This window comes from Triticum urartu, chromosome 3A (assembly GCF_056163025.1).
Source record: "Triticum urartu cultivar PI428250 chromosome 3A, HENAU_Tu73, whole genome shotgun sequence".
Lineage (NCBI taxonomy): Eukaryota > Viridiplantae > Streptophyta > Magnoliopsida > Poales > Poaceae > Triticum > Triticum urartu.
In genome coordinates this window covers 45,408,870-45,553,048 of record NC_141875.1, presented here as the reverse complement: position 1 = coordinate 45,553,048, position 144,179 = coordinate 45,408,870, and the positions used below count along the sequence as shown (strand labels likewise).

The following is a 144,179-nucleotide window of genomic DNA, read 5'->3' as shown; positions in this document are numbered from 1 at the left end:
GCTACGGAATAAACGGAGACTAGCTAAAGGTGAGCTAACGATATGTGTTGGAAGTGTTTCCAATGTTGATATGATCAAATATCGTACGCTCCCTCTACCATCGAGATTGGTGTTTGCGTTGAGCATAGACATGATTGGATTATGTCTATCGCAATACGGTTATTCATCTAAGGAGAATAATGGTTACTCTGTTTATTTGAATAATACCTTCAATGGTCTTGCACCTAAAATGAATGGTTTATTGAATCTCGATCATAGTGATACACATGTTCATGCCAAAAGATAATAATGATAGTACCACCTACTTGTGGCACTGCCACTTAAGTCATATCGGTATAAAACGCATGAAGAAGCTCCATGTAGATGGATCTTTGGACTCACTCATTTTTGAAAAGTTTGAGACATGCGAACCATGTCTGTTGGTGTATATGCATGAAGAAACTCCATGCAAATGGACCGTTCGGACTCACTTGATTTTGAATCACTTGAGACATGCAAATCATACCACATGGGCAAGATGACTGAAAGCCTCGGTTTCAGTAAAATGGAACTAGAAAGCAACTTGTTGGAAGTAATACATTTTGATGTGTGCAGTCCAATGAGTGCTGAGGCATGTAGTGGATATCATTATGTTCTTACTTCACAGATGATTTGAGTAGATGTTGAGTATATTTACTTGATGAATCACGAGTCTGAATTATTGAAAGGTTCAAGTAATTTCAGGGTGAAGTTGAAAGATCGTCGTGACAAGAGGATAAAATATCTATGATATGATCATAGAGATGAATATCTGAATTACGAGTTCGGCACAGAATTAAGACATTGTGGAAATTGTTTCACAACTAATACAGCCTGGAACACCATAGTGTGATGGTGTGTCCGAACATCATAACTGCACCCTATTGGATATGATGCATACCATGATGCCTCTTATCGAATTACCACGATAGTTCATGGGTTAGGCATTAGAGACAACCACATTCACTTTAAATAGGGCACCACGTAATTCCGATGAGATGACACCGTATGAACTATGGTTTAGAGAAACCTAAGCTGTCATTTCTTAAAAGTTTGGGGCTGCGACGCTTATGTGGAATAGTTTTAGGCTGATAAGCTTGAACCCAAAGCGGATAAATGCATCTTCATAGGACAACCCAAAAACAGTTGGGTATACCTCCTGTCTCAGATCCGAAAGCAATAAAGGATTGTTTCTAGAATCGGGTCCTTTCTCGAGGAAAAGTTTCTCTCGAAAGAATTGAGTGGGAGGATGGTGGAGACTTGATGAGGTTATTGAACCGTCACTTCAACTAGTGTATAGCAGGGCACAAAGAGTTGTTCCTGTGGCACCTACACCAATTGAAGTGGAAGCTTATGATATTGATCATGAGACTTCGGATCAAGTCACTCCCAAACCTCGTGGGATGACAAGGATGCGTACTACTTCAGAGTGGTACATAATCCTGTCTTGGAAGTCATGTTGCTAGACAACAATGAACCTACGAGCTATGAAGCGATGGTGGGCCTGGATTCCGATAAATGGCTTGAGGCCATATAATCCGAGAGAGGATCCATGTATGAAAACAAAGTGTAGACTTTGGAAGAACTACTTGATGGTCGTAAGGCTGTTGAGTGTAGATGGATTTTAAAAGGAAGACGGACAATGATGGTAAATATCACCATTAAGAAAGCTCGACTTGTCGTTAAGATGTTTTCTGACAAGTTCAAGGAGTTGACTACGGTGAGATTTTCTCACTCGTAGCGATGCTAAGAGTCTGTTGGAATTATATTAGTAGTCACTGCATTATTTATGAAATCTTGCAGATAGGATGTCAAAACATTGTTTCCTCGACGATTTTCTTGAGGAAAGGTTGTATGTGATACAACCGAAAGGTTTTGTCAATCCTGAAAAGATGCTAATAAGGATGCAAAGCTCCAGCAATCCTTCTAAGGACTGGAGTAAGCATCTCGGAGTTGGAATATACGCTTTGATGAGATGATCAAAGATTTTGGGTGTATACAAAGTTTATGAGAAACTTGTATTTCCAAAGAAGTGAGTGGGAGCACTATGGAATTTCTGATAAGTATATGTTGACATATTGTTGATCAGAAATGACGTAGAATTTCTGGAAAGCATATAGGGTTATTTGTAAAGTGTTTTTCAATGGAAAGCCTGGATTAAGCTACTTGAGCATTGAGCATCAAGATCTATAAGGATAGATCAAAACGCTTAATGGTACTTTCAAATGAGCACATTCCTTGACATGATCTTGAAGGTGTTCAAGATGAATCAGTCAAAGAAGGAGTTCTTGCCTGAGTTGTAAGGTATGAAGTTAAGACTTAAAGCTCGACCACGGCAGAATAGAGAGATAGGACGAAGGTCGTCCCCTATGCTTAAGACGTAGGCTCTACAGTATGCTATGCTGTGTACCGCACCTGAAGTGTGCCTTGCCATGAGTCAGTCAAGGGGTACAAGAGTGATCCAAGAATGGATCACGGGACAGCGGTCAAAGTTATCCTTAGTAACTAGTGGACTAAGGAATTTTCTCGATTATGGAGGTGGTAAAAGAGTTCGTCGTAAAGAGTTACGTCGATGCAAGCTTAACACCTATCCGGATAGCTCTAAGTAGAGATACCGGATACATATAATGGAGCAACAATTTAGAATAGCTCCAAGTAGAACAGTTATTTGGATTAGCTCCAAATAGAACGTGGTAGCTACATCTAGGAGATGACATAGAGATTTGTAAAGCACACACGGATCTGAAAGGTTCAGACCCATTGACTATAACCTCTCTCACAAGCATAACATGATCAAACCCAGAACTCATCGAGTGTTAATCACATGGTAAATGTGAACTAGATTATTGACTCTAGTAAATTCTTTGGGTGTTAGTCACATGGGGATGTGACCTTGAGTGTTAATCACATATCGATGTGAACTAGATTATTGACTCTAGTGCAAGTGGGAGACTGTTGGAAATATGCCCTAGAGGCCATAATAAATTGGTTATTATTATATTTCCTTGTTCATGATAATCGTTTATTATCCATGCTAGAATTGTATTGATAGGAAACTCAGATACATGTGTGGATACATAGACAACACCATGTCCCTAGTAGGCCTCTAGTTGACTAGCTCGTTGATCAATAGATGGTTACGGTTTCCTGACCATGGACATTGGATGTCGTTGATAACGGGATCACATCATTAGGAGAATGATGTGATGGACAAGACCCAATCCTAAGCCTAGCACAAGATCATGTAGTTCGTATGCTAAAGCTTTTCTAATGTCAAGTATCATTTCCTTAGACCATGAGATTGTGCAACTCCCGGATACCGTAGGAGTGCTTTGGGTGTGCCAAACGTCACAACGTAACTGGGTGGCTATAAAGGTACATTACAGGTATCTCCGAAAGTGTCTGTTGGGTTGGCACGAATCGAGACTGGGATTTGTCACTCCGTGTAAGCGGAGAGGTATCTCTGGGCCCACTCGGTAGGACATCATCATATGCGCAATGTGACCAAGGAGTTGATCACGGGATGATGTGTTACGGAACGAGTAAAGAGACTTACCGGTAACGAGATTGAACAAGGTATCGGGATACCGACGATCGAATCTCGGGCAAGTACAATACCGCTCGACAAAGGGAATTGTATACGGGATTGATTAAGTCCTTGACCTCGTGGTTCATCCGATGAGATCATCGTGGAACATGTGGGAACCAACATGGGTATCCAGATCCCGTTGTTGGTTATTGACCGGAGAACATCTCGGTCATGTCTGCATGTCTCCCGAACCCGTAGGGTCTACACACTTAAGGTTCGATGACGCTAGGGTTATAAAGGAAGCTTGTATGTGGTTAACGAATGTTGTTCGGAGTCCCGGATGAGATCCCGGACGTCACGAGGAGTTCTGGAATGGTCCGGAGGTAAAGATTTATATATGGGAAGTCCTGTTTTGGTCACCGGAAGAGTTTCGGGGTTTATCGGTAATGTACCGGGACCACCGGGAGGGTCCCGGGGGTCCACCAAGTGGGGCCACTAACCCCGGAGGCTTGCGTGGGCTAAGAGTGGTGAGGGACCAGCCCCTTAGTGGGCTGGTGCGCCTCCCACAAGGGCCCATGGCGCCTAAGAGGTGGAAAGGGGGCAAACCCTAAGGGATATGGGCCTTAAGGCCCATATTGGTGCGCCTCCCTCTCCCATCCCCTCTTGGCCGCCCCCTTTGCCCCCCATCTAGGGCTGCCGCCCCCCCTAGGGGTGGGAACCCTAGAGGGGGCGCAGCCCCTCCCCTTCCCTATATATATGAGGCATAGGGCTGCCCATAATACACGTGATTCGATCTCTCGTTGGTGCAGCCCTGCATCTCTCTCTCCCTCCTCTTCTGTGGTGCTAGGCGAAGCCCTGCAGGATAGCCACGCTCCTCCATCACCACCACGCCGTTGTGTTGCTGCTGGATGGAGTCTTCCTCAACCTCTCCCTCTCTCCTTGCTAGATCAAGGCGTGGGAGACGTCACCGGGCTGTACGTGTGTTGAACGCGGAGGTGCCGTGCGTTCGGCACTTGATCATCGGTGATTTGAATCACGACGAGTACGACTCCATCAACCCCGTTCACTTGAACGCTTCCGCTTAGCGATCTACAAGGGTATGTAGATGCACTCTCCTTCCCCTCGTTGCTGGTCTCTCCATAGATAGATCTTGGTGACACGTAGGAAAATTTTGAATTTCTGCTACGTTCCCCAACATTGCGTATGACAGCGGATTCCTGTCACAGCGAACACATGCATTGTAACCATGTGTCGTTCGCCCTGACATAGTGCCCAAAGCCGGACAATCATGGATGCACCAAATTATAACAGCACGCAGAAAGAAATCAGCTGGTGGGCTGCTATATAGGTCTCGAGTGAGAACACCCTTCCATAGCTATTGAAGTTCCTCCACAAGAGGCTCCATGAACAAATCAAAATCCTTTCCAGGACTTTTTGGACCTGGGATGAGCAAGCCCATCATGTAGTTTGATTCTTTGGTGCAAACATTTGGAGGCATGTTGTAAGGGATAACAAGCACTGGCCACATGCTATATGTGGCGCTCTGGTGGCCAAATGTGTTAAATCCTTCTGAAGCTAAGCCAAGTCTAATGTTTCTTGGGTCAGCAGCAAACTCTTTGTGTTTATCATTGAAGCTTTTCCACTCACTGCCATGAGATGGATGGCTCATTACATTCTGATCTCTGTACTCCTGGTTCCTAGAATGCCACAGTACATCCTCTCTTGTTTCAGCATCATGAAACAACCTCTGCAATCTTGGTGTAATTGGAAAATGTCTCAGAACATTACGAGGAATCCTCTTCACAGCATCGTCATCTTTCCATCTTGATGATTTGCATTTCGGGCATTCACTTAAGTTGGCATAATCCTTCCGGAACAGAACACAATTATTCTTACAAACATGGATCATATCATATCCAATTCCAACTGCACGAAGGAAATTCTTCATATTACTGTAGGTGTGTGGCAGCTCAGACGCATCTGGGAAAGATTCGCGGAAAGCAGCCAACATCACATCGAATGATTTGTTGGTCATCCGCTCAGATGTCTTCACCTGAAGAAAGGTGACCATAGCTGAGAATACTGACAGCTTATTTCCTGGGGTGACAGCAACGTTGCATTGTTCCAACATGCGGGCCCACCGTTTTTCTTCTGCAGGTGAAAGTTCATGGAATGCACGAGCATTTCGTAGCATTGTTTCAATGTTGGTCAAACTCATTGGCTCCGCCACCACCACCTCCTCCTCCTCTTCCACCTGAGCATCAGGCAGATCAAGATGGTGATCTGCTGCTTCCACGTAGTCAATAACATTGACGTTCATAGCTTCACCATGATGAACCCACCTAGTATATGTGACCGACATCCCATACAAGTGTAGATGATTTTGCACAGTTGACTGGGGTCTTGTAACTGAATTCATACAACTGCTACACGGGCAGAGCACATCTGATTTCGGACCACCGTACTCAGCTCTAATAAAGTTCATGAAGTTTTCAACCCCCTCGACATATCCAGTGGAGAATCTTCGAGCAGAAGTGATCCAAGTTCTGTTCATCTGTTAGACATACAAATTAGTTCTTCTACTAGATATTATAGGAAAAACATATATGCTTTTTTATGAAGTCCAGAAAAAAATACCTAGGTCGATGTCTAAAGCTATGGCAAGATATTTGGACGAGCAGATCTAAGTAACAAAATATATGTAAAGCTAATTCAGCAAACAGATTTGAGTGCCAAATTATGGCAGGCTGTTTCAGCAGTCAATGAGGCCGAGCACACATCCATCGAACTATCGAAGGTCATCGCAGCAATAAAGATCGAGTATAAAACGGTGTAGAGTTATTTCAGCTAACAGATTGGCTACTAGACCATGGCAATATACGTCACAATAAATATATGGCAGAATATTTTAGCAACTAATTGGCCTTGGCATGCCATCTCAGCTAAGCAGATTGAGTGCAGAACAGGGCAAGGAAGCTTCTTAAGCAGAGCATATTGACAGTAAACTACTTCGGTAAACAGTGAGATTAACAGTGTCTATCAGCTAACATTCAGCGCTACACCGACATGAATGGGGCCTCAGTCTAGAATGCGCGTACCGTGGGAGAAGCTGACCATCGTGCGTCTCCACACGAACGTCGCCAGCGGTGGCGGCGCTGACCGCCGTGCGCCTCCACAAGAACGTAGCCAGAGGTGGCGGCGCGGCTAGAGGACGACAGTCTACGAGAGCGTACTGTGGGAGCGAGAGGATCGCCGAACCGCGGCGCCGACGTATCAGCGCGGCGGGGAGGGCGGCTTTGGCAGAGCGAATGGAGTGGAGGGGGACATGGGGGAGGGGGTTTGGGGAATATTATTGGCTAGTTGGCCGAAGGGCGGTTGAATCGGATTTGGGGGGAATTTTTTGGTGTGTGTGTGGGGGCGGGGGGTTTCGCGCGGTGGGTGGGGGGAGTTTGGAGCATGGTCGGTTTCTCCAAGTGCAGTCCTACGTGTCAGTGAAGAGGCAAGTCGAAGCGCGTTCTGTTTGCGTGAGCCGTGTGCAGGACCGAACGTGTGTGGGGTGCAATGCGACTGCGACAGGAGTGTTGTGAGTGTACATCATTTTTTCCTTTTAAACTAGGTGCTTCGCCCCCTCAAAAAAAATATGTTGCTTCGCGTGATCCATCGATACTACTACTAGTAATCCGGTAATCCCGACTAAAACGGCGCGACTGGGTCTTTTCCCGCGCGATATGCTGGGAGGTTGGCTTAGTTAGGTTTTTTTAGGACGAGTAATGCTACACCTACGTAATCCCAGTTACGTAATTAACGTAATATGAAACGTGTGAGCTGTTGATTGTAGATTGGGGGGAGGGAGGGGCCCACCACCATGAAAATCAGGGGAGGAGAGAGAGAGAGAGGCAATTTACGTTAACCCTTTTGTTGGTTCCCGTAGATGTAGAAAGATGTGTCCGATCCTGCAATATAGGTCGTCCGATCTATATCTAACGGATAGGAAGGAAACTATGACAATTTACCCGCACTCCTCTCCACATTTGCAGATAAGGCTTTCCCTCGTTCATCCTTTTCTCCCACAAGATCTTGATCTTCCGTGCAACGCACGGGCATCTTGCTAGTACTCCTACAATATGTATATTATTGTGAAAGTTCATATACACCGACCGAGATTAATGCAAACACCGCAGATTTTCATTACATTTCGAACTTTTATAGGACAAAAAAAATAAAAGAAACCCGACCCTAAACCTATTCTACGGCGGCGACCGACGTCCTCCATCTGTGATCTCCATGTACGGGGCGGGGTTCAAGACCCGTGAAGTGAAGGTGCGGTCTCCGGCGAGGAAAAGTAGAACACGGGAGACGGACCGGCCAGTTGGCACACCATGCCCTGCCGCCTCCCATGCCCTACTCATCCTCGGAGGAGTCCCCGACCTCGGCGGTGCCGGACGTTGGACGGCGGCAAGTAGGACGCGTGGCTAATGGTGCTCCCGTCGTCGGCCGCCAGCGTGGCCACCGCTTGTGCGGTGACTTGAGCGAGGGCGGCGACCTCAAGCTCCATCCCCGAAGACAAGCTCTCCCGCAGAGCGTTCGCGCTTGCGGTCATGGCGGATGTGGTTCCAGGTAGGAGGACGATGCGCTATGGTTTGGAGGTTAGCTGGGCGTTGCCGCTTTAAGTAGCGCATTCCGGTGAGGCCAAGCGTCCGGGTGCGTCATTAAGTCGCCGGAGTTGGTTCTGCAGGCACCGAGCCTCTTAATGACGACATACGAACGGACGGCATGAATGCGGGCAGCTGGCGCCGGCTGGGAACGCACCGCGCGATGGCGCGAGGGACGAGGGTTTTGGTGTGCCAGGGTAGTCAGCTGCGGTCGTGGCAACGTTGGAGATGCCCTTTGCTCACATGCGATCCCCGCATGTCATTGGAAAAGCAAGACGACCCGGCACGGTCTCAGGTCCAGAGGATGCAGTTGGCCGCGCTACACCACTCCGCGGACGCGTCACGGCGCCCCGTGCATCCTCGGCGAGCCGGGTGTTGGGGTGTGTTTGGATTGTGGCCAAAGTGCACCTTGCCAAAATTTTGGTCATGACCAAAAGATTGGTCTTTGTTTGGATGGTTGCCATTTTTTGGCATGCCAATGAACTCTAGCCAACTCTAGTTCATTTTTCTTGCCAATGTCGGCCAAATCATGGGCAACCAATACCTCAACCAAAATTTTGGTCATGACCCAAAGATTGGTCTTTGTTTGGATGGTTGCCATTTCTTTGGCATGCCAATGAACTCTAGCCAACTCAAGTTCATTTTTATTGCCGATGTCGGCCAAATGGGCAACCAATACCTCAACCAAAATTTTGGCTACCCAATGCTTTGATGGGGCAACCTTGGGCACAAACCAAACATACCGTTGGTCGTGCCACAGCACTAACGCCACCCTCGGCAAACTGAAACCGATCGTGTCTAGCGACGATATGAGTGTGTCGCTCACCGCGGTCGCCGTGTCCAGAGGCGGTGCTGGAGCTGCGCCCCGTTGTTGGCCCCAACGACCCACATGAACGGTTGTCGGTGGCGAGGAGGTCGTGGGCCAGCTCCTCCATTGGACTAGTCTGCGCTATGTCGTCCCGACGGGTGTGCCCCACATGTCTGTTTCCCTGTTTTCCCGGCCACATTCGAGCGTCAGTGCTCCGCATTGCGCATTAGGCCTTTCACTATGTAGGCCAAGCGAGACAACTTATTGTTTATTTGAGCCGTTCAAGTATAATCATGTGGTGTTTGCTTATTTCTCATTCCTCTCCAACCCTCTTCTCCATCGATCATGTCGCCCTCCAGTCAAGTCCATCCTCCCGCATGCCTCATTTGAACATTCCGCCGAGTATCATTCGCATGTACCCACCCTAGTCCTCTTTCAATAGATCTCCGGACCCTGAGATGAAATCGAGAGGGAACGAGTGGGGGCACATGATACCTAAGGCGGATTCAAAATTTTGAACCGGTGATCATAGCATCCGCAAATCATATATAAAGGGTATTCAATGTTCGTTTCGTTTTTGAACGTACAATATACTCCCTCCTATACTTTCTAGTTTACATATAAGTTTTATGTGTAGTCAAAGTATATCTACTTTGATCAAAAAGGTATCAACATTCAACAACGCCCAATCAATATTGTTAGATTCATACGTACTCCTAGATTTGTACTCGAGATGGTTTCCAATTTGACTATTGACAAGATTAATAGTACATGAGATGTATAATGTGAAAATTATATCATTGGAAACTCCTTTCACATACGAATTTGACCGTATGCTTTGTGTAAGTTGCATGTCATATATTATTACTCTAACATTTGGTCAAAGTTAGCCTCAAAAAACGCATTAGACCCTGTATGCTTTGTGTAAGTTGCATGTCATATATTATTACTCTAACATTTGTGTAAGTTGCATGTCATATATTATTACTCTAACATTTGGTCAAAGTAGTATAGTGGAAGTGGATCCTCTGACGTAGGTATCCCTGCCTTACCCTCCCTTTCGGTCACTTACTGGCGGACCCCATGCTTGCTAGGCCCCGCATGTCAGTTACTCAATGGGTTCGGCCACGTCAGGGGATCCTCATCCATAGTATACTCCCTCTGTTTTTATTTACTCCGCATAAAACAGAGGGAGTGGTGGTATAATAAATGACGCGGGCGGGGGGGAGGGACGTCGGTTTGCTCTCAACTGCGGTCCCACAAGCGAGCGAAAACGCAAGACGAAGCGCGTTCCATTCGGTGAGCGACGTGGAGGGTCTAGCGTGCCGGGCTGCAATGCGAACGCGACAAGAGCGATGTACAGTCAGAACCGATTGACCGGTCGTCACCGGAACCACTATTCACACCAGAACCTTCGCTACTCGGCCTACGCCAGCCACTGCCCTAAAACCACACCAAATCTCCAGCCCATTCCCCCACCTTTCGATCCCTTAGCCCGCATCAAGCGTCCCCTAGTTCGCCGGAAAGCCATGATGCGCCGCAAGGTCACTTACTACAAGATGCTGACGCCGGAGCGCCGCGCAAAAATCGCGGTGGCGGTCGGCGCCACAAACCTCCGTTCCCAAGCTCGCTTTGCGGTGGGCCAATCCTCGAGTTCTCTGGAGCCAAGCTACGAGGAGGAGGAAGCCGATCCAATGTTCATGGCGGAGGTCGCGGCGCAGAAGGCCCCTGATGGGTATGAGACGATGGACGTCGACTTCGTGCCGGCGTCCGAGTCCCCCATGGTGCAGGCGGACCAGCGGTTCAACATGGCGATACTAAAGGAGGGCCGGAAGGCAGAGGCTCAACTCGACGCGGAGCGCGCGCATGCCGCTGCCATCAAGGCTCTCCTGCAGGTGGAACCGGATGTCGTGGATGTGAACCAGGCGGCGGAGGCTCAACTTGAGGCGGAGCGCGCGGATGCCGCTGCCATCGAGGCCCTCCTGCAGGCGGAACCGGACGTCCTGGACTTGAACCGGGCGGCAGAGACTCGACTCGACACAGAGCGCGTGGATACCGCTCTCATCGACGCCCTCCTGCAGGCGGAACCGGACGTCCTGGACTTGAACCGGGCGGCGGAGGCTCGACTCGACGCGGAGCGCGCGGATGCCGCTGCCATCGAGGCCCTCCTGCAGGCGAAACCGGACGTCCTCAACTTCAACCGGGTTGTGCTCTCGTCCGTGTAGAGCACCCGCATGCTCCGCTTGAACAAGTAGCAGGAGGCCGAGGACAACCACGGTGCGGAGACACACGTCGGCAGCGACGGTTGGTTCGCGCCGGCAGCCAAAGACGACGAGGTCATCTCTTTCTGCGAGCAGTGATAGTTTTTCTTTATGTTGTTGTTTTTATGGATCTTTTGCTGTGTAAAAACATATTTGTTATGCAAGTCGCCTGACTTGGGTCAGTCTACCATTTCAGGCGGTTGTATGAATATCCTACGTCTCCTAACCCTTCTTTCCTTCTTCCTCACCTCTTCTTCTTCCCCAACAGACCACCGCACGGGTCGTACGGATACTCCTCAACATGCGGTTGGATAAACATACTCTATGAATGAAAATTATGTGTCAGCGATAGGATGGCTGAGTTTGGTGTGTTCACATGCGACAACACGTGTCAGTGAGGGTGCGTTCCCTTGGTTGGGTTTGTGGCGTGCAGGAGCGACCGTGTGAGGGTGCGGTGCGACCGGGGCGTGCAGGAGCGACCGTGTGAGGGTGCGGTGCGACCGCGACAGCCGTGCGCAAGTGTACCTCCTTCTCATTTTGAAAACTTTAGGCAAGCTTGGAAAAAATGTGTGGCGAAGTTTTGCAATGCAAGGCCTAGACCCAAACAGGAGAACTACGTACGTACTAGGAGTACTAGTGTTAAAAAAGAAAGGCTGGGTTTTCCTTCGCGGGATTTAATCGATACAAATCCTCGTTTCACGTGTCAATTAATGCGTATTTTTTTCTCCAAAGACCAAAGAGCTAACCATCTCACTCCTCATCGCTTGATTAATGCAGTGCCATGCAAACCAACCTTCTCACTTCCGCATGCATGCAGGGGATATTAATGTACTTGGTTGCTAACCTCATCAATTTTGCCTTGATTAGTGTTAGTGGCCCTTTGCAAATTGTAATTTTGATATACTGGCCTTGTGTACAAAAAAATGGAGGTAGTAACTATATTTGACTTTCTTCCCCATTGCGGTGACGTCGACAATATTTTTTTTGGTGGTTTCGCGAAGTGCGTTCGACGGAGAACACCATTGAGGGAGACCACGGTAAGTCGTTCGCAAGTGCCGCCTGCAAGCCGAGACAACCGCCTTATTTGCATCCAGGAAGTCCTTTACTAGTACTACTATAACTAATGCAGTGAGATGGCTTCTTGAAGAAGATGATGGAGAAGCGGAGTCAGCGAAGAGTGAAATGATGGTTGCTTCGTCCGTGATTTTGTGATTTGACGCCTCACTGCTTTGTGATTTGTGATAGAAGGGACAGGGGAGTAGACTCTGTGCTCTATAATGTACTACATGCGTCCAAGCATGGGAGAAAGAGGAGAGACATTGCATTTTTCTATTCCTTCAATCAATCAATCAGGGAGCTTCGGTTCCATCTTTTTGGCTTTGGCAACACCGTCCACAATGGTTCCCACGATGCCAAAAGCTATTTTCACATTTGGCTACACATTGTGGATGCCCTTAACCGTACCACTTGGTTTTGCTCATGTGTGCTATCTATAAAAATCTCAATTATATTGATCTAAAAAATTATAGAATCGAGATTAGTAAAAAGGAGGTGATTTTGCCGCACGGATGGCGGGGGAGGTTTCTTATTTGAGCAATGCTACATCCACGTAATGGTTTAAGTAAAGTTACGAACTGATGTGATGTGGGACTATTTGATTGGATTAAAGGAGAAGATTAGGCCCACCCCACCTGAAAAACAGGGGGGCATACATAGATTAGATGGAAAGTATACGTAGCAGCTACGTAGCCCTTTGTAAGTCTAGGATTAGGCTTCTTATTTTCGGAGGACGTTGTCCTGGAGGTTTGCTAACATGCGGTCCCACGTGTCAGTGCTTTACCAAGCCGATCCGCGTCCCACATGAGGTAGAACAACGGCAGAAGCAACACGTGGTTAAGTTGAAGAAGATGAGCGAGAAGCAGATTCAGCAACGAGTGAAATGATGGTTGCTTCGTCCCTCCAACTTAACTGTGGGAAAGGTGCATCTTTGTGATTTGACGCCTCATTGCTCATTACTATGCCGGCGCCATGACTGGGGTGCTTCACCTCGGCTGCTCTGCACTGTATTCCGGTATGGCACGTGGACCCGTTAGCTTGATGTCCCACATGTCGGTGAAAGGGACTAGAAGATTTATGAAAGCGAGCGCTCCACTCTTACGACGGAGGAGTAGACGACACGACAGCCCAGTGAAATGTCACTTGTACTGTATAGTACTATAGTTTTGTTGTTTCTCACGATCCATCGATACGAATCCGATTAAACAGGAAAGGGCGGGATTTTTCCCACGCGGTAGATGATACTGGCCATACATTTCAAAGGCAATTTTAATGTATGCAAACTGAATAATTATAAGTAACAGTATGATATCTAGTAAAACTAAAACACATATGATTTATTGTGTTAGAGTGTAGTAGTAGTGCTGTATTGCATAGTTGTTAGATGTAACATGCGAGAACGTGTAGAGATGTAGTTTTGGAGGGCCTACAGAGAGAAAAGCATAATACGGTCACCGACCTTCAGAATAAGCTGATTACGGTCACTATATACGTTTTGTGGTGATTATACGGTCACTTGCTCACAGCTTAGCATCGGATTGCACTTTGTTGACCGGCCAAATAGTCCGCGTGGCGCCATGTTGACTAGTTAAATTGACCATGTTCGTTGTGGGTCCCACCTGTCAGTTCGCATAGGCAAAAGGTCAGATAAACACAAATTTACGCAGGCGCGACAAGGCTCCAACCTGTGCGCGGGAATCACCTGGTTGTGTATGTGTCTGTCAGGGCCTGATGTGTGCGCATGCGCGTGTAGGTTGAGCACTTGAGCATGAGAGTGTGTGTTGGTCGTGTGGTGTACTGGTGTGTGCATGCATGCCTGCGTGTGTGCGTGTGAGTGTTGCGTGCGTGCGTGCGTGGCTGAGTGTGTACATGTGAGTGTTGCGTGCGTGCGTGGGTGCATGTGTTTGTGTGAGTGTTGCATGGATGCAGTTCGTGTGCATGCGTGCGTGTGTGTATAATCACCACACCAGCTCCTGTGTGTTAAAACAGACGGCTCAGCATACCAATACAAGGCCACCTTGTCCGCTGTGCCCGCGGTCATGACTTCGAACCACCGTCCAAATATTTTTTGTCGTTTGTTTTCATTCTTACTAGCAAGATGCCCGTGCGTTGCATGTAACATCAAGATGCATTTGTATGACTTGTTTATCTTGTGAGAGAAAAGGATGAACGAGGGAAGGCCTTATTTGCAAATGTGGAGAGGTGTGTGGGTACCTTTTTGCAAAATTGTCATAGTCTCTTTCCTATCCGTCAGATATAAATTGGACGACCTATATTGCAGGATGGCAGGCACACCATCATCACCAACTCTGTTTTTCATAAGAGTGTATTTTATGTATTTTATAAGAGTGTAGATGTAGAGTAGATACAAGTCGACAGGTGGGCACGATGGTAGTGAGATAATGTGATGCAACACTAGAGGTGCCACGTGGAGCGTTTAACTGGTCAACTAGTCATGTCATGAGCAAATACAGAGTTGTACGGTGAGCCCGTGACTGCATAATAACCACTAAACGTAAATGGTGACCGTAATGAGTGGATTCTGAAGTCCAATGTATGTATCGTGCTTTCTCTTCAAATACAATGATCGCCATTGCATATATCGCGAGAGAAAGATGAAACATGCGTGAATTTTCTAGGGGCTTACTTTTAGAGGACCTGGAGATAGTTTTGTGTGCATACGTGAAAGGGGCGTACAGGGGGGGTATGCGATGGAGAGAGAGATGCTCTTCGTTTCTCTTTATTATGACTAACTTTGTATATAGTATAAAAATATACAAATTCACAGTGCGGAATAAATATCATTGTGGGCACCATGCAATGCAAATTAGCGTTCGCACTCCTCCATATAACTTTGTAATGTTGTATATATGTAGAAACTCTAAAATAATTTTTTGGCCACACTTTATTCAAAAGGAATGTTGTATGCGAAATAAACGTGAAGAGAGGGCTTTTTAGATCAATGGGGTACGTGATGTAACATGTGTGAATGTGTAGTTGATGCATTTGGCGGGGCCTAGAGAGGTATGTGTGTGTATTACGTATTCGAGAGAGGCATGGATAGAGGGGCCGACAGGGGGGGCGGGGCGTGGGAGAGATAGCACGAGAAATGAGAGTGGTCTAGAGAGAGAGACGAATATGACGTCACGATAAGAGATTCCATTCCCTTGAGTGTGTATATGCAAGGGGGGGAGGGAATAGAGGCACCAGGAGAAATTTTCTGTGTGTGTGGTGTTTGTGTTGGTATGTTTGGGTGTGAGAAGATAATGAGACGTGGGGGCAGAGGGTGTGTCACCGCGTGAGGTCCGGTGGGTCGAGGTGAGGCCCTTCGTTCTGTTCCGTCCTGCGCCACATTGGTCGGCCCGTGATGCATTTAGGAAGACCCATGGATGACTAGTCATACAAGACAAAGATAGCAGAATTGTGAAGGACTCTGTGTCCACTGACAAAGCCGGCTAGGATTTGTAACCCTAGGTTCTCGAACTAAGGTAACCCCTTTATCTCTAATATTACTATTCATCCAACCTAACTTTAAGGGGCATCCTACAGAATGCTCTGCTAGAATCATACTCGTCGATTAGGAAGAGAGGTGTGAGACAATGCGTGAGAGATAGGTGTAAAGATAATGTGCGTACATGAGACACGTAGGCAGGTCCATGTATATAGAAAGGGTCGATGAGGATTGTGCGTGTGTATGTTTGCGAGAGGAAGAGTGCTTGTGATAAAGGTTAGTGAAAACAGTTGTAAATGGTTACGAGAGGGAGGGAGGGTTATATCTAGAGCATGTGTGTGAGAAAGACACCTCGGGAGAGAGTGTGTGAGCATGTGTGAGAGACCACCGATGGAGAGTGAAACTACACATAAAAGACTGCTCTACACATTGATTAAAGATATAAATTGTATCCAAATATTAGGATGGGATCATAATATTTGCAATTCGCGTAAGGAGCGGTCATTGATCCATCATACATCTAGATTCTATCGAATTTGAGCATGTCTATGTTATTATTCGACACAACTGATCCACATAGTTAGTATTTTGAACTCCAGACAATGCATCGCTTTAGCAATCGAATATAAACGTGAGTATAATTCATGTTGTGTGTGTAAAGCACATTATACATACGAAAGTTACACAATGGACATTATAAATAACTACTACCTATGAACTAGGATACATTTGAATTCAACTTAAGGTGGTTTAAAAAAATCGAATTCAACATGAAGTCCATTCAATTATTTGAATTTGATATCATGGCATTTGTAAACCATACCTAAATTATGGGGGCACCAATCTTTGCTCTGATTTTGTACATAATAGCATATGTAGTCGTGTACAAAATAGATTCAAATTTAGCTCATCCATTCCAAAATAATCGTAGTTATAGGATTTTCAAGTGTCAAAATTTCAAAAAGAAGCGGATAATTTAATGAGGTTTTCAAACATGCAAGGTCAAATATAACGTTGTATATTTAGGTCAATCCTCATAGTTCAAGAGTACTCTAAACGTGAATGCTTGTGTCTCAAAATTTCGAACGAAGCGCCAAAAAGCCTCTACTCGCCCGAAACCGCGTGAGAACAATGTTTGGTAGTACAAGGAAATTACTTTTCTAATAACTCCGACCCGTGAAACCTACTGGCCCAACGTCCAAAGGTCTAAACCGGGGTAGGTTTGTACCTTCATCTAGACGCCACGCAACCGCATCCGAAAAACATTCATATACAATGGCCGCCTAAGCACACATGCGCGCGGCCGAAATCGCTCTCGCCCACTATTTGGGACACCTGGGATTACCATCCTACCCCCGACCCGCAGTAGGTCCGAAATTTAAGAGGGGGGCAAAGTTTGTAGTTTCCCCAAATTTCAAACAAGCGCATCCCATTTCTGTTCAAAAAAGCCAAAAACAAGCGCGTCCCAGACCGAAACATGGTTCCCCCCACCCGTCCGATTCCCCATTCGTACTCAGTGGGCGCCAAAACTACCTCTCCACCAGCCGCGAAACCCCGGCGTCCTCCGTCCGCCACCCCATCCCACCCATCAACCGCCGCCCTCCTCCATCACGCCGGAGCCGATACCCCGACGTCGTCGTCCACCGCAACCTCAACCGCAACGCCCTCCATGGCTAGTAGTTGAAGCCGAGGCCGAGCCGTCCGTACCTGAGCCAGCTCAACCACGCCGTCCTGCGCCTCACCGCTGCCGCTCCAACTTCGCCACCCTCCACCGCACCGGAGTTGTTCCTGCTACGCCGTCCTTCGCCGCCTCGGATCTGCTTCCCCTCCGCCGACATACGGCCACGGCAACACAGTCAACAATTTGGCCATGGGTTCGTCCAAGCCTGCACCCTCTAGAACATCGGTTTCCCCGGTAAAAAGAAGAAAATCGGCGCGACTTGTGGAGGTGACCACACCGGCAACCAAAAAAGGTACTCCTCTTCCCTTATTCGTGCAAATCTTACGTCTCTGCTTGCACGGTATTCATCCCACAGAAGACACTAGTTGACCGCTTCTTCTTGATACTAGATGTTCCTAGTAACTCGCGATGCACAAGATTTCTCCTCATATACTATTTCACCTTAGCTAGAGGTCCGTCGCCCCCCTGAATTTCAATTTCTGGCCACTTGATTCCCAATTAACGGAAGCATTCCCTGGCGTAACAGGCTCTAGTACGCCTATTACGCTGGGGAAGCAGCGCCTTGGTGTTTATCTTAGGGGCGTGTGCGGCCTAGAGCTACTGGCGCCCGATCTGGAGGTCGGCCGGGATTAAAGGGATGGCCTGGGGGCACTGCCAAGCACGGCGGTGGTGTGAGGTCGATGGGAGGGCGGGGCGGCGGAGGCAGGGGTCTGGGCCGGTGGTCGCTGGCGGTTCGAGAAAGATCGTCAACAGTGACTGGCGGGAGGTAGACGAAGGCCATCTGCCCATTCCTTATAGATCGGACGGTTCATTAAAAAAATCGACTGACCTATTTATTTTCAGTCGACTGTTATCTTAGATATGACCACATGTGGTGGTGTGCTGGAGGAGTACCTGCATTTCCTGTGCTCATATATTACAAAATCATACAGAGTAGAATCTAATTTTGTTTGCCATGCAATGTTGTAGAGCTATCATATGTCTCATGTCATTTATTTTTCAGCCACCTACTATCTGCTACTTTTACAGTGCACTAGTTCTACACACACTTCACCCTTACTCTCACTGTTGTGTTTTTATGCAGGGGTATTTCAGACTCCGCTGTCATGAGAGAAGCCAAAAAGAAAAGAGAGAAGTCGCTCCAGTTTGGTGTGCGGCTAGGCAAGACACGTTTGAACGCTTTAAAGGGTGTAGTGTCAGCAGATGGAGACAGGGAACGTAGCTCTGGAGTTGATGACCTCGCTCGCAATGAACCACCATCCCAGGTGCTTGCTTTAACTTCGCGGTGTCATATGTGGTTGCATGTTCCATATGGTGTCTAGCTTGTATTCGAAAGGCCGAAGTCGGTAAGATAAGGAAAGATATTTTTTTACATGAACCACCATCCCGTGAGCACTAGAAGACAAATATCTAGTCAGGGTACTGGCCGAGCCAGTGACAAGCCCAGCAAAGATAGGCATCACCTGGGAGCCAACTAAAAAGCTGCGATGGTGGCGAAGCAGCCCGCCTCCCACCAGGCTCTCAGGTCCTAGATGATCATGCTCACCACTCCAGCCGGATGTCTAGCTTGTATTGCTTCCAATTTGGTTAAATTGCATCTGCTTAGCTTACACATTATACCTTTGAATATGACATGCCTTTCTGTTTTTGGTACATACTAGTACATCTGTGTATTAACCATATTCTTACATCAAACTAATGTTCTTGTGTATCCCTCATCAATCACTTATGACGAGGCAGGCAAGCAAGGGGACTACTCCTCATTTAAAGAATGCAGCGTCAGCCTCCCGACATGATTCTCAAGAAACAGAAATGCTAGATGAAGATAGTGAACGTAGCTCTGTAGTTGATTACAACATTTCCCCTACACTAGCATCGCAGGTGCTTGCTCTAACTTAGCAGCATGATATGTGGTTGCATGTTGCATATGGTGTCTAGATTGTAATTCTTCCAATCTGGTTAAACTGCATGTGCTAGTCTGCTTAGCTTATACATTATACCTGTTAATGTGACATGCCTTCATGTATTTAGTACATAGTACATCTGTCTATTAAGCATGTCCTTACATAAAACTATTGTTTTTTGTATCCCGCATCAATCAACATGATGAGACACCTTTAGTATATGCAGTGCGATATTAGTTGCATCTTTCATATGATTTATAGCATGCGCTGCTTCTAATTTTTTGAAATTCCATTTATGATGGGACGCTTTTAACTTGGCAGAGTCATATTGGTTGCATCTTTCATGTGGTGTCTAGCTTGCATTGCTTCTTATTTGCTGGAATGGTTTCTGCTTAGTTTACACAAACAGTTGTGAACATGTCATGCCGTCCTGTTTTCGTACATATTCCATCCTGGGATCATGTGTTTTCCTTACATCAAAGTAGTGATTGTCAGTATCATGCATGAATGAGTTCTGAAGAGAGAATTTTATTGCTTTTTCCTGTCGGTTTTACTTGACAATTCAAAATCAATAAAGCGGAAAGAAGTTAGCAAGGCAGCGGATAAAGGTGCTCCTTCCGAACGGAGGGCCTCTACAGTTTCTACTCCTCCACACCCCCAAGATGATTTCCAAGACAACACATGCATAGACACTCAACAAAGCTGTGTTTATGATGAGCACGTCTCCCCTAGTGCAGCATCACCGGTGCTCCCTCTAACTTGGCACTGTTATATGTGGTTGCATGTTATGTGTGATGTCTAGCTTGTATTGCTTCTAATTTTGTTGAATTCCAGCTGCTTACTTTACACATTATACTTGAATAAGACACGTGTTCATGTTTCTAGAACATACAATATCTGTCTATCACACCATGTTCTTACATCAAATTACTACTGTTGTGTAACCTGCAACAATCACTTATCATAATACACGTTTGACTTCGGAGTGTGATATAGGTTACATCTCACATTCTTTTCTAGCTTGTATTACTAATTTGTTGAAATGGCACTTATGACGAGACAGTTTTAACTTGGTAGAGTGATATTCGTTGCATCTTTCATATGTTGTCTAGTTTTCATTGCTTCTAATTTGTTGAAATGCCTTCTCCTTAGTTTAGACATCATAAGCTGTGAATATGCAATGGCACTAATGACGAGAGACCTCTAACATGGTAGTGTGATGTTGTTTGCATCTTGCATATGATTTATTTCTTGTACTGCTTCACATTTGTTTAAACACCATTTATGATGAGACACTGTTAACTTGGCAGAGCGATATTTGCAACATCTTTCATATGGTGTCTACCTTCCATTGCATTGCTTCTAATTTGGTGAAATGTCTTCTTCTTAGTTTACACATCATAGTTCTGGTTATCTCTTCCGTCCTGTTTTTCATACATATTACATCCTCCTATCATGTGGTTGTCTAACATCAAAGTTCAGTTCGTCTGCATCACGCATCAATTTGTTCTGAAGAACTAAATTGTTATTCGTTTTTCTTGTCGGCTTGACTTAACATGGCACAGAGAAAGAGGAAGAAACACAGAATGGCAGGGAATGAGAAGCGGATGAATCCTGCAGATTCTGCTGGTACTGATGGTGCAATAGAATGTCAAAGTCCAGTAGAAAATTCTACAAACACGGCATCCCATGCTACACGAGTTGCAAAAAAAGACAAACAGAAACAAATAGCTGCCACCAAACAAGCAGAGACAGCCCTAGTTCTTGCAACACCTACCACAGTACTACCAGCTACACGACGTACTCGTGCGTCAACTGAGCTAGCAGCACATTCCCAAGCTCCCTTGCCACCTGACACTACTTCACAAGCACCCTTGACACAAGACGAGTTGGCAATATCAGATGAACCTTGTGAGCTTCAACAGCAAGAAGGTAGTTGCTGGAGTCAAGTTACAGTTGCATGCTTCTTTATATGTAGTCTCACAGTTTGATGTACACTAACACTTTCTATGTTTGCTATTGGACTAGCACCTAGGCGCAAGAGGAAACAAACATCAGGGATAATACTCGATAGGTTAACTAAATCTAGAAGAGGAAGAATGGAGATCCGTTTTGAGGCAGGTTTAAAAAGGCCACATGATGCTACAGAGTCAGCCAAGTTAGTATCAGAGGCAGCGGTTGCTGTTAGGTGTCATGTAGTATCCTCCCAACATGGATTCAGTACAGGAATGACAAAGACGAAACCCAGTTCAACATCTTCCTCGACCATTTATCTGTAAGTATGGTTATGTATGGAAACTAGTAATATCGTCTTGCTCTGTCCAATACTTTCTAGGTTCACTACACCACAACACTACATCCCCAACACACAAGTCGGTAGGGAAAACAACATCCGCCAACAGACAATCGGTCGGGAAAGACTATTGCCGACCGACCAAGTCTGTTGGGGAAAGTCCAGACGAGAAAGCCTTTTGGGAAAGCCTTTTCCCGACCGACTGTTTGACAACTATCGAAAGCATTGCTGACCGACTTTCTGTTGGCCCTGCCATGAGCCTTTCCCGACCAACTGTCTGACGATGAACTTTCCCGACCGACTGTTCGATGGTACTTTCTTTGCCGACAGACTTTCTGTTGGCCCTGCCATAAACCTTTCCCGACCGACAGTCTGACGGCAGTACATTTGCCGACCGACTTTCTCTCGGCCCTGCCATAAAACTTTCCCGACCAACAGTAGGACATTGTTATCTTTTGCCAACCAACAGTTCGGTAGCATTTTGTTTAGCCGAGCAAGATATATTTAATATCCAGCCATTATTTGGCTTGTGCCTTGCCAAAGAATATCAATCAAGTTGCATATCTCATTGCAACGGAAACTTGCATGAACTCTGAAAATATTAAACCACAACCAAAGAAGAATATTCTTATAGGTAAAAGTAACTAACTGAAAGGAGGAAACATTTATGTTTCAATCACGAAGACACCTGATTGGTTTACAAAATGATAGATGCATGTCTGACGATTCATTGTTTGCTCCTTTACACAAAATACCCAGTTGACAAGACACCATATAGGTTTACAAAATGATAACTAAAAGACACATTGTATTTGCTCCATTACACAAAATGTCTAGCTGATGCAAACTGCCATCTTCATGGTTCCTTCCTGGTTCTCTTGCATGTCATTCCTACAAAGGATAAAAGGGTCACCGGTGAATTCTTGCATTCATGGAGATAATGGCAAAAATAATAATTGTATAAAGCATCAATGGCAAAAACAAACTGGGATTTTAGTATTATAAAAACAGGGCATGTTCTAATTAGAATTTGTGATGTGTTAGACATAATAAAGCATCAATGCCACACCGACCCACCATATAGCATGCATCAATCTCCTCAAGCCGCAGACTAGGAAGTATATTAAATGGAAAAGGAGCATATGCATCATCTGGCCATAGGGCAACAATTTAACATGTCCAGACCCAATTATTGGGAGCAACACATCCACCAACGGACACACGAAAGTCATTTTTGAAGAAAAAACTGCACTAGTTTTCTTTCTTTTTCTTCTCTGGGGTGGAAAAGACCGCACTTTGCTGCCCTAGACGGCAATGCATTAGGCAAAATGATTACTATCTAATACACAGCTAGGAGTTTCAATGACGAGTGCAACATGCCCTGGGAAAAGCATTCTCAAAAACCCATGTACACCAGGAGGTTACACATACTTTCCCAATGTTAGAAACGAATCTCAAGGATAAGAATCTATTCGCAATCATTTCTAAATGCAGTACTAAGCACATGAGGACTTGCAAAATACCAAACAAAAAGCATCTGAACTTACACTGCACCTGACTATTATATTCATAAAAGCATCTGTACTTCAGTGCCACAAATTAGATTAAACTGACGACCATCCTCTGATCTCACTGCACTAAGTTGTGGCAATTGCGGGACAGACGCGGGCGAATTAACAATGACCTTTTTAGAACTAACCTGCTTATGACATATGCGTGGTAGGATCACCATTAAGCACCTGACTTGCTACTGCTCAGGATTCAGAAACTGAGAAGATTTCTCCTATACAGTACACAAATACTGTTAGGATCGAGGAGGTATGCACTTAAATTAATTTTCAAATAGATATCAGCGCTTTAAATGGAATATCATGAAGCTTTCCTTCCCCACTAAAAAACTGAGCGAAATTTATCTCAAGAATGTTTACTTATGATAACCAAGAGAAACTATTTGTACATACAAGTGTTTTTGAAGCAACAATATAGTACTGGGAACCCAGGATATAGGTTCCATTCGTTTCATCCATCACTATACATTTAAATTTCCATGGATTGATAGTAGTGACCATAATTCACATGCAAAACACTATGTAAAAACTGCAAATACACTGGGAATCCTACTTGATTGAATCTTGATGCATAGCAAATGGAGTACTAACAAATTAAAGCCCTTACCTACACCGCTGGTCCTTTGCTTCATTTTTCTATAACTTGCAAGCATTTCATATGTGAGTGCAGTCCTTTTTTTGTTCAGTGAATCACATGCTGCTAGAAATAATAAAAGCCCTTAGCTAGCTTCATGCCATGTCTTAAAATGCATCGCTACACCATTATGAGTTCCTCTACAATGTACAGATAAACAGTACGAGATGTATTCAGAAATAAGTAACAAATTTCTTCATGGATACAATGGCCTTATAAAGATGAACTGTCTATAGTTGTGAAACCATTCTCATTGCAAAATTGCAAATGAAAGATGTTGTAAGTTTATACAAGCCTAAGAGTAGAACCCCTTAACTGAACTATTCTGGAAGTTACAGAACTACTAAAGCAAATTTATAGTGAAAATAAAACTCTAAAATCTTTAGAAACATGACCGTCGAAATACAAACGGCTAGATATATATTTATTTTATCATGATTCCAGAAAAACTGTATTAAGTACTACAGAACTATTGTTGCAAAATTATGGAGAAAAAAAGTTGTAAGTTAATACAAGCCAAGCCTAAGGGTAAAACCACTGAAGAACTAAAATAATCTAGAAGCTTCACAGAACTAATTTTGCAAAAATACAGAAATACAACAGTAAATATATATAACCATGAGTGATGCTATGTCTTCTTACCGAAAATCCTTGATTGGTGCTATGTCTTCCTACCAAAAATCCTTCTGCCAGAATTGGAGCATTGAGACTAACACTTTATCAAACACTTGCAGTGTGTTGCCCTATAGCAAGAAATAAGCGGTAGGGACAGGAACAGGGAAGTATTGGATGTGGGGAGAGAAAAAGTAAACGATGCCTTGTTGTTGGCCGGAAGGAGTAGCAAAGCTCCAGCCTCTAGGTCAATATCGTCCTCGTAGAAGTCGTTGACGAAGAGGTCTATTTCCGCCATCTTACAGAGCCTGTGTATGGTGTGTATTAACTCTCACCTGGTTCAGAGGATGAAGATTTAATATACTCCTCTGTTTGCAAGAATTCTACAATGCTTAACTAAAAATCTGAAACATTAGTATGATTATTTGGACTTTTTTGTGGAATCTGAAGCTAGTTCTGAGGGTTGTCCCTCGTATCAAAGCACATATATGTGGATAAATTTATATATATATATATAGAAAGTAATGAATTTTCATAGGAATAATACCCTTCTATTGACCTTCAAGCATCCTATGAAATCACAAATTACAACTTACAAGCTCTAAAGTTCACAAATCAATCACATTCAGTTCATAAAATAGTAGCTAATTAAGGATTGCTGCAACAGTACTGAAAGGAATACCTGTAGTACAGATTTTTTTGCAATCATAGCATCAAGCTTGTTCTTCTCAAGTTCTCATCCTCTCATATCCAGAAATCAGATGAGCAGTAGCCAGCCCTTAGACTGCATTGCCGGCTACCCCATTAGCAAATAGAGCCCATGTTTTTTACATTCTGCTTGAGCTTGAGCTCCCAGCCGAAGCGCTGCTTGCTGGACAGAAGTACTATCCCAAGTCATGGCAGATCTGAACGGAAAAGGGAAAAGCAAAAAAATCAACTAAAAGAAGCACCGACTGGGGAGGGGTGGAGAGGGCGAGGAGAGTGAGAAGAACACCCACCGTCGAGCGAGGGGAAGCACCAGCAATCAACGGCCAGATCCTTCTTCAAACGAACAGGGTGGCGCAGATCTGAGGAAGCCCATGGCGTGGCGGCAGTGGTGGCGGCTCCTGGGTGACGAGCGAGGGTGCGAGTGCTCTCTCTCGCAGGTGAACCACCTCTCTCTCTCTCTCTCAACCCCGGATCTGAGAGGGACGGCGTCGTCCACCACCGCGCCTTGGCCTCTCCCTAAACACCAGCGCACAAGCTAGGGTTAGAAGTGTTTGGGGGCTAAGCAGTGGGGGTGCAGGAGGATGAAGGAGACAGGGCAGCAACCTTGCTACCGCGGTGACGGCATGCTGGAGACGGCGGGCGGCCGGCAGCGTGCAGGCTGCCAGATAGCTAGCGGTCGGCGGCGGAGGGAGTGCGTGAGAGGATTTATGTTTGGGGAATTTGGATGAAGGAAGGCTGAACGAAAAAAATAGGAGGGAGGCTTGGCGCTAAGTTTTCGGCCCCCGCGCGCAAAGACGGGCCGACCCAATTGGCAACCAACAAGTCGGTCGGCATTAATCCCCGACCAACAGTCTGATGAAGACACAAGTTTTCCCGGCCAATAGTCCAACATGAAATATCCAAGTATTGCCGACCGACAGTTGGACATGATAGATAAGTATTGCCGACCAACAGTTAGTTAGAAGTTTTCCCAACCAACAGTCTGTTAGCGAAATTGACTTTTCCCAACACACACCGGTAGGGAAATCTGGTGTGTGGTGTAGTGGTTGCTGATAATGAGACTCTCATAATTTTCAACAGATGAGGTTCAAGTTGGATAGCCAAGATGATGCAACCAGACAAGCTTGCACCCATGTTTTCAAGTCTGCTCTACGACAATATCGGTATAACTTGAGGAAAACTCACTTTGAAGGCAAGGCTAACAGTGAACTTGCCCAAACATCTCCAGTGGAAAATATATCTGATGAAGACTGGAGAGGCCTCGTTAAACACTGGTCCAATCCGAAGTATCAGGTACATTATATATATATATATGTCATCAGATCACATGTTGAAGTCCTATTTACGCATGCGCCACACAAATCTATCTTCTTGTAGGTGAACTGTTCAAAGAACAAGGCCAACCGTACGAAAGTGAAATTCCAACAGACGACAGGATCTCGTAGCTATATTGCGCACTGCGAGGCTCTTGTAATTAGCTGCTGTTTCAGTCTTTTCGCTGTACCATATTATCATATCTATATCGACTTGTTCCAAATGCAGAGAAAAGCCCGCAAGAACCAAATGCTGTGGAAATCTTCAAGGACTGTCACACCAGCAAGAAGAAGGGAATGACTACACCAGTCAAAGCCGCTGTTGTAAGTTCTTAATCTTCATGCCTTTTAACTACTACTTACTCTGACTTGTGCCTTGAACTGCATGGTTTGCAGCCAATGTCTATTATTCTTTTCAATTTTATACACAATTGTCTTAGCGTATCATTGGACCTTACAATGTTTAAAAGAGAGGAGTGATGTTCCTTTGATCTTGACCTGTAATCTAGTTCCGTGCTGGACTTGCCCACACAACGTTACAATTGCCTGTTTGTCTGTTCTCAGTTGTTTTGTGATATGAATGATGTCATACTATGCTTACCGTATTATAAACTTCGTCTCTTTATCCTTAGCCCTCAATACAATGTGAAGAAATAGACAATACATTAGCGACGGTACATGGTCATATGTTTGGAACCTGGTTTTATTATGTACTTTGCAATAAAATACAACTAATATTTTGCATGGGTTCACCAGAATAAATTCTGTATATAGACCAAAGCTATTTTGTTTGGTTTTGCTGCCTCCTTAATATCTTCTGTTCTGGTACTACTAATGTAAAACCTCAACTTTTCAGCGAGCTATGGAAAAAAATGGTGGAACCGCTACCTTCTGAAGGTGGCGAGGCAACTATAACCGCAATGTCAGCTCTTGCTGCAGTGGGTCAGTACATGTCCATTAACAGTGCCAAAAGCACATTCCTGCGTAATACTGGGTTGGTTGTTAAGGCAATATCGTCCAAACTGCCTCATGATCAAGATATGCAAGCTCAAAGCAATGTTGTATCTGCGCTCCAGACACAAGTCAATTCCCTAACAGAGACCCTTTGTGAAACAAGGAGAAACATTGCTCAATGTCGTCAAGATATGCATGGTTTTGAAACCATACTATCAGACATTTGCTATGTTGTTCAGGAGCCTAGGGGAAATGAAGGCGAGGGTTATAGTGCTCCATCAGACAATACAACATGAAAACATAACAGTCAGGTCAAATGAACTGAGATTCTAAACTTCTGGTGGTGCATTTATCTGCTAGACTGTTAAGTTTTATGCCAACCTTCCTTTTATTATATAGTTGTAATTTGTTTTGGTGCGATAAAAAGTTTATTCTTAATGTGCAGCCACCGCCTGAAGAAAACAGCAAGCCATTTTTGTACAGTGTAGGGTGTTCCCTATATTTGCACTGGTGGCGATCTTTGATGCCGAGTGGATGTAATCTGTGCAATCGCCTTAATAGCCTAGCATTAGTTTCGGCCTTATTTATTTCCTAGTCTTCTTTTTCCCTAGTTTGCTAGTGGCCGCAACTACCATGGGCCATATATGGGCCGTAGGATCCATGGGTCTCCTACGGGCCGTCGATAAATGGGCCTGTAATCGGTGGGCCTCGGGCCGTCTGATAAATGGGTCTACATGGGCCATAATCAGGCGTAATTGGTATCGGCCCAGCACGGTAACAGGCCGTTAACAGGCCGTAGGACATCAAAGGCTTAATTCTGTCACAGGCATAACGGGTCATTAATGGGCCAGAATATAGGACGGGCTAGAAACGACGCAACGGGTTAACAGGCCAGAAACGGGCCGACTCTTGCCATGGTCCGAATTTGGCCCATTAGGGTAATAAGCCAGTAACGGGCCAACTCTTGCCATGGGCCGAATTTGGCCCATTAGTGGAACAGGCCAGTAACGGGCCGACTCTTGCCATGGGCCGAATTTGGTCCATTAGGGGAACAGGCCAGTAACGGGCCGGAAGTAATCGAGGGCCGAAAAGGAGCCCAAGAACGTATGGGCCGTCAATAGGCCGAAAGCTAACACGGGCTGGAAACCGCCCATGTAAATCACAGGCCGTTAACGGGTATAAAGAAAATTACTATTCATTATGGGCTAGAGTCACCGTGGGCCTTTACCTGGGCCGACCTATTATGGCACACGAAAATCTTGTGGGCCTTTACCTGGGCCGGCCCATTATGGCCCGCGAAATCTTGTGGGCCTTTAGCTGGGCCAACCCATTATGGTCCACAAAATCTCATGGGCCTTTAGCTAGGTCGGCCCATTATGGTCTGCAAAATCTTGTGGGCCTTTAGTTGGGCCGGCCCATTTAAACTTGTTGGGCCGTGCCACGTGTCGACGTATCATAGGCGCCTTCTGTCCAGTGAGTGGATGACATCTATCCCGACGATGAGCCGACACGTGTTTCCTCTAGCCAATGATGATTTTACACGTGGAAAATCCCCATTGGTCGGGGCTGTTAACGGGTTATCGGATCCAAAACCCGGCCCGATAGCTTAACGGCGTTCCGTTACGGTGGATGCCACGTGTCGGTCACCCTTGACGAAAGCACTTCTGTGACGCACGATTTATCGTCATGGAAGTGGACACTTCCGTGATGATAATTTTGGTAATGTCATGGAACACTTCTACGACAGCACAGGTATGACTATCTTGATTCTATCATAAATTTGTCATGGATGTACATGCATGACAAAAAAAGCGACCTACTGTGACAAACACGTATCATCACGGAAGTGTATTTTTTTTGTAGTGCTAGTGGGTGTGCATGCAACTTGCTTGCTCACGAAGACCTAGGGCACTTGAGGAGGCCCATTGTTGGAATATACAAGCCAAGTTCTATAATGAAAAATTCCCACTAGTATATGAAAGTGATAACATGAGAGACTCTCTACTATGAAGATTATGGTGCTACTTTGAAGCAGAAGTGTGGCAAAGGGCAGTAGCATTGTCCCTTCTCTCTTTTTCTCTCATTTTCAATTTTTTTTTCATTTTTTTGGGCCTTATCTTTTTTATGGCCTTTCTCTCTTTTTTTGGGCCTTCTCTTCTTTTTATGGCCTTTCTCTTTTTTTATTCCTCACTTGGGACAATGCTCTAGAAAATGATGATCATCACACTTCTATTTATTTACAACTCAATGATTACAACTCGATACTAAAACAAAAGATGACTCTATATGAATGCCTCCGGCAGTGTACCGGGATATGCAATGGACCAAGAGTGACATGTATGAAAGAATTATGAACGGTGGCTTTGCCACAAATACTATGTCAACTACATGATGATGCTAAGCAATATGTCAATGATGAATGTGTCATAATAAACGGAATGAGGGAAAGTTGCATGGGAATATATCTCGGAATGGCTATGGAAATGCCATAATAAGTAGGTATGGTGGCTGTTTTGAGGAAGATATAAGGAGGTTTATGTGTGACAGAGCGTATCATATCACGGGGTTTGGATGCACCAGCGAAGTTTGCACCAACTCTCAATGTGAGAAAGGGCAATGCACGGTACCGAAGAGGCTAGCAAGGATGGAAGAGTGAGAGTGCGTATAATCCATGGACTCAACATTAGTCATAAAGAACTCACATACTTATTGCAAAAATCTACAAGTCATCAAAAACCTCGGTACTACGCGCATGCTCCTAGGGGGATAGATTGGTAGGAAAAGACCATCGCTTGTCCCCGACCGCCACTTATAAGGAGGACAATCAAATAACACCTCATGTTTCAAATTTGTTACATAACGTTTACCATACGTGCATGCTACGGGACTTGCAAACTTCAACACAAGCATTTCTCAATTTCACAACTACTCAACTAGCACGACTTTGATATTATTACCTCCATATCTCAAAACAATCATCAAGCATCAAACTTCTCTTAGTATTCAAAACACTCATAAGAAAATTTTACTAATCTTGAATACCTAGCATATTAGAATTTTAAGCAAATTAACATGCTATTTAAGACTCTTAAAATAATATAAGTGAAGCATGAGAGTTCATCTATTTCTTCAAAATAAAACTACCACCATGCTCTAAAAAATATAAGTGAAGTACTAGAGCAAATGACAAACTACTTCGAAAGATATAAGTGAAGATCAATGAGTAGTCAAATAATTATGCAACTATGTGAAGACTCTCTAACATTTAATAATTTTAGATCTTGGTATTTTATTCAAACAGCAAGCAAAGAAAAAAAATGACATTCTAATAATGGCAAACATCATGTGAAGAAGCAAAAACTTAGGATCAACTGAAACTAACCGATAGTTGTTGAAGAAGAAAGGTGGGATGCCAACCGGGGCATCCCCAAGCTTAGACCCTTGAGACTTCTTGAAATATTGTCTTGGGGTGCCTTTGGCATCCCCAAGCTTGAGCTTTTGTGTCTTCTTAATTCCTCTCATATCACGATCTCCTTAAATCAAAAGCTTCATCCACACAAAACTCAACAAGGACTCATGAGATAAGTTAGTATAAACCATTGCAAAAACCTTATCATACTCTACTGTAGCAAATCACTAAAATTATTATTCAACATTTCATACTAAATGCCTCTGCATATTTAATAGTCCTATCCTCAAATAGAATTATTAAAGAAGCTAACATATGCAAACAATGCAAACATAACAGCAATCTGCCTAAACAGGACAGTCAGTAAAGAATGCAGCAACATCCATACTTCCCTAGCTCCAAAAATTATGAAATAAAATTCCCACTGTAGTAAATTTATCAGATCTTAATATGAAAAAGGTTTCAACATTTTATCACATTCTGAATTTTCTAGGGAATTATTGCAACAGCGGTAAACTTTCTGTTTTCAAACAGCAACATGTATACTTGTAACATAGGCATAGTAAAGGCTATCAATGCCACTTTTATTGAAATAAAAGATGCAAAACATTGTTCTAAATAACAGAAAGCAAATCCTAACAAAATAAATTGATGCTCCAAGCAAAACACATATCATGTGGCGAATAAAAATATAGCTCCAAGTAAAGTCACCGTTGAACGAAGACGAAAGAGGGGATGCCTTCTGGGGCATCCCCAAGCTTAGACTCTTGGTTGTCCTTGAATATTACCTTGGAGTGCCTTGGGCATCCCCAATATTAGGCTCTTGCCACTCCTTATTCCATAGTCCATCGAATCTTTACCCAAAACTTGAAAACTTCACAACACAAAACTTAACAGAAAACTCGTAAGCTCCGTTAGTATAAGAAAGCAAATCACCATCATAAGGTACTCTAATGAACTCATTCTAAATCCTTATTGGTGTAATATCTACTGTATTTCAACTTCTATATGGTACATACCCTCCGATACTACTCATAGATTCATCAAAATAAGCAAACAACACGATGAAAACAGAATCTGTCAAAAACAGAACAGTCTGTAGTAATCTGTAGGTTTCGACCACTTCTGGAACTCATAAAATTCTCAAATAAATTTCTGGACCTGAGAAATTTATCTATTAATCATATGCAAAAAGAACTAACTAAATATCACTCTCCAAATAAAAATGGCAGCAATTCTCGTGAGCGCTAAAGTTTCTGTTTTTTACAGCATGATCAACAAGACTTTTCCCAAGTCTTCCCAAAGGTTCTACTTGGTACAAACACTAATTAAAATAATAAAATCACATATAAACATAGGATAGATGAATTATTTATTACTAAACAGGAAGAAAAAGCAAGAAATAAAAATAAAGTTGGGTTGCCTCCCAACAAGCGCTATCGTTTAACGCCCCTAGCTAGACACGATGATTTCAATGATGCTCACATAAAAGATAAGAATTGAAACATAAAGAGAGCATCATGAAGAATATGACTAGCACATTTAAGCCTAACATACTTTCTATACATAGGGATTTTGTGAGAAAACAACTTATGGGAACAATAATCAACTTGCATAGGAAGGTAAAACAAGCATAACTTCAAAATTTTAAGCACATAGAGAGGAAACTTGATATTATTGCAATTCCTACAAACATATATTCCTCCCTCATAATAATTTTCAGTAGCATCAAGAATGAATTCAACAATATAACCAGCACCTAAATTATTTTTTTCATGATCTACAAGCATAGAAATTTTATTACTCTCCCCATAAGCAAAATTCTTCCCTTAAATAGTAGTGGGAGCAAACTCAACAAAGTAACTATCATGGGATTGAAAATTGAAATCAAGATGACAAGTTTCACTGTTATCATTATTCTTTAAAGCATATGTGTCATCACAATAACCATCATAGATAGGAGGCATGCTTTCATCATAATAAATTTGCTCATCAAAACTTGGGGGACAAAAAATATCATCTTCATCAAATATAGCTTCCCCAAGCTTGTGGCTTTGCATATCATTAGCATCATAGATATTCAAGGAATTCATACTAACAACATTGCAATCATGCTCATCATTCAAATATTTAGTGCCAAACATTCTAATGCATTCTTCTTCTAGCACTTGAGCACAATTTTCCTTTCCATCATACTCACGAAAGATATTAAAAAGATGAAACGTATGAGGCAAACTTAATTCCATTTTTTTGTAGTTTTCTTTTATAAACTAAACTAGTGATAAAATAAGAAACTAAAAGACTCGATTGCAAGATCTAAAGATATACCTTCAAGCCCTAACCTCCCCGGCAACGGCGCCAGAAAAGAGCTTGGTGTCTACTACACAACCTTCTTCTTGTAGACGTTGTTGGGCCTCCAAGTGCATAGCTTTGTAGGACAGTAGCAAATTTCTCTCAAGTGGATGAGCTAAGGTTTATCAATCCGTAGGAGGCGTAGGATGAAGATGGTCTCTCTCAAGCAACCCTGCAACCAAATAACAAAGAGTCTCTTGTGTCTCCAACACACCCAATACAATGGTAAATTGTATAGGTGCACTAGTTCGGCGAAGAGATGGTGATACAAGTGGTATATAGATGGTAGATAAAGGTATTTGTAATATGAAAATATAAAAACAGCAAGGTAACTAATGATAAAAGTGAGCGTAAACGGTATTGCAATGCGTTGAAACAAGGCCTGGGGTTCATACTTTTACTAGTGCAAGTCCTCTCAACAATAATAACATAATTGGATCACATAACTATCCCTCAACATGCAACAAAGAGTCACTCCAAAGTCACTAATAGCGGAGAACAAACGAAGAGATTATGGTAGGGTACGAAACCACCTCAAAGTTATTCTTTCCAATCAATCCGTTGGGCTATTCCTATAAGTTTCACAAACAGCCCTAGAGTTCGTATTGGAATAACACCTTAAGACACAAATCAACCAAAACCCTAATGTCACCTAGATACTCCAATGTCACCTCAAGTATCCGTGGGTATGATTATACGATATGCATCACACAATCTCAGATTCATCTAATAAACCAACACATAGAAGCTCAAAGAGTGCCCCAAAGTTCCTACCAGAGAATCACGACGAAAACGTGTGCAAACCCCTATGCATAGGTTCATGGGCGGAACCCGCAAGTTGATCACCAAAACATACATCAAGTGAATCACGTGATATCTCATTGTCACCACAGATACGCATGGCAAGACATACATCAAGTGTTCTCAAATCTTTAAAGACTCAATCCGATAAGATAACTTCAAAGGGGAAACTCAATTCATTACAAGAGAGTAGAGGGGGAGGAGAAACATAAGATCCAACTATAATAGCAAAGCTCGCGACACATCAATATCGTGCCAAATCAAGAACACGAGAGAGAGATCAAACACATAGCTACTGGTACATACCCTCAGCCCCGAGGGAGAACTACTCCCTCCTCGTCATGGAGAGCACCGGGATGATGAAGATGGCCACCGGAGAGGGATTCCCCCTCCGGCAGGGTGCCGGAACGGGTCTAGATTGGCTTTCGGTGGCTACGGAGACATCTGGCGGCGGAACTCCCGATCTATTGTGCTCTCCGATCGTTTTAGGGTATATGAAGATATATAGGAGGAAGAAGTACGTCAGGGGGGCCACGAGGGGCCCACGAGGGTGGAGGGCACGCCCCCCTACCTCGTGGCCTCCTCAAAGCTTCCCTTACGTGCACTTCAAGTCTTCTGGGCTTCTTTCCTTCCAAAAATGAGTTCCGTGAAGTTTCAGGTCAATTGGACTCCGTGTGATTTTCCTTTTCTTCGAAATCCTAAAACAAGGTAAAAACAAAAACTGGAACTGGGCTCTGGGTTAATAGGTTAGTCCCAAAAATGATATAAAAGTGTATAATAAAGCCCATAAACATCCAAAACAGTAGATAATATAGCATGGAGCAATCAAAAATTATAAATACGTTGGAGACGTATCACTGCGCTCGCCCCGAGCCGCGCCGAGCTCGTCGTGCCGCCTCGCGCCCGCCGCCGCCATGCGCCTGTCGCCGCCCTAGGCCTGCCGTCGCCTCACGCCCGTGCTCACCCCGAGTAGCGCCGAGCCGCGATGCCACACGTGCCCCACCGCCGCACTGCGTCCCGCGCGCCCCCGCTTGCCATGCTGCTCGCCAGCACGCGCGCCCCCACTCGCCCTGCTTCTCGCCCACACGCACCGCCCCGCCCTGTCTCGCTCTGCGTCACTTTCGGCACGCCCGTGCCACCCCGCCCCGTCCTGCTCTACCTCGCCGCCGGCACGCCCTGGCTCGCCCTGCTCTGCCTCACCCCCGTCCCACTCTGCCTCGCCGTCGGCACGCCCCTCTCTGCCTCACCCCCGTCCCGCTCTGCCTCGCCGCCGCACATGCCCTGCGTCGCCCCAGCCAATCCCACTCTGCCTCGACCCGAGCTCGCCGTGCCGCGCGCGCACCCCAGCCCTGTCCCCCGCGCGCCGCCGCCTCGCCCCGAGTTCGCCGTGCGGCCCGGGCACCCGCCTGCCCCGACCCCAGCTCATTGCGGCCCCGCCGCGCACGCGCGCGCCCGCCCCGCCCCCAGCTCGCTGCGTCTTGCGCCGGTGGCATCGCCGCTGGCCGCGTCTCGCTCTCGTCTCACTGATTTGTGGGCCAGAGGGCGGACAAGGGCGGATGGGAGCGGACAAGAGGGACGAGGAGAGCGTCCGTTTTCTGTCCGTTCGGGAGCATTCGTGACTCAAGTTTGGTCTAGATTTAAGGTTGAGCTGGACAAAAACGAACGCGAACGGACATGTTTGTCCATTTGGATGTGCCCGCTAGAACAGATTTGGCCCCATACGAACAAAGCCGGACAAGATAGGGTTCTGCGGTGGAGTTGGCCTTAGAGGAACCGGTTCCGGCCAGAAGACCGAGCGGACACGAAGAAACCGATCTCATCTCATCAAAAAATCAAGAAAACAAGAGAAGAAATCCATCGATCAGTAGACCAAATTTCCCCAATATTTCCCTCGAACAAATAATTTTCCCAGTATTTCTAAATCCCTAGCGGCCGCCGCTGGTCTCTCCGGTCTCCACTCCACCTGCGCACTCCGGCGCTGCCAGCCTGCCGCCCCTTGACCTCGACGGCTCGACGGGCCACGGCTCCGCCTGCCGACCTTCCCACGCCACTGCTCGTCTCTCCACCCGCGCACGCCCGCTCCCTGCTTTCTGCTCCCTGTTCGGCTGCTTTCTGCAGCAGTGCTGGGGAGGAGGCAGAGGAAGCGACCAGCCGCAAACGGCCAGGCGACAGCGCAATGTCCAGCAGCAGCAGCAGGTACCGCTCTTCTATGTTTGCAAGCTTTTTGTGCCATGTTTGAATTTCATGGCTTGTACTAGTTGTAATAGTAGAAAACACCACAGAAATCTAATCCCGAAGTTTTTACTTTCGTCGCACAAATGTTGTATCGCTGTGCCCCGTGGGTCAGAACTAAAGTATTTTGTATCTACTCTGATCTACAAGACACCCACTTGGAATCGTGGAGTTGTATTGTAGGATTGCGGCATCAAGCGAACATTTCAAGTGGCAAGGGTTCATGTTAGTAGTAGTTTCTAAGACTTTTTTTAAAATGTTTTTAGTTGAATTTCATGAGTTTTGGTTGAACAAACTTGCTTTTGTACCTTCAAAATTTTTAGACCTTAAATGTTCGCCCTGGCCAAGTTAAATTCCTGGATTCGCCATTGTACATAGCAGCACCCCTGCATCGTCTCAAAAAAAAAACCCAGCATCGTTCACTGAGTGGCCGACTCAAGGAGCTGCCTACGGGTGACTGGTGATGAGGGTTAGGTATTTCATGCAGTTGCATTTTGGCCTATTCGTAGCCCAGGTGCGAATTCGCTCATAAACTCGCAGTAACTTCTCCATTACGTATAATTTTGTGATGGTAAATGAACTCGGTAAATGCTGAGATGATTTGGTAGAAGGGGCATGTAATTTGATCTGATTCAACAGCGTTGCAAGAGGGATTGGGGATAAATCACTGAATTCTTAAGTAGACCACTGAGATGATTTGGCAAATAGTGTTTACTGTTTAAGTAGACCACTTGTTTTAGAATTGGTTCATGACATAATGTGTGAGTACCGATTAATAGATCACTGAGTTCTCAGATGGAAGAAGGCCTCCTAAATCTCGGGACGAGATTTATTGTAGTGGAGGAGATTTGTAACGCCCGGATAATCATGCTACAGTGATCTCACATTAATGGTGACATGTCACCTCTGTCACTGTAATTAATCTCGGGTTAATTCAAAACCGTTTCAAATTTAAACCCTAAATAAGTCAAACGACAAAAGTTTTCAAAATATTAAACTAAAATGTTCGGTTTGTACTAAATATTACATAGATAATTATGGTGTAGAGGATACAGTTTTATAAAATGCATAAATGTTTTAAATTGAATTGAAACAGAAAAGAAACTGCGAAAATAGAAAACAAACAAAAAAGGGAAAAAGAGAGAAAGGCCCCCCACTGGGCTTCGGCCCAGCAGGCCGGCCCATTCGGCCACCGGCCGACGCCCCCATAACCCCCCACTCCTCTCGTGACCTAGATCGACCCAACCACCCACTTCCCCCACTCCCTCGTTCCCTCCCCCCTCCCGATCCGATCTGGATCGGGGGAACGACTCCGCCGCCCGGAACGAACCGCGCCGCCGCCTGGACCTCGCCAGACCTCCCCTCCGGCGGACGTCTCCAACCCCCACCTCGCGCCCCACTGCCCTTAACCCTACGGCCCCAGTGAGCGCCTCCCTCTCCTCGTCTCTCCCTCACCGCGCCGCCCCGTTCCTCCCCGTCGCCGCTACCCCCGCCGTGGCCTCGCCCTAGCTCGCCGGCGTCTTCCCGTTCCTGCCCGCGGTCGTCGCTTGCCGTCAACCGTTGCTGGCTGTTGGCCCTCCCTGCCGCAGCCTCGCAACGCCGCCCGACCACCGCTGTTCGCCGCCGGCCGCACTTGCTGCACGCGCCCTGGCTGTGCCGCTCGCTCCGGCCTCGTCGTTCCCATGCGCGCTCCAAGCGGATCCCGCCCCGCACCCACAGCCACCAGCTTGCGCCCCGTCGCCCACCTCCTTGCTCGCGCCCTGCTGGTCCCGCCCCGCTCTCCCTCGCCGACTCCCTGCGCTTGCCTCGCCCAGCTGCCGTGGCCGGCCGGTGTGACGCGCCGCCGAGCGCGCCCCCAACCCCGTTGCTCCGCCGGCCGTCGCCCCGTGCCTGTTCGCCGGTGCCCGGGCCCTCCTCGCCACGGCGATCTGGGCGAACGCCTAGTTGGGCGCCGCAACGCCCGACCCGCCCCGTTAGTGCCCAGCGCCCGATAGGCCCCCTGGGCCACTGACACGGGGGCCCCATGGCCCCAGAACGTTTTATTAAAAAAAGAAGAATTAAAAAATAAATAAATATAAAAATATATAACTAATTAATTAATTAATTACAGAAATAATTAACTTAATTAATTTTGATTAATTAAACTAAACAAATAATTAATTTAATTAAACATTAGTTATCTAATTAACCTGGTTAGTTAATTAGCTAATTAATTAGTATGACAATGGGGCCCACCCCTAATTAATTTTGATTAAGTTTAATTAAACTGTTTAATTAAAATGTGTCACTGACCAGTGGGATCCACTGGTCAGGTTGACCAGTCAACTCTGTTGACTGCTGACGTCAGCATGACATCATGCTGGTGTCATAAAACCAAATTTCGAATTAAATTAAATAATTAATTAAATTCCAAAAATTAATAAAATCTTTAGAAAATCATATCTTTTAATCCGTAACTCGGATTAAATTATTTTCAACATGAAAGTTGCTCAGAACGACGAGACGAATCCGGATACGTAGGCCGTTCGTCCGCCACACATCCCTAACCTATCGAACTCGCAACTTTCCCCCTCCGGCTCCTCTGTCCGAAAACACGAAACACCGGGGATACTTTCCCGGATGTTTCCCTCCTTCCCCGGTATCACCTCTTACCACATTAGGGCACCCCTAGCACCGATACTTGTCATGTCATACATCGCTATGCATCTGTTTGCTTAAACATTTATTGTTTCTTCCCCCTCTTCTCTCGCTAGACACCGAGACCGACGCCGTTGCTACCCAGTACGACTACGGAGTTGATGACCCCTCTCTCTTGCCAGAGCAACCAGGCAAGCCCCCCCCCCTTGATCACCAGATATCGCCTATTCTTCTCTATACTGCTTGCATTAGAGTAGTGTAGCATGTTACTGCTTTCTGTTATTCCTATCCTGATGCATAGCCTATCCTTGCTACTACTGTTGATACCATTACCTGCTATCCTACTGCTTAGTATAGGATGCTAGTGTTCCATCAGTGGCCTTACACTCTTGTCCGTCTGCCATGCTATACTACTGGGCCGTGATCACTTCGGGAGGTGATCACGGGCACATACAATATACTTTACACAGTTACATTACCTGTGATACTGTTCGGAGATGGGGGCTGAAGGGGCAGGTGGCTCCATCTCGGTAGAGGTGGGCCTGGGTTCCCGACGGCCCCCGACTGTTACTTTGAGGCGGAGCGACAGGGCAGGTTGAGACCACCTAGGAGAGAGGTGGGCCAGGCCCTGGTCGGCGTTCGCAGATACTTAACACGTTTAACGAGATCTTGGTATTTGATTTGAGTCTGGCTACTGGCCTATACGCACTAACCATCTACGCGGGGATAGTTATGGGCACTCGACGTCGTGGTATCAGCCGAAGCCTTCGTGACGTCAGCAACGGAGCGGCGCGCGCTGGATTGGACTGGAACGCCTACTAGGCTAGGTCTGCTTCCGGCCGCCCACGCAACGTGCAGGTGTGCTAAGGGCGATGGGCCCAGACCCCTGGGCGCTTAGGTTTAGACCGGCGTGCTGACCTCTCTGTTGGTCTAGGTGGGGCTGCGACGTGTTGATCTTCCGAGGCCGGGCATGACCCAGAAAAGTGTGTCCAGCCAAATGGGATCGAGCGTATTGGGTTATGTGGTGCACCCCTGCAGGGAAGTTAATCTATTCGAATAGCCGTGATCTTCGGTAACAGGACGACTTGGAGTTGTACCTTGACCTTATGACAACTAGAACCGGATACTTAATAAAACGCACCCTTCCAAGTGCCAGATACAACCGGTGATCGCTCTCTCACAGGGCGACGAGGGGAGGATCATCGGTTAGGGTTATGCTATGCGATGCTACTTGGAGGACTTCAGTCTACTCTCTTCTACATGTTGCAAGATGGAGGTGGCCAGAAGCGTAGTCTTCGATAGGATTAGCTATCCCCCTCTTATTCTGGCTTTCTGCAGTTCATTCCACCGATATGGCCCTTTACACATTTACCCATGCATATGTAGTGTAGCTCCTTGTTTGCGAGTACTTTGGATGAGTACTCACGGTTGCTTTCTCCCTCTTTTCCCCCTATCCCTTCTACCTGGTTGTCGCAACCAGATGTTGGAGCCCAGGAGCCAGACGCCACCTTCGACGACGACTCCTACTACACCGGAGGTGCCTACTACTACGTGCTGCCCGCTGACGACGACCAGGAATAGTTAGGAGGATCCCAAGCAGGAGGCCTGCGCCTCTTTCGATCTGTATCCCAGTTTGTGCTAGCCTTCTTAAGGCAAACTTGTTTATCTTATGTCTGTACTCAGATATTGTTGCTTCCGCTGACTCGTCTATGATCGAGCTCTTGTATTCGAGCCTTCGAGGCCCCTGGCTTGTAATATTATGCTTGTATGACTTATTTTATTTGTAGAGTTGTGTTGTGATATCTTCCCGTGAGTCCCTGATCTTGATCGTACACGTTTGCGTGTATGATTAGTGTATGGTCAAATCGGGGGCGTCACAAGTTGGTATCAGAGCCAACTGCCTATAGGAATCCCCCTTCCACACTCCTTGGCCGAAGTTGAGTCTATACATTACAAAACTTTTACTAACATGGTTGTGTGCCTTACGGGCCCACGTCGCCATCTGGGTGGTATTAGAATCTTTTACTCCTCGATCCTTACTCTGGGACTCTGAACTCTCTCCTACTCGGGTTAAACAATTTTACTAACTCTAACACTAGGATCCCGTGACCATGTTCACCCCAAAGTTGGACAAGCCCTAGTTATTCTTTAGAGTAGTATTTGAACATTATCCACATTGTCATTTGACTCCTGTGAAAACATCCTTGTTTTCAGATGGAACCCACGAGGCAGGTCGTGCGCCACACGACGGCCATTGGTGCCTCAGGATCACCTGCTGTGTTGGTTGAGATGATGACCTATCTGGGTTATCGCTGGCACCCTGAGTACACCGTCTATGAGGAGTATCAGGACTTCAACCAAGAGCAGTACCGTGCCATCGTCCACCTCTACTCTCGGGAGTATGACTCCACTACTGTGCTGCACACTGCTCATGGTGTTGGAGTGACTATCGATATGGCGGTCCACGATGCTGCTTATGCTGCTCTGACACGTCTTCATGGAGAGTATCAGGAGTTGGACACCTCCCCCTTCAGGCACATTGCTATCGCATCTGATGTTGGTGCGGAGGGATACTACACTGCTGCCTACTCCACCGTCACCCGAGAGCCCTTCTACCATCAGAACCTGATTCTGCATGCTGATGGGCTGGATAGAGCTAACCGAGCTCTTCGCCACGAGTTGTACACCACCCGTCAGCACCTGTCCCGTGCTCTGACGCTGTTGCACCCCTCTGTCCGATCTGGTGATCTGTCGCGTTCTGCGGTCTACCCTGCCAGGACCGTGATGCCCCAGGGCGTCGGCTGGCCAGATGTGGGAGGCTACTCTCCTGCACTTGGTCCTCTCCTGCCACCTGCGCATCGGGTTCCGCACCAGAGCATCCGCGGACCCCACGCTGCTCGCGTGGCGGTCTTCCCTTCGCGTCACTACCAGCTGTCAGGCTACACCTACCTCCACAGTTCCTCCTGGGACTGATGAAGGCTTGCTTATTAGTGTTAGATGCATTCGTCGCGAGCCTGCGTGCCGCCTATGATGTATTAGTCTATGTACTGAACTCTGTGTACCGAACTCTATGCATGATCTCTTTTGTAAGATATGCCGACTACTATGTAGTATCTATCATGCTGCTTTCATTGTGCAGGTTTCATCATGAATGATTCTTGCCCTTGCAAAATTTCTCGATGCTGAACTACCCCTGTTATATATTAGCAGGATGGTTAGACCAGGTGGTCGTGGACGTGGTGGCAACCTCCCACCACCGCCTGAGTACATGGCTGGTATGATCCAACAGCTTGAGATGAATCGCCAGTTCATGGAGAATATGATGGCTCAGTTTCCTCGCCCCAATATGAACCAGCAGCCAACCCCAGTAACTCTGCAGGATTTCATGCGCCTGAACCCAACTGTGTACCGCAGCTCAACTCAGCCTCTGGATGCTGATGACTGGCTCCGTGACATCACCTATGAGATGGAGTCTGCTGATGTAGCCCCTGCCAGCTATGTCACCTTTGCTTCCTTCTTCCTGAAGGGACCTGCAGCTCAATGGTGGGACAGCCACAGGCGTACTCTGCCAGTTGGAACAATCATCACCTGGCCAGACTTCCAAACTGCCTTCCATGCTCGCTTCATTCCTTAGGGAGTCATGGACCGTAAGAAGCGTGAGTTTCGCAACCTCACCCAAGGCAACAAGACTGTTGAAGCTTATCAGCGGGAGTTTCTTGACTTGTCCCGCTATGCTGAAGAGGACATTGCAACTGATGCACGCAGACAGGAGAAGTTCCGTGATGGCCTTCAAGCTGACATCAAGCTCGCACTTCTAGTGCATGACTTTGCTGATTTCGCCACTCTGGTGAACAAGGCCATCAATGTCGGAACTGGTCTGCAGGAATACCAGAGCTCTCACAGGCGCAACCATGACACGGGCTCATCTTCGGGCCCGTCCTCGCAGAAGCGCAAGATATGGATTCCCAATAGCATGTACCAGCCGGATGCACCTGCCCCAAGGCAGACCTATGCTGCACCTCGTCTGCCTGCTCCTCCGACTAGGCAGCCAAGACTCCCAGCTCCACCACCACAAGCTCCTGTTCCCACTCCCAATAACGGGTTATGCTTTAGGTGTGGACAACCAGGGCACCGTGCTAGGGAAGGCAACCAGAACCAGAATCAACTGGCCCTTCCAGCAACTGGCCGTGGAAGCAACCAGCCCCGCAGCAACAATGCCAAGTCTTATGGTCGTGTTCATGCCAACCACGTTGATCTGAGCAAAGCTCAAGACCAGCCTGCTACTGTGATGGGTACCCTCCTCGTAAATTCAGTACCAGCATCCATTTTATTTGATACAGGTGCATCACATTCATTCATGTCAGAAGGTTTTGCATGCTTGCACGACATTAAATGTGAGGACATGAATGCTTCACTATTAGTACACACCCCTGCGGGCCAATGTCGAACCTCCATGATTTGCAACGACGTCCCTGTAGAAATCGAAGGATTGGAATTCCTTATCTCTCCCATCGTACTGAAGTCCTGTAGCATTGATCTCATTCTGGGAATGAATTGGTTAAAAGCGCATACTGCTTCTATAGTTTGCGCCACTAAGACCGTCCATCTGCTACACCCTTCAGACGAAATAGTTACTTACCAAGCTCATCTGGTGCAAAACGCCGAGGCACGGCTTTATGCCTTGAATGCGTTGAACGCTGCACCACTCGAGGGCATTGAAAACATTCTCGTCGTTCGTGAATTCCAAGATGTCTTCCCAGAAGAGCTTCCAGGGATTCCCCCTGCTAGAGCTGTCGAATTCATCATCGACTTGAAACCCGACACCACCCCTATAGCTAAACGACCCTACAAGATGCCGCCGCATGAGCTCATTGAGCTTAAGGAGGAAATCGACAAATCTCTTGTCAAAGGTTTCATTCGCCCAAGTTACTCTCCTTGGGGAGCACCTTCTCTCTTTGTTAAGAAGAAGGATGGGACAAACCGATTAGTCCAAGACTACCGTCCTATAAACCAAGCTACCATTCAGAATAAATACCCTCTTCCTCGGATCAATGATCTTTATGATCAACTGGCTGGCTCATCAGTGTTCTCCAAACTCGACTTGAGGTTGGGTTACCACCAGATCCGTGTTCGTGAAGAGGACATCCCAAAAACCGCCTTCGTGACTCGGTATGGATCATACGAGTACACCGTCATGTCATTCGGCTTAACGAATGCTCCAGCCACCTTATCTCGTCTGATGAACTATATATTCATGGATTACCTCGACAAGTTCATCGTGGTTTATTTGGACGATATCCTTGTATTTTCCAAGAACAAGGAAGAACATGCTGAACATCTTCGTCTTGTGCTGGAAAAGCTTCGGGAGCATCAGCTGTATGCTAAGTATTCCAAGTGTGAATTCTGGCTCCCCGAAGTAACCTATCTTGGGCATGTCATCTCCAAGGATGGTATTGCCGTCAACCCTGAACGAGTTCAGGCTATTCTCGATTGGACTCCTCCGAAGAATGTGAAGCAAGCCCGAAGTTTCCTCGGTCTCGCCAGATATTTCTGTCGATTCGTCGAGAACTTCTCCAAGATTGCCAGGCCCCTGACTAATCTGTTGCATAAGGGTGTCAATTTTGACTGGACAGACAAGTGTCAGGAAAGTTTCCAGGCGCTCAAAGACAAGTTGACTTCTGCCCCCGTGCTTGCACCACCTAATACTAAGAAGGACTTCGTCATTTACTGCGACGCTTCCCGTCAAGGATTAGGCTGTGTCCTAATGCAGGAGCGCAGAGTGATTGCTTATGCCTCTCGTCAACTGCGCCCTCACGAAGAAAACTACCCAGTTCACAACCTCGAGCTGGCTGCTGTCATTCATGCACTGAAGCAGTGGCGACATTACCTTCTCGGTAATCGTTGTGAGATCTTCACTGACCATCAAAGTCTGAAGTATCTGTTTACTCAGCCAGATCTGAACCTCCGTCAGCAGAGATGGATGGAGACTGTTGCAGACTTTGACGTGGGTATATCCTATACCCCCGGCAAGGCTAATGTAATGGCTGATGCCTTGAGCCGCAAGTCTTACTGCAACCACCTCCAGGTTCATAAAGTTCAGCCCTCGCTTGTCGAAGAATTTAGAAAGCTGAACCTCCATATTGTTCCTCTTGGAGCACTCGCTCCCCCTCCCCCGGAATTCCGCAAGATGAATCTTCTTGTTATTACTAAGGGTTCTCTAAATACCCTGACTGTCGTACCAGATCTCGTAGCTGGTATAAAGACTATACAAGGTTATGACTCTGAAGTCCATAAGATTAAACGCCATCTAGCAGAAGGAAAGCCCTCATTCTTCACTATCGCCGACGATGGCGCCTTGTATTTCAAAGGCCGCCTAGTGGTACCATGTTCGAAGAAAAACCTGGATAAGACTAAAAGGGTTATGCAAGAAGCTCATGATACGCCTCTGTCCATCCATCCTGGTAGTACAAAGATGTACCAGGATATTCGTCAAAGATTCTGGTGGTCTAATATGAAGCAGGACATTGCTCGTTATGTTGTTGAGTGTGACGTATGTCGCCGTATCAAAGCAGAGCATCAGAGGCCTGCTGGAACTCTGCAACCTATCTCTATTCCTGAATGGAAATGGGACCATGTTGAGATGGACTTCGTCACTGGATTTCCCAAATCGCAGAAAGGTAATGATGCTATTCTTGTCGTCATTGACCGGCTTTCTAAAGTTGCACATTTTCTGGCGGTCAAAGAGACAATCACTGCTAGTCAGCTTGCTACTCTCTACATGGCCAGAATTGTTTCACTTCACGGTATTCCACTTGTTATCAGTTCAGACCGTGGCAGCTTATTCACTTCAAGATTCTGGGCAAGTTTCCAAGAAGCTATGGGGACTCATCTGTCGTTCAGTACTGCGTTTCATCCTCAGTCGCAAGGACAGGTTGAACGTGTCAACCAAGTTCTCGAAGACATGCTTTGAGCTTGTGTAGTATCATTCGGCAAGAAATGGGAGGAATCTCTTCCATATGCCGAGTTCTCTTATAATAACAGCTATCAAGCTAGTCTGAAGATGTCCCCCTTCGAAGTGCTATATGGACGAAAGTGTCGAACCCCTCTGAACTGGTCAGAAACGGGGGAATGTCCACTCTTTGGTCCGGATATTATCCAACAGGCCGAAGGACAAGTTCGCATTATTCGCGAGAATCTCAAGACTGCTCAGTCACGTCAGAAAAGTCAGTATGACCGTCATCACCAAGACATGGTCTATCAACCTGGCAAAAAGGCTTATCTTCGAGTTACACCAATGAAGGGTGCTCACCGCTTCGAGATCAAAGGAAAGTTAGCTCCCCGCTATATTGGTCCTTTCACTATTCTCGAAAGGCGTGGAAAAGTGGCATATCAACTGGAGCTTCCGTCAAACCTTTCTCAGGTTCACGATGTGTTCCACGTGTCGCAACTTCGACGCTGCTTCAAGGACCCAATCCGAGCAGTGGACCATGAAGTGCTCGAATTGCAACAGGACCTCTCCTATAAAGAGCATCCGGTCCGCATTCTCGATCAAGCTGAACGCCGCACCCGTCAGAAGGCGATCAAGTTCCTCAAGATCCAGTGGTCGAATCACTCTGAAGACGAAGCCACCTGGGAACGCGAGGATCGTCTTCGCGATGAATACCCTGCACTGTTTCCTTCTACCTCCTAAATCTCGGGACGAGATTTCTTATAGTGGAGGAGATTTGTAACGCCCGGATAATCATGCTATAGTGATCTCACGTTAATGGTGACACGTCACCTCTGTCACTGTAATTAATCTCGGGTTAATTCAAAACCGTTTCAAATTTAAACCCTAAATAAGTCAAACGACAAAAGTTTTCAAAATATTAAACTAAAATGTTCGGTTTGTACTAAATATTACATAGATAATTATGGTATATAGGATACAGTTTTATAAAATTCATAAATGTTTTAAATTGAATTGAAACAGAAAAGAAACTGTGAAAACAGAAAACAAACAAAAAAGGGAAAAAGAGAGAAAGGCCCCCCACTAGGCTTCGGCCCAGCAGGCCGGCCCATTCGGCCACCGGCCCAACCGGCCACCAGCCGGCGCCCCCATAACCCCCCACTCCTCCCGTGACCTAGATCGACCCAACCACCCACTTCCCCCACTCCCTCGTCCCCTCCCCCCTCCCGATCCGATTTGGATCGGGGGAACGACTCCGCCGCCCGGAACGAACCGCGCCGCCGCCTGGACCTCGCCAGACCTCCCCGCCAGACTGCCTCCCCTCCGGCGGACGTCTCCAACCCCCACCTCGCGCCCCACTGCCCTTAACCCTACGGCCCCAGTGAGCGCCTCCCTCTCCTCGTCTCTCCCTCACCGCGCCGCCCCGTTCCTCCCCGTCGCCGCTACCCCCGCCGTGGCCTCTCCCTAGCTCGCCGGCGTCTTCTCGTTCCTGCCCGCGGTCGTCGCTTGCCGTCAACCGTTGCTGGCTGCTGGCCCTCCCTGCCGCAGCCTCGCAACGCCGCCCGACCACCGCCGTTCGCCGCCGGCTGCACTTGCTGCACGCGCCCTGGCCGTGCCGCTCGCTCTGGCCTTGTCGTTCCCATGCGCGCTCGAAGCGCATCCCGCCCCGCACCCACAGCCACCAGCTTGCGCCCCGTCGCCCACCTCCTTGCTCGCGCCCTGCTGGTCCCGCCCCGCTCTCCCTCGCCGACTCCCTGCGCTTGCCTCGCCCAGCTGCCGTGGCCGGCCGGTGTGACGCGCCGCCGAGCGCGCCCCCAACACCAGTACTGCTAGAGCTATCACTGCAATGAGCAAGACATGCATGGTGTTCTTCTTCTTACTTGAGCAGAATATATCTTTTATCTTTTGAGCATATGGGATTGCCTTCTAGTATAGTGACGTGATTACACAACATATAAAATAAAAATCAGCTCAGCTAAAAAATATCAGCTGCAACCGCTCTATCAATTAATGATTATAAGATTATAACATGTCTTCATTGTCTCACATGACAAACTTGCTAGTGGTCTTTCTAAACAACTGAACCTTCTCAAGGAGAAAAAAAGGTACATAGTTTCTAAATATGCGTGGTTATTGATTGGTTCTTACGTGCCTTTCATGTTGAAAGCACTATGTTATAAAGTTCTACATGCTAGTATATGAAATAGAAGCACCTAAATTGGACTTCGATAACCATCCGTTTGGAGCTCAACTGCTTCAGCCATCGGGCACTGCAGCTGGAGTAGCAGCTTACGTTTAAACAATTTCTAGTTCAGATTAATCTTCTGCTACCTGGGGCAGGTATTCATGTACTTAAGTACTTTCCTTATCTAAGCTTATATTTGGGACGGAAATCTCTTGTTGAGGTGGTAAATTTGATTATCAGCAGGAAGTGAGCCTAGCCCAGCACTACCTGTCAGTTTGCCAATTGAACGTTTCTTGCTTGATTCCGCTTTCATTACAGGTCTCGTCTTTAACCAGTAATTGCTTTCTTAGTAGCAGCATTATAAATCCGTTGAATTGATCTATTCAGATAATACGGATGGATGAGGTCACACAAGCCGTTGAAAACTTGAAAAAGGAATGGAGCCAAGCAGTTGCACAGCTTGAGGTGTGCATTGCTGCAATTGAATCTTGTGGGAAGATGGGAAAAGGGACAGAAGAAGCAATGTCTCTTCCTAGGTTGAACGGTTCTGCACAGGATGCACTGCAATTGCTCAATGCACTGCAGTGCAGACTTGATCTTCTGGCAGAGCAGCTACCCACTTTTGAAGAAGTTCAGTCTGGACAGGCAACCTTAGGGTCATGGAAGGAACAATATCAGAGGTAAGCTGTTCTTAGAGTTCTTTCTTGCTTGCTTTGTTTCTTTAGTTTTTGTATACAACTGATTTTTGTTTCTCAGGCTGCGTGTGAGACTGAGGAGTGCTAACTTACAAGCAAAAGCGAACATGGGAAAGGCTGCTCAAGAAGAGGTGTGTGGTTTTTCTTCAGAGTATGCTCCATTAATTTGATACTTTACTAACTGAGCAATGCTAGCTTACTGTGATTTAAGGTGCTCTCACAATCTAATTTTGCTTTCTCTAGAGGGAGCTTCTTCTGGGAGGTGGAGAAGAGTCCACTATCCGTAGGCGTAATCTCCAGTAAGTTGATTAAATGAGGTCTTTGCATTGTTGTTGTTGGCATATCGTTGGAATATTTGAGACGTTAGTTGTATAATGGGTTTGATGATATGTTCAGTTTCACGAGAATTTCCTGCAAGTGTAGAACTCATGAAGGCCTCCATAGGCTGTGAATTAGTTCTAATGGAACAAGTTTACTTTCCTCATCCGGACTATTGGGAAATTCTATTTAACTCCTTAAATTGTGGAACTGGTTATTTAACCCTCTCATATGGCCATTAGTGGTTCGTATTAGTGTTTCTACTGACGTGGAGGTTATTTTGCCACTCTAGCAGCTTACACCACAGAATATGCAATGGTGACATCCAGTCAATCATCAGCAGCAAATAAAAAATGGACCTCTTATCTTCTTCACCCTCATCCTGTGTTCTGTCCACTTGCCAGCCCCATCACTGGCAGAACTCCCATGAATGTCAGTGCTCAGTTAAACTGCAGGGAGAAACTGTAACAATATTTATGCAGCCACAAGCACATTTCTTGCCTAGAAGAATGCAGATATGCTAACTCCATTTTATCGGGAATTTCGGTAAGGTAAGCCATGTTTTTTGAAGGTAGACACGTCAGTTACCCATGATAAATGACGGAGAACCTAAAGTAACTGAATCCAATTGTGCGAATCGAAAGGGGGCGGCAAATTGATCAATCCAAACAAGAATTGAAATAGGCACATGCCAGAAAAGAACAGAAAACACATTAATTGGCAATGACTCCCGTGCTTGAAGGAGAAGAGCTTGGTTGCTAGAGGGATCAAAAAGCTTGTTTGCAAAGTAGGTGCAACCAGACAGATGTGATGGTTGGCTTCTACAGTGAGTGTTGCAAGGCTCAAAGTTGGAGTCATTTAGACAGTCGGTGTGCATAGGGTGCGAGAGGCAGCTGGCATGTTGTGAATGTGTCGACATAGCAGGCAGTCACTGCCAGTCTGCCACGCTTAGTTAATCAATCATGATCTTACCTCCTTTGTATGAAGGCGGTGTGGTACTCACTGGGGATGCTTGCAGATTGGCAGTGGATGCGTGCAGTGATGGAGGGTTATGTCGACGTCCCTATGGGTGACAGTCATGGTGATGTTCACTGCTGATATGGAGAGAACAGGGATAATGATAACTTTCCTTACTTGAACTAGAAAATGTGGTCAACAAATTAGATATTGTTGTGTTGATGTAACTCTTTCATATGACGTCAAAATGAAATCGCAGTGCACTAATTAAAAAAAATCACCTTATATATTATTTAATAATTCTGTAATTTATGTTTGTACAATGAACACAAACCTGCTAACTGATGTAGGACAAAGGCTGGGATGACATCTGCTGCAGAAAGTATTACTGAGAGCCTCCGTAGGTCTCGGCAGTTGATGGTTCAGGTTAGCACTCCTGCTCGTATAGTTGATATCTCATATTGCTAATGATTTCTTGGTCGCAAGTTCAAAAGTAATTTATTATATGTTTTTTGACAGGAAGTGGAAAGAAGCGCTAATACCTTGTCAACTTTTGGTAAGTTTTCCTGTGATTAAGCCTGTGCATAGGATGCTCGCTTGTAAGGTTCTGTACATTTAAGCCTGGTCAAGCTTTCCTTACAAATGTACAGTTATTTGATTATAGACTTTTGTTGGTTATTAATTTGTTACTAAGGAACCATGGCAGTCATGTGCTCCATATGAATAAGAACTACTCTGTTTCTGTCATTTAACGCATTTCCAGACCTATCGAGGCCAAGTTGCTAGCTAATTCTTTTCTAATGCAGATGAATCGACAAGTGTTCTCCGAAAGGCTGAAGGTGAATATCAAGGACACCGCTCTTTGCTGATGCGCACCCGTGGTTTGCTCTCCACGATGCAACGACAAGATGTTCTTGATAGGTATGTAGCACCAATCGTTTATGATTTGGTGGGTCGTGCAGTCTTTCATTCTGGTCTTTCAGTCAAACAAAAGAAGTGGAACAAATGTCTTTTAAGTCATGTATACCTGCTCCAGTTGCAATATGCATTTGGTTTCCATCCGCAAGACGAGTTTTTGCTTGTGTAATAACAATACTGTCTGGGTTGGGTTGTACTGGTTTCTAACTATTATCTCTTTCCAGGATCATCCTGACTGTTGGGTTCCTCATATTCTCCTTGGCAGTTCTGTATGTTGTCTCGAGACGTATTGGCCTGTTGACACTGCAAAGGAAGTTGGCTGATGCAATCAGATCGGGCTCAGTATCAGCTGGAGACATATTGGGTAAAGTGCCCCAAGATGGACCTGCCCCAACAAATGCTCCTCGCGTCTATGATGAACTGTGATTTACTTCCATCCATTGTTTGTTGTACATATGAGCTTACAACCAGAAGCAAGCTAACCTTTCAGAGTTGTTATTTCTTAGTTCATGTTGTCTAATGTTTTGAGTCTTGCTCTTGATACTTTGATAGATAGTTAGTCATTCATTTATTCTGCCCCCTTTATTTCTTGGTTAATTTAGCTGTTGTGCTGATATATATTACACTGTGGAATTGTAAGGGGTTGTTGCATTACATCCTCATGAAGATATTAGATACCGTTTTGGTTCTTTCCTCCTGGAATAGGAGAGGAGAACAGGAACAGTCAGTCAGGAGAATGTTGTTTGAATGTTTGGTCATGCATCTTAGTGGTTCATCTAGACTAGTTGCTGAGAATTGGGTAGACATGGGAAGCAACTGTATTGTACCAGTGTCTGTTTTGAATATATCTTCAGGTAAGAAATATCTTGGAACAATAATTTGTCGGTTCATGCGTTCTAGTCTCACTCATACTTCCATGAGGAGAATGTAAGAGATAATTCTTCTGGGTTGATTGGGAATGTAAGAGATAATTCTTCTGGGTTGATTGGGTTCTTGTTCTTCCCTTCTTTATACGTAGATCTTTATTACTGGTTCTTCTTTTTTTTAGCAATACTAGTTCTTCTTGTCGGGTAGCAAGAAAGAACCAGTGGTCACCGAGAGAGGCCCATACTAGAAATGGGTTCATAGTGGCCTGAAATGGGGCTTGAACCTGCTGAACTGTCACTGGGTCCATGCTGGCCAGCCCAAACCATCTATCATCAGGCACACCTCAAAAGAAAAAAAACCCGTGTGTATATTTATATCTGTTGGAATTTTGCTAGTAGGCCTTTGGCCCAAAGCCCAACTAAAATTCTGAAATTCTCTTGGCCCATTCATGCACACATGTGAGTGGAGTGAGTGAGGCTAAAGTTTAGTCCCACCTCGGAAGTTGAGAGAGAGTTGCACCTCTTTATAAGGTGAGCTCTTCTACCACTTGTATGAGCATAAGAAGAGGAGACCTACACGCGCGCTCCTCCTCGCTCGCCTCGCCACGCCACGCCGGTTTCTCACCACCGTTCCAGATCATTGCGTCGCCAAGCAAGTCTTCTCCATCCCTCCTTCTGGCGTGCACCGCGAGAAGGGACAGCAGGCCTCCGGAACCCTGCCTCTCGTGATCCTGTACGGGAGAGGGGCGATCAGGTTTTTGGGGAGCACACTCGCGCGACTGCTGGCAGCGACGACTTCGCGAACGACGACTTCTTCCCCGACCTCGGCAACCTCGTCCTCGACGACATGGGCGACAACGTCAACGCCGGCGGTGCTGCACCCGCTGCACCGTATGTGATTCTATCCTTCCTGTTCGAGATCGTGGTAGAATTCATACTTCTAGTATGTGCCCTAGATGTGATATGTTCATCTGCTATGCTAGTTCGCATGACTAGTTTAATCTCTGCTGCTGTGGTCATGATTTATCTTCTGTTTATTCGGATTAAATCTCGTAGTAATTTGCTCATATTTCCAACAATATCTACTCCGGGCTTCTGTTTGGGAGCAAGGGCCCAACATTTTCCTCTAGCTTCATGGCATGAGGATTTTCAGCCGTTGCTTGAGCAAGCGTGGACTACTGAAAATGACAAAAGGGGATATAAGTATTTGGATTTTAGAACTTTTTTTATATGTTGGTTGAAAAGTATGGATATATTTTTATTACTTTTGGTGTTCTACTGCCATGATGTTTGATGAATAGATTAAACATTTTTTTGAGAGGAATATTTTTTGTCTTTCGGATGCATATCTTGCGCTTGTATGTTATGCCAAAGGAGACAGCCGAGGACACCTCGTCGGTAGCAAGCGAGCGCCAGATATATTCATGGATAGGGATATTACACGTGTCCCAACGCAGTGCAAGTAAACAACAGTGCCCGCGTTCATCTGTCATTTTTCTCCCAAAGGAATAAACAGCTAATGCTTGTGCAATTAGTTAAATATTTCACCATACAATATAGTTAAACATTCCGTTGTGGAAAATTCAGTGGTTAACAAATTCAGCTAGTGTTTCATGCCAAGAAAGAAAGAGAAGGGTCAGAAGAAAAGGTTAAGTTGATATATATGAGTGTAGCTTTCTCCAGATATTTGCTTCATGCGTAACAAGTGGTGAGCGAGCTAGTGGCGATCGATTGATAGACAATGAAGTTCACATGGTTATACAGATGCTGAGATGCATGACTCGAATCACGCCTACCGTGTATAGTGGATTGCAAATTCTGTCCGGGTCGTATTCATCTTCTGGTCCATCGATTTTGATTCGACCGATTGGTTGGCTGCTCCACCACCATGTACAGGGCCTGGTCCAACGGATGGATAGGCACAAGCGCAATGATACCCCGATTCTCCACTCATTTCCTGAACAATTTGTGAACACTTTTATAAATCTCATGAATATTTTCTCATATTTGTGAACAATTTTTGAATTCACAACTTTTTAAAATCGGCAAACTTTTTGAAAAAATCATGTCCATTTTAAAAAACTGTGAAGATTTTTATAACTTATGAACATTTTAAAATTTCGTGAGTATTTTTTTCCATATTAGTGATAATTTTAAAACTTAGGGTTATTTTCTAAATTGGTGAGCATTTTCTAAGATTTGTAAATATTTTTTGAAATTCACAAAAATGTAAATTCTTGAATATTTTTACCTACTGGTCCATCAATTTTGATTCGACTGATTGGTCTGTTGGTCCACCACCAACCAACGCATGGATAAGCACAAGCGCAATGATACCCCACCGATACTCCACCCATTTTCTGTTTTTCAAATTCATAAAGATTTTTTTTCATATTCATCAATAATTTTTAAATTTGCAAATGTTTCAAATGTATAATTATTTTTTAAAATTTCAATTCCGTTTTAATGTTTTTGTGTAGATATTTAAAACTCATAATTTTTAAAAAAATCGTGACTGTTTTCAATATTAGTGAACAATTTTTAAATTTATGATTATCGTCTAAATTTGTAAGCGCTTTTTAAAATTGATGAACATCTTTTGAAATTCACAAAAAATAAATTCTTGAATATTTGTTCATCTCGGTGGCGACCAAAACCCCGACGCATGAACAACCACATTCCTAGGGAGGTTAGAATTTTAGAATGATTTTAAATTCACAGACATTTTCCATGAATTTGTAATGACCAAATACATCGGCACCTTGAACACAACAACCTTCTTTTGCTCCTTGCCTATACAACCAAGTAGTGGGGAGGCGACATGTAGTGGACTGACAAAAGCAAGAATGTCGGTTCCGATATTGTCATGCAAGACCCATGACTGACTAGACTCTTATAGGTGGGGTCCACATAGAGAAAAAATACTAGATCTCTCCTAAACTTCTATTCTTCTTTTTAGAAAACACAACACAGACGCAGATGATCACAATACACATGCACAAAGTCTCTACACCCCTTGAGCATCTCCAAGAGACCAAGACGATAGATCTCGAGATTGACAAAGTCGTTGCTACACCTTGTAACCGACGGGCACGCCATACAATTGAAAGAATTACGCCAAAAGTCCCAAAAAAAATCCAACAAATATGCAAGCATCCATGTCAAGTCTAGAACTTGAACCAGCCGGATGGGCTAGTTCCACCACAAGGAATCTTACCACTAAGCTAGGCCTTTGTTCCTAAGGAGCTTAGTAAATTGTAAGGATACTATGTAACATTATGCCGCTCACCTCGTTATTCGTTCAACCTCACGTACACTAGCTAATTGCCCGTGCGTTGCAACGACCGCATACATATTCTAGTGGTTAACACTAATTATATCTGGCATATGCCTTATACACATTATATTATACCTGGATAAGATTTAATTTGATTTGAGTATGTATAGGGAATGCAAGGGAAGTTTTCATTTAGTTGAGGTTTTGGTAAGATTTGTTTTGATTTGTATCTGTAGGTGAAGAAAAAGAAAGTTTCGATTTAATTGTAATTTTGGGAAGATCTGTTTTGATTTGATTGAGTTAATGTAGGATATCATTTTTAGGGAATTATTGATTTGGCTGTGATTTTAGGAAAATTTGATTTGATTTGATTGAGTTAATGTAGGGCATGATTTTAGAAAAAAGTATTAATTTGGTTTGAATTGTCCCAAGTTACTCTATTTATGTTGGTTTTAGTTTGGTGCAACATTGGTTGAGAGTACCAAAAAATCAACAGGAAAACCAAGGAGGGAGGGGGCCGTGAGGAGGAAAAAATGGAGTGAGGAGGGGAGGCAACGGAACCAACTCCCTTCTCTCTGTTTTGATTTTGTTCCTCCTTTTGTATCTCTATTTTTTCTAGTGGTTTCCCCTGAAAACGCATTAACTGTCCTTTATTGACTTATCAAATATATTTTCTTTGGTAAGTCAAAAAATATATTTACCAAATAAATCTTAGAATTTTTCTTGGTAGGTAAGTCATGTACATGATTTTATTTGGTAAACATTTACTTACATGACTATTATGACTAAGCATGTAAATCATGACCTAATGCATTAAAAATAATATATGCATTGAAACACACATGAATTATCTTTGCCACTAAAGAGGAGTTACGTTACCTAATCCTTTGAGGTATATGGTGCTAGTTAGAGAGATACATGAGATGATGAAGGATGCGAGGGAGATCTTTGTTAGTAAGATTAGTCGTACTCAGAAAAAAGTTAGCCATGCCCTTGCTATCTATTGGCGGTGCACTCCACGCGCAATGTTGTGTGGTTAGGAGGAGTCACTGATGATATTGTTACTCTTTGTAAGAATGATGTACCACCCTAAGTAATGAAGATCTCCTATCCTCCGCAAAGAAAGAGTAGTTTGTGGGTTTGTCTCACCTTCTTCCCTAGTTTTTCCTGTAGGCCCCCCTTGGGTTCGTGATCAAATAAAACCAATATAAATAGAGTAATTTAGAATAATCTAGAAAAACACACCCGCATCAACTCGGTCAAATCATATCGAATCTCAACTAAATCAAAACTTCTATTGCCTTCCCTACTTATACTCAAATCAAATAATATCATACCAAAACCCAAACTAAATCAAAAAAAAAATTCCTTGCTTTCACCTAATTATAATCAAATCATATATTGCAAAACACATACCCTCTCCGCGTGTCAGAAACGCTCCTATATAATGGGATGGAGGGAGTAGATTTATCTTTTTTGTGAGAACCAAAAATATAGAATATGATGGATGTAAGGCATATGTCGGAGAAGATTGATGCTGTATGTCCACGCTACAACGCACGGATAATTAACTAGTCTAGTTAAAAGTAAAATTATATGAAAAAATAGGATGTAGTGATCTCTCTCCATATATACAGAAAAAGCAAGCAATTTGTCGGGCAAATGTTATCACGGGTTGATCCGGAAAAACCACACTCCGGTCCAGCGGGTGAGTAGCTAGCATGATCTGGATGCTTCGTTGATAATTAATCGGGCGTAGGCCACACTTGGCAGGGTGGAACTATCGACGGTGGACGTGTAGCGCGGATGCATGCACGCCGGTAGCGCATTTTGTCCGCGTCCGCCGTCCATGGCGTGGCGATGGACGGACGGGCGACGGTCACCGTTCGTGGGTGCGTGCGTTGGTTCAATCAGCAGTGAGGGGCCACAACGGCACACGCCAGAATGGACGGGCACCTCGGCAGTGGCGTCCAGCCCATGGCCCCCACGCGCCCCGAGACGTGGACGGTGGATAGCCTCTCTACCCCCTCTATAAATCACGGGACTGCGCACCAACCTTCGAAAGCAGAGCAAGATCAGATCAGAGAACAGAGCGGAGCGGATAAACTCGAGTTCGATCATCACCAACCATGTCGTGCTGCGGAGGCAACTGCGGGTGCGGATCCGGCTGCAAGTGCGGCAACGGCTGCGGAGGGTAATTTTTCATCTCCAATCTCCTTCTAAAACCCGCGTTCGATCTCCCGATCTTTATGCCTTCTTTCTCAACCTTTTCCTTCAAACCTCTCCTCGATCCATCTTGTTCCGCTGCCTAACAGCATGCATGTCCACCGATCTCCTCTTCTCCTTGACAAATAAATTGAGAGATTTGCATGAACAAGTCTGCTGAGGAGGAGGGAAAAAAATCTCCCTCCCTTAGATGAGGCCATGCACGCTGTCTGTTTGTCTGCCGATTTCTTGGAGAGATCTACAGCAGTCCTTGTGAATCGATCTTGATAATGATCGTCTTGTGCATGCAGGTGCAAGATGTACCCTGAGATGGACGAGGGGGTGAAGACCACCACCTCCCAGACCCTCATCATGGGCGTCGCCCCCTCCAAGGGCACCCCGTCGTTCGAGGCCGCCGCCGAGACCGGAGCCGAGAACGGAGGGTGCAAGTGCGGCGATAACTGCACCTGCAACCCGTGCACCTGCAAGTGATCCATCAAATCAAGACAAGGAGACGCCATGGACGGACCTGATGAAGGAGCGCTAGTAGTTGTTATGCATGGTGTGTGCTTGTGTGTTTCGTTTTTAATTGTCGCCGAGAATAAGACGAGATCTACCTTATCGTATCGAGCTGGTTCATGGCGTATGTGTGCCCCTTGTGGCTTGTACCCTGACCTGTGGTGTGTAAGGCGTCTTGTGGAATGATGTGCCTTTTCCTACCGTTCTAGTTCCGCCCTGATGTGCCTTCCCCGTCTTATCTACATCTACATATATGTAGACAATAATAATTTGGAGTTTCTGTCTGCGCATGTATTGTATGCATATGTGTGGTGCCAGCTCTTGATATTTCCTGTTTGTTCTTCGTGCAAGTAAATGACGATTACCCATCGCAAAAGAATAAGATAAAATGTGGCGACCCAAATCAACTTTCCCCTTTTAGTTGTACTACGTAGATGCTTACGCGTTAATTTGCTCTGATTAGCATCTAAAGAATCCCCGTATTGATGGACATGATAACAATCTTATCAATTGTTTTGCTACTATAGAGATGATGGCAAAATGTGTATTCAGATCCAATCAATTGGGTTCAAACAAGTTTACTTCGCCGCCGAGGCAGAGGCCCAGAGGCAGCAATCAAGCTTTGCTATGAATATAATTTTGTTTTTCCTGTAAGGGTGTGCTTATAAAGAATTTTGGTACTTTTTTTAAAGCCACAATACAGTTGAAGCATATAAATACACTCACCTCCATAAGCACGCACACACACCGTTACCCTTATGAGCACCTGTGAGTGAGGTTTGATCGCTGGGGCTACTTGCCGTCTTATCCATCCAACTACAGGTTGATGATCAAAGCTTGTGATACTTGATATGTCCTTGGTCTTTTGGTAGAAAAGGAAAGAATTCTATGCCTTACGCAAAAAGGACGGTCTGGATGGGTGCTGATTCAGTACTACCAACCATTTCAAGTTGCAGACGCTCATGCTGCTTTGGCCGGAGCTAGTTCGAACTCTTTTGTAATATATCGTTTGGACACCTGGGCTGGCAAGTTATGTGAGGGTCTATCTTGTGCACTGCAGTTTGTTTCCTTGGATACATTTTCACGCCTGGGAAATTTCGTAAGGAAAAGGTTAACACAAGAAGAAAGAGTTGAGGGAAGTAAATTATGTCCAAACAACATAATGATGTTGTGTTTGGAGCTACTTCAGACTCGTTATAAAAATGGCATTGACACTAGAGACATGCTTGTGCAGAAACTAGTTAGTTAGTGGATTCGATGTGAAGTCACTGATTCTTGCCATTATTTTGGCACAACAGCGGATATATTGCATAGAAAAGGTTAAGAGAAGTGAATTGTATGCCCAAAAGAGTAAAAAAAAAATCGCTGGTTTCTGCAATAATTATTAACCAAAAAGGTTATGTGAGGGTCTATCTTGTGCACTGCAGTTTGTTTCCTTGGATACATTTTCACGCCTGGGAAATTTCGTAAGGAAAAGGTTAACACAAGAAGAAAGAGTTGAGGGAAGTAAATTATGTCCAAACAACATAATGATGTTGTGTTTGGAGCTACTTCAGACTCGTTATAAAAATGGCATTGACACTAGAGACATGCTTGTGCAGAAACTAGTTAGTTAGTGGATTCGATGTGAAGTCACTGATTCTTGCCATTATTTTGGCACAACAGCGGATATATTGCATAGAAAAGGTTAAGAGAAGTGAATTGTATGCCCAAAAGAGTAAAAAAAAAATCGCTGGTTTCTGCAATAATTATTAACCAAAAAGGTTATGTGAGGGTCTATCTTGTGCACTGCAGTTTGTTTCCTTGGATACATTTTCACGCCTGGGAAATTTCGTAAGGAAAAGGTTAACACAAGAAGAAAGAGTTGAGGGAAGTAAATTATGTCCAAACAACATAATGATGTTGTGTTTGGAGCTACTTCAGACTCGTTATAAAAATGGCATTGACACTAGAGACATGCTTGTGCAGAAACTAGTTAGTTAGTGGATTCGATGTGAAGTCACTGATTCTTGCCATTATTTTGGCACAACAGCGGATATATTGCATAGAAAAGGTTAAGAGAAGTGAATTGTATGCCCAAAAGAGTAAAAAAAAAATCGCTGGTTTCTGCAATAATTATTAACCAAAAAGGTTATGTGAGGGTCTATCTTGTGCACTGCAGTTTGTTTCCTTGGATACATTTTCACGCCTGGGAAATTTCGTAAGGAAAAGGTTAACACAAGAAGAAAGAGTTGAGGGAAGTAAATTATGTCCAAACAACATAATGATGTTGTGTTTGGAGCTACTTCAGACTCGTTATAAAAATGGCATTGACACTAGAGACATGCTTGTGCAGAAACTAGTTAGTTAGTGGATTCGATGTGAAGTCACTGATTCTTGCCATTATTTTGGCACAACAGCGGATATATTGCATAGAAAAGGTTAAGAGAAGTGAATTGTATGCCCAAAAGAGTAAAAAAAAAAATCGCTGGTTTCTGCAATAATTATTAACCAAAAAGGTTATGTGAGGGTCTATCTTGTGCACTGCAGTTTGTTTCCTTGGATACATTTTCACGCCTGGGAAATTTCGTAAGGAAAAGGTTAACACAAGAAGAAAGAGTTGAGGGAAGTAAATTATGTCCAAACAACATAATGATGTTGTGTTTGGAGCTACTTCAGACTCGTTATAAAAATGGCATTGACACTAGAGACATGCTTGTGCAGAAACTAGTTAGTTAGTGGATTCGATGTGAAGTCACTGATTCTTGCCATTATTTTGGCACAACAGCGGATATATTGCATAGAAAAGGTTAAGAGAAGTGAATTGTATGCCCAAAAGAGTAAAAAAAAAATCGCTGGTTTCTGCAATAATTATTAACCAAAAAGAGTAACAAGAAAAGGTTAACACTAGAGACATGCTTGTGCAGAAACTAGTTAGTTAGTGGATTCGATGTGAAGTCACTGATTCTTGCCATTATTTTGGCACAACAGCGGATATATTGCATAGAAAAGGTTAAGAGAAGTGAATTGTATACCCAAAAGAGTAAAAAAAAAATCGCTGGTTTCTGCAATAATTATTAACCAAAAAGGTTATGTGAGGGTCTATCTTGTGCACTGCAGTTTGTTTCCTTGGATACATTTTCACGCCTGGGAAATTTCGTAAGGAAAAGGTTAACACAAGAAGAAAGAGTTGAGGGAAGTAAATTATGTCCAAACAACATAATGATGTTGTGTTTGGAGCTACTTCAGACTCGTTATAAAAATGGCATTGACACTAGAGACATGCTTGTGCAGAAACTAGTTAGTTAGTGGATTCGATGTGAAGTCACTGATTCTTGCCATTATTTTGGCACAACAGCGGATATATTGCATAGAAAAGGTTAAGAGAAGTGAATTGTATGCCCAAGAGAGTAAAAAAAAAATCGCTGGTTTCTGCAATAATTATTAACCAAAAAGAGTAACAACATGTGGCTGCTGGGATTCGAGCCCAGGTCTCCACGGCCACAACGTGGAATTCTCACCACTAAACTACAGCCACTTTATGGTTATTTTTCCAATCCACTTTATAGACATATTTTAGAGTGTAGATTCACTTATTTTGCTCCGCATATAGTCACTTGTTGAAATGTCTAGAAAGACAAGTATTTAGGAACGGAGGGAGTATATATATATGTCCTCATCAAGCGGTGCACGTACCGCAAAGCTCTATAGCTCGTGCACAGGCATCAGCTAGCTGATGCAAACCGCAAACTTGCGAACACGAAGGTGCTTGTTGTCACGAACCGACTGAGAAATCAGTCGGTTTTTTGTTTTGAGAAATGAGAAATCAGTCGGCTGACACGCACCGTGAGTCTTTTTCAAACTTTAGGTTTTTTTGGTCGAAACTATAACCAAAAAAAAAAAAAAACAGCGATCTCCTTCTGGGCTAAACCCAGCCCGCAAATTACATAGCCAGCCCGATAATCTAGTCTATCCCATGCGTAGCTAATCCATTTGCAGGTCCGTTTCTGCTGTGTCCATCCATGCCCCTCCCATCCGCCGCCGGCTCCACCTGAACGGGAGCGTCGCACAGGATGAGCTCCCATCCGGCGACGACCATGGCGGAGGCCGCAACAGCAGGAGCGACGCCACTCCTCCCGGGTCTCCCAGACGAGATCGCCGTCTGGGAGATCCTCGTCCGCCTCGACCCCAAATCCCTCCTCCGCTGCCGCGCCGTCCGCCGCGCCACGTCCACCCACGACTTCCTCCAGGCCCACCACGCCCGCTAGCCCGCCCTCCCTCTCCTGTACGGCGAGACCAGAGTCCGCGGCCAAGACGAGTTCCCCAGCAGCGACGACGACGACGACGATGACGGCTGCCCCGACCGTGCCAACTGCTTAGATATATATCATCCACTTCGGCCACCGCGCCGACGACCAGCTCCAGCCCGTCGCGCGATTCGCCCACGTCTGCGTCCGTCCGGAGGCCTCCCGTGACGGCCTCCTCGTCATTTCCGTCCTCAACAGGATCTACGCCGTCGCCGTGTGCAAACCGGCAACTCGTCAGTCTGCTCGCCTCCGTCTGCCTTCTTACTCCAGGCTCTTGGGAATGTATAATCATTCGCCTACAGGCCAGTACAGACTACTCTTCTACTCTTCTTCCGGTCCCGGTATCCGCACCAGACTGCCTGGCTACCATGTCTTATCATTGGTCTCTGCCTCTCTGGCCAGCGGCCAAGGCACATTGAATGGGATGCCTGATAGATCTGTGGATCGGGTAGGGTAGATTAATCCGGTGAACCTATCTTCTCCTTGTGGCTCGAGGAGCTCCAGTTGCCGGCCATGATGGATGGCGGTGGTGGTGGCAGAGAGTGGGCGGAGTGATGGCGGCGCTTCCCGTCAGCACTGCACTAGCCCTAGATCGGTAGGGGATTAGGTGGGGTGTACGGCGCTTGACGAACCTCATGATCCGAGCCGCCGGCCCCCACCTTTTTATATAGTGCAGGTGACAGGGGCCCGTCACCCATAATGGGTTGAGCGCCCTTGATCAGGGCGTGGATCTAAGAGCCCGGTGGACCGTTGGGCCCACGCGGTGGAGATCATCCTAACATTCTCCCCCTTGATCTCAACTTTTACTTTTGACCTTATACTTTTACTTTACTCGTTTCATAACAGATCAATACATAGAACATGTTTCATCATCACAGCTCAATTGCCGATAGAATCAGACAACCACAACGTACCTCTCTGTTTTGAAACAAATTCTTTAACCTTGGGCCCTTTTATTGTCCGGAAATTTTAGACTATACCATAAAACCCATGTCGACTGTGTGTTCTCCAAACACACTGGGCGGTAAGCCTTTAATAAGCAGATCTGCAAACACTTGTCTATTGCTTTTATGCTCCAAGCATTTCAACATAATTCCGGACTTTCTCCTTAACAACGTACAACTTTGTGTCAATGTGTTTGGCACCACACTTGACTCGTTGTCATAGGAGTGAATTACTTAACATGGTTATCGTTGTTGTCAACCATTATCAACTCCGGGTACAGGTCTCCTTAACCATTTTGCCTGTCCCTCAGCCTCATATCAAGCTACAACATATCTTTGCATCACATTGATGATAATTGTTTCATTCTTTGGAGCTTTTCCACACAAAAACCTTCAAGTATGAAAGTTAGCGACAATTGTGGATTTCGCTATACATTTCACAAGTCATATCTTTGTACTCACAATCTTTTGAGAGCACTTATTTCTTTCAGCTTGAGGCCGATATCTTTGACTCCATTCCAGTGATCTATATATGGACTGCACATTGCCAAACAACCCGGATATGTGAACTGTGTCAGGGTAATGTATTGGGCTTCCAACAAGTGAAGCATATGGTATCATATCCGTTTTCAATCTTTTCTCAACAACTTTTGGAACACCATAGTTTCCAGTTCTATTACCCTTGACTATAAGAACAGGCGTAGGTTTTCTCGCATGCATACTTTAGAGACATTTCTTAGCATGTCCATGTGACATTCCTAATACCCCTTTTATTCTTTTCTTGTTGAATCTCGATAATTATAACGAGAGACACTCTACCGAGAACATTCTTTTAAACTTTGAGGACAAGAACTTCTTTTCTCCTCCTGCAGTAGGTTGACATCACCACTAGCAAGTAGGATGCCATCCACATGCACAGGATTAGGAAATGAATTTCCAATTCTATAACTTTGCACGAATACAATTGTCCTCTCATTTTCTTTAACCCAAAACAACATTTGATTGCTTTAGTCCATAAAGGACTTCTTCAGGTAGTATTCCTTGTGTTCTTTACTTTCATCTGATATAACTCAGATCATGATGTGCTACCAACACTCATTGTAATTTATTCAGTGCAAAACGCGTAAAAACCTTTCGATTTAAGTCGTGTTTTACACCTTTACATATTTCCTTTGGAGTCACATTGACCTTGTAGACCCTTTACAGCCTACTGTTTATGCTCCATTGGAAATTACTTATGAGTCCCAAACATGGTCGGGATGCACAATTTCATTTCATCTCACATAGTCTCTTATCATTTAGATAAGCAGACACTTCACAAAGCTCGAATGAGCGCTTTAAATGAGGTGGGATCAACCTCCATTTGAATTTCACTAACTTAGACTTTATAGTAATCAGAAGTATCTGATTTTCTCATTTCTTTATAGAGCTAACAACATGTGTTGTATAGGTCATACAACATGCTCTCCCAGATTACTCCATCTTCACTAAAAAATGGCGTATCTTTAAACTTTATAATTTGGGTTTATTCTGTTAAAACTTTCTTCTTTATGGCACTTTAAGCACCGTCTTAGTATTCCTTACTCTGCTTTCAGAACTGTAAAAGATCCAAAAATACAACTATTTCTTTTCTTTAGGGGCATGATTATGACCGTCGTACTCCCCCAGACGATCACATTCTTCATCACGTTATCTAAAGTATAGGGAGTTTCATCAATCTTAATTTATCTCATATTTCTTTCTCCCTCTCGAAATGTGGCAAGAACTTTTCTGCCACAATTTCGAAAATCATTGATAACTCTTGTGAATTGAGGAAACTTCGATTATCTACTTCATTCATCAGATTACTTCATACGAAATGAAGTTATCTCTTCATACAAAATGAAGTTATCTTTTAATTAGTATGGGAGTACTTTTTCCTCATTTCATTTCAGAAACTCAACAGAATTCTTTATCATTAGTACTTTTGCAAGTCACACTTGCATATCATTCTTATCTTTAGGTTCATATGTAACTTTTAATCTCTTTGGATTTATTGAGTGCTTAATGACCATTACACATAAGGTGTATGGTCGATACTAGGAAAGCATAATAGCTACTCCATACTTTTCTCATAGAGTGAGACACATTAAGCACATAAGTCATCATATCTTTCTCCTGTCATACAGGATAAATCCTTTGCCAGAATTTCTCCTGACATATAGGATTTTTGACATAATACTATCTCAACTTTACCCAATTACGCAGGTATTTTCCCAGACTTTCCCCGCCATGCGGGTTTTATCATAATCCTCTTTCCCGCTATGCAGGTAATTCCCTGTAAGGAACATGAATGCCAGAATTGGCTCTTTTGACCACATATGCAATCATCAAATTCAGAAATAAATTCGAACGCTCTTTGACACACATGCTTAATCAGACGTTGGTCAAATTAAACACCCACGTTGCTTGTTTCATCTCACATCATGTTGACTGAAAAATCTTCTTCATATAGAATACATGAAAAACATTCGTCAACCAAGACTCTCAATGATCTATCACTACACCACGGCACTACAAAGACGACATGCATCTGTTGGTATAAGTGAGAATCGCTGACACTTTTTTGGTCCCAAACTATACCGACACACAGTATATTAGTATTATCTTATCTGTCGTCAAAACTCATAAAAACACCATCAAATTTTCTGTCGGCGGATGGAAACAGTGCCGTCTATTTGTGTGTCGCTGATTCATGTAGCCACAAAAAATGTCGGCGTTTCCCTTCAGGCCATGTCCGAAAAATATGGCGCGGAAAGAGAGCCATGCGCGCGCCATCCCAAACACTCGATTCGCACCAGACCAGAAAAAACAAAAAGAAAAAAAACACCAGACCCTCGACCCCGACCTGTTCGATCCCCAATCTCACCTCTCTCTCTCTCTCTATCTCGCCACCCACACACCCTAACCCTAACCCGACCGCGCCGCCGCTCCCAACCTGGGCGCCTCCGCCCCAAACCACCCGCCGGTCCCCTCGCGCCACCACATCTCGGACCCCGGTCTCCCTTCCCTTAGTCCGCAGTAGCAGCAGCGCCGTCTACGATGGAGGAGCACCATCTGCCGCCGAGGAACAACAGCGCCGTCCGCCACCAAGGATCTGCCGCGCGCCGGGAACAGCAGCACCATACGCCGGAGGATCCGCCGCACCGACTTCTGTCGAGGAGCAGCCCGCCGTTCTTCTTCCTCCACCGGCGACCCCTGTCCCGGCCCCGCCTCCAGATCTCAACAAGTAAGATGCAGTTTTTTTCCTTACCTATCTTCTCGTATGTTGCTATATGGAGTCCATATTTTATTGTGGATGGTTTATAGATGGTATCCCTTGCGTGATTATAGTCAGGTGGTTCCAGGTCTAGGTCATGGCACCAGTGGTGTGGCGTTGTTCTGTTTTCTCAATGAATAGCAGTCGCTCATTGGATGGGAATTGCTACTGTATTGACCCCCCTAAAGAAAGGAGTATCAACACAATACACAAAATTATTAGGTTGCAGATAGTATGGGGTACATCAGTACATGGACATAAAAAAGTAAAGGATATACATGATAGTGTTTGAGTGTCTTTGTCAGGTTTTTTAATTTTCTTTTTGAGTGGCTTCACACACATGTGCTTTTCCACCATACTGTATCGCCGCAGAGACAATATTTGCAGGGATTGTGAAAAATAACTTGAAGCATGCCCATTAGTTAGTAGAGCATATATTTGCATTGCAGTGATGACTTTATTAGTGTGTGTGTTCACTTCTAGGTCACTGCATCATGTCAAAAAACCCGGCACTGCTACAATTTCTCAAAGAAAAGGAAGTTCATGTGAAGAACCATGGCGACACATGTGATTTTTTTTTTGAGTCAATATATATACACATTTAAATGGATGGAAGGAATGTTCATAAAGATTGCGTATTTGTTCTTTTTTGTGAGGGAAAGACAGTTTATTAGTTGTTAGTTTGAAAAACTGTAAAGATAGTCTGCAGTAAATGTGTATAAAAAATATAGGTCAATGATATACTGTGATAATACCTCCTTGTTTTTTGTCTGCAACAGTTGATTAAATTTTTTGAGGGGGGTTAAAAAACACTTCATGATCTTCTTTTTGAATGGCTGAATAGATTAGTTACGTTTTAATCCGAAGTCCGGCAAGTGTGCTTCACGTGTTAGATTTTTCTGCGATTCAAAATCCTGCCCACCTATTCTGAACCCAAATCTATATTATCTAATCGTCAAGCCTATGAAGGACCAGTCGCTTTGATGCACGCCCCTTACTCAATAAGAAAAGTAGAAGAACCTATAAACATAGGAAAGATTAACATGCGCGTGCTTTTTTGAAAGGTCTTCTTGTAAGTTGCCTTTTAATGTGTATACATGAGCTGGTTTTCTACTGTCAAATTTGACTCAGCTTGAACGTCTCAATAATGAACCCTTTTTGCACATGACATTTTTGAATTCTCTCCTCACGGCAGCAGGTGATTTTCTCATGGATGTTTGCACAGGAGCTTGTTATTGCTTCCATATTGGTTTTGTTCAGTTGGTAAAGTTGTTGTTGCTCCATCCGCTGTGCAGAACAATACCCCTGAAGATGCGTGGAGTAGGCTACTCCTCTGACCATAACAATTGGGTGCTATTGACGACGCGAGGTGGTCTTATTTGTTCAGTTCTTAATTATCATTTAAAATCCTTGGACTAGTGGCTGGGATCGTATTGGTTATTTGGAGATACCTATTTGTACCGAAGTTCAGTTAGTAAGTTGAATATAGCCCTCTTGTTATAGCCATGTGCAGTTGAATTGAATATTTTCGGTCCGCTGCTCACTCTTGATTTTTGCTAATAATCTAAAATCCTTGGTCAGTGGCATGTTAATTATACATTGCTCGCTAGTTCTATGCACATACAATACTTGGTTGGGACTGAAAACTGTAGCACTTGAGCAAGAAAGGCTGACTACCAATTCATTAGCATGTCAATAAAGTCAATATGGTCTTCCTCTATGAACTTGTTAGGGCTCATTAATAGCATTGTTTTGCTCACTGAAATAGGAGAGGAGCTGCACAAGAAAGAAAAAGGACAAATGGCCAAGTACACTTGACGGAAGATTGACGAAACAGAGAGGCAGAGAGCATAGGTAAAAACTGAGACCAAAGGTACTGAGACTTGAGTAATAGTTCCAGTAAGCTCACAGTACTACTTCCACAACCGTGAATGGTAAATTTTTGAAGTACAAATAAAAGCATAGAAATTGACACAAATTGCTAGTTTAGGTATTCAATGATTTCCGAACAGATTGAAAGTCCAAGCCTTGATGAATTGACAGTCCACACATGTTCTGTGAAGTATTTTAAACGAAATTGCAATTGAAATCCAGATGCAGCTACTGTAGATATATTTGTTGCTATTAGCACACATTTTTTCCCTATCCAAGGTCTTCTACTATTTCAATACCCATCATATGTGAAAATCTGTGGTGATAAAAGAAACAAATCTACAGTCTGTAATTTGTTCCTGAAAGTGAAACTTAACAATGTCAGTGAGTGGTGAAATGTACACTCTTGTTTGATCTAATTTCTGGATTTCCTTTCCTTGTACTTCTAAGAAAACAATTAAGTGTATGGAACACAAAAACAACATTAGTTGCATCTTTTATTGAGGAAGAAACTCATTAGATCTATCTAGTTTGAACAAGTTTATGTCTAAACTGTCATATTTATTCACAGATTTTGTCTGCTTGCTTCAAAACAGAAATGCGGTTGTTGCTTGCTGATAATTTTGGTTATGGTGTGGCTGCCTATTACTCAAGATGATCTCATATCATATCATCAATTTCAGGAACATTATCTCAGCTGTCGTTCATTTCAGAACAGATCGTTGGCATTGTACCTTCAAAGGACTATCCTTTTGCCTACCGAGCACACAAAACAAATGTGTCTATATATTTATTTAAGTGAAACAACATGCTCCCATTTTTGGTCAATCGGTGGATCTGACTAATACATAACTACATATATATGTGTGAGGTATTATTCATGTGTCATTTTTCGTAATTCGAGTAAGCTAAAACTGATGGTCTCAGATGGTTTGTGTTTTAACTTTGATCAGAACCTGCATCTACAAATACTGAGTAGAGGGTTGCCTTTTGTTCAGGAATTTGCAGCAGGATCCCTTGCCTGTGCTCTCCGCTTGTCCTCACTCCTTAGACCTTCCCTTTGCTTATCACCATACATTTTATTGAGAGCGGTGTCAAGATGCATCTCCTCTGCAAAGATGATGGGCAGATGGCCTAAGCTCTAGGTGAGCTCCTCCGCCAAGCATGTGTTGTATATTGTATGACGTTTTCATTGTTAATGTCTGAAATCTAATGCTTTGCTCTGCTATTTTAATTTCATGTAACATGCATACTCTCATCGATCTGTACGCATGTGTTTGTAAGAACTTGTACGCATGAGTTTGTAAGAAGTTGAATGCTAGTATGATGCTTTATTTTCTACAAAGTTGGTCTATATGCTCACGGCTGCTTCCTGATAACTCTGCATGTAACTGTGCATGTAACTGGGTTTCTTCACTTCATTTAAATGATTAGTATGTTTTTTGGGCTTTGACCAATGCATATAACAACACTACCAAGCCAGTTTGTTGTACATCTTTTTTTGGTTCTTTGGACTCAAGAGTAACTCAGAAGTTTGAACAAATGTACTATGATAATATTGCTCAAACATATGGTGCTTTTGCAGGGTCAAATGGCGGGAAGTATCAAGTCTGAAGATATTATGGCTTTGGTACATCTTCTATTTTCTTTAAATGGAAGTTGGTGTCGGTTTGGTGATCGAAGACTTGGGCTCTTCCATAGTGTAGTGTAGAGTGATCGAACACTTGAAGTCTCTTCTGAACTAGGCCCATATTTTGTAACATGCCACAACTTGTATGTTGATTTGAGTATTTTTTTCAATGGTTGTAGCAAGGAAAACTAATGGATCCTCTAAATATGTTGAATAAATGCATTGGTGAATGGCATCTTGTGATGAATAGAAGAGTGTAATTGTTGGTATATCTACTGCAAAGTGAACATGAATTGAATATTTTGAATTTGTTTTCATGTTAATATATCTTGCATTTGCATTTGTGCTGAAATGTATAACCCTGGCAGCAAATGTGTCGGCAAAACTATTGGAGGTCGCAAAGACTGTTGGCATAGCATACTTACAGACAAACTGTCGGGGTAGCAACGGCTGTTGCACTATCTGTCGGTATAATGCACTGTCAAACGATCTGTCGGCATATAATAGTCTGTTGGTATAGAAATGTCTGTCGCTATAGCCCTCACCAACCCAGTCAAACTGTTTGTCGGCATAGATTTATCTGTCGCTAAAGACTTTTCCCGGCAGGACTATAGGCGACAACTCCTTTCTATCGCCAAAGGACTTTGCCGACACTAAATGTGTCGCCTTAGGTGACCTATACCGACAGATTGTTTGACGCTGCTTTGAGTGTCATGGTGTAGTGTTATCTGTTTTCTGCTCTTGGATTAATACCCAAGAATTCTTTTCTTTTGAAGCCATTCTTTAGAGAGAACATACTCCCTCACGTTATGACCTTTCGTGGTCATCTTTCGGGTCACAAGTACCCAGCCATTCGCTTTCACGAATGAAAGCATGAAAAACTTTTAGTCTGAGAAAACATAGCCAATAATCAACAATAATGAGCATAATAATAACCCTACGTTGGTCTGGTTAAAAAATATGCACACTAAACTTTTGTAAAACTTCCTTTTTATACTCTAAATCACCGTTGTGGTAGAATTAGAATAAAACTCATTCTTCTACATTAATTCCATATCACCGTTGGACGGAAATGGAAATAATGCATATAACTCATAAACATGTGATGATAGTATTTCTATTAAACAACTTTGCTAAGAAATAATCATCATAATCAGCTTTATTGCAGCGGAAAACTTTTAATATACATTTCTCAATCTTTATCAAATGCTCTGAAAATTGGTCACTTTGATACAAAAATTTATCAGAGATTCAAGCTTTAAACATAAGACTCATAGAATTATAGTACTGTTGTCATCAACGTTGGTCAGAAAATAACAATACTATATTTTGACTTTAAAACGAATATCTTTCTTTTGTCATAGCAGAAACTATCTGCATTTTATTTCACCCACAGGGGAAAAACATTGCTAAGAACAATTCTTCCAATTAAATTTTTTTCGTTGGTTCCAATTTAACTGGAGGATAAAACTTTTACTTTGCAGCGGAAACTTTATAATATCCTATTCAGAAACAATTATGTACTCTTTTAATCTCTAAGCAATTCTAACCGATTGCTTTGAAAAAGTATTAGAGAAGCAACAATTTTAATCTTTTACTTTACTTCTATTCACTTTTAAAAGAGCACTTTTATTTTTATTTGGAGCGGAAACATGAATAGAAAATTCATGAGATTTTTCTTTTCAGAAACAGTACTATTACTTTTCTATTTTCTAAACAAATAGAAAATACCGTATGAAATTTATCCAGAAACTAGACAAAAAAAAGAATAAACAAAAGAACGGCAGCTGAGTCGGACCGGCCCAGCGCGCGCGGCCCACGGCGGCAACAAAAATGGCCCACGGCCTTCCCTGCACGCCGCGCTGCGCCAGCTAGCCTCGACTTGGCCTGGGCCTCCCGCAACTACAGCCTCGGCCCAGCGCCAGCGCGCGCGGCGGCTGCGCCTGGTCCTCTTTCGGCCCAAAAGGCCCAGTGGACAGCTAGGGTTCTATCGCGGCCGTCCATTATGATCGGACGGTCATCCGTGCGGTTCGCTGGATCAAAACTACCAGCGCCGGCCGCTCGCAACCCTAGCCTCGTTCTCTCCTCGTCTCCGCCTCATCTCTCGCTCTGTCCCGCACGTCGGGCCTCCGCGCCGCGCCCAGTCGCCGGCGGTGGCGACGACTGCCACCACGCCGCGCCGCGGCGCTCTTTTCCCTTTCCCGTCCTTTTTCCTTCCCTTTCTCCAGTCCGCCGCGCGGCACCTCTCCCTCTTCGTCTCTGTTCGCAGCAGCACAACAGCGAGTCCGGAGCTGGCCGGCCGCCGGCGACGGCGTCGAGCGGGCACCGCACCGCGTCCGGCCGCCGTCTCTTTCACCTTCCCCTTCCCTTTCTCCCTCCTTTTCTCCCCCATCCACCGCATCCTGTTAGAGAGAGAGATGCGAGCAGAGCCCTCATCTGCTCCCTTGCGCCGGCGTGGATGTGAAGGCGGCGCCCCTGCTGGCCCCTTTGCCGGCGTGCGCGAGCACCTCCAGGGTGAACGCGCCACCGTCAAACGGCTCAGTGGTGGTGCCCTTTGCCCCTGTGGGGTGTGTTCTTCTTCCGAACGTCTCGGCTTGCCGATGCCCGTTCGGATCGAGAGGAACGGCGCGGCCTTGTGGCGGCGCTCTTTGCCGGCGAGCCAAGGCTTTGTTCCGATGATTTTCTTTGCCCTGTAACTTCAGGGTTCTTGTGGGAGGGGATTTCTTTTGCTTTGATTTCTCTGTTTTTTTTTTCAACCGAAAAAATCTAACCCAATCTGGCTGATACCATTGATAGATCTGTGGATCGGGTAGGGTAGATTAATCCGGTGAACCTACCTTCTCCTTGTGGCTCGAGGAGCTCCAGTTGCCGGCCATGGTGGATGGCGGCGGTGGTGGCAGATAGTGGGCGGAGTGGTGGCGGCGCTTCCCGTCAGCACTGCACTAGCCCTAGATCGGTAGGGGATTAGGTGGGGTGTACGGCGCTCGACGAACCTCATGATCCGAGCCGCCGGCCCCCACCTCTTTATATAGTGCAGGTGACAGGGGCCCGTCACCCATAGTGGGTTGAGCGCCCCCGATCAGGGCGCGGATCTAAGAGCCCGGTGGGCCGTTGGGCCCACGCGGTGGAGATCATCCTAACAATGCCAAGGAGCTGGGATTGGGCAACTTTATCTGTGCAATTACGTGGTTGCTTGCAGTGGAGCACAAGACAAATGCAGCATGGGAATGAAAGCATCATGGTAATGGTGTTCGACACCGCAGCCGAGTCGTTCGGGCTGATGCGTGCCCCGGTTGTTCATCACTTGATTGATCGTGTTGACCTGTTTGAGATGGATGCCATGCTAGGAAATGTTCAGCTTTAATCGTGGAGATATGACAGCTGACATCTGGGTGTTGCAGGACTACGAAAGTGAGGTCTGGACCCTCAAGTGCCACATTAAATTGCCAGTTACAGAGGTTAGGGTGCGGTGTGAAAGTCTTGATGATGATGAATACTGGGATGTGGTGGTCGTGCCTGGGGATGGTGAGTTGATCGTGCTGGTCAAACTTGCCGAGTGGCTGCTTCAAGTTGACATGGATGGCAAGTTGGTTGCCAATTTCCATCGCCAATGTGTTTGGCCTACTCAATTTCAGCTCAAACAGTCTCTTATTCCGCATAGCTTCTTTCCAACACTAGAGGGTTATGTTGTCAACGAGGTGCCTTTCTTATGAAGACTGTTGATTAGTGAGCCGCAATATGTATGTATTTTGTTTGAAATGCAATATTTCTGAATTGGGACCACTGTGAGCCTACTAGCTTCCTTGTTGATGCGTATAAAATTCTAGTCAAGAAGCTTTGACTGTTACATAGTTGTATGAAACTATGCTTGTGTTGAAACCATTTCAGAATGAAGGGATTATTCTGCGTGTCGATGCCAAATTTACCAAGTCATTTTCGTGTGTGTGAAATACTGAAATATGGCTAATTGATCCCCCCTATATCTCTATTTTCCCCAATACGATCGTGCAAGTAGCTGCTTCAGACCCATGCGTGCTAGTTAGCTTGACAAAGTTAATAAGAAAGCCCAAATCTAGTTATTACAGGAACCAACTTAGATCAAGGATCAAAACATCTCCAAAACGCATAGGAAGATAAAAGTGCAACTTGCAAATGTCCCAACCACATGTGCCCATCCATGTATTCGAGCATAAGCTACCTGGGCGACCATCTTCAGCATCAGAACTCCTTCCTCAAGTTTTTTTTTGCTGAAGCGTTAAAACGCTAAGCATCAGCCACAAGAATACCTTGGTTTTGGGGGAACTATAAGTTTCCACGTGAATATGTAGTTCACCAAGGCCCTCTCTTTCAGTTGAAGGTATAAAGATCCAACATTGATTTTTTGGTTCCCATTTGCCCAACGCACTCTGTTTTCCTCTTCACCGAGACTCACTGCATCAACCAGATCTTTCAATGGTTCATACTGTTCTGTTGTCTCTCCCAGCAGAGTTCTTCTGTACTGAACTCCATGCAGAATTTTTAAGATATCTAGCAGTTATCTGTTTGGAAATTGAATGGAAGAAAGGATAAATTATTCGCGCAGGCATCCTCCTAGAAAAGAATTTTAGCCCCATTTTTAATTATCCTCTCAGTGTATCTCAGACGATCCAGATGGAAATATCTTTCCCTTATGTTCTCCGTGCAAATTTTTTTGGTTGCTTCACATTAAGTGACTGTTACATATGCCTGATAGTTTATAAATGCAATCCCTGCTGGGCTTGATGTTCTTTGCAATTCATTAGTCTTGGTTTACCTACTGCAATTGCTAACTGTCAAACTCGCTGCAGGTCCTCCAGTCTGTCAGACCATTTTTGGTACCTCGACAGTTGATGCCGTTGTTTAATACCAGGCCTACTATCTGCTCAGTTTCTCCCTGGTTTCTCGTTGCTTGCTAATGAACACGTGCGTACTGTCTAATCGAGTGTCAATGTGCACCATTGGTAATAATATGTGATATGCCTCGTTGCATTTTCCTTCTGCGACTAGTTCCTAAATTCTTAGACAAACACCTTCAAGGCTACATTTTTATGGGTTAACGGCTAACGCTTACATACTTCAAGAACTGATTTTTATGATATATATTTTGATCCTGCAAAAACAAAATCATGTTCATCCTAAATGTTCATATGCCCGACGCCTCTTTCTATTTTCACCCTTGGTCCTTGTAAATGCTCACTGTAAAAGACGCTAAATTTGAGCCAAGTTATGTTCTTGATCCAATGATCCTTAAAAGTGTTAATGCTTGGGCAGGCAAGTAATTAAGCATTTGATATAAGCAGGTTGTCGTACTCAGAACCCACGGGATTGACTAGTGATGATATTTATCCAAAAGAAAAAGCAACAAACGACTGGGGCAGAACAACAGGATGAAGCTTGAATAAATGGATTGTGTCCAATGTTGTCTGTTGCTAGAGACTGGCATGTGACAATCTATTCAGAGATAGATAGTACAGATCAAGCTGAGGTCACTTTTTCAGTTGATAAGATGCTCCGGTTGCCTGCCTTGAAAAATGTATTTTGGTACTGCCTGGTAGTACAAATAGATGACACACATACATCGGTTTTAACTGAAACTTACGCCAACTCCTGTAATGGCGAAAAATCCCTTCAGCCGATGCTTTTACTGAAGTTTTGGATATCCGGCGGGGTAGGATGGGTGGTTGGATTTCACGAAGCGCACGTCTTGTGGAAACTACCAGCGGCTGGGAACGGAACGATCAGTAGTAGCAAGTGAAACATTAGGGCATGTACAATAGTTGATAAGATAGTCATATCTTAAGTCTTGCATGTAATTTAGAGATGGCAAATTTTTTTGTTTACAATGGGTCATCTCTTAACCTTATCTTTAATAACTAGCAATTCCTAAAAATGTGGTGAGACATATTATGCTAAGAGATCACCTCTTGTCTTCTCTTAAATAAAAAAAGACAAGCCTTTTTTTAGAAGTTCTCTTCCCTCCACCTCATCATCTATCCTACGTGGCACTCCTAAGATAGCATCATTGTACATGCCCTTAGGGTTATATCTTAAGTCCTGCATGTAATTTAGAGATGACAAAAAAGTATGTCTATGGGTTATATCTTAATCTTATATTTTTTTACGGAAAATCTTAGCCTTATATTTAATAACTAGCTATTCCTTAAAATATGACGAGACAAATTGTGCTAAGAGATCATCTTTTAAATAAGAGAAGAGAAGTCTATTCTTATGGTTTCTCTTTCCTCGACCTTAGTATTTAATTATTTATCCTACGTGACACTCCTAAGGTAGCACCATTTTTTTGTGATAGCACTGTTGTATATACCCTTAACATGGATGAGATCATTTTACATGGGAACGTTGCTTCGAGTGGAATTCGGATCCACCGCCATTTCAGGTGCAGTGACCCCTGGCCCCCCACAACAATAAACACCGGAGTCTGATCATTTCTGTTTTGAGCGTCTTCATCGTCCGATGAGAGGTCCGTGTTAGGGCATGTACAATGGTTGATAAGATAGTTTTATCTTAAGTTTTGCATGTAATTAAAGATGACAAAAAAATATGTCTACAATGGGTCATCTCTTAGCCTTATCTTCAATAATTAATTGTTCCTAAAAATATGGTAAGACAAATTGTGTTAAGAGATCATCTCTTGTCTTCTCTTAAATAAGATAAGATAAGCCTTCTCTTATGATTTCTCTCTCCTCCACCTCATCATTTATCCTACGTGGCAGTCTTAAGATAGAACCATTGTACATGCCCTTATGTGCCACTTGGCTAGCCGGCCCTCATGGGCATGGACGGTTAGGTCGGTCCATCAGGCACGAGCAAGCGCTCGACCGATAGCTCGATCGACATCTTGCTCGATGCTCGCTTGGCTTATCATTCGTTTGACTTTGACCATTGACTTTTCAAAAATGAATTTAAAAAATCATGAAAACGTTGACGAATTTTAAAAATATTCATCAACTTGTTCATGATTTTTAAAAAAAGTTCACAAAAGTAAAAAAAATATGACAATTTTTTAAAAAAGTTTATGCATGTGAAAATGTCTGTGAATTTGAAAAAGTTCATCGATTTGAAAAAAAAATCATGAATTTGACAAATAACATAAATTGTTCGTGGATTTGAAAATTTTCATTGATTTTAAAAAGTTCACAAATTCGACAAAAAGTTCATGAATGTTAAAACAATATTGGGGATTTATAAAGATTGACAAAAAATATAAAAATGAAAACATTAAAACAAAAGAAGAAGTGAAAAAACCGAAAAACAAAAAGAAAAGGCTAGAAGGAAAACCCAAAAAATAAAATAAAAACAAGCCTAGGGAGCATCTAGAAACTTCCAAAAACGTGATGCACCAACAGAAATTAGCACGCCTGCTAGGTATAGTTGACTCACGGTGCAAGTGAATGAGAAGAAAAAAAATGGATGTTGCCCAGGATGAAGAGGGTGTGCGTCCAATTGCAAAAACAATAAGCAGCGGGCCCATAAGCTAAAATAGGAACCGGCCACTTAGACCCTTGAAATAGACTGCACATGTGCAGAAGACTATAAGATGTTGATGAACATTCTGTGACGCCCTAGGCCTCAAGCGTCAAGGCCTCATCGATAACTGGCAGATCAGCAATCGGAGACGTCCTAAAGTAGGAGGAGATGCAGGGATCACGGGCTTACCCCTGGTAACTTGCATCTTCAATGGCTAGTGCCGCCAATGGACCTGCTCACTAGAGGAAACCGAAGCCATTTCCTATTCGGCTCTTAGGCCTTGTACAATGGGAGGTGCTTAGGGGAGATGCTTAAAGAAATAAATCAGACTTTTTTTAAGCACCTGTGCTTATTTGTATAGAGTAGACCTTAACTAAGCGTCTCTTTTATAGAAATAGGCACCGGTGCTTCAGAAAAACTCGGTTTATTTTTCTAAGCACCTCTCTAAGAACCTCCCATTGTACAAGGCCTTATGCGCTAGTTACAGGCTTTTCTGTGAACTGGCACCCGCGCCTGAATCGATGCCTCGCAGAATGGGCTGGCCCTTCTTAGGCACCGAGCATGGTGTTGTCCCGGTTTTCAGAAGCTCCTAGAAGTTTCTCAGCAGGTTTCGGTAAGCTGCGAGAAGGTTGCTAACCATTTTTTTTCTGTTTCGGTTTTTGGACCGGGTCTCCTCTTTTTTTGGTACTTTCATTTTTCATTTTTATTTTTTTATCTTCGCTTTATTTTTATCTTATCTTTTTATTTTTTAAAATATGCTCACGGGCATGGACGGTTGGGCCGGTCCATCAGGCACGATGGTCGCTTGGCTTGTCATCCATTTGACTATTTGAAGTGTCTCAATTTTTTTGACTATTTGACTGTCACTACTGACTGTTTGACCGTTGACTTTTCAAAATGGGGAAAATGAATTTATAAAAATCATGAATACAAAATAAGTTCACGAATTTGAAAAAGTTGACAAATTTTACAAATATTCGTGAACTTGAAAAAGTTCATGATCTTCAAAAAAGTTCACAAAACTAAAAAAAATCACAATTTTTCAAAGAAGTTTGCACATTTGAAATTGTTCGTGAATTTGGAAAAGGACATAGATTTGAAAAAAACATAAGTTTGACAAAAAACATGAATTCTTTGTGGATTTGAAAATTTTCATCAATTTAAAAGACGTTCACAAATTTGGCAAAAAAAGTTCGTGAATTTGGAAACAATATTGTGGATTTTAAAATATTGAAAAAATAGAAAAATGAAAACGTAAAAACAAAAGAAGGAGTGAAAAAAACTGAGGAACCAAAATAAAAGGCTAGAAGGAAAACCCAAAAACCAAAATAAAAACCAGCCTGGGGAGCATCTAGGAACTTCCAAAAATGTAATGCACCAACCAAAACTAGCACGCGTGCTAGGTATCATTGACTCACCGTGCAAGCGAACAAGAAGGAAAAAATATTCGTGAACTTGAAAAAGTTCACAATCTTAAAAAAAGTTCACAAAACTTGAAAAAATCACAATTATTCGTGAATTTGAAAATATACATCGTTTTGGAAAAAAAATCATAAATTTCATAAAAAAACACAAATTCTTCGTGGATTTGAGAATTTTCATCGATTTTTAAAAATTTCACAATTTGACAAAAAAGATCATGGATTTCATAAAAATATTGTGTATTTTAAAAGATTGAAAAATGAAAACGTAAAAACAAACGAAGAAGTGAAAAAAAACAAAAGAACAAAAATAAAAGGCTAGAAGGAAAACCACAAAAAGAAAACAAAAGAAAAACCAGCCTGTGGAGCATCTAGAAACTTCCAAAAACGTAATGCCCCAATCCTAGGATGAAGAGGGTGTGCATCAAATTACAAAAACACTAAGAAGCGACGTCATAAGCGTCAAGGTCTCATCGATAACTGGTAAATCAGCAATCGGAGACGTCCTAAAGTAGGAGATGCAGGGATCATGTGCTTGCCCCAGGTAACTTTCATCTTCAATGGCTAGTGCCGCCAGCTGACCCGTTCACTAGAGGAAACCGAGGCCATTTCCTATTTAACTCTTATGTACCCACGCCTAAATCGATAGCTCGCAGAATGGGCCAGCCCTTCTTAGGCACTGAGCAGGGTCTCGTTCCGGATTTGGGAAGCTCCGGGAAGTTTCTCAACATGTTTTGGGAAGCTGCGAGAAGGTTCTTTTTTGTTTCGGCTTTTTGGACCGGGTCTTCTTCTCTTTTTGGTACTATAATTTCCCATTTTTATTTTTATATTCGTTTTATTTTTCTTTTCTAAAATATGTGAAATATTTTCAAATTTGTTTTTAAATTTGTGAACGTTTTTCAAATTCAAGAACATTTTTCAAATTCATGATTTTTTCAATTTTTGTGAACTTTTTATCAATTTCACAAAAAAATCAGTAAACTGTGAACCTTTTCAAATTTTCATGAACTTTTTCCCAGATGCTATGATTTTTTCCAATTTCCAATCTTTTTTCTAATTTCACACTTTTCTGAAGTTTGTGAACTTTTTTCATTTTTGTAAACTTTTAAAAATCTGGATTTTTTAAATTTGTGAAATTTTTCCCATTTTTAGAAAAATTAAATTTTTTTAATTACAATTACCAACGGTCAACGAGTCACCGGTCAACCAGTCAACTGAAAAAATATTCAGGAAAAAACCCAAGTGAGGAAACAGTTCATGGGCCAGGCCAGGAGTGGGGGCACATAAGCGCTAGATCATGGAACGACGCTACAAGTATTGGTATAGGCGCTCTCGGAACCGAGGCATCAGTAGTTGTTGTTGCACGAACTGTTGGCAAACCATGTTGTGTTCTTTCAAAAGCGAGAAAATTGCACAAACATCAATTATTGGTGTCGCTTTTGCACATAACGAGAAAAAATGTGATTTTTTTAGCACATCGACACAACATTTCATGTCAAATTTGAAACATTGCACGAGATACAAAAATGACAAATTTGACATAAATGTGATAATGAACCAAATCTAAAGCCCAACTTATGTTATATACTATTCTGTATCGAATTTGTTATTTTTGTACCTCGAGCAATATTTCAAATTTTGATTTGAAATTTTGCGACAACATAGACCGATGTTGTTTGAATGTGCTAACTTCATTTTCAAATAAATAAATCAAGCACTTTAAAATGAGTTAAGGGCATCCGGTGCACCGGTAGTACCACAAGCACGGGTTCACCGGATACATTCCTTGCACAGAATACCTCTTCTATGGGTTTGTTGCACATGACACCGCGTATTGGTGTAATCCATTACAGTTAGGTCTAATCCGGCGTTTAGGTGTGTTGATGCGATTTTACATGGGTGGGCCCCGATTGTAAGTGCATCTGTGTCAAACAAAACTGCATGCATGGGCTAGCTAGCACTGCATGCATGCATGCGGACTGCTAGTGATCTGCTACACGGCCAAGATCACACATCGTGGTGATCTTAGCTAAGGAATCTAGCTAGGAGGGGCTGTGCCGCAGAGAAGAGAAGAAACAAACGACGGGGCGCCACACAAAAATCCCGGACTTCACTCAACCAACCGCATAAATATGGGCGCTGCACAGCGGCTCCGCCGGCCAAGTAAATCAATGAAGCCATGGCAGCGATCCAGCGGCACACGTCCCTTCCTCTCGTCCCCCCCCCCCCCCCCCCCCCCCCCTCCCTCCTCGTGGCGGCTGGTGTGCCTGTCGCTGCGGCCGGCCGCGCATCCTCCTACCTCATTCTGCGTGCGCCGCGCTGACCAACACCACCTGGTTCACCCCCTACCGCTTCTGCGTGCGCACGCTCTCCGCCGACCCAGCGGCCGCGTCGGCCACCGACGCGCGCGGGCTGGCCGCCGCCGCAGCCAACCTCACCGCCGCCAACGTCACGTCAACGCTGGTCGTCCTCACCAGGCTCATGGGCAGCCTCCAGCAGTGCCTCGATCAGTCCAAGGTCATGAACGGATCGGTTGTGAGCGGGCTCAGCGACCTCGGTGCCGGCCGCCTCGACGCGGCGTGGCACAATCTCAAGGACGCCTCGTACATGCCCAATTTCTGCGAGCTGGCGCTGGTGGAGGGAAACTCCAAGAAAGACCCGCTGATAGAGGAGAACCATGGTAACATGTTGCTGTCAGGCATGGCGTATGATATCATGGAGCTTATCGCAGCACCGCCATACTGATCCATCTTAGAGACATAGTAGTTGAACAGAATGGCTAGTTAATTTCTTCTGTTTGCAATAATGTTAGTAGTATTAAGTTGATCTCTATTTGGTTGGTAACCCCAAGCATATGTATTTACTGTAGATTTATTTGTGTGTGTATGTTAGATAATTTGTCTGCGTATGGTACTTTGTACTGTAAGTATACACTGGTATATTAGCACCATGCATACACGCAATGTAGGATCGTCGAAGAGTGGAAGGTCAAAGTTGTTTGACCCAGTCATGTGTGCGGCCAACCCGGCCCATGGGAGATGGACTAAGAACATCTTCAACAAAAGCGTTACATAAGCAACGCGCGGTATAAAAGTTGTTTTTAGCGCGCGCGGACCTGATTTGAAGTCTTTAGCAGCCGCACAAAAAGCGCGCGCGCACTATAACTAATGCATCGCGCGCATTAAAAAGGCATCGCGCGCGCTGCAAACTCTGAACTGCTGCAGATGAGACCGTTTGATTGAGACCGCTGGACTCACGCGCTGCATATTTTACAGCGCTTGTTGGAGCAAACGTCTTCTAGCGCCTCAAAAAACTACTTGCGCGCTGTAAACCCAGTTTTTGGGCGCCACGCATTGGGCGCCGGTTGGAGATGCTTGCCGAATGCGCCGTGCGCAAAAAACAGCTTTAGCGCATGCCCATCGCCTGGTTTGGCGCGGCGCGCAACGCTGGCTCCAGCAGCCGCGCAAAAATGCAGCGCGCGCTCCGTTCCAGCAGCGCGCAAAAATGCAGCGCACATGACTCTCACACAAACAACATATGCATTCGAAAACAAAAGTAAAAAGATCAAAACAAACAAAAATAAATTATTCAATTTCGTTTATTACAACTCAAACAAACAGTTTATCATTCAATACAACAAATAGTGCAATAAACAACAAATAGTTCAACAATACAATAACGAACGCACAAATCATGATGCTCTTTGTCGTCCATTCCATGCCCACCACTCCTCAGTGAGATCCTTCTGAATATCATTATGCGTTGCGGGACGTCGAATGACATGATAGGAGGCAACAAAACAGGCCACCCTTTCAGCCCTCCGTCGCACTCGCACGAGATATCCCAAGAGCTCATACTGAGAGTAGTCTACATCTTGGCCACGCTCATTCTCGATGATCATGTTGTGCATGATCACACAAGCGTGCATTATGTACCAAAGCATCTTCTGATCCCAAAATCTAGCCGGTTCTCTCACAATAGCAAATTGGGCTTGCAAAATTCCGAAAGCTCTCTTCACATCTTTTCTAGCCGCCGCCTGAGCATTGTAGAAATCAAGATTTTTCTTACCTTCTGGCTTTTTAACGGCTTGACAAAGGTTTGCCACTTTGGATAGATGCCATCCGCTAGATAATAGCCATAGTTGTATATACGGGAGGTGCGAGCGAGCGCGCGAGAGTCCAGCGGGCGGGAGCGAGCGCAGCAAATAAACGGCGCGCGGTTGCGTTTCGGCTTGCGCGCTCAGGGCCGGCCCTGGGGGGGCGGCCGCCCCGGGCCCCCAAAAACCAGGCCCCCCCCCCCCCCCCCCCCCCCCCGAGGTATGCATATGTGTGTAGGCCGAGCGCCAAGAGTAGGAGGCCCGATTGGCAAAAAAGGAAAAAGAAAGGCAACAGGCAACATCGATCAGGAAAGATATTCCAGCGGCCAGCGATCAGCGATCGATTAGATCGTTCTCAGGAAACATAGCAAGAGATCCTCTGAAAAAAGGAAAGATAGCGAATTAGCGAGCGATCAGCGGCTGGACGTGGTTCCCTTCCTGTTACGTTCGACGCCTTTCTTCCATCACGAAGAGTTTGCAGGTCCCAGCCCTACCTGCTGGCCGCCGACGCCGTGCACGCACAGACGCACTCCAACCTCGCCATCCCCTGGTAATTTCCTTCCTAATTCGATTATGTTGGTCGCCGTTTTCAGTTCTGGGGTCCCATCTTCACCCTCCTTTGGCCTTTGCTCAATTGCTCATTTGCTCTCCTCTCGGTCATCTGCAGACTCTAGACACATACAGACTACTGAAGTTTGATCATTAGTGTTCAGGACATCAGGTATTGAGGTATATTATTCACACAACAAATTCTTTGGACATTGCTTTAGAGCTAGCACCGTTCAACAGTTGATTCAATATATTTTTTCAGCATTGTGTTTGTTCTCATGGCGCCCAGCAAGAGGAACTATCCCTCGGGTAGCCACAAAAGGAAAAAAAAGGAGAAAGAGAATAAATTGATAAAGTCACAGCGCGGAGGTATTCGAAAATTTCTCAAGCCAAGTAATATTGGTGATTCCACTACTTTGCCAGACCCAGCTGATGCGTTGGTGATTGTTCCCTTTGTGGAAGAGCAACAAACTAATGAAAACTCAGACTCTGATCAGCAAGAAGAAAATATCAACTCCAACATCGGCGATGACAATGTAAGTGGCTCCGAGAATGTAGATGCACATGCCCAATCTGCTAGTCTTGATGAACAACCAGTTTATACCACCGATATTTATGATCCAAAAAATTGGGATAATCTTGATAATAAAGCAAGAGATGTCTTAGTTGAGGAAGGGCCTATCAGAGAGGAAAAAATGAAATACCATGTAGATGAAGCAGGAAGACATTTTTCGTATGCTCATTATCATAGAAAATTAAGCAATGGAGAGGAACATGATAGGAAATGGCTAGTTTATTCGAAAAATGTCAATAATTTTTTTTTGCTTCTGTTGTAAGATCTTCAAGTCTAGCACCAACAGGAGTCAGAGTTCCTTAGCACATGATGGACTAGGACATTGGAGGCATATTAGTGAGAAGCTTAAAGAACATGAAAATAGCATTGAGCATATTAATAACATGAACAAGTGGAATGAATTGAGAGTTAGACTGAGAAAACAGGAAACTATTGACAAGGAATGGCAACATGAAATAACAAAGGAGAAAGAACGTGTCAGGCAAGTTCTGTTAAGAATAATAGCAGTTGTGAAATATCTTGGTAAACGCAACTTGGCTTTTCGTGGAAGTAGTGAGCAGCTTTACAAGGATGATAATGGTAATTTCTTAGCTTGCATTGAGATGATTGTAGAATTTGACATGGTAATGCAAGATCACCTTAGACGTGTTGAGAACAAGGAAATCCATTATCACTATCTCAGTCATAAAATACAGAATGAGTTGATATCTCTTTTGGCTTCTGACATCACATGTTCTATCATAAAGGTTGTTAAAGCGGCCAAGTATTTCTCTGTTATCCTAGATTGTACCCCTGATGTTAGTCATCAAGAACAAATCACCTTTTTAGTTCGATGTGTTAATCTGTCTGATGGAAAAATAAAAATTGAGGAGTACTTTCTGGGGTTCTTGAAAGTGGATGACACTTCTGGCTTAGGGATTTTCAAAGTATTGCTTGAATCTGTTGAGTCTTTTGGCCTAAATATTCAAGATATAAGGGGTCAAGGATATGATAACGGATCTAATATGAAAGGAAAATACCGAGGGGTACAATCTAGGTTACTTGATATGAATCCAAGAGCATTATATATGCCATGCGCTTGTCATAGTCTAAATATCACTCTTTGTGATATGGCAAAATCATGTGAGAAAGCTGTTTCATTTTTTGGAATTGTTCAACGCATATATGTATTATTTGCTGGCTCTACAAAAGGGTGGAATGTTTTGCTTAAACATGTTCCTAGTTTGACCGTGAAATCATTGTCCAATACTCGTTGGGAGAGTAGAATCAAAAGTGTTACAGCGATAAGATATCAATCCGCTGAGTTAAGGTCAGCTTTGTCTAAGTAACGTCATGCTTTTGACACTGATCCTAAAGATAAAAGTGATGCCAAAAATTTATTTGATGCACTTGGTCGCTTTGAGTTTCTAGTTGGTATGATTATCTGGCATGATATTCTATTTGCTGTAAATAAAGTTAGCAAGATGTTGCAATCGTCAACCATGTGCATTGACTCCACTTTGAAGCAAATAAAAGGTATAACAAAATATTTTGAGAAGTATAGAGATGAGGGGTTTTCTTCAAGTTTGACCATCGCTAAAGGTATTGCAACTGAAATGGGAATAGAGCCATTGTTTCCAATGAAACGTCGTGCTGCGAGGAAGAAACATTATGATGAAAGTGATTGTCAAGAAGAAATCCTGGAAGCTAAGAAGGCTTTCAAAGTTAAATATTTTAATGTTTTGGTTGATATGGCGATCACTTCTTTGAATGATAGATTTAAAGAACTCATGGTGTTTAAAGATATATTCAGATTTTTATTGAGCTCGGGCACTCTCAAGTCATTAAGTGACAATGAACTTGAAGAATGTTGCATAAAATTTGCAGAAACTTTCTCTCTTAATGGTTCATCTGATGTTGAGGTATATGATCTTATTTCTGAATTGAAGATTATGAGATCCACTTTGCCAGATGGTGCAATGTCTGCTATGGAGATTTTTGGGCATGTCAGAGAAGTTGATTGTTACCCCAATATCTCCATTGCCTATCGCATCTTATTTACTGTGCCTGTGACGGTCACATCGGCCGAGAGAAGCTTTTCGAAGTTGAAATTATTGAAGAATTATTTGAGATCAACCATGATTCAAGAGAGGTTAAATGGTTTGGCTACATTATGCATCGAGAAAAAATTATTGGATGAGATTGACATCGACCCCATCATAAGTGACTTTGCATCGAGGAATGTTAGAAGAAAATTTTAAGGTATTATGTATAATTTTTTTGATACGCATACAGATTTTGGATTTAAGTGTTATTGATAATATATATATATATATACATATGTTTTTATATATACGTATATTACAATGGCTTGTATATTAAGGGCCCTCAATTTTTAGTTCGCCCCGGGCCCCCGAAATCTCAGAACCGGCCCTGCGCGCGCTGGACTATGTATGCCGCACGCGCTGTTTTCGCGCGCCCGCTGAAGCAACTATTCCGATTGCGCGCGCGCTAAAACGGGGAATTTGCCGGCGCGGCGCTTGTTTGGCGCGCCTGTTGGAGATGCTCTAAGGTGGATATTTCACCGGCTTGCAGGTACAGGAGTCTTTATATTTTGCTGGTCCGCTCAATGCTGCAACTGGAATATATGCCATCATGCATGGCCTCATCTAACTGATGGTACCTGTCAGCAAACAAAACGACACCAAATTGTAGACGTAGAGTATGGTTGCCTGATCAATAGAAGAAGGACGAGCGCACCTAACCATTTGTTAACTGCCACTGCGCGTACGTCTGACAGGAGCCGGCCAACAACCAAACGTGCGTACATAGTTAATTAGGCCGGTGATGTATGTATGGATTGATAATGTGCAAGCAGTTTTAATTAAGGAAGGCGGCTACGCTCAGTCACGATGATGATTGGTTATTCCCGTGTACTTTCTCAGTTTCTTTTTACTCTGTATATAAGCTTTGATTAAAATCAAACTACATAAAGTTTGATTAAATTTATATAAAAAATATAAACATCTACAATATTAAAATTATATAGTATGAAAATACATTTTATGATGCATCTGATAATATTGATTTCATATTGTCAATGTTTATATTTTTTAATATAAAGTTAGTCAAATTTTACAAAGCTTGACTTTAATTAAACTTTATACGCAGACTAAAAGGAAACGGAGAGAGTACATCGATCGATCGTCACTTGCGAGCCAAATTAAGGACCATATATGCGAGCTGAGTTGCAAGAAACGACAGTATGGCAGCTATCTGGATCTGAGATCTGAGCCAGCACCATCAGTCGCCATGGACATGGACCAACTCTCCTACGGAAGCTTGTGCGGGATGGCTGTAGCCACGGCTCTCCTGTGGCTGATTCTGAGGCACGCTCTGGGTGGCAAGAAGGACACAGGAGGAGCCAAAGCTAAGCTTCCTCCAGGTCCATGGAACCTCCCCGTCATCGGCAGCCTACACCACCTCGTGGGCACGAAGCTGCAGCCGCACCGCGCGTTGCTCCAGCTATCCCGCCGGCACGGCCCGCTGATGCTGCTGAGGCTCGGCGAGGTGCCCAACGTGATCGTGTCCAGCCCGGAGGCGGCGATGGAGGTGCTCAAGACGAACGACCTCGCCTTCGCGACCCGCCCGTGCGGCCCCACGATGGACATCGTCAGCTGCGGGGGCAAAGGCCTCCTGGCGCCCTACGGCGAGCACTGGCGGCAGATGCGCAAGGTGTGCGTCACGGAGGTGCTCAGCGCGCGGCAGGTGCGGCGGATCGAGTCCATCCAGCAAGGCGAGGCCGCCCGCCTCGTGGAGTCGGTCTCGGCCGCCGCCGCAGCTGGCGCCGTCGTCGACGTCGGCAAGGGGCTGGCCGAGCTGGCGGGCAACATCATCGCCAGGGCGGTGTTCGGCGGGAGGTTCCCGCAGCAGGAGGCGCACCTCCGGGAGATGGACGCGCTGTCGGTTCTGGTGGGAGGGTTCAGCCTGGTGGACCTCTTCCCGTCGTCGCGGCTGGTGCGGTGGCTGAGCAGCAGCACGCGCGACGTGAGGCGGAGCCATGCCCGGGTGCAGCGCATCCTGGACGACATCATCCAGGAGCGCAAGGAGAAGAAACCCGCCTCTTCCGCTACTCGGGACAGCGAAGACTTGCTGGACGTGCTCCTGAGGCTGCAGAGGGAGGACACCCTCGCTTTCCCTCTCACCTCGGAGTCCATCGGCTGTGTCATCTCCGTAAGCCACCCAGCGATTCTGCAGCTCTCTAGGGCTAGGCCTCTTCTTATATGCTTGGTAGTATTAACTGACCCAATAATCCAATGGCCGACCTGCAGGATATAATTGGAGCTGCTACCGAAACCACTTCTTCCACCCTAGAATGGGCCATGGCGGAACTCATTCGCAACCCAGAGGCGATGGCAAGGGCGCAACACGAGGTCCGCCAGAGGCGCCACGGCGACGGCGCTGTTACGAGCGCAGACCTCGGCGAGCTCCACTATCTCCGGATGGTGATCAAAGAGACGCTCAGGCTGCACCCCGCGGGGATGTTCCACCGGGCGAGCCAGGAGGACAGCCGGGTCATGGGCTACCACATACCCAAGGGCACCTCTGTCGTGATAAACAGCTTCGCTGTGGGGACGGACCCGGCGCACTGGGGGGAGGACGCCGGCGAGTTCAGGCCGGAGAGGTTCCACGACAAGGACATGGTGGAGTACATGCAGATGGAGTCCGTCCCGTTTGGAGCTGGCCGCAGGCAGTGCCCTGGAGCGCTGTTCGCGACCACCACCATGGAGCTGGTGCTGGCCAACCTCCTGTACCACTTTGACTGGGCGGTCCCGGGAGGGGAGACGTTGGACATGGGCGAGGCCTATGGGTTCATCGTGCACACTAGGTCCAGCCTGCGCCTGCAGGCATCATCTTACCATCCACATCTACAGGAGTAGGACGACCACTGCTAGCGTACCTAGCTAGCTAGTAGATGCATCCATCCGAGAAGAGAATTAATCTACTCTTGCTGCTGCTGCTGCTGTTTATCTCTTGTTGTTGTCTAGCTCATGACTTGTAAATAAAAATAATTCTGCTGTTTATCTCTTGTTGTCTAGCTCATGACTTGTAAATGGTCGGCCACGATATGGATCGGAGGCCATGGCCGCACGCCGATGGAGAGGAAGAGTCTAGCTCTCTGTTGTAGAGCACAACTGATCGAGTTTCCGTAGCGATTTGTTAACACAATCAACCTGGTCCATGTTTAGCAAGCTAGCTAGCTAGTAGCCTGGATTCAATGATGTACGTACGTGGCGCTCTTCCTAGTCACGACCATGGTTTTCACTCGCAGATTTAGAAATGTTTCAGCGACAGCAGTAATCACCAAAATTCTATGATTTGGCTTTGCATTTCGGCCAAAAGGATGAACCATGCACTTATGAATTTAATCAAATATTTTAAAAGCGTATTTTTTTAAAAAATATATTCCTATTCCTATGTACTATTGGAATAATTTGACAAAAAGTTAAATATTTTGGTTTTTATTGAAATCACTGGAATTTTAACCAAAAGTAAAGTTTTGAGTGGAACTGGAAACAATTCACAACTCAATGCCTCAAACGATGCACTCGGTACCTCTCTCGAAAGAGGCTTTTGCCCTGCTTTGTACACAAAGCAACAACACTCAAGTTACACGGTGTAACGATACAGTGTGGTAAGATAGCCCTCTAACATAGCATATCACAGAATAACTGGCTAACATAACCTAGGACAACTGGATTACAACGCTACAACACAATGTAGAGCACCTAGCCTCCATGACAACGCCCCTCAAGAGGGGAATGCAAGCACCGCCGCTGCCGAGCCCAAAAGGGCAAGGGTTTTCAGCCGAAGACTCGTCACGGAGACGAGAACCACAACGACATCTTCAAGAAGATAACGACACCCGCAGATGTCGTTGTCGCCGGCGCCAGGGCGTGGAGCTTTCGCCCGGAAGCTCACCTATGGCACCAAAAGACACCCAGACTGGCAGATGTCACCGTCGCCGGTGAATTCATATGGTTGATAAAACAAAAGGCCGGCTAGATGTGAACTTTTTTTGAGGAGGTCTAGGTGTGAACTTTTTTTAGGGGGCTGATGTGAACTGGATCAGCCAACTGAGCTAGGCTGTAGAAACAAGCCCATAAGAGCAAATCTAGCAGACCCCGTATCCCATCGGCCCGCAAAACGCGTTTGCAGTTCACGCAAAACCGCTTTTGCGGGCCGGCTTGGACGGCCACAGATGCAGACCTTTTAAACGGACCCGTAAAAAAGCATATTCGTGGAATATGCTTTTTTACGGGCCAGCTATGCGGGGTCTGCTCTTTGCGCCACTGCATCCATATCTTATCGGCCCGCAAATATCAAATCCAACATAATACAACAATCGAAAGTAAAGCTAAATTATTCAAATCAAACATAATACAATAATCATCCACATTACAAATAATTATTCAAATCACCATAGCAAACTTAAATAATGCAATACAAAACTTGTCATGAATACAAATACAAATGAATACAAAAATGAGCCACTGTCCAACCCTTTGCCAATGGTGCTCAATGAGATCCTCCTGAAGTTGAAAGTGGGTGTTTGCATTTTTCAATCTCCTTGTATGTTTGAAGAAAAGCTCTAATGCGGTTAGGGTCTCTAGTTGGTTTGGCACGACTGCCGACATTGTCATAGAAGAATTCCAAGTTCATTCCTCTCTCATCTGTAAGAATCATATTGTGCAGGATAACACAACATGTCATAATATTTTTCAAGGTTTTCTTATCCCAAAAACGAGCAGGACCACGGACAATGGCAAACCTAGATTGTAAAACACCGAAAGCTCTTTCAATGTCTTTTCGGGCTGCCTCTTGCACCCTTGCAAATTCACATTGGTTTTTAGTTTTGGGTTCTTTGATGCTTTTGACAAATGTGCATCAAGGAGGGTATATACCATCTGCAAGATAGTACCCCTTTGTGTATTCATGCCCATTGATAGTGTAGTTGCAAGCAGGAGCATCACCACTAGCAAGCCTAGCAAAAAAATGAGACCATTGCAACACATTGATATCATTGAGAGTGCTCGGCATACCAAAAAGGCAATGTCAAATCCATAAATCCTCGGATGCTATGGCCTCTAACACAATTGTTGCATCACGATACTTGCCACAATACATTCTTTGCCATGCCTTGGGGCGATTTTTCCAAGTCCAATGCATACAATCAATGCTACCTAGCATGCCAGGCCAACCTCTCCTCTCATTAGCTGCCATCAATTTCTTTGTGTCATCTTCGTTGGGTGCCCGAAGACACTTAGAACCAAAGACACGGATGATCACTTTTGCAAATCTACGCACAGACTCAATTGTAGTATCTTCACCAATGCGAGGTACTCATCGGCATAGTAAGCCGGAACACCATATGCAATCACCCGCATTGCCGGTTAGATTTTTTGATATGCACTAAATCCCTTTAAGCCCGCAACATTTCTTCTTTGAGTAAAATACAGGCAATTTTCCTCGCAAGCTTGAACAATTTGGACAAAGAGGGATCGGCGCATTCGGTACCTTCTCCGAAAGAGGTGCGGTTGATATGTAGGATTCTCCGCGAAGTAGTCTTGCATCAACATCTCGTTCCCAAGATGACGATCTCCGACGGCGGCAGCGACGAGGGCGGCTCTTCTCGCCGGATCCGGGAGGGGGGGGGTCGGTGCAGCGTCTCGGTGCAGGAGGGTGTGGGGCGGCCCCGCAGACCGATTCCACCCGCAGATTTGGCCGGAATCGCCGACGGCGGACGGGCGAAAGCAAGGGCTGTCGACGACGGAAGGAGGGGGGAAACGCGCGGGCTGAAATGTCCCTCCCGCCAACTGCTTCTGTATGATGCAGGGCAACGCAGCCGCGAGTGGGAAACCCGCGTATTCCCGGGTTGGGGTCAGGATTTTGTCGCGCCCCTCAAATTTTTTTTACGGTCGGGGTAGGATGAGGGGTCTGAACGAGCAGGTTTTTTTCGCCCCTACCCGCATTTTGGCAGTTATTTTGTTGGTCGAGAACGGATGCGGGGTCTGCTAGAGTTGCTCTAAGGCACCGACCCGACTGAAAACACAAAACATAGTCATTTGAATACCACAACCCAGTGACGCATGGAAGCACAATTCGCAACGCAACTAACGAACGATCATAGACTCGACTGAAACAAAAGAAAATTTTAGGTGCCTGACATTTAGCAAACCCGTTTTTTAACAGGGCAAGAGTCTCGAAGGGCCCAAACTTCATTAGATAAGAATCAACACATACGCTTTAAAAAAAAAGAATCAACACATACAAGGACCCACATAGAAGAAAATTACAAGCCAGTTCTTGCATCTTGTGAAGAGAACCCAAGAGCAGACAAAAAACGCAATCCAATCCTTTACATCGTACTAGCCGGAGACCAGAACCAGGGACGAACCACTTGGGTAGATGGCTTGGCTGCGCCATCTCCACCAAACTGGAAGAAATTAATGGCAGCAGAAGGTCGACTAGCACTCAACGCACCCCCTTTTGTCGATGACACGTCGGGAGGAAGGGCTTCCCTCCGATGCACAAACTTCGTTTCATAACGGAGTGCGTCTAAATTTTTTCAGAAGTCAATTTTTACAAAATTTGATCAACTTTATGAAAACAACTATTTATATCAACAATCCATTTATTGAAAAATATATATGTTGAGTATATGTGTTATGTGCATATTGCGTATTGGGCTAATCTTCTAGTTCGTTGTATAGTTGATATCTGTGGCCCACCTTTGTACATCATATATACGTGCCTATGCACGAAGAGCAATACATCGTGCAATTCCCACAACATACATGTGTTGGGTAACGTAGCAGAAATTCAAAATTTTCCTACGTGTCACCAAGATCTATCTATGGAGAAACCAGCAACGAGGGGAAGGAGAGTGCATCTACATACCCTTGTAGATCGCTATGCGGAAGCGTTCAAGAGAACGGGGTTGAAGGAGTCGTACTCGTCGTGATCCAAATCACCGGAGATCCTAGTGCCGAACGGACGGCACCTCCGCGTTCAACACACGTACAGCCTGACGACGTCTCCCATGCCTTGATCCAGCAAGGAGAGAGGGAGAGGTTGAGGAAGACTCCATCCAGCAGCAGCACAACGGCGTGGTGGTGATGGAGGAGCGTGGCTATCCCGCAGGGCTTCGCCAAACATCGCGGGAGAGGAGGAAGGAGAGATGCAGGGCTGCGTCATATAGAGGAGAGGAACTCGCGTGTTATGAGCAGCCCAAACCTCAACTATATATAGGGGAAGGGGAGGGGCTGCGCCCCCTTTAGGGTTTCCACCCCTAGGGGTGGCGGCCAGCATAGATCCCATCTAAGGGGGCGGCCAAGGGGGAGGGGGAGAGGGAGGCGCACCAGGATGGGCCTTAGGGCCCATCTGCCCTAGGGTTTGCCCCCTTCTCCTCTCCCTTGCGCCTTGGGTCCTTGTGGGGGGCGCACCAGCCCACCTGGGGCTGGTCCCCTTCCACACTTGGCCCATGAAGCCCTCCGGGGCTGGTGGCCCCACTTGGTGGACCCCCCGGACCCTCCCGGTGGTCCCGGTACGTTACCGATAAACCCCGAAACTTTTCCGGTGACCAAAACAGGACTTCCCATATATAAATCTTTACCTCCGGACCATTCCGGAACTCCTCGTGACGTCCGGGATCTCATCCGGGACTCCAAACAACATTCGGTAACCACATACAAACTTCCTTTATAACCCTAGCGTCATCGAACCTTAAGTGTGTAGACCCTACGGGTTCGGGAACCATGCAGACATGACCGAGATGTTCTCCGGTCAATAACCAACAGCGGGATCTGGATACCCATGTTGATTCCCACATGTTCCACGATGATCTCATCGGATGAACCACGATGTCGAGGATTCGATCAATCCCGTATACAATTCCCTTTGTCTAGCGGTATTGTACTTGCCCGAGATTCGATCGTCGGTATCCCGATACCTTGTTCAATCTCGTTACTGGCAAGTCTCTTTACTCGTTCCGTAACACATCATCCCGTGATCAACTCCTTGATCACATTGTGCACATTATGATGATGTCCTACCAAGTGGGCTCAGAGATACCTCTCCGTCACACGGAGTGACAAATCCCAGTCTCGATTCGTGCCAACCCAACAGACACTTTCAGAGATACCTGTAGTGTACCTTTATAGTCACCCAGTTACGTTGTGATGTTTGGCACACTCAAAGTATTCCTACGGTATCCGGGAGTTGCACAATCTCATGGTCTAAGGAAATGATACTTGACATTAGAAAAGCTTTAGCATACGAACTACACGATCATGTGCTATGCTTAGGATTGGGTCTTGTCCATCACATCATTCTCCTAATGATGTGATCCTGTTATCAACGACATCCAATGTCCATGGTCAGGAAACCGTAACCATCTATTGATCAACGAGCTAGTCAACTAGAGGCTTACTAGGGACATGGTGTTGTCTATGTATCCACACATGTATCTGAGTTTCCTATCAATACAATTCTAGCATGGATAATAAACGATTATCATGAACAAGGAAATATAATAATAACCAATTTATTATTGCCTCTAGGGCATATTTCCAACAGTCTCCCACTTGCACTAGAGTCAATAATCCAGTTCACATCGATATGTGATTAACACTCAAGGTCACATCCCCATGTGACTAACACCCAAAGAGTTCTGGGTTTGATCATGTTATGCTTGTGAGAGAGGTTATAGTCAACGGGTCTGCAACATTCAGATCCGTATGTACTTCGCAAATTTCTATGTCATCTTGTAGATGCAACTTCCACGCTACATTTGGAGCCACTTCAAATAACTGTTTTACTTGGAGCTATTCTAAATTGTTGCTCCATTATACGTATCCGATATCTCTACTCAGAGCTATCCGGATAGGTGTTAAGCTTGCATCGACGTAACCCTTTACGAAGAACTCTTTTACCACCTCCATAATCGAGAAAATTCCTTAGTCCACTAGTTACTAAGGATAACTTTGACCGCTGTCCTGTGATCCATTCTTGGATCACTCTTGTACCCCTTGACTGACTCAAGGCAAGGCACACTTCAGGTGCGGTACACAGCATAGCATACTGTAGAGCCTACGTCTAAAGCATAGGGGACGACCTTCGTCCTTTCTCTCTATTCTGCCGTGGTCGAGCTCTAAGTCTTAACTTCATACCTTACAACTCAGGCAAGAACTCCTTCTTTGACTGATCCATCTTGAACACCTTCAAGATCATGTCAAGGTATGTGCTCATTTGAAAGTACCATTAAGCGTTTTGATCTATCCTTATAGATCTTGATGCTCAATGTTCAAGTAGCTTAATCCAGGCTTTCCATTGAAAAACACTTTTCAAATAACTCTGCATGCTTTCCAGAAATTCTACATCATTTCTGATCCATAATATGTCAACAACATATACTCATCAGAAATTCTATAGTGCTCCCACTCACTTCTTTGGAAATACAAGTTTCTCATAAACTTTGTATAAACCCAAAATCTTTGATCATCTCATCAAAGCATACATTCCAACTCCGAGATGCTTACTCCAGTCCTTAGAAGGATTGCTAGAGCTTTGCATACTTATTAGCATCTTTCAGGATTGACAAAACCTTCCGGTTGTATCACATACAACCTTTCGTCGAGGAAACAATGTTTTGACATCCTATCTGCAAGATTTCATAAATAATGCAGTAATCGCTAATATAACTCCAACAGACTCTTAGCATCGCTACGAGTGAGAAAGTCTCACCGTAGTCAACTCCTTGAACTTGTCGGGAAACTTCTTAACGACAAGTCGAGCTTTCTTAATGGTGACATTTACCATCATTGTCCGTCTTCCTTTTAAAATCCATCTGTACTCAACAGCCTTACGACCATCGAGCTGTTCTGCCAAAGTCTACACTTTGTTTTCATACATGAATCCTCTCTTGGATTTTATGGCCTCGAGCCATTTATCGGAATCCGGGCCCACCATCGCTTCTCCATAACTCGTAGGTTCATTGTTGTCTAGCAACATGACTTTCAAGACAGGATTACGTACCACTCTGAAGTAGTACGCATCCTTGTCATCCTACGAGGTTTGGGAGTGACTTGATCCGAAGTCTCATGATCAATATCATAAGCTCCCACTTCAATTGGTGTAGGTGCCACAGGAACAACTCTTTGTGCCCTGCTATACACTAGTTGAAGTGACGGTTCAATAACCTCATCAAGTCTCCACCATCCTCCCACTCAATTCTTTCGTGTGAAACTTTTCCTCGAGAAAGGACCCGATTCTAGAAACAATTCCTTATTGCTTTTGGATCTGAGACAGGAGGTATACCCAACTGTTTTGGGTGTCCTATGAAAATGCATTTATCCGCTTTGGGTTCGAGCTTATCGGCCTGAATTTTTTTTCACATAAGCGTCGCAGCCCCAAACTTTTAAGAAATGACAGGTTAGGTTTCTCTAAACCATAGTTCATACGGTGTCATCTCATCGGAATTACGTGGTGCCCTTTTAAAGTGAATGTGGTTGTCTCTAATGCCTAACCCATGAACTATCATGGTAATTCGATAAGAGACATCATGGTATGCATCATATCCAATAGGGTGCAGTTATGATGTTCGGACACACCATCACACTATGGTGTTCCAGGCTGTATTAGTTGTGAAACAATTTCCATAATGTCTTAATTCTGTGCCAAACTCGTAATTTAGATATTCATCTCTATGATCATATCATAGATCTTTTATCCTCTTGTCACGACGATCTTTCAACTTCACCCTGAAATTACTTGAACCTTTCAATAATTCAGACTCATGATTCATCAAGTAAATATACTCAACATCTACTCAAATCATCTGTGAAGTAAGAACATAACGATATCCACTACATGCCTCAGCACTCATTGGACTGCACACATCAAAATGTATTACTTCCAACAAGTTGCTTTCTAGTTCCATTTTACTGAAAACGAGGCTTTCAGTCATCTTGCCCATGTGGTATGATTTGCATGTCTCAAGTGATTCAAAATCAAGTGAGTCCAAACGGTCCATTTGCATGGAGTTTCTTCATGCATATACACCAACAGACATGGTACGCATGTCTCAAACTTTTCAAAAATGAGTGAGCCCAAAGATCCATCAACATGGAGCTTCTTCATGCGTTTTATACCGATATGACTTAAGTGGCAGTTCCACAAGTAGGTGGTACTATCATTACTATCTTTTGGCATGAACACGTGTATCACTACGATCGAGATTCAATAAACCATTCATTTCAGGTGTAAGACCATTTGAAGGTATTATTCAAATAAACAGAGTAACCATTATTCTCTTTAAATGAATAACCGTATTGCGATAGACATAATCCAATCATGTCTATGCTCAACGCAAACACCAAATAACAATTATTTAGGTTATAATACCAATCTCGATGGTAGAGGGAGCGTACGATACTTGATCATATCAACCTTGGAAACACTTCCAACACATATCGTCAGCTCACCTTTAGCTAGTCTCCGTTTATTCCGTAGCTTTTATTTCGAGTTACTAACACTTAGCAACTGAACCGGTATCTAATACCCTGGTGCTACTAGGAGTACTAGTAAAGTACACATTAACACAATGTATATCCAATATACTTCTATCGACCTTGCCAGCCTTCTCATCTACCAAGTATCTAGGGTAATTCTGCTCCAGTGGCTGTTCCCCTTATTACAGAAGCACTCAGTCTCGGGTTTGGGTTCAACCTTGGGTTTCTTCACTAGAGCAGCAGCTGAATTGCCGTTTCATGAAGTATCCCTTTGTTCCCTTGCCCTTCTTGAAACTAGTGGTTTCACCAACCATCAACAATTGATGCTCCTTCTTGATTTCTACTTTCGCGGTGTCAAACATTGCGAGTATTTCAAGGATCATCATATCTATCCCTGATATGTTATAGTTCATCACGAAGCTCTAGCAGCTTGGTGGTAATGACTTCGGAGAAACATCACTATCTCATCTGGAAGATCAACTCCCACTTGATTCAAATGATTGTTGTATTCAGACAGTCTGAGCACAAGCTCAACAATTAAGCTTTTCTCCTTAGTTTGTAGGCTAAGAAAATCGTCGGAGGTCTTATACCTCTTGACGTGGGCACGAGCCTGAAATCCCAATTTCAGCCCTCGAAACATCTCATATGTTTCGCGACGTTTCAAAACCGTCTTCGGTGCCTCATTTCTAAACCGTTTAACTGAACTATCACGTAGTTATCAAAATGTGTATGTCAGATGTTCACAACATCCATAGACAACGTTCGAGGTTCAGCACACTAAGCGGTGCATTAAGGACATAAGCCTTCTATGAAGCAATGAGGACAAACCTCAGTTTACGGACCTAGTCCGCAAAATTACTACTATCAACTTTCAACTAAATTTTCTCTAGGAACATATCTAAACAGTAGAACTGAAGCGCGAGCTACGACATAATTTGCGAAGACCTTTTGACTATGTTTAGGATAATTAAGTTCATCTTATGAACTCCCACTCAGATAGACATCCCTCTAGTCATCTAAGTGATTATATGATCCGAGTCAACTAGGCCGTGTCTGATCATCACGTGAGACGGACTAGTCAACATCGGTGAACATCTTCATGTTGATCGTATCTACCATACGACTCATGCTCGACCTTTCGGTCTTCTGTGTTCCGAGGCCATGTCTGTACACATGCTAGGCTCGTCAAGTCAACCTAAGTGTTTTGCGTGTGTAAATCTATCTTACACCCGTTGTATGTGAACGTTAGAATCTATCACACCCGATCATCACGTGGTGCTTCGAAACAACGAACTGTCGCAACGGTGCACAGTTAGGGGGAACACTTTCTTGAAATTATTATGAGGGATCATCTTATTTACTACCGTCGTTCTAAGTAAACAAGATGCAAAAACATGATAAACATCACATGCAATCAAATAGTAGTGACATGATATGGCCAATATCATATAGCTCCTTTGATCTCCATCTTGGGGCTCCATGATCATCTTGTCACCGGCATGACACCATGATCTCCATCATCATGATCTCCATCATCGTGTCTCCATGAAGTTGTCACGTCATCTATTACTTCTACTACTACAGCTAACGGTTAGCAATAAAGTAAAGTAATTACATGACGTTTATGTTGACACGCAGGTCATAAATAAATTAAGACAACTCCTATGGCTCCTGCCGGTTGTCATACTCATCGACATGCAAGTCGTGATTCCTATTACAAGAACATGATCAATCTCATACATCACATATATCATTCATCACATCCTTTTGGCCATATCACATCACATAGCATACCCTGCAAAAACAAGTTAGACGTCCTCTAATTGTTGTTTGCATGTTTTACGTGGCTGCTATGGGTTTCTAGCAAGAACGTTTCTTACCTACGCAAAAACCACAACGTGATATGCCAATTGCTATTTACCCTTCATAAGGACCCTTTTCATCGAATCCGATCCGACTAAAGTGGGAGAGACAGACACCCGCCAGCCACCTAATGCAACTAGTGCATGTCAGTCGGTGGAACCGGTCTCACGTAAGCATACGTGTAAGGTTGGTCCGGGCCGCTTCATCCCACGATGCCGCCGAATCAAGATAAGACTAGTAACGGAAAGCATATTGAACAAAATCAACGCCCACAACTACTTTGTGTTCTACTCGTGCATAGAAACTACGCATAGACCTAGCTCATGATGCCACTATTGGGTAACGTAGCAGAAATTCAAAATTTTCCTACGTGTCACCAAGATCTATCTATGGAGAAACCAACAACGAGGGGAAGGAGAGTGCATCTACATACCCTTGTAGATCGCTATGCGGAAGCGTTCAAGAGAACGGGGTTGAAGGAGTCGTACTCGTCGTGATCCAAATCACCGGAGATCCTAGTGCCGAACAGACGGCACCTCCGCGTTCAACACACGTACAGCCCGACGACGTCTCCCATGCCTTGATCCAGCAAGGAGAGAGGGAGAGGTTGAGGAAGACTCCATCCAGCAGCAGCACAACGGCGTGGTGGTGATGGAGGAGCGTGGCTATCCCGCAGGGCTTCGCCAAGCATCGCGGGAGAGGAGGAAGGAGAGATGCAGGGCTGCGTCATATAGAGGAGAGGAACTCGCGTGTTATGAGCAGCCCAAACCTCAACTATATATAGGGGAAGGGGAGGGGCTGCGCCCCCTTTAGGGTTTCCACCCCTAGGGGTGGCGGCCAGCATAGATCCCATCTAAGGGGGCAGCCAAGGGGGAGGGGGAGAGGGAGGCGCACCAGGATGGGCCTTAGGGCCCATCTGCCCTAGGGTTTGCCCCCTTCTCCTCTCCCTTGCGCCTTGGGCCCTTGTGGGGGGCGCACCAGCCCACCTGGGGCTGGTCCCCTTCCACACTTGGCCCATGAAGCCCTCCGGGGCTGGTGGCCCCACTTGGTGGACCCCCGGGACCCTCCCGGTGGTCCCGGTACGTTACCGATAAACCCCGAAACTTTTCCGGTGACCAAAACAAGACTTCCCATATATAAATCTTTACCTCCGGACCATTCCGGAACTCCTCGTGACGTCCGGGATCTCATACGGGACTCCGAACAACATTCGGTAACCACATACAAACTTCCTTTATAACCCTAGCGTCATCGAACCTTAAGTGTGTAGACCCTACGGGTTCGGGAACCATGCAGACATGACCGAGACGTTCTCCGGTCAATAACCAACAGCGGGATCTGGATACCCATGTTGGTTCCCACATGTTCCACGATGATCTCATCTGATGAACCACGATGTCGAGGATTCGATCAATCCCGTATACAATTCCCTTTGTCTAGCGGTATTGTACTTGCCCGAGATTCGATCGTCGGTATCCCGCTACCTTGTTCAATCTCGTTACCGGCAAGTCTCTTTACTCGTTTCGTAACACATCATCCCGTGATCAACTCCTTGATCACATTGTGCACATTATGATGATGTCCTACCGAGTGGGCCCAGAGATACCTCTCCGTCACACGGAGTGACAAATCCCAGTCTCGATTCGTGCCAACCCAACAGACACTTTCGGAGATACCTGTAGTGTACCTTTATAGTCACCCAGTTACGTTGTGACATTTGGGACACCCAAAGTATTCCTACGGTATCCGGGAGTTGCACAATCTCATGGTCTAAGGAAATGATACTTGACATTAGAAAAGCTTTAGCATACAAACTACACGATCTTGTGCTATGCTTAGGATTGGGTCTTGTCCATCACATCATTCTCCTAATGATGTGATCCCGTTATCAACGACATCCAATGTCCATGGTCAGGAAACCGTAACCATCTATTGATCAACGAGCTAGTCAACTAGAGGCTTACTAGGGACATGGTGTTGTCTATGTATCCACACATGTATCTGAGTTTCCTATCAATACAATTCTAACATGGATAATAAACGATTATCATGAACAAGGAAATATAATAATAACCAATTTATTATTGCCTCTAGGGCATATTTCCAACAACATGGTATCAGTTTCCGGGTTCTAACCCTAGCTTCTGTCGCCGTTGCCGCCACCGCCACACGACTCCCACGCGCCGCCGGGCGACTCCTCCGCGCTGGCGCCGCCTCCCATCCGCCGCCGCTGTCGGCGCGCCAATCACGCCAGCCGCGACTACCCTCTATCCATCCCGTGCTACAGCAGGGCCCGGTGGCCGGCTCCTATGGCGCCGCGCCGGCTAGCCAGTGGCCGGCTCCCTCTGCGCTGCAGCAGTCCTATGGTCACGCTGCCCCGTTGGCCTACGCCTACCTGCACTAGTAGAAAATAGGGCTATGGTCCAGGCCGGCTCAGCCCATTAGTCCCGGTTCAGTCTAGAACCGGGACCAATGTGGGCATTGGTCCCGGTTCGTGAGCCCAGGGGGCCAGCCGGGCCACGTGGGCCATTGGTCCCGGTTCGTATGGACCTTTTGGTCCTGGTTGGTGGGACGAACCGGGACCAATGGGCCTCGCTCCTGGCCCACCACCATTGGTCCCGGTTGGTGGCTTGAACCGGGACCAAAGGCTGCCCTTTAGTCCCGGTTCATGTCATCAACCGGGACCAATGAGGTGCCTATATATACCCCCTCGCGCAAGAGCAGAGCACAGTGCTCTGTTTTTTCTGGCCGAGGGGGAGAGGGCTTTGTGGTGCTCTAGCTCACCTCCTATGCACATGAGGTGTTCGATGGAATGCCCGAGCCACACTACTTAAGCTTTCTCCTCTCGAAGCTCGACCTCCAAGCTCCATTTTCCTCGAGATTTGTCTAGATTTAGCGGTCCGTCACGCCCCGTCCCTGTCTTCACTGCCGTCGATCACCCGCGCTGATCTCATCACCGACACCACCGTGGTGAGCCTCTTGTTCTTATCTTCTTTCTGAAAGGAAAAATATTCTTACTTGTATGTTTAGATAGATACTTGTATCATTTTCTTACATTTATTATTGCATCTTATATGGTGCGATGGTTTTGGTATCCGCCCCCGTCGGCCCTCGTCCTGTCTATGATTCGGATTTGGTATGTATATTATCTTTATAACTATTGGTTCATTTATTGTTTATGAAAATTATGCCGACCAACGTGACATAGATTTTATTTATCTAGGATGTATGTGAATCGGAAATGCCAACCGACCCTATTGTCGAGAGGTTAAATTTAGTTGAAGAAGAAAACAATTTGTTGAAGGAAAAAATAAAAAAAATTGAGGAGGAGAAGATGATATTGGAGTTGCATGTTGCGGATGTCGTCGATGATCACAAGATCAAGATGGATGCAATGCGCTTGAAGATTAGAAAGATTAGAAAATATGCCATTCATACCGAGGCTTGGTATCATTATGCCGTTGGATCAATTGTTACCTTGGTTGCGATTATGATCGCATTTGTTTTCGCATTGAAATGTTTTACATAGTTTCAATGTATGGTTTAATTAATTAGATGCTCTGGAGAGCTATATGTTGTTAGATGAGAACTATGTATGCACTTTGGTTTTAATGTGATGATGAACTTCTATTAATTTGGAAACTTAATTATATATAATGCACGCAGATGAACCGGCAATGGATGTACGGTGACAGACACACCCGCGAGTACATTAAGGGTGTGCATGAGTTTCTCGATGCGGCTGAGGCAAACAAGCAGAATGGTTTTATGTGTTGTCCATGCACTGAATGTGGGAATACGAGGTCTTACTCTAACCGGAAAATCCTTCACTCCCACCTGCTTTACAAGGGTTTCATGCCACACTATAATGTTTGGACGAGGCACGGAGAAATAGGGGTTATGATGGAAGACGGCAAAGAAGAAGAGTACGATGACAACTATGTGCCCCCTGAATACGGTGATGCTGCAACGGGGGGAGCTGGTGAAGATCAAGAGGAACCAGACGATGTGCCCAATGATGCTGCCACGGGTGAAGCTGCTGAAGATCAAGAGGAACCAGACGATGTGCCCGATGATGATGATCTCCGCCGGGTCATTGTCGATGCAAGGACGCAATGCATTAGTCAAAAGGAGAAGCTGAAGTTCGTTCGCATGTTAGAGGATCACAAAAAAGGGTTATACCCCAATTGCGAAGATGGCAACACAAAGCTCGGCACCGTACTGGAATTGCTGCAGTGGAAGGCAGAAAATGCTGTGGCTGACAAAGGATTTGAGAAGCCACCGAAAATATTGAAGAAGAAGCTTCCAAAGGATAACGAATTGCCCAACAGTACATACGCAGCAAAGAAGGTCGTATGCCCTCTAGGATTGGAGATGGAGAAGATACATGCATGCCCTAATGACTGCATCCTCTACCGCAGTGCATACAAGGATCTGAACGCATGCCCGGTATGCGGTGCGTTGCGGTATAAGATCAGACGAGATGACCCTAGTGATGTTGACGGCGAGCCCCTCAGGAAGAGGGTTCCTGCGAAGGTGATGTGGTATGCTCCTATAATACCACGGCTGAAACGTCTGTTCAGAAACGAAGAGCATGCCAAGTTGATGCGATGGCACAGTGAGAACCGAAAGAAAGATGGGAAGTTGAGAGCACCCGCTGACGGGTAGCAGTGGAGAAAAATCGAGAGAAAGTACTGGGATGAGTTTGCAAAGGACCCAAGGAATGTATGGTTTGCTTTAAGCGCGGATGGCATTAATCCTTTCGGGGAGCAGAGCAGCAATCACAGCACCTGGCCCGTGACTCTATGTATGTATAACCTTCCTCCTTGGATGTGCATGAAGCGAAAGTTCATTATGATGCCAGTTCTCATCCAAGGCCCTAAGCAACCCGGCAACGAAATTGATGTGTACCTAAGGCCATTAGTTGAAGAACTTTTACAGCTGTGGAATGGAAACGGTGTACGTACGTGGGATGAGCACAGACAGGAGGAATTTAACCTTAAGGCATTGCTGTTCGTGACCATCAACGATTGGCCCGCTCTCAGTAACCTTTCAGGACAGACAAACAAAGGATACCACGCATGCACGCACTGTTTAGATGACACTGAAAGTATATACCTGGACAAATGCAGGAAGAATGTGTACCTGGGCCATCGTCGATTTCTTCCGACCAACCATCAATGTCGAAAGAAAGGCAAGCATTTCAAAGGCGAGGCAGATCACCGGAAGAAGCCCGCCATGCGCACCGGTGATCACGTGCTTGCTATGGTCAATGATTTACACTACGTAATCTTTGGAAAGGGTCCCAGTGGACTAGTTGTTTCGAATGACGCCGAGGGACACGCACCCGTGTGGAAGAAGAAATCTATATTTTGGGACCTACCCTACTGGAAAGACCTAGAGGTCCGCTCCTCAATCGACGTGATGCACGTGACGAAGAACCTTTGCGTGAACCTGCTAGGCTTCTTGGGCGTGTATGGGAAGACAAAAGATACACATGAGGCACGAGAGGACCTGCAACGTTTGCACGAAAAAGACGGCATGCCTCCGAAGCAGTATAAAGGTCCTGCCAGCTACGCTCTTACGAAAGAAGAGAAAGAAATCTTCTTTGAATGCCTGCTCAGTATGAAGGTCACGACTGGCTTCTCGTCGAATATAAAGGGAATAATAAATATGCCAGAGAAAAAGTTTCAGAACCTAAAGTCTCATGACTGCCACGTGATTATGACGCAACTGCTTCCGGTTGCATTGAGGGGGCTTCTACCGGAAAACGTCCGATTAGCCATTGTGAAGCTATGTGCATTCCTCAATGCAATCTCTCAGAAGGTGATCGATCCAGAAATCGTACCAAGGCTAAGGAGTGATGTGGCGCAATGTCTTGTCAGTTTCGAGCTGGTGTTCCCACCATCCTTCTTCAATATCATGACGCACGTCCTAGTTCATCTAGTCGATGAGATTGTCATCCTGGGGCCCGTATTTCTACACAATATGTTCCCCTTTGAGAGGTTCATGGGAGTCCTAAAGAAATATGTCCGTAACCGCACTAGGCCAGAAGGAAGCATCTCCATGGGCCATCAAACAGAGGATGTTATCGGGTTTTGTGTTGACTTCATTCCTGGCCTTAACAAGATAGGTCTCCCTAAATCGCGGTATGAGGGGAGACTGACTGGAAAAGGCACTCTTGGAAGAGACTCAATAATATGCAGGGACGGATATTCTTGGTCTCAAGCACACTACACAGTTCTACAGAACTCTACCTTGGTGACCCCGTATGTCGATGAACACAAGAACAGTCTGCGCTCCAAACACCCGGAGCAGTGCGACGACTGGATTACATGTGAACACATCAGGACTTTCAGCAGTTGGTTGGAAACACGTCTCAGAGGTGACAACACTGTTTGTGATGAGTTGTACTTGTTGTCTAGGGGACCATCTTTGACTGTATTGACTTACAAAGGATACGAGATAAATGGGAATACATTTTACATGATCGCCCAACATCAAAAGAGCACCAACCAAAACAGCGGTGTCCGCTTTGATGCAGCAACCGAGAGCGGAAAGGACACATATTATGGTTACATAGTGGACATATGGGAACTTGACTACGGACCTGATTTTAAGGTCCCTTTGTTTAAGTGCAAATGGGTCAATCTGTTAGGCGGCGTGGTACAGGTAGACCCACAGTACGGAATGACAACAGTGGATCTAAAAAATCTTGGGTACACTGACGAACCGTTCGTCCTAGCCAATGATGTGGCACCGGTTATCTATGTGAAGGACATGTCTACCAAACCGAGAAAAAGAAAAGATAAGGAAGCAAATACATCATACGATGAGCCAAAGCGCCACATAGTTCTTTCAGGAAAAAGGGACATCCTGGGAGTGGACGGCAAGACAGACATGTCTGAAGATTATGAAAAGTTTCATGAAATTCCTCCCTTCAATGTCAAGGCTGACCCAAGCATCCTGATAAACAATGAAGATTATCCATGGTTACGGCGCAATAAGCAAATGACACAAGCGAAGAAAAAGTGAAGACTTTCTCCCGCAACTATTATGATGATACCATGCCAAATTTGTAACAGACGAACATGCTACCATTATCCGTTTTATACATGCACATGCTATGTGGGTGAAATTATGATACCATGCCAACTTTCAACCTTTTCAGAGTTCATTTTGAAATGCTTTCCAATTTCAGAGTCATTTAGCTCAAATAATGAATTAATAGCAAACAGAATGAACTACAAAACTTTTATGAAAATAAAAACAATCAATTAAAATATTATATTATGATCAACTAAAATAAAACTATAATATTCTTCAATAGCAAAAAGAATATAATTTTTGTGACCTAAAATCAAACTATAAGTATTTAATTGTAAGTATAAATAAAAAATAAATAGAAGAGAAGAAAAAAAATTCTATTTTTATAGTAAAGTTATTCATAAACTAGTGATTCACACAAATTTTATAAAATTCAAATTTAAACTATTCAAAATTTTAAAACTAATGGCACTAACAGAAAGTTTATAATTTTTGTGACCTAAAATCAAAAAGAAATCACTAAAAAACTATAAGTATTTAGTTGTAAGTATAAATACAAAATAAATAGAAAAAAAATTCTATTTTTATAGTAAAGTTATTCATAAACTAGTGATTCACACAAATTTTTAAAAATTCAAATTTAAACTATTCAAAATTTAAAACTAATGGCACTAACAGAAAATTTATAATTTTTGTGACCTAAAAGCAAAAAGAAATCACTAGAAAACTGTAAGTATTTAGTTTTAAGTAGAAATAAAAAAAATAAAAAACCAAAAAAATATAGAAATAAAAAAGAAAAAACCAAAAAAATGCCACCTACTGGGCCTCCATGGTCTGAATACGACTAGAAACCCTACATGGGCCAGGATTCAGGCCCGCAGAGGCCCAATAGGACCACAGGCAGTAACAAGTTTAGGCCCGAAAGCCTGCATTAGAGAGGAGCTCGAATGGGGAGGCACAGCAGCGCTTATAAACAAGTGCCGGCGCCCTTCAGCTAGCGATGTGGGACTAAAGGGGGGCAATGGTCACGGTTGGTGCCACGAACCGTGACCAATGCCCCCTTTAGTCCCGGTTGGTGCCACCAACCGGGACCAATGGCCTTCGCTTCCCGCCCTTTCGGCTGCCGAAAATTGGCCTTTGGTCCCGGTTCGTCGCACCAACCGGGACTAAAGGGGGGCATTAGTCCCGGTTTGTGCCACGAACCGGGACCAATGCTCTTGCTATATATACAACACTTGTCAAAAATTTCATTCAGTTCCTCATTCTCCCCGCCGCCGACGCCGTCCTCTGCCCCGACGCCCTGCTCCTCGTCCTCGTCGCCCGCGCACGTCGTCGCAGCCCCCGTCGTCGCCAGCGCCCCGCGCCGCCCCGACGTCGTCGCCGCCCCCGCCGTCGCCCGAGCCCCGCGCTGCCCCGAGCCCGCCGTCCTCGTCGCCCCTGCCCCGTCGCCGCCAGGCGCTGCCCTGACGCCGCCCTCCGCCCGCCCCCGCCAACGATGTGGTCGTCGCCGACGCCATCATCGCCGCCGCCGCTGTCGCCCTCGCCGGCCGCCCCCGTTGTGAGCCGCCGTCGTCGAGGCTCTGTTTATATATGCAAAAGTTTATATATGCAAAAATTTATACGTATATGCAAGTATATATGTATTTTATATATGCAAAAATTTATATATCTAGCTAGGAAGAAGGAAGAAAGGAAGAAGAAGAAAAACTTATATATGAGAAATGTATGTATTTATATATGAGAAATGTATGCATGTATAGATGTATGTATGTGGATACATGAGGGGGGTCGATATACCCCCTCTTCGATAGCATTTTTGTGCATTTTAGGTTAGTGTATATATATGTTGATGTATATATGCAAAAGATAGATTTTTAGAAAAAATACTATTTTTTCTGTTGATGATATGATGATGCTTTTTTTTTCATATATGCATTTTTTCATATATGTATTAATTTTTTAAGTTGTTAGTAGATATCGATTTTAGGTTAGTGCATTTTATCACTGATTTTAGGTTAGTTGAGCCTCTTTAGTGCATTTTACGTTTGTTGCATTTTAGGTTAGTGCATTTTATGTTAGTGGAGAGGAAAAAGTAAAATAAGGAAAAGGAAAATAAGTAGAGAAAGAAGGAGAAGAAGAAGGAGAAGACGAGGAGTTCTTCTTCTCCTCTATTCCTTTCTTCTTCTCCTCTTTTTTTTTCTTCTTTTTTTTCTTCGATCTTCTCCCCCTCCCGATAGGAAAGTTTTATATAGAAAGTTACAATTTTAGAAAAGTTTTATATATGCAAAAATTACAATTTTAGAAAAAGAAGGATAGGAAAGAAGAAATCCATGCCTTCATCATTAGCCGGAAGTAACCAGGGCATGTTGGTATGAAGTTCTGCAAAGTTGTTCTGGAATGGAGTCCCGGATAGAATAATCCGCCTTTTGGTACGAATTCAGCAAAGGCCTTCCAAATAGCGATATTCGGAAGGCTCTTTCTGAACTTTGTACCAAAAAGCGAATTATCCTATCTGGGACTCCGTTCCAGAACAACTTTGAAGAGCTTCGTACCATCATGCACATGTTACTTTCGCCTAATGATGAAGACATGGTTTTGTTGAATCATTTGACACTAGGCAACCTCCCGACCCCTCGGCGATCCTCTCGAACATGAGAGGAAGAAGAGGGTCGTCTAGGGGTCGAGGGTTCCAGGGTCATCGAGGGTTCGAGGGTTCTTCTCCTCTATTCTTTCTTCTCCTCTTTTTTTTTCTTCTTCTTCCTCTTTTTTTTATCGGGAACGAGGGTCGTCGAGGGACATAGATGTAGTGTCGTCGTTGTCGATATATACCCCCTCCCGATAGCTTACTATGATTAGGTAGCTAGTTCTACGTTTGGCACTAATATATCCATCTGTCATGTTTGAATAATAATTGCCATGTTGTAAATATTTGTAGAAACTATGGACCCTGCCCTAGACGAAGCAACAAAAGAAGCGTTGTTGAGGGACATAATCGCAGAAGGAAGTGATGCCATCTCGTTGTTTCTCACGAAACTGATGGTCTGGAAGGAGAGGGTGAACAAGCTGGCTACGGTGACCTAATGCCTGTGCAAGAAGAAGAACATGAGGACGGCTCCGGTGACCCAATGCCGGTGCAAGAAGGAGACCGTGATGACGGCTCCGGTGACCGAACCGAGTCTGGCCAGGTATATATATATTAGTTAAGCCTATGCTGACTAGCTGATTGATGCATTCATTGTTTTGGCATGTACACATATTAATTAAGTCTTTGTTCTTTTTTCTAGCCCTCCGGATCGAGCACAACTTCGGTAAAGAGACGAGGCCCGAAGAAAAAGTTGAGCTCGGATGAAAAGTTTGAGATCATAGCAATCGCGCCCGACGGCCAACCTATTGAACCCCTCCGGACAAAGAGCGCATTTGTTGCTCAGTGCGGGGTTCTGGTTAGGGACAAGATCCCGATAAGCATCCAACAATGGTTTAAGCCGGCTACAGAAGACCCTGAGGTGTCTTATGTCAATGATATGCAGAAAAATGATCTTTGGACTGAGCTGAAGTCAAATTTCACCCTACCGCCTGAGGATAATTCAGAGAACCCAGTTAAAGAGAAATTAATCAAGTCTTTTGCTCTGAAGAGGATGGCAGAACTATTCAGGAGGTGGAAGAAAGAGCTGAATAAGTTTATCGAAAATAATGAGACACCAGAATTCAAGGGCAGATATGAGAAGATCAGAGATCACTGGCCCGCATTTGTGGCCCACAAGACATCGGAAAAGAGTCAGAAGATGTCGGCGACAAACAAGCAAAATGCAGCGAAGAAGAAGCTTCACCATCGCACGGGGTCAGGTGGCTACCTTGTAGCCCGGCCTAAGTGGTCCAAGATTGAGAATGATCTGGTTCATAAAGGGATCGAACCAGAGACAATTAACTGGCCAGACCGTTGCCGGACTTGGTTCTTCGGGGCTGGCGGAACCTTGGACCCTGTAACAGGGAAGTGCATTTGGACGAACGATCAAATGGACATACCAGTCAGTAAGCTTAAGCAGTATATCTAAGCAGCGCAGGAAGGGACGTTCTTTCCAAACAGAGAGAACGACGAGCTCACAATGGCCCTCGGGAATCCTGAGCACCCTGGACGGACACGAGGCACGCCAGGCTCCATTCCGTGGAAGGTTGGGTTTCCGGACGCAGGTGGTTACAAATCCCATGAGAGGAGGAAAAAAGTGCAGCAAACCCAAATGGAGGCGCTGCAAGCAAGGGTAGACGCGATAGAGGAACGAGAAGCAAATCGCAGCAAACGTACTGCCGAAGCCTCCTCTCGAAGCTACCCCGCCATCTCAGCGCAGAAGCAGCGTGGCTTTCACCGAGCTGCTTCAGCTGGAGCATGCCTTGACGGCTCCTACCAGCTATCCCGTGGATGCTATAACGGAGTCTCAAAATTGCCACCTTATGACGCAATGGATGAATTTGAAGGTCAAGGCGGCTGTTGGCTCTGTTTATCCTACTGAACCCGGCGCAACTTTTCATTGCCGGCCGATTCCAGAAGGATATGCTAGGGTGATGGTGGATGAGATAACGGAGGGATTTGAGGACCTCCAGCTTGACCACCCTACCGGTGAAGGGGAGACTCGGCTGGGGTCTGCTCTGAAGACTCCATGCCTATGGCGGAAGGAGCTCATCAACCTTCCGAACTAGACGCCTCCGCCTCCTCCTCCTCCTCCGGCAAGTCAGGGCACTCCGCCTCCACCGCCTCCTCCTCCGGCGAGTGACGATCAGGGCCCTCGGCCGGCTCCTTCTCCGGCGCGTGGCGGCACTCCGCCTCCTTCTCCGCCTGCGCCGACGCGCCCGAGCAGCCAGCCTCCTCCTTCTCCGCCTCATCAGCAAGGGCGGAAGAGACCTGCCGCCGCTCCAGCTGCTCCGGCGCGTCGTAGTCCTTCTCCTCCGCCTCTTAAGCAAGTAAAGAAGACAACCACTATGTCTGCTCGGTCGGCGTCTAGCAGTACAACCAGAGGCGGGAGAACATACAGATTCGGTCCTTCTCTGAAGACTCCAGAGAAGTTACCATATGAGAGGACCTTGGAGGAGAACGCCGAGATCGCGCGAGAAGAAGTGAGGAACTTCTTTGAAGGGGTGAAAGCAAAGAAACATCCACCTCCGGAGGAGAAGGTAGATCGGGTGAAAGTGAAGCGCACTCTGGCTGCCCTGACAAAACCACCGAAGTCTGATCCGCCGAAAGGAAACTATGACCGCATTATTGGAAAGGAATTTGCCGAAGCGGAGCGGTCGGGAAGTACTGTCAGTGATCAAAGGCTGAAAGAACGACGAGCTGGGAAACAAATTGCCCAGCTCGGCGAACAAGCTAAGCAATCGTGCCCCCCGCTCAAGGTGCCTAGCCACAACGTCGCTAATGATCCGAGGATGGTGCCCGGTTATAACAATCTTGCAGATTACCTGCCCGACGAAGTACATTATGAACCCATGGACATCCAGATACAAAGATACGAGTACGGGAAGCCTCTCGTCAAAGATGAAAGATCTCTATCAACGATGATGCGAAGATTGCATGATTGGTACTTGAAAATCTGCAGAGACTCTGGGGGGAGGAGTACTTTGTATGTGAAAGTTAAAAAGGAGCATGACCTCGTTGGAATTGATCTGTTGCCTGTTCCATTTGAGGAGTTCTATCAGTTTTTCAATCAATTGGCCCTCGATAAAACAACGGTCGCCTGCTACTGTCTGTAAGTAGTACTACTTCTGTCATTAAGTTTCTCTATATAGCTTAGCTCTTTCATTGCATGTATTTATAATCATCCTCACTATATTATGCAGATTGAAGATCGCCGAATTGAAGAAAAGACAAGTCGGTGATATTGGGTTCATTAACATATATCTCATAGATGCAACTCAGGTTAAACTTCATGCCGCAGCTACCGAGGCCAACTTTCTACGATCGTTCGTAATAAATCAAAACAAAGATATAATACTCTTTCCTTACAACTTCAGGTGAGTGTTACTGTCTTGTGCGTATTCGGTTTCCCTTATATATTAGTCAAGGTTATAGTAATGTAATTCATGAGTTATGCATGCGTGTGCAGTTTCCACTATATTCTTCTAGAGATTAAGCTTGAGCAGGGACTAGTAACCGTCTTAGACTCAAAACGAAAAGATCCCCAGGACTATGCAGACATGACTCAAATACTCCAGAAGTAAGTTAAATCGATCATTATCCACCATATCAGCAACTTTGTTCATTTCCTGATATCAAGTAATTGTTTTCTTTGTCCGGCAGGGTTTGGAGAAAATTCACCAAAACAGTTCCGGGACTGCCGAAGGAGCTGGAATTTAGACACCCGAAAGTAAGTACTATAGTAGCATGTTCCGCGCATCTCCTAGTGATTCAAGCGCTAGTTTCATCAATACCATTTAGCATTCTTGCTTATCAGTTTGATTGACCTCTATTTCTTGTAAAGTGGTTGTGGCAGGAACAAGGGAATGATTTCTATGGATACTACATCTGCGAGTCCATCCGCCACACGACCTGTGAGCGGGGCGGGTACTCTAACGAACAATATGAAGTACGTAAATAACAACATTCACAATTTTATTTTATTACCATCATTTGTGTTGAGTTTCATTCATTCATATATATATGTATTGACCCCCTTCTTCAAATTAGATGTTTCGGAAGCGGGATGAACTACTAGCACCAGCTCGCATGCGAGCAATTCAAGAGGAATTGGCGGCATTCTTTCTTGACCACGTGATCCCTGAAGACGGAGAATTCTATGTGGACCCTGAGTCCGTATGATTATATTTGTAAGAGATAATTATTGTATATATGTAGCCGGTAGTGTCAGTTAGATATACGAGAACTTGTTGTTCGACCAATCTCTCGGAGAAGGAGAGGTGGTCGATATCACTTCTCTCTGTATGCATATATGTTCATGACGATCTTCTATTTCCTTTGTTTGCTTACTAGCTAGCCAGCGTGTCTAGTCCTCTCTATACGTATGTATAGTATGTAGCGTCGACCAAGCACGGACATAAGAGAGGACACTTCTCTCTATTAATTATAGCTAGCTAACACAATATATGAAACACCTAAATTAACCCCCAAAACCCCCAACCCCCCCCCCCCTTTAAAAAAAACAAAAACCCCAGCCACAGAAATGCTGACGCGTGGATGCCTATTGGTCCCGGTTGGTGCCACCAACCGGGACCAAAGGGTCTCCTGACTGGGCTCTGCGCACTGCCCACGTGGAGGCCCATCAGTCCCGGTTCTGGATTGAACCGGGACTAAAGGGTCGGGGCATTAGTACCGACACTTTAGTCCCGGTTCAGGAACCGGGACTAAAGGCCCTTACGAACCGGGACTATAGGCCCTTTTTCTACCAGTGCTGCCAATCTCGGTGCCTGTGTCTCCTTACGGTGCGCCGCTTCATACGGAACGCCCTACGGCGGTGCATCGACGGAGCAGGTAGCTTCGTCCGTGGTGCCGAGTGGTCCTTCACCCACGGTTTTTTATGCGCCGCCTCCCGCCCCTCCCGCCGAAAGACGCCGCGGGGGCCAGCGCGGTGGCAGGCACGGTGGCCAGAAGCCGCAGCAGCAGGATGTCGGTGCACCTCGTCAGCAGCAGCAACCACGGCTTCAGATGCCTTTCCCGTGGGCCTCCGGCTACAACCCATGGACCGGTGTCGTTCCTGCTTACACCATGGCGTCTCCGTCCCGCACGCCGGCCTTGCCGCCAGCGCCCTGGGACCCGGTGCTCTTCGCCGAGCTGCTCGCCACTCCTACGCCGAACAACTCCACTGGAGGCGATGATTGGTACATGGACACCGGGGCTACGGCTCACATGTTTGCTCATCCTGGTAATCTTGCCTCCTTCACTCCCATCACCACCGACCGCCGCATCATCGTCGGCGACGGTTCCACACTCCCTATCACACATATCGGGCACACTTTTTTTCCTTCTAATTCCATGCCTATTACTCTGTCTAACAGACTTGTGTCACCTCATCTTATTAAGAACCTTGTTTCCGTTCGTTGTTTAACACGTAAAAATCCTGTTACTGATGAATTTGACGAGCTTGGGTTTTGTGTCAAGTACGCTCGAATCAGGATGGTACTTCACCGCTGTGACAGCCTCGACGAGCTCTATCCGGTGCATTCGTCGTCCACCTCCACCACCGCACCGGCTGCTCTCTCCGCCGGCGTCGATCTCTGGCACGCTCGTTTGAGTCATCCCAACCCCGTTACACTTCATCATATTCTTAAGAGTTTCAGTTTCAGTTGTCATAAGATAGAGGATCACACCTGTCATGCCTGTCGTGTCGGCAAACATGTTCGCCTCCCGTTTAATAACTCTACCACCATAGCTTCTTTTCCATTTCAATTGATTCATAGCGATGTGTGGACCTCTCCGGTTCCTAGTAATTCGGGCTATTTATATTATCTAGTTATCCTTAATGATTATTCTCATTACGTGTGGACTTTTCCTTTGCGCAGAAAGTCAGATGCACTCTCCACTTTGGCGGCTTTTTACTCCTATATCAGCACGCAGTTTGGGCGTCCCATCCTTGCTCTTCAGACTGATAATGGAAAAGAGTTCGACAACCTTGCTTTCCGCACTTTTCTGTCGCACCACGACACAGTTTTTCGTCTCACATGCCCGTATACTTCCCAGCAGAATGGTCGAGCCGAACGCGTCCTTCGCACTCTGAACGACTGCGTTCGCACGCTCCTATTCCATGCTAACGTGTCACCTTGTTTCTGGCCGGACGCACTCGCTACTGCTTCTCTTCTCCTTAACCTTCGCCCTTGCCGCCCACGGTGGAACTATGCACCTCACCATCTTCTCTTCGGTACGCCCCCATCTTATGATGGCCTGCGTATTTTCGGGTGCCTTTGCTATCCTAGTACTACCGACTCCGCTCCTCACAAATTCGCACCTCGTTCTGTCGCTTGCATCTTCATCGGCTACCCCTCCAACTCCAAGGGCTATCGGTGCTACGATCCCGTCTCCCACCGTGTGTTTACTTCCCGGCACGTTTACTTTGATGAGCATGTGTTTCCGTTTCACCAGGTACCCCCGGCTGTTCCTCCTGCCACCGGTGACGCGAGCTCCTCGACGCCTCTCCCAGGGCGCTCGCGCGCCTCTCTTGGCCCGCCCCGGGCTTTGAGGCGCGCCCCCCGCATGTGGCGCCTCCTCCAGCCGCAGCGCTGGCGCCCCCGGCGCCCGTGGCCCCCTCGGCGCCCCCGGCGCCTGTGGCCGGTCCGGTCACCCGCGCCCGTACGGGCGTTTTTCGCCCGAGCTCGCGCTACGCCTCGGATGACTACGTCCATGCGGTGTCCACCTCTGAGCCGTCGCCGTTGTCGTCCTCCGTTCGAGCCGCTCTTCGTGACCCGCTCTGGATGGCTGCGATGCAAGAGGAATTTGACGCCCTGTTGCGCAACCGGGCGTGGCAGCTTGTTCCTCGTCCCCGGCACGCCAACGTGATTACCGGGAAGTGGGTCTTTAAACACAAGCTCCGTCCTGATGGTACCCTTGATCGCTACAAAGCGCGCTGGGTCGTTCGTGGCTTTCGACAGCGTGCTGGCATCGACTTCACCGACACCTTCGCTCCGGTCGTCAAGCCCGGCACGATACGCACGGTTCTCCACCTTGCAGTCTCCCGTGCTTGGCCGGTGCACCAGATAGACGTCTCCAACGCCTTCCTCCATGGTCACCTCGAGGAGCAGGTCTTCTGCCAGCAGCCCACCGGGTTTGTTGACCCAACGCTTCCCGACCACGTGGGCCTGCTTTCGCGGTCCTTGTACGGACTCAAGCAGGCTCCGCGCGCTTGGTACCAGCGCATCGCGGCGTTTCTCCACCAGCTTGGGTTTCGCTCTACCCGCTCGGACGCCTCGCTCTTCATCTATCATCAGGGCTCTGACACGGCCTACTTGCTGCTCTATGTCGACGACATCATCCTGACGGCATGTACGGCTGGTCTTCTCAGTCAGCTCACGGCTCGTCTTCGTGCTGAGTTCGCCATCAAGGACTTGGGTCCTTTGCACTACTTCCTCGGTGTCGAGGTGGTGCGCCGTCCGGATGGCTTCTTCCTTCATCAGCGGAAGTACGCTCACGAGCTCCTGGAGCGCGCCGACATGCTTAACTGCAAGCCCATCGCTAGGCCTGTCGATACGAAGGCCAAGCTTTCTGCCACGGATGGTTCTCCTGCTTCGGATGCTGCTTTCTATCGGTCTATCGTTGGTGCTCTCCAGCACCTTACTCTGACTCGACCGGAGATCCAGTATGCCATGCAACAAGTGTGTCTTCATATGCATGCTCCTCGAGACGTTCACTGGGCTGCTGTCAAGCGGATTCTCCGCTATATCTGTGGCACTATGGATCTTGGCGTCACGCTTCACGCCTCCGCCGACACCGCCCTCACCGCGTACTCCGATGCAGACTGGGCGGGCTGCCCTGACACTCGTCGCTCCACTTCGGGCTATTGTGTCTACCTTGGACCGTCACTTATCTCGTGGTCGTCCAAGCGGCAGCCTACGGTCTCTCGTTCTAGTGCTAAGGCTGAGTATCGTGCGGTGGCCAACGCCGTCGCCGAGTGTTCGTGGCTTCGCCAGCTGCTTCAGGAGCTCTCTTGTCCCGTTGACCGTGCCACGGTGGTCTACTGCGACAACGTCTCGGCGGTCTACCTCTCTGCTAACCCGGTGCATCATCGACGGACCAAGCATATTGAGTTGGATATTCATTTTGTTTGGGAACAGGTGGCCCTTGGCCATATTCGTGTTTTACACGTCCCTACTTCCCAACAATTTGCCGATATCATGATCAAGGGCTTGCCTACGACATCATTTGAGGAGTTCCGGTCCAGTCTTTGCGTCAGCCGCGGTGCCACTTCGACTGCGTGGGGGGGGGGGGGGGTGTTGAGTATATGTGTTATGTGCATATTGCGTATTGGGCCCGCCTCCTAATTCGTTGTATAGTTGAGGTCCGCGGCCCACCTTTGTATATCATGTATACGTGCATATGCACGAAAAGCAATACATCGTGCAATTCCCACAACATACAATATACAATACCAAATATACAAAAATTTGAAACCACGTCTTATGATGAATCTAATGATATATGTTTGACATACCTCGCAAACTGGTCAAAGTATGTGGTTTGACTTTTTTTTAAATCTATATGCACTACATTACATTATGGAACAGGGGTGTACCTAACTGTTGGATATCGGTAGTAAATAAAGGTTTTCTTTATGTAGAAACGAAAACCTTAGAGGGATTCACTCAGGAACAGTGACTTGAACAGTGGCATTCAGCCATAACTCGCTCTTCCTCCTTGCAGAGAGCCCGGACCCCTCCGTCATGTCCAGCTTAGTCGGATCGACGCCACCCGGGAGCTCCCAGTCGAAATGGTAGAGAAGGCTGGCCATGGCGAGCTCCACGTTGGCGAGGGCGAACAATACGCCAGGGCACATCCTCCGGCCCGCGCCGAACGGGAGGAACTGGTAGTCCGTCCCATAGAATTCCACCTTGCTGCCGTCGCCTTGGAATCTCTCCGGCCTGAACTCGTCGGCGTCAGCGCCCCAGCTGGCGGCGTCGCGGCCAATCGCCCAGGCGTTGACAAGCACCATGGCACCCTGGGGCACATCGAAGCCGAGGACGCGGCAGGGCTCCCGGCACTCCCGCGGGAGGAGCAGCGGGCCTGTGGGATGCAGCCGCAGAGTCTCCTTGATGACCAGATGCAGGTAGGGGAGGTCGCGCAGGGCGTCCTCCGATACGCGGGTCTGTCCGGCGAGGGCGCGTCGCACCTCGGACTGCGCCTTGTGGAGCGTGGTCGGGTTCCGTATCAGCTCCGCCAAGGCCCACTCCAGCGTCGTTGCGAAGCTCTCGCTCCCGGCGGCGAAAAGATCCTGCGTTTGTTTGTTTGTTTCAACGTTCAACTAGCGAGTTAGATCACCCGATCCGGCCCGGCCGGATTAATTAATCGGTCGTTGATTGTGAGAAGAGGGAGAGGCTTACGAGGATGACGGCACGGATGGTTCCCATGTCGAGAGGCACACCGTCAATCTGTGTCCTGAGCAGCACGTCGAGGATGACCTCTTCCTTGCCGCCGGTGCCAGCCGACCTCCTTGCTTGGTGGTCCTCGATGACCTTGCCCATGATACGGTTGATCTCACGGTTGCACGCCTCCGCCTGGCGCACTCCTCCGCTGCACATGCGGGCGAGACGCGACGACGGGAACAGATCGGCGAGGCTGAACTTGGCAGCCATCTTTACGACCTGCCGCTTCGCCTCCAGGTAGGCCTCGCGCTCGGTGATCCAGTCGCCCACCACGGAGCGCGTCGTGACGTCGGTGACGAACCTGGACAGCAGGGAGCTGAGGTTGACGGGCTCCCGCGACGCCGACGCCGACGCGATGGACGCCACGAGGCTGGAGACCTCGGCCTCGCGGGTGACGCGGAGCCCTTTGACGCGCCGCGCGCTAAGCAGCTCGGTGGTGACCAGCTTGCGGAGCTGGCGCCAGTGGTCGCTGTTGGGCGCGTAGATGACGCCGAGGCCGTCCTTGGTGAGCGCGCGGAGCGTGGCCGTCTGCGGCCGCGTGGCGAACGCGGCGTCGTGGGTCTTCATGACCGCCATCGCCGCTTCGGCCGACGACGCGACCACGAGGGGGAGCTCCCCAAGGCGGAGCAGCATCAGCGGGCCGTGCCGCCCGGCAAGGTCTCGCATGACATGGTGTGGGAGTGCGCCCGCGAGGCTCACGAGGTGGTGCAGGCTGCCGATGACCGGCAGGCGCCATGGGCCGGGAGGCGGGTTGTTGCCGTCTTTGTCTTTGCGTTGCCGGAGCCGGAGCTTGAGGACGAGAAGAGGGAGCAGTAGGACCGCGGAGAAGACGAGGTAATGGTAGTAGGAGTATTGGAGGTCTTGCCCCACTAATTCCTTGGTTGGGAGCATGGCGTTGTAACCTCCTTCCTTCCTTGTGCCTGAAACGTACGCACGATGTGTTGATTTGTAGGGTGGTACCGGCAGTGTCGCTATCAGATGACCTGGTAGGACGATATGCTTAATTAACGGCTAGCAGGTGAACTAATGTTTGATTAAAACAAGACGATTCTGATGCAAATCATATAGTAGTATGCAATAATTGGCGTGCTAAGCTGCCAGATTGGATCCTCCATCTGAATCGTTGCACACTAATAATAAAATTTGATTAGGTTTTGGACCTTTGCTTGCCATATGCCAAGATGCTTCTGCCCCATGCACCTTCCAAGACGTTGTCGTTTTGTTAGTGAGTAGGAACCCAACTAATACATTATTAGTGGTCACATGAAACAATCCCCAAACAAACGACAACTTCTTGAAAGGTGCATCTTTCTCACTCTACAACAGGAATCTCCTGTTCCAAATGACAAAAGTTGTTTGTTTGTTTGCAAGAGACGATCAAACATGAGTTTACTAATCAAGAACTTCAGAGCCTCGAGGTGGGGGAGGCCGCCGGCCATGGGTCATTCTGGGGGAATATATATGCTTGTCGCGCTTCGGGGCATAATGTTTGAAATGGGTAATGTTCAGGTGTCAGTTCTACCATAGTGTATCTGCGATCCACCGCCCATCGTACCAAACAATAAAAATCATTGGTATCTACGGCCCAACGGATCACCGGAGATCGTCGATTTTCTTGGACGAGGTGTCTACGAAAATCGCTAGGTGTCCCCTCCCGATTCCCATGGGAGGAGATTTTAATCTGATGCGTATTCACGAAGACAAAGAAAATCTATATATACCTACTATTGAAAGTAGAAGGTTCCTTACCCCGATGTTGAGAAGCAACTCCAGAAAGGAAAAAAGAAAAGAGAGAGAGAGAGAGAGAGAGAGATATGGGCTTTTGCTTGTTTGGGCCAGCTAGTCTACAAGTAAATACACATGGGCCGCATGCATGGTTGTGTTGGAATAGGTTAAGAATTTCCTATTAAATAAATCTCTTTTATAGTTTTTAAATGAATATGACTTTAAAAATCAAAACATTTAAGTTCAAAATTCTATAAAATCTCATGTAAATCCAATTATATACATCTGGGCTATTCTGTTATGCGTAACAGAATATTATTCCGTTACCCTACATGAACTGATGAATTCAAGTGACGCTTGAACTGATGCTTTCTGTTTCTGTTAAAAATCATCTTCTTTAGTTCAATTTTTTGGAATTTTTTTATCGAAACGGGGTGTGTAATATATTATTGGAAAGCTCTTGACATCTACATTACAATTTTATAATTTTTTTTTGCAAAACCTTTTTTTCAAAACCGAAAATGCGAATCGTATTTTGGACTTAATTTTTAACGGTTTGTCGGAATTGAGCAAATGAGATGGCGTTCGAAAGCTTGTGAAAATACGCATGTTCCATATATCTACTATTTTTTTTCAAATTCTATATGATTTAAAAGTAATTTGAAAAATGGTGAAATTCTGGGTGAAAAATATTTTCGCTGTTTTTTGCAAACGTTTTGTCGGATTTACGCAAACGATACAGCGTTGGAAAGCTATAAAAATGCGCAACTTTTGCGTATAGAAAGATTTTTCTAATTCCTTACGGTTTAAATACAAATTCAAATACGGTTAAAGTTGGTTTTGAATGCGATTTTGTTAAAATGTTTATTGAAATTGTGCAAATAATATACCATTGAAAAGCTACCGAAAATGCGAAACTTAGTCATGTTAAACATTTTCTCAAATTCGCAATCGTTTAATAATAATTTTGAATACGGCAAGACGGATCCTGCTGTTTTCCCGTCTGAAAAATAGAGTACTCGTACACGTATTGATATATGTGTGTGTTTGTACTGAGCTATTTTTTTAAAGTAATTTTGAATTATTTTGAAAAAAGAGTACTTGTACTGATGTTTGCATGAGTTTGTACTATGCATGTTTTCACTAACTAGACTTTGCTCTGTTTTTGGGTAATATTTTTGCTAGTAAATTTTCAACGGTTTACTGTATCGTTGCCCCTGTATTTGCATGGTTTGTATCATCGAACTGAATGATATTTTTTTTAAAGAAAATATTTTTTTTTGAACTCAACATTTTTTATGTTCTGAACTTCTCTCATTTTACGACTTGTAATGAAGTACTTACTAAGCAGAATTTTCATGGGGTTTCTTTTTTTGCTTGAACTTTTACAATTTGAATTTCTGCCATTTCTTTTATTCTGAACGGACCACCATTTTTAACTCGTACTGAGGTACTTACTACGCCCGAACTGGGGTGGCTGTCGCGTCTCTCGGCGAGGAAGAAGACGAAGCTCGGGGGCGAGGCTGGATTCGGCCGACGGCTGGTCCGGTCGGTAGGATGATGCGCAAGGCGGGGGGTGACTGGCGCAGGGCGGCGGGGCTCGGAGCGGCGGCGCATGGGGCGGGGATGGCGGTGCGCGGTGGCGGAGGGAGGCTGGGACGGTGCGCGGCAGCTGCCGGAGGCGGGGACAGGCCGGCGAGCTCGTCTGAGGGGAGACGCGCGGGGAGGATCCGACACCCGTCGACGGGAAGGTGCGCGGGGAGGGGCCGGCGCCCGTTGGAGGGAAGGCGCGCAGGGAGGGGCCGGCGAGCCCGTCGGCGGGGAGGCATGCGGACGGCCGGCCAGCGGCAGCACGTGGGTCGGAGGAGCGACCCGTCACGGCGCCGCTGGCTCCCTCGCTTCGGCTGCCGCCATCGCTCGCTCGCCCGCGACGGCTGCCTCCGGCGGTAGGAGGCGGGTTAGGTTGGGGTCGGGTCGGGGAGTTTCTGCTATGGCCTGCGCGTCGTGCCTTTATAGGGCCGAGGGGTAACAAAATAATATTCTGTTACTAGTAACAGAATAGTCCAGCCGAGTAGGATTTTCTACAAGTGCTTGTCACAGAACTAGTTAAGGGTTTCAACTGTACAAAAGTTCTAAAAAATTCTAAAAAAAATACTGAACCAACACACCTATAATATAACATGATCGAACAAAGGGATTAAAAAATACGACTGTATGTGTCCTGGACAAAAAAAACAAATAGTTCAGTATATATTTATGTCAGAGTGAGCTGAAATGCTTATTATTTTTACCGAGGACACATAGATGCATGTTTTGACAATCCATTTGTTGGATCATCTTATTACATTAGAGAGATGCTCCCATATTTATTTCATATATATAATATTTTAGGCTTAATGAATCTTCCATAAAAGCTATTTACGGATATCAATATTTGTAATTTTTGTTACTCCAACTAAATAAGTTAATCCAATTAAAATCCAAAATGAATATTTAGAAAAGTCCTTTTATTTTTTCTCAATATAAATATCCATCTAACTCCAAAAAATCAAATCCTAATCAATATTAGTGAAAAGCAAGCAAGTTTTCAATTAATCCTGTTTAAATAATTAACTTTTTAAAATTTAAAATTTGAGGATGTTACACTTGCTCGAGCATCCAGTTCTAGTATCGCCATCTGATGAGCAACTCAACCAAACAGAGCGGGCAAACATACAGCCGAGCAGCCAGTGATCAATTGATTCACCCTGCTTAACGTAGAAAGGGACACTGGGAGGCCATGACTCCTAAGGGCTAGCCATGTGAAGATTTTGGACTTCGAATACTACGGCTTCAGTGTACCGGTTTTTCTGAAAATTTGTGTACTGGTGTATGCATTTGTATAACGAAGTAACTACATATAATGTGTATATTTTCTAGAAAGGATTAGATCTATTATAAAAGTTCATCGTAACCACAAGGCATGTCAAACATAATAAAAATTATATATATTTCGAGACCACCAAATGACTACTATTGCCACCAGAACGAGCCGACGCGCTGTTGTCGCCACTACCCTAATGGAATCGGCTTTACCTTCTCGATGACAACTGGGAAGTTTTCGTGCATGTGTTCCTAAGGATCAGCACCCTGGAGACACAGTCTCATTGTTGAAACCTTGCATTGATCTGAAGCACCTGACATCAAATCTCGCCACATGACCGGAAACCCTAACCTCTCCATCCCAAGAAGACGGCAGAAATCTATGTCGGAGCTCTGTCGACTACATCAAAAATGGACGAACTCGAATAGGATTGAAGCTCGGAAGATAAACTCGGAGAAGAAGCGCCACCATTCGAGCGCCGCGCATGCGAGGACTAAAGAACCCTAACCTAAACTCCTAACCAGAGCGGAGGCACAAAAATTCTCCTCCCCGCCACTGGCCACCGGTGCAGCAGGCAGAGGCAGTGGCGATTCTACCAGGGGGCTTTAATAGGCTTGAGCCTACCCTCCAAAATCCCATTTCAGTAAAATATACCACATGATAATTATATTGAGGTGCTTTACATGAAAAAACTACAATGTATTTTGTAACAAGGCTTTGTAAATTAATCTTTCAAGCCTACCCTCCATTATCATGCCTTTTTTTCCTGTTTTTTTCGAAAAGGAGGTTTACCCCCGGCCTCTGCATCTCTTGATGCACACAACCATTTATTAATAAAGTTGCCCGAAGGTTCCAACAAGATGTCTCAAAAATAAACAAAGGTCTTAGGAACGAAAGAAATGCCACAAGCGGCCCAAAAAATAAAATCACAATTGGCGCCCAAAGACTAGGAGACTAAATGCCTATCTTATTAGTGGATCGCCATCCAAACCGGTTGTATGTATCCCGTGCAACCATCTCCCATCGGCTGCACCCAATATCCATATGCGCCCTGTGGTCTGCACGGCTGAGTAATGACCACGTATGGATCCAAGTAGACGCTCTGAAGATGACCTGCAAAAAATTAGTGATGGTTTGTCTGTTAAAGGCAACGTCGTTGCGACAATTCCAGAGAGACCAAAGTAATGCACATGCTCCCACTCGGGTATGCGCCGCAGACTTTGGCTCCACTCCAGCCAACCAATTATCAAACAAATGTGATATCGTGAGAGGTGGAGTTATATTGAAGCTAACGTGAATAGTTCGCCAAAGCAGTTTAGCAAGTGGACAATTGATAAATAGATGCTCTATTGTTTCATCCTGCTCACAAAAGCAACATCTTTTACTTCCTTCCCAATTACGCTTAGCTAAATTATCTTTAGTGAGAATGACACCCTTATGCACAAACCACATAAAAACTTTTATCTTCAAAGGCACCTTAACTTTCCAAATATGCACCGTCCGCGGGATAGTCCTAGTATTAATCAAGTCTGTGTACATGGATTTAACCGAGAAGACTCCTGACCTGGAGAGCTTCCATTGCAGAGTGTCTGGTACATCAGAAAGGTTAACCTCCATTAACCTACGCACAACATGTAACCATCTACCCCAACGCTCACCAATAACAGATCGCCTAAATTGTATGTTAAGAGGAACGGAGCCCATCACTGTAGCAACGGAAACCTCTTTCCGTTGTGTAATGTTGTAAAGGGACGGATACTGCAAGGCCAGTGGTGAGTCACCTAACCAAGTATCTTCCCAGAATCTAGTTTCACGTCCATTCCCGACAATGAACTTAGTCCTGCTGAAGAAGGCTACCTTCATCTTCATAACCCCTTTCCAGAACGGTGAGTCAGACGGTTTGGCCGTAACCTGGGCTAGAGTTTTGGCATAGAGATATTTGTTACGCAGAAGCTGAGCCCAAACTCCATCTGATTCTATCGATAAATGGTACAGCTATTTGCTGAGTAAACACCTATTTTTCACCTCCAAATTTTCAATTCCCAAGCCTCCCTGATCCTCAGGTCTGCAAATTACATCCCATTTTGCCAACCTATATTTATTTTTGTTCTCATCAATTTGCCAAAAGAATCTAGATCGATAAAAATCCAATCTTTTTCGTACCCCAACCGGGACTTCAAAGAAAGAGAGGAGGAACATGGGCATACTTGTGAGTACAGAATTAATAAGCACCAATCTTCCTCCATAAGACAAAAGTTTGCCCTTCCAGCAACTCAGTCTCTTTTCAAACCGATCCTCGATACATTTCCACTCTTTATTAGTGAGCTTGCGGTGATGAATCGGAATCCCTAAATACGTGAAGGGTAACGTGCCTAATTCACACCCGAACAACTGCTTGTAAGTTTCTTGTTCTTCTTTGGCGCGTCCAAAGCAAAACAGCTCGCTCTTATTAAAATTAATCTTCAACCCTGATAGCTCTTCGAAAAGGCAAAGCACTAACTTCATGTGTCTGGCCTTGACAAGGTCATGTTCCATGAAAATGATTGTATCATCGGCATATTGAAGAATGGATACCCCACCCTCAACTAGATGTGGGATAAGACCACCTACTTGGCCGTCTTGTTTTGCTCTATTAACAAGAACAACCAACATATCAACAACCACATTAAAAAGGATTGGAGACATCGGATCTCCCTGTCTCAATCCTTTTAGCGTCTGGAAGTATTGACCAATATCGTCATTTACTTTGATGCCAACACTGCCACCTTGTACAAATGATTCGACCTGCTTCCTCCAAGCCTCATCGAATCCTTTCATACGCAAGGCCTGCTGTAAGAATGGCCATTTCACTTTATCGTATGCCTTTTCAAAATCCACTTTGAAGACCACCCCATCGAGTTTCTTCGAGTGAATTTCTTGCAAGGTCTCATGAAGAACGAGCACTCCCTCGAGAATGTGTCGTCCTGGCATGAAGGCAGTCTGGGTTGGTTGTACCACAGAATGGGCAATCTGGGTCAAACGGTTTATGCCAACCTTTGTGAAGATCTTGAAGCTCACATTGAGCAAACATATCGGCCTAAATTGCTCGATGCGAATCACTTCCGCCTTCTTCGGTAACAACGTGATAGTACCAAAGTTAAGCTTAAAAAGCTGAAGGTGGCCATTAAATAGATCCTGGAACATGGGCATCAAGTCGCCTTTAATAATACCCCAACATTTCTTATAAAACTCAGCTGGGAATCCATCCGGACCAGATGCCTTGTTATTTTCCATTTGGGATATCGCATCAAACACCTCCTTCTCTGTAAAAGGTGCAGTGAGCACTTCGTTCTCTTCCTCCCTCAGCTGAGGAAGGTCGTCCACCATGCTCTCATCGAGGGTGACATAGTTCTCTAATAATTGGTAATATACAATTTTAGATTTTCATGACCAACTATCGTACCCTCATCTTGTTCAAGTTGAATTATTCTCTTTTTCCTATGTTTCCCGTTGGCAATCATATGGAAAAATTGAGTATTGTTATCGCCTTGAACAACCTGGCGCACTTTCGCTCTAAGTGCCCATTTCAATTCCTCTTCTCTAAGAAGCTTTGCCAGACTAACCTCAGCTTCTCTTTTAGCCACTCGCTCATCCATCTCCAGCGCAGTGCTTTCAGCTTTTATGTCAAGGTCATTGATAACCATTAACAATCGTTCTTTCTCTTTTCTATACACACCACTATTGTTCTTAGCCCATCCTCGCAAGAACTGTCTAAGATGTCTAATCTTATACTGCCATCGATCAATATGCGACTCTCCCCTATGTTCCTTCACCCATTCCCTTATGATTAACTCAAGGAAATCCTCTCTCTCGAACCACGCCGTTTCAAAAGAGAAAACATTCTTGTTCCCATGGCGAGCCGCCTCACCAGAGTCTACAAAAAGGGTGTATGATCATATATTCCCCTCTGTAACGCCTGCATCGTCACTAGCGGGAATTTTTGTTCCCACTCTATACTTGTGAGGACTCTATCAAGTTTTTCATAAGTTGGATTTGGAAGAGTATTAGCCCAAGTAAATTGCCTCCCCGTGAGATCAATCTCTCGCAAGTCTAGGCTTTCAATGATCGCATTAAACATGAAAGACCATCGGCCATCAAAATTGTCATTATTTTTCTCTTCTTGTCTTCTGATAATGTTAAAGTCACCACCAACGAGAATAGGTAAACTATCATCCCCACAAATCCTAACTAAATCTGTGAGGAAGTCCGGTTTTAGCTCTGGCTGCGCCGCCCCATACACAGCTACTAAAGCCCACCTGAACCCGTCAGCTTTCGACCGCACATGGAACTTAACTGCAAACTCCCCCCAGAATACATCTAATACTTCAAGGGACTCGCAGTTGACACCGAGGAGTATCCCGCCAGATCTTCCCTGAGGTGGCAGACAATGCCAATCAAAGTCAAGACCACCTGAGATCGTTCCAAGAAATTGCTAAGTGAAATTATCCCTACCAGTCTCAAGCAACACAATAAAATCAAGTTTGTACCCCCGAGAAGCATCCGCCAAAAACCTACGCTTAGCCAAGTCCCTAAGACCTCTGCTATTCCAAAAAATGCCTCTCATGAATCGTTGTGAAATTTCTTCTTAAACTTAAGCCTAGCACTTCGACGCACCGCAGAAAGGCCATATACCTTTTTTTGCGGTTTACGCTTTGGTGCCTTATGCATAATATCATTTCCAGAAAAGTGTAAAACAGAACAACTGGTATTTAAAGACAGACCTGTAGAAGACTCTGTGTCGCGGATCTTGGCCAACCGCATGGCACGCCCGAGCTGAAACTCATTTGTATCCAGCTGCCCCTGAATACGCCGGCTGGACCGCCTCCCACCCGACGCCGGATCAGGGATACCCCCAAAGGCCACTACCTCCGGGATAGAAATGTCCATCCCCTGACCGAAACGTGCCACTGAATCAGCCACCTCCGGCCTCTGGTCCTGAGCTGCTCGCACAGAAGGCGCCTCCACAGTTGTCACCTCCTGCGACAACTGTGGATAAGCCGTGTCTCCCCGTGGATCCGGAGAGGAAGAAGGCCCAAACCCCGCCACCACAACATTCGCCTCCTGCTGTCGTTGCGGTGAAGGAGTATCACGCCGATGCAAGATGTCCGGAGCAGCCGCCGCAACGTTGGATAATTCCGCGAACTCCACCGACGATGGAGGGACTGAGGCCGCCTGCCTGGAGTCGCTCCCCCTAGGTGACCTCGGCGCCGCCAAATCGTCACCACCCTCAGAAAAAGAGAACCGGACTGGAGATAGCGGAGGTAATTCCTGCTCAACAGGGTCATCTCTGGGCGGCTGTGGTGAAAGGCATATCGACCGCCAGAGTCTTTCCAATAAGAGATCCCAGGCTCCAAGTCTCCAAGAAGTCATTCAGCGGTTCCGGAGGAAGCCCATAAAATCTGACCCAAATCTGAGCAAGCGGCACTCCCACCGGATCATTGCACTTCCACTCATCAAACTCAAGAATACAAGCACTTCCAGGAACTTTACACATGCCAAACTCATTAATCTTGTCTAGATCAAACTTTGTAGGATAATCAACCTTAAACGTGGTCTCATCGATCCGAATAAGCGCCCACTGAAACGTACTAGAAACCAATCTCTTTAGTTGCAAAATCACTTGGTCCTCCGAAAGACTGCCCTTAGTCACTCTAATGATTCCAGTTCTAGCATTCTCTAGCCGTGGTCTACATGATCTCATCATAGGTGTCTCAAAGAACATAAGTTTTTCATCACACACACCATAAAAATTCACCACCGGCTTAGGAGCTGACAAAAGTGGGCAACCATCCTCATGTTTCGGTCTCAAACAGATATCACAGAGCTCTGTCGTACACCCTACCACATAGTGCCCTGGTTCACCGCAACGGAAACAATACGTTTTCTCCCTCTTGCGCTGACCTTTGCTCATCTTATCATTATCACATTTGTCAGAGGCATTCTCTACCATCGTCGGCACTGCTGGAACAACCACGTTCGCCAGATCCCGAACCACCGCAACTGCCTCCGCAGTAAGCGGCTTAGCTACCGGTGCAACAGCCACGGAAGTCGAGGCAGCCGCATTGTCCTCCGCCAACTTAGTAGTCTCAGTAAGCTGCGTCGTGTCACGGAGAGGTGGTGGGTCTCGACGCGGGACACGGGATCCGTTCCGGCCAAATCTGCCCGTACCACCACGCCCGCCTCTGAAGAAACCTCCCCGGCGAGGCACATATTGTTGAGTACCCACCGGCCCTTGGACGAAACCTCCAGTTGGGGCATGGAAAGCACGTCCGCCGGCATCGCCATGACCGGCGCCGACCGATGCTCCTCGACCCTCCCCATCGAACCGGCGCGCCGGCGCCCTAAAGCCACCTCCGCCCGTCGCTCCGCGACCATTGCCGGTCCCGGAATTGCCATAGCCGCCGCGACCATATTGCATTCCACCGCCACCTCCGGCGGCCCGGCCGTAGCCAGCCCCTCCATCTCTCCCGGCAAAACCTCCACGAGCAGCAGCTCCGTCGCGGTCGCCGCTGTTGTTCGGCCCAAAGGCTCCGCCGCGCCCTCCATTGACGGCTGCAGCAGACCGGCCCAGTCCCGATCCCAAAGAACCAGCAGGCGCAGCCTGATCCGATCCCCTCCCCGCCATGAGCACCGCGGCAAAGGATGCTCTGCCGATGGGCGGCGCGTCCGCTCGAACCAGCACTGCCCTTCTGATCCCGCAGGAACGAAAGCCAGGCCTTGCCCTCGTCGGCCGAACCCTAAACTTGCCCATGCTGGGTTGGGTCAAGCTCAGCAATTCGCACGGCCCATCCACCACCACCTGAGCCGCATGCTCAGAAGAAAAAGGCTGGGCCGCATGCCCTGAGCCCACCTGGATCTCACCCGAATTCAGCCCACTACAGCCCAGAAGCAAATTTAAATGTTCCTGCCTCGCCTCCCGGATCGAGATCTGGCTCGCCTCCGTCTCCGGTGACACCGCCGGCCGCCGCCCCTTCTTCCGCCGTCGATGAACCTGCAACCAAGCCCCTGGGGTTAGAAAATCCCCAAACGTCAACTCTGGCAATCTTACCTTGGGCATCGGACCCTTCCAAGGCCGCGACAAAATCCGGCGAAGCACCATTCGCCGGATCACCTCCTTGTGATCAGCTGCTGCCAGGCCATCCCTCGCCGGATCGGAAGCCGGCACCAAGGTCTCAACCACCCGTTGTAAATCATCTTCGTCGTAACCCTGATTCAACAAGTCGCAAATCAGCGACGATGGTGCTCCATCCAACTCCAGTGAACTCGGTGGAACCGCCGTGAACGGAGTCGACGGCGATACATCCTCTTCCTCACTGCCTTCCCCCTCGTCTCCCTCGTCAGCGAACGCCCAGAACCGGCCTCCCACCAGCCGATCAAGGGGCCGGCGGGCCGCCGGCGGCATCCCAGTGATCGCCAAGGGAGTCGCCAAGGGAGTACCCCTCTAGTGATAATACTATAATAATAGATTCGCCACTGGGCAGAGGGGAGGCAAATCCACAGGTTCGTTGATGAAGTCTGGAGGTGAAAGTTTAGACTAGCCGCCTAGAGTTAGGGTAGGAAACTAGAGATGTTTGTTTGAACTTGGTTATTTGTTGTCGGTATAACTAATGTTTACTAGCTAAAATAGGATGTGGCTAGGTCTCAGTCGAATCAAGTCTCAGTCAAGTGATATAGTATAAGAAAGAGAAAGAAAAAAAACAGAATTTTTTTATGTGTGAATCGTCATGCAAAATTAAATAAATATAGCATCGACTGAGACGTAACAAAGTCTAAGTCCACTTAGACTTAGAAAACTGCTAAAAATAATAATTTGTCAGATCGAGAACCACGCGCACGACAATTATATCCTCTGAATACACATTACATATATACATTGACAATAAAGAACACATCACACTAGCACACCGTCTGGCATGTACGCAACATCCTCCGACAAGCAACAACATTCAAAGCACAGCGCGAAACTGTTGGCATAATTTTTTACTACCACCCAACCCCAGCCATTATTATTGACGTACACGTACCTTAGCTCAAAATGACGAACACCACAACTGAGCTCCAGCTGGTAGTAATAGTAGTATGCATGGGCATGGTTGCATCGCTCAACCCTTGACTAGCAGTGCTAGTTCTTACTCTTGGGAGGAAGGCGGTGGTGCATAAGGGACAGCGCGGAGCATGAGGTGCGTCTTCCTGGTCAAGCTCAGCGACACGGTCTCGGTCATGTCGAGTCGATCGACGCCCTCCGGGAGGCTCCAGTCGAACGAGTGCAAGAGCTGCACCAGGGTGAGCTCCATGCTAGCCATGCCGTAGTTGAAGCCGGGGCACATCCTCTTCCCGGACCCGAACGGCGTGTACTCGAAGCAGCCGCCATGGAAGTCCATGCGACTCCCCTCGAACCTCTCTGGCCTGAACTCCTCAGCGTCTTCCCAGTACTGAGGGTCCCTCATGATGGCCCATGAATTTATGATCACTCTCGTCTTGGCCGGGATCACGTACCCGTTGATCTCGCAGGCCTCCGTGCTCTCTCGAGGCACCAGGATGGGGGCTGGTGGGTGCAGCCTGAACGTCTCCTTGATCACCAGGCCCAGGTACTTGATGCAGCTGCCGCTCGCCCGGAGATCGGTCTCGGAGATGAACTCCTTGCCGCGGAACGCCTCCCTGATCTCGCCTTGCAGCTTCCTCATCACCTTTGGGTTCATCATCAGCTCTGACATGGCCCACTCCATGGAGGTTCCTGATGTCTCTGTCCCACCCGCAAATATGTCCTGTATAGGCATGAAAATCTTATTTTAATTGATGCGTATATGTTTTTATATTTATTTAAAGGATCATTCTAAATGAATGCTGAAGCGTGAAGGTCTTATGAATTTTTGTGTTAGGTTTCAATTGACTGAAACTTGACCAAGTCTCAGGCAAGTGATATACTAGTATGTAGGAAAAGAGAAAAAATAAAAAAAAATTATTGTACGAATCTTCATGCAAAATCGAAAGAAGATATGTATTGACTGTAACAAAGTCTCAATCGACCGAGACTTAGCAAAACTGAAAATTGTACTGTCGTGGTAGTAGTAGCACTAACCAGGACAACTGCTTTGACAGTGGAGCGGGTGATGGGGAAGCCAAAGTCTTCATTCCCAATGAGAGCGAGGAGAACTTCCACCAGGTTCTTCTCCGACGCGGTTGACCTGCCACTCTTGAGGATTTTCTCCCTCTCGTCGATGATCTCCTCCAGGATGCCGTCGATAGTGTCACGAACGCCCTCGAGGTTCCTCCTCATGCCGGTGAGGAAGCTGAGGATCCCCGTGAAACCAGGGAAGAGGTCAGGGATGGAGAAGCCGGTGCTGTAGACGAAGCTGTGCTTGATGGCCGCCACGAAGTCCTCGGCCTTGCTGCTCTTCATGCCGAACGCCGCCCGGGAGACGATGCCGTTCGTCAATTTGTAGATCTTCCTGCTGAGGTCCAGCGGCGCCGACGGCCCGGCCGCCCGGATGTCCTCGACGAGGCTGCGAACCTCGTCCTCCCTGACGTCCTGGAAGGAGCGGATGCGGTCGTTGCTCAGGATCTCCTGGACGCACAGCTTTCGGAGCTTGCGGAAGTAGTCGCCGGGGGTGGGGCAGAAGAGGAGGTCCGTGGAGCCGTAGGCGACGATGTCGCCGGACATGAGCTTGGGCCGGGTGGCGAAGATGGCGTCGTGGGTCTTGAGGATCTCGCGGGCGACCTCCTTGGAGGTGACCACCACCACGGGCACGTGCCCGACGCGGAGGTACATGAGCGGGCCGTACACGCCGGCCAGCTCGCGCATCGTGCGGTGCGGCAGCGCGTTCACCAGCCGGTGCGCGCTCCCGATCACCGGCAGGTTCAGCGGCCCCGGCGGCAGCCGTGGTCGCGGCTTCAGGAGCTGGACAGCCGCGATGGCTAACACCGACACGACCAAAGCAGAGCACAGGTAGACAAGATCGTCGTCCATGGTGAGAACCATGATGTTGTGTTGGCTGTGCTCTTCCGGTTCGTGAGACTTCTTATAGCCCGACCGGATGCACGCACAGTACTGTCCACCTTGGGTGATTGGATTGCTTAGGTATGCACACACGTACAGCCTACAGCATAGACCACCGTGCCCATGACGACAAAATGGCATCGGGTGATCAGTACCAAACGAAATAATGCCTATCTGTCACTCCTTTTACTAGCAGATACAAACAACATGCATGTGATATTGGAGTTTACTAGAGCATTTGTTGTTTGCATCTGATTGGGACTTGTTCTGCTTGTCCTAGCTCGTGAACAAAATGGTATCGGAAGACGTGGACCCAACGAAGATGCCCGCGGCTTTACATGGCACGTCATATCCTGTTAGGCAAGATTAACCTCGAGATATTCTCGAAACATGCTTTCGTTCCTCTTTATAAACAAAGGCATAACCCAAACATAGTAGACGGAGAAACGATATAAGATGGTGAGATAACCTTCTTACAAAGCGGATCCTAGGCTACCTGAGACGCGTAGAAGGCAAGAGACTACGTTACCGAAAGAGAACACCAAAGAAACTAAGAACAACCCCACGCAACACCCTAGAACACGTAAGCTCCTCAACAACGCCCTCCAGCAGGGAATAGCGCAAAACGTCATTGCTTCTTAGCCACACCGGGCAAAGGGTCTTCACCCGAAACTCGGACTCGGAGAAGAGATCCATGCATGACGACGTCTTGAAGAAGAGAGCAGCGCAAAAGTGCGGAGCATTCACTCGGCACCGCACCCTTGTCACCACGAGGCCCCCAAGGCAAGTGCGACGTGCCTTGGCCCTAAATCCAGATCTGGGTGACATCAAACCGAGGACGCGCCTGAGCCACGATCCGCTACCCTCTCGACGCCCACACGCCCGAGAAGGTAGCCACCACCACCCCCATGGTGCCCGCCAGAGAGCCAGCCAAGCGAGCCGTCATCCAGAGCCACCACCCCGACATCCATGTCCAAGACATGACCCACCGCCGACAGCACAACGTACCAACCATGACAGGAGGAGCAAAAGAACGAAACTTCCATTCCTATCCCGGCATCAGACACAGAGTTTGGGACGGGGTCACCACCGTAGATGCCCCATCCTTGTGAGCCCATGCAGTCCCAGTGGACTACGGGGGCACAACTCCGTGACTCCCGATGATAGTCATCAAGCACCCTCGCACGACGCCATGTCTGTGGCCCTTGACGCCGCGCTGCCGACGATGAAATGAAGTCTTGACCACCACCGACGTCCACGGCACCCACGGAGGGAGGGACCTCTCCACTCACATCCACCCTACCCGGAGTCAAAACTCCAACTCACCTCGCGGCCCAACCAGATCCGCCCTAGTTCAAGCCCCCGGTCACCGCCATGCGGCCGTCATAGACGGAGGAGAAGGTAGCCTGCAACCACCCTACCACGCCGCCAACGAGTGATACGTCTCCAACGTATCTATAATTTTTGATTGTTCCATGCTATTATATTATCTGTTTTGAATGTTTAATGGGCTTTATTATACACTTTTATATTATTTTTGGGACTAACCTACTAACCCAAGGCCCAGTGCAAATTGCTGTTTTTTTGCCTATTTCAGTGTTTCGCAGAAAAGGAATATCAAACAGAATCCAAACAGAATGAAACCTTCGGGAGAGTTATTTTTGGAACAAACATGATCCAGGGGACTTGGAGTAGACGTCAAGAAAGGATCGAGGAGGCCACGAGGCAGGGAGGCGCGCCTGCCCCCCTGGGCGCGCCCCCACCCTCGTGGGCCCTTCGCAGCTCCACCGACCTACTTCTTCCTCCTATATATATCCATATACCCCCAAAACATCCAGGAGCACCATGAAACCTATTTCCACCGCCGCAACCTTTTGTACCCAAGAGATCCCATCTTGGGGCCTTTTCCGGAGCTCCGCCGGAGGGGGAATCGATCACGGAGGGCTTCTACATCAACACCATAGCCTCTCCGATGATGTGTGAGTAGTTTACCACAAACCTTCGGGTCCATAGTTATTACATAGATGGCTTCTTCTCTCTCTTTGAATCTCAATACAAAGTTCTCCTCGATCTTCTTGGAGATCTATTCGATGTAATTCTTTTTGCGGTGTGTTTGTCGAGATCCGATGAATTGTGAGTTTATGATCAAGATTATCTATGAACAATATTTGATTCTTCTCTCAAATCTTTTATGTATGATTTGTTATCTTTGCAAGTCTCTTCGAATTATCAGTTTGGTTAGGCCTACTAGATTGATCTTTCTTGCAATGGGAGAAGTGCTTAGCTTTGGGTTCAATCTTGCGGCGACCTTTCCCAGTGACAGCAGGGGCAACAGGCATGTATTGTATTGTTGCCATCGAGGATAAAAAGATGGGGTTTATATCATATTGCTTGAGTTTATCCCTCTACATCATGTCATCTTGCCTAATGCGTTACTCTGTTCTTATGAACTTAATACTCTAGATGCATGCTGGATAGCGGTCGATGTGTGGAGTAATAGTAGTAGATGCAGGCAGGAGTCGGTCTACTTGTCGGGGACGTGATGCCTATATACATGATCATGCCTAGATATTCTCATAATTATGCACTTTTCTATCAATTGCTCGACAGTAATTTGTTCACCCACCGTAATACTTATACTATCATGAGAGAAGCCACTAGTGAAACCTATGGCCCTCGGGTCTATTTTTACCATATAAGTTTCCAATCTATTTTAATTTGCAATCTTTACTTTCAATCTATATAAAAAAATACCAAAAAAATATCTTATTATCTCTATCAGATCTCACTCTCGTAAGTGACCGTGAAGGGATTGACAACCCCTTTATCACGTTGGTTGTGAGGTTCTTATTTATTTGTGTAGGTACGAGGGACTTGCGTGTGGCCTCCTAGTGGATTGATCCACGCAAGTCCCTCTTGTGGATTGATCCACGCAAGTCCCTCTTGATCAATCCAGTAGGAGGCCACACGCAAGTCCCTCTTGAACAATCCAGTAGGAGGCCACACGCAAGTCCCTCGTACCTACACAAACAAATAAGAATCTCGCAACCAACGCGATAAAGGGGTTGTCATTCCCTTCACGGTCACTTACTGGAGTGAGATCTGATAGAGATAATAATGATAAGGTAAATATTTTTGGTATTTTTATGATATAGATTGAAAGTAAAAATTGCAAAGTAAAATATATTGGAAACTTATATGATGGAAAATAGACCCCGGGGCCATAGGTTTCACTAGTGGCTTCTCTCAAGATGGCATAAGTATTACGATGGGTGAACAAATTACTGTCGAGCAATTGATAGAAAAGCGAATAATTATGAGAATATCTAGGCATGATCATGTATATAGGCATCACATCTGCGACAAGTAGACCGACTCCTGCCTGCATCTACTACTATTACTCCACACATCGACCGCTATCCAGCATGCATCTAGAGTATTAAGTTCATAAGAACAGAACAACGCATTAGGTAAGATGACATGATGTAGATGGATAAACTCAATCAATATGATATAAACCCCATCTTTTTATCCTCGATGGCAACAATACAATACGTGTCGTTTCCCTTTCTGTCACTGGGATCGAGCACCGCAAGATTGAACCCAAAGCTAAGCACTTCTCCCATTGCAAGAAAGATCAATCTAGTAGGATGAACTAAACTAATAATTCGAAGAGACTTGCAAAGATAATCAATCATGCATAAAAGATTTCAGAGAAGAATCAAATATTGTTCATAGATAGACTTGATCATAAACCCACAATTCATCGGATCTCGACAAACACACCACAAAAAGAGTTACATCGAATAGATCTCCAAGAAGATCGATGAAAACTTTGTATTGAGATTCAAAGAGAGAGAAGAAGCCATCTAGGTAATAACTATGGACCCGAAGGTCTGAAGTAAACTACTCACACATCATCAGAGGGGCCATGGAGTTGATGTAGAGGCCCTCCGTGATCGTTGCCTAGATGGGATCTGTTGGGTACATAAGGTTGCGGCGGTAGAAATAGGGTTTCGTGGTGCTCCTGAATGTTTTCGGGGTATGTGAACATATATAGGAGGAAGAAGTAGATCGGTTGAGCCATGAGGGGCCCACGAGGGGGGAGGGCGCGCCCAGGGGGTAGGCACGCCCCCTGCCTCATGGACACCTCGTTCGTTTCTTGATGTCCACTCCAAGTCCTCTGGATCACGTTTGTTCCAAAAATCACACTCCCGAAGGTTTCATTCCGTTTGGACTCCGTTTGATATTCCTTTTCTGCGAAACACTGAAATAGGCAAAAAACAGTAATTTGCACTGGGCCTTGGGTTAATAGGTTAGTCCCAAAAATAATATAAAAGTGTAAAATAAAGCCCATTAACTTCCAAAACAGATAATATAATAGCATGGAACAATCAAAAATTATAGATACGTTGGAGACGTATCAAGCATCGCCAAGCTTAATTCCTGCTCGTCCTTGAGTAAGTAAATGATAAAAACAGAATTTTTGATGTGGAATGCTTTCTAGCACGTTCTTCAATTTATTTTTCTCTATTGTGGCATGAATGTTCAGATCCGAAAGATTCAAGATAAAAGTTTATTGTTGACATAAAAATAGTAATACTCCAAGTATGTTAATCAAGCAATTATGTCTTATCAAAATAACATAGCCAAAGAAAACTTATTCCTACAAAATCATATAGTTTGGCCATGCTTCATTTCTGTCACACAAAGTGCTCCCATCATGCACAACCCTGATGACAAGCCAAGCAATTGTTTCATACTTAGCCTTTTTCAAACTCTTTCAACTTTTACGCAATATATAAGCGCGAGCCATGGACATAGCACTATGGGTGGAATAGAATATGATGATTGAGGTTGTGTGAGAAGACAAAAAAGGAGAAAGTCCCACATTGACGTGGCTAATCAATGGGCTATGGAGATGCCCACCGATTGATGTCAATGCAAGGAGTAGGGATTGCCATGCAACGGATGCACCAGAGCTATAAATATATGAAAGCTCATCAAAGAAACTAAGTGGGTGTGCATCAAACTTGATTGCTCACGAAGACCTAGAGCATTTGAGGAAGCCCATCATTGGAATATACAAGCCAAGTTCTATAATGAAAAATTTCCACTAGTATATGAAAGTGACCAATAAGAGACTCTCTATCATGAAGATCATGGTGCTACTTTGAAGCACAAGTGTGAAAAAAGGATAGTAACATTGTCCCTTCTCTCTTTTTCTCTTTTTTTGTTTGGGCCTTCTTTCCTTTTTTATGGCCTCTTTTTTTTCATCCTGAGTCTCATCCCGACTTGTGGGGGAATCATAGTATCCATCATCCTTTCCTCACATGGGACAATGCTCTAATGATGATCATCACACTTTTATTTATTTACAACTCAAGAATTACAACTCGATACTTAGAACAAAATATGACTCTATGTGAATGCCTCCGACGGTGTATCGGGATTGCGATGAATCAAGAGTGACATGTATGAAAAATTAAGCATGGTGGCTTTGCCACAAATACAATGTCAACTACATGATCATGCAAAGCAATATGACAATGATGATGCGTGTCATAATAAATGAAACGGTGGAAAGTTGCATGGCAATATATCTCGGAATGGCTATGGAAATGCCATAATAGGTAGGTATGGTGGCTGTTTTAAGGAAGATATAAGGATGCTTATGTGTGATAGAGTGTATCATATCACGGGGTTGGATGCACCGGGGAAGTTTGCACGAACTCTCAAGGTGAGAAAGGGCAATTGTTGGAAATATTCCCTAGAGGCAATAATAAAAGCATTATTATTATATTTCCTTGTTCATGATAATTGTCTTTATTCATGCTATAATTGTGTTATCCGGAAATCGTAATACATGTGTGAATAACAGACACCAATATGTCCCTAGTATGCCTCTAGTTGACTAGCTCGTTGATCAACAGATAGTCATGGTTTCCTGACTATGGACATTGGATGTCATTGATAACGAGATCACATCATTAGGAGAATGATGTGATGGACAAGACCCAATCCTAAACATAGCACAAGATCGTATAGTTCATTTGCTAGAGTTTTCCAATGTCAAGTATCTTTTCCTTAGACCATGAGATCGTGTAGCTCCCGGATACCGTAGGAGTGCTTTGGGTCTACCAAACGTCACAACGTAACTGGGTGACTATAAAGGTAGACTACGAGTATCTCCGAAAGTGTCTGTTGGGTTGACACGGATCAAGACTGGGATTTGTCACTCCGTATGACGGAGAGGTATCACTGGGCCCACTCGGTAATGCATCATCATAATGAGCTCAAAGTGACCAAGTGTCTGGTCACGGGATCATGCATTACGGTACGAGTAAAGTGACTTGCCGGTAACGAGATTGAACGAGGTATTGGGATACCGACGATCGAATCTCGGGCAAGTAACATATCGATTGACAAAGGGAATTGCATGCGGGGTTGATTGAATCCTCGACATCGTGGTTCATCTGATGAGATCATCATGGAGCATGTGGGAGCCAACATGGGTATCCAGATCCCGCTGTTGGTTATTGACCGGAGAGTCGTCTCGGTCATGTCTGCTTGTCTCCCGAACCCGTAGGGTCTACACACTTAAGGTTCGGTGACGCTAGGGTTGTGAAGATATGTATATGCAGTAACCCGAATGTTGTTCGGAGTCCCGGATGAGATCCCGGACATCACGAGGAGTTCCGGAATGGTCCGGAGGTAAAGAATTATATATAGGAAGTGCTGTTTCGGCCATCGGGACAAGTTTCGGGGTCACCGGTATTGTACCGGGACGACCGGAAGGGTCCCGGGGGTCCACCGGGTGGGGCCACCTATCCCGGGGGGCCCCATGGGCTGAAGTAGGAGGGAACCCAGCCCAAAGTGGGCTGGGGCGCCACTCCCCTAGGGCCCATGCGGCTAGGGTTGAGGGGAAACCCTAGAGGGGGCGCCCCCTTGCTTGGGGGGCAAGCCCCCCACCCTTGGCCGCCGCCCCCCCTTAGTAGATCCATCTACTAGGGCCGGCCACCCCCCCTTGGCACCCCTATATATAGTTGAGGAGAGGGAGGGACTTCATACCTCAGCCTTGGCGCCTCCCTCTCTCCCCGTTACGTCTCTCTCTCGTAGTATAGGCGAAGCCCTGCTACTGTGACGCCCTGCATCCACCACCACGCCGTCGTGCTGCTGGATCTTCATCAACCTCTCCTTCCCCCTTGCTGGATCAAGAAGGAGGAGACGTCTCCCGTCCCGTACGTGTGTTGAACGCGGAGGTGCCGTCCGTTCGGCGCTTGGTCATCGGTGATTTGGATCACGTCGTGCTCGACTACATCATCACCGTTCGTTGAACGCTTCCGTGCGCGATCTACAAAGGTATGTAGATGCATCCGATGACTCGTTGCTAGATGAACTCCTAGATGGATCTTGGTGAAACGAGTAGGAAATTTTTTGTTTTCTGCAACGTTCCCCAACAGTGGAATCATGAGCTAGGTCTATGCGTAGTTCTTCTTGCGCGAGTAGAACACAATTTGTTGTGGGCGTAGATTTGTCAACTTTCTTGCCGCTACTAGTCTTTTCTTGCTTCAGCGGTATTGTGGGATGAAGCGGCCCGGACCAACCTTACACGTACGCTTACGTGAGACCGGTTCCGCCGACTAACATGCACTAGTTGCATAAGGTGGCTGGCGGGTGTCTGTCTCTCCCACTTTAGTTGGAGCGGATTCGATGAACAGGGTCCTTATGAAGGGTAAATAGAAGTTGACAAATCACGTTGTGGCTTTAACGTAGGTAAGAAGACGTTCTTGCTAGAACCCTAATTCAGCCACGTAAAACTTGCAACAACAATTAGAGGACGTCTAACTTGTTTTTGCAGCAAGTGGTTTGTGATATGATATGGCCAAAGTTGTGATGAATGATGAATGATCTATATGTGATGTATGAGATGTTCATGCTATTGTAATAGGAATCATGACTTGCATGTCGATGAGTATGACAACCGGCAGGAGCCATAGGAGTTGTCTTTATTCTTTTATATGACCTGCGTGTCATTGAGAAACGCCATGTAAATTACTTTACTTTATTGCTAAACGCGTTAGCCATAGTAGTAGAAGTAATAGTTGGCGAGCAACTTCATGGAGACACGATGATGGAGATCATGATGATGGAGATCATGGTGTCAAGCCGGTGACAAGATGATCATGGAGCCCCAGATGGAGATCAAAGGAGCTATGTGATATTGGCCATATCATGTCACGTTCATTATTTGATTGCATGTGATGTTTATCATGTTTTGCATCTTGTTTACTTAGAACGACGGTAGTAAATAAGATGATCCCTCATACTAATTTCAAGAAGTGTTCCCCCTAACTGTGCACCGTTGCGACAGTTCGCTGTTTCAAAACATCACGTGATGATCGGGTGTTTTATTCAGACATTCACATACAACGGGTGTAAGACAGATTTACACATGCAAACACTTAGGTTGACTTGACGGGCCTAGCATGTACAGACATGGCCTCGGAACACAGAAGACCGAAAGGTCGAGCATGAGTCGTATAGAAGATACGATCAACATGAAGATGTTCACCGATGTTGACTAGTCCGTTTCACGTGATGATCGGACACGACCTAGTTAACTCGGATCATGTAATACTTAGATGACTAGAGGGATGTCTAATCCAAGTGGGAGTTCATTATTTGATTAGATGAACTTAATTATCATGAACTTAGTCTAAAATATTTTACAATATGTCTTGTAGATCAAATGGCCCACGTAGTCCTCAACTTCAACGCGTTCCTAGAGAAAACCAAGCTGAAAGACGATGGCAGCAACTATACAGACTGGGTCCGGAACCTGAGGATCATCCTTATAGCTGCCAAGAAAGATTATGTCCTACAAGCACCGCTAGGTGAAGCTCCCGTCCCACAGAACCAAGACGTTATGAACGCTTGGCAGACACGTGTTGACGACTACTCCCTTGTTCAGTGCGGCATGCTTTACAGCTTAGAGCCGGGGCTCCAAAAGCGTTTTGAGAGACATGGAGCATATGAGATGTTCGAAGAGCTGAAAATGGTTTTTCAAGCTCATGCCCGGATCGAGAGATATGAAGTCTCCGATAAGTTCTTCAGCTGTAAGATGGAGGAAAATAGTTCTGTCAGTGAGCACATACTCACTATGTCTGGGTTACATAACCGCTTGTCTCAGCTGGGAGTTAATCTCCCGGATGATGCGGTCATTGACAGAATCCTCCAATCGCTTCCACCAAGCTACAAGAGCTTTGTGATGAACTTCAACATGCAGGGGATGCAAAAGACCATTCCTGAGTTGTTCTCAATGCTGAAATCAGCGGAGGTAGAAGTAAAGAAGGAACATCAAGTGTTGATGGTCAATAAAACCACTAAGTTCAAGAAAGGCAAGGGTAAAAAGAACTTCAAGAAGGACAGCAAGGAGGTTGCCGCGCCCGGCAAGCAAGCTGCCGGGAAGAAGCCAAAGAATGGACCCAAGCCCGAGACTGAGTGCTTTTATTGCAAGGGAAGCGGTCACTGGAAGCGGAATTGCCCTAAATACTTAGCAGACAAGAAGGCCGGCAAAACAAAAGGTATATGTGATATACATGTAATTGATGTGTACCTTACTAGTGTCCGTTGTAGCTCCTGGGTATTTGATACCGGTGCAGTTGCTCACATTTGTAACTCAAAGCAGGGGCTGCGGAATAAGCGGAAACTGGCAAAGGACGAGGTGACGATGCGCGTCGGGAATGGTTGCAAGGTCAATGTGATCTCCGTCGGCACGCTACCTCTATATCTACCTTCGGGATTAGTTTTAAACCTTAATAATTGTTATTTAGTGCCAGCTTTGAGCATGAACATTGTATCAGGATCTCGTTTAATTCGAGATGGCTACTCATTTAAATCCGAGAATAATGGTTGTTCTATTTATATGAGAGATATGTTTTATGGTCATGCTCCTATGGTGAATGGTTTATTCTTAATGAATCTCGAGCATAATGCTACACATATTCATAGTGTGAGTACCAAAAGATGTAAGGTTGATAATGATAGTCCCACATACTTGTGGCACTGCCGCCTTGGTCACATAGGTGTCAAACGCATGAAGAAGCTCCATGCAGATGGACTTTTAGAGTCTCTTGATTATGAATCATTTGACACGTGCGAACCATGCCTCATGGGTAAGATGACCAAGACTCCGTTCTCAGGAACAATGGAGCGAGCAACCAACTTATTGGAAATCATACATACTGATGTATGCGGTCCAATGAGTGTTGAGGCTCGTGGTGGCTATCGTTATGTTCTCACCCTCACTGATGACTTGAGTAGATATGGGTATATCTACTTAATGAAACACAAGTCTGAAACCTTTGAAAAGTTCAAGGAATTTCAGAGTGAGGTTGAAAATCAACGTGACAGGAAAATCAAGTTTCTACGATCAGATCGTGGAGGAGAATACTTGAGTCACGAATTTGGCACATACTTAAGAAAATGTGGAATAGTTTCACAACTCACGCCGCCTGGAACACCTCAGTGTAACGGTGTGTCCGAACGTCGTAATCGCACTCTATTAGATATGGTGCGATCTATGATGTCTCTTACTGATTTACCGCTATCTTTTTGGGGCTATGCTTTAGAGACTGCTGCATTCACTTTAAATAGGGCTCCGTCGAAATCCGTTGAGACGACACCGTATGAATTATGGTTTGGGAAGAAACCTAAGCTGTCGTTTCTAAAAGTTTGGGGATGCGATGCTTATGTCAAGAAACTTCAACCTGAAAAGCTCGAACCCAAGTCGGAAAAATGCGTCTTCATAGGATACCCAAAAGAAACTATTGGGTATACCTTCTACCTCAGATCCGAAGGCAAGATCTTTGTTGCAAAGAATGGGTCCTTTCTAGAGAAAGAGTTTCTCTCGAAAGAAGTAAGTGGGAGGAAAGTAGAACTTGATGAAGTATTACCTCTTGAACCGGGAAATGGCGCAACTCAAGAAAATGTTCCTGAGGTGCCAGCACCGACTAGAGAGGAAGTTAATGATAATGATCAAGATACTTCTGATCAAGCTCCTACTGAAATTTGAAGGTCCACAAG

At 45.6% G+C, this 144,179-nt stretch overlaps 8 protein-coding genes, 1 non-coding gene and 2 pseudogenes across 12 annotated transcripts; 7 read left to right on the top strand and 4 right to left on the bottom strand.

The window, feature by feature from the left end:
* Positions 1-47,009: 47,009 nt before the first annotated feature.
* LOC125529628 (uncharacterized) lies at positions 47,010-51,657 on the top strand. 4 transcript variants are annotated; one of them, XM_087546245.1, is made up of 8 exons: positions 47,010-47,203; positions 48,395-48,687; positions 48,764-48,833; positions 48,946-49,001; positions 50,328-50,403; positions 50,497-50,533; positions 50,784-50,898; positions 51,120-51,657. In XM_087546245.1, exons 2-8 carry the CDS (start codon positions 48,404-48,406, stop codon positions 51,319-51,321), a joined length of 840 nt encoding a protein of 279 aa, XP_087402371.1. In that variant the 5' UTR covers positions 47,010-47,203; positions 48,395-48,403; the 3' UTR covers positions 51,322-51,657. The 4 variants fall into 4 exon arrangements, with proteins under 4 accessions (XP_087402371.1, XP_048550003.1, XP_048550001.1 ...); XM_048694046.2 differs by having other exon boundaries at positions 47,035-47,686; positions 51,161-51,657; XM_048694044.2 differs by having other exon boundaries at positions 47,035-47,686.
* Positions 51,658-57,064: 5,407 nt separating this feature from the next.
* LOC125529627 (metallothionein-like protein type 2) lies at positions 57,065-58,046 on the top strand. Its single transcript, XM_048694043.2, has 2 exons — positions 57,065-57,232; positions 57,555-58,046. The coding sequence occupies exons 1-2, from the start codon at positions 57,168-57,170 to the stop codon at positions 57,733-57,735; spliced, it is 246 nt and encodes an 81-aa protein (XP_048550000.1). The 5' UTR covers positions 57,065-57,167; the 3' UTR covers positions 57,736-58,046.
* A 3,161-nt stretch (positions 58,047-61,207) lies between these two features.
* Positions 61,208-61,279, bottom strand: TRNAH-GUG (transfer RNA histidin (anticodon GUG)). Its single transcript has one exon. It is a non-coding gene; the product is annotated as a tRNA-His (tRNA).
* Positions 61,280-65,672: 4,393 nt separating this feature from the next.
* Positions 65,673-73,567, top strand: LOC125529626 (uncharacterized). Its single transcript, XM_087546244.1, is given in 5 exon segments — positions 65,673-66,260; positions 68,059-68,163; positions 69,161-69,307; positions 69,748-73,141; positions 73,143-73,567. Coding segments are annotated over 2 exon segments (570 nt in total). The 5' UTR covers positions 65,673-66,260; positions 68,059-68,163; positions 69,161-69,307; positions 69,748-72,934; the 3' UTR covers positions 73,506-73,567.
* Positions 73,568-80,990: 7,423 nt separating this feature from the next.
* LOC147978369 (uncharacterized) lies at positions 80,991-81,464 on the top strand (the record flags this gene model as incomplete). Its single annotated transcript, XM_087514728.1, has 1 exon — positions 80,991-81,464. A coding segment is annotated over one exon (474 nt), but the record flags the coding sequence as incomplete, so codon positions are not given.
* Positions 81,465-82,131: 667 nt separating this feature from the next.
* On the top strand, positions 82,132-86,178 carry LOC147978368 (uncharacterized). Its single transcript, XM_087514727.1, has 6 exons — positions 82,132-82,274; positions 83,297-83,365; positions 83,627-83,900; positions 84,202-84,494; positions 84,621-84,916; positions 85,295-86,178. The coding sequence occupies exons 1-6, from the start codon at positions 82,132-82,134 to the stop codon at positions 86,176-86,178; spliced, it is 1,959 nt and encodes a 652-aa protein (XP_087370853.1).
* A 959-nt stretch (positions 86,179-87,137) lies between these two features.
* Positions 87,138-88,947, top strand: LOC125547864 (desmethyl-deoxy-podophyllotoxin synthase). The gene is made up of 2 exons (XM_048711610.2): positions 87,138-88,150; positions 88,249-88,947. The coding sequence occupies exons 1-2, from the start codon at positions 87,230-87,232 to the stop codon at positions 88,855-88,857; spliced, it is 1,530 nt and encodes a 509-aa protein (XP_048567567.2). The 5' UTR covers positions 87,138-87,229; the 3' UTR covers positions 88,858-88,947.
* Positions 88,948-103,017: 14,070 nt separating this feature from the next.
* LOC147978367 (uncharacterized) lies at positions 103,018-107,960 on the top strand (annotated as a pseudogene).
* Positions 107,961-117,510: 9,550 nt separating this feature from the next.
* On the bottom strand, positions 117,511-119,392 carry LOC125547863 (desmethyl-deoxy-podophyllotoxin synthase). The gene is made up of 2 exons (XM_048711609.2): positions 118,426-119,392; positions 117,511-118,316 (listed from the first exon to the last, which is right to left on the bottom strand). The coding sequence occupies exons 1-2, from the start codon at positions 119,356-119,358 to the stop codon at positions 117,687-117,689; spliced, it is 1,563 nt and encodes a 520-aa protein (XP_048567566.2). The 5' UTR covers positions 119,359-119,392; the 3' UTR covers positions 117,511-117,686.
* Positions 119,393-124,025: 4,633 nt separating this feature from the next.
* On the bottom strand, positions 124,026-130,496 carry LOC147978366 (uncharacterized; annotated as a pseudogene).
* A 395-nt stretch (positions 130,497-130,891) lies between these two features.
* On the bottom strand, positions 130,892-133,116 carry LOC125547862 (premnaspirodiene oxygenase). Its single transcript, XM_048711608.2, has 2 exons — positions 132,174-133,116; positions 130,892-131,859 (listed from the first exon to the last, which is right to left on the bottom strand). The coding sequence occupies exons 1-2, from the start codon at positions 133,071-133,073 to the stop codon at positions 131,224-131,226; spliced, it is 1,536 nt and encodes a 511-aa protein (XP_048567565.2). The 5' UTR covers positions 133,074-133,116; the 3' UTR covers positions 130,892-131,223.
* Between the last annotated feature and the right edge of the window lie 11,063 nt (positions 133,117-144,179).

Bases quoted from the DNA above. Each gene is read 5' to 3' on its own strand.
- LOC125547864 (XM_048711610.2), top strand. From the start codon at position 87,230: ATGGACATGGACCAACTCTCCTACGGAAGCTTGTGCGGGATGGCTGTA. The intron at 88,151-88,248 runs GTAAGCCACCCA...GCCGACCTGCAG, and splicing joins CCATCGGCTGTGTCATCTCC to GATATAATTGGAGCTGCTAC.
- LOC125547863 (XM_048711609.2), bottom strand. From the start codon at position 119,358: ATGCTCCCAACCAAGGAATTAGTGGGGCAAGACCTCCAATACTCCTAC. The intron at 118,317-118,425 runs GTAAGCCTCTCC...AAACAAACGCAG, and splicing joins CCATCCGTGCCGTCATCCTC to GATCTTTTCGCCGCCGGGAG.
- LOC147978368 (XM_087514727.1), top strand. From the start codon at position 82,132: ATGCCCATCGCCTGGTTTGGCGCGGCGCGCAACGCTGGCTCCAGCAGC. The intron at 82,275-83,296 runs GTAAAAAGATCA...AAGAGTTTGCAG, and splicing joins ATATGCATTCGAAAACAAAA to GTCCCAGCCCTACCTGCTGG. The intron at 83,366-83,626 runs GTAATTTCCTTC...ATATTTTTTCAG, and splicing joins TCCAACCTCGCCATCCCCTG to CATTGTGTTTGTTCTCATGG.
- LOC125547862 (XM_048711608.2), bottom strand. From the start codon at position 133,073: ATGGTTCTCACCATGGACGACGATCTTGTCTACCTGTGCTCTGCTTTG. The intron at 131,860-132,173 runs GTTAGTGCTACT...ATGCCTATACAG, and splicing joins CTGTCAAAGCAGTTGTCCTG to GACATATTTGCGGGTGGGAC.
- LOC125529627 (XM_048694043.2), top strand. From the start codon at position 57,168: ATGTCGTGCTGCGGAGGCAACTGCGGGTGCGGATCCGGCTGCAAGTGC. The intron at 57,233-57,554 runs GTAATTTTTCAT...TTGTGCATGCAG, and splicing joins TGCGGCAACGGCTGCGGAGG to GTGCAAGATGTACCCTGAGA.
- LOC125529628 (XM_048694044.2), top strand. The intron at 48,834-48,945 runs GTGTGTGGTTTT...TGCTTTCTCTAG, and splicing joins GAAAGGCTGCTCAAGAAGAG to AGGGAGCTTCTTCTGGGAGG. The intron at 50,404-50,496 runs GTTAGCACTCCT...GTTTTTTGACAG, and splicing joins CTCGGCAGTTGATGGTTCAG to GAAGTGGAAAGAAGCGCTAA.